The 115407-nt window shown below is 45.6% G+C and overlaps 1 protein-coding gene across 1 annotated transcript; it reads left to right on the top strand.

The window, feature by feature from the left end:
• Nucleotides 1-43734: 43734 nt before the first annotated feature.
• On the top strand, nt 43735-113078 carry Trpm8 (transient receptor potential cation channel subfamily M member 8). Its single transcript, XM_075951296.1, has 24 exons — nt 43735-43851; nt 47831-47904; nt 52086-52242; nt 53227-53404; nt 56961-57133; nt 58936-59110; nt 61231-61298; nt 66426-66623; nt 70711-70813; nt 72044-72162; nt 75058-75348; nt 76817-76912; nt 78728-78857; nt 79259-79404; nt 82223-82335; nt 82891-83107; nt 88246-88337; nt 89403-89544; nt 90734-90905; nt 93695-93872; nt 103362-103552; nt 107803-107902; nt 109130-109163; nt 113028-113078. Exons 1-24 carry the CDS (start codon nt 43735-43737, stop codon nt 113076-113078), a joined length of 3315 nt encoding a protein of 1104 aa, XP_075807411.1.
• Nucleotides 113079-115407: the final 2329 nt, after the last annotated feature.

Here is a 115407-nt window from a genome sequence, read left to right as displayed (position 1 = left end):
TTATGATTCAGTTGGTTGTGACATCACACACCTCAGGTCCTTTCATTCCTACCACAGACCTGGGAGGTGGACACTGTTATGATCCAGACCTTACAGACTGGAATCTAAGTCTGGAGGCCTAGAATTTTAGAGATAATGTAACCTGTTCAACTTCCAAATAACTAATGGAGATGGAGTTTGGGCCTTTAAGTGTAAATATTCTCTGCGAACATCAACTTTCTGCATTTCCTTAATACTCAGGCGAGGGGACAAGATGATATAGATTCCCAAAGCTGGAGAAACTGGCCCCATTTGTTTGTTCCTTACATTGAATACTGACAGAACGGAGACCATAGCGTCTCATCATTTGGATGAAAATGAAAACGGCAGATTTGTTGTTTCAGTGTCCCAAAGGAGGGTGACTTTGCATATTTGACACCACTGTTGAGATGAGACTTTTTTCATGATTCTTATTCCAGTCTGCACAATGTTCTCTCTGACACCCTGGATGCATTCTTGAGAGATGAATTGTCTCAGGGCGAGTGTCTGCCAGGCAGGTCTCCTAGCACTGACTCTAAGCAGTTGCATTAGACACTTGCTGTCCGCAGCTGCCTCTGGGAATGGCGGCTACACACACCCAAAAAAAGAGGTCGTTCTCTTTTTAAATAACCACATAGAATTTCCACGCAAGTGATTTTATGTTATCCGTGAACATTCTAGATGTACAGAATTATTGTAAGGCTCAGAAGAGATACAACTGTATCCACCAGCCTCTACTTTGGTATCGAAGGAAGCATTTTTAGTTTTTCCTGTACATTTTTGGCACGTTGCATTTCGTATAAGCCGTTATTTTGTTGTATTTTACATTATTTGGTCAGAAGCGTATCTTCAATTTTTATTTAAAGAAATTTATTCGGGCTTCATTACCGGTTGAGTACACAGCTCTGTGGATTTTGACAAAGGCGTGATCGTGACAGTGGTGAAAAGCTTCCTTATTCCTTTCATCCTCTTGTGCTTTCATCGTTAGCCTGCCTCATCCCCGGCCCTGTCCAACACCCTCCGGTTACTGGTTGCAGGTCAGAAAGCATAAAATTTCAGTTCTTTAAAAGTTGTTGATGATTTTTTTTTTATGTCCTCAAATGTGATCAGCTAGGCCATGCACTTGAAAAGAGGGTGAACTCTGTCACTGCTAATGTGTCAGGGTGGTCGGGCTCCTTGGCAGTGTGATCTGTGTCCTCCGGATTGTCTGTGTGCTTGTCCCGCCAATCATCGAGGGAGGAGATGTGGATTCTCCAACTCAGAATGTGACTTTTTCATATTTCTGTATTCAGGGCCGTCAGTGTTTGGATGACTTCTGTAACTGTTGGGTCCAGTGGGGGTCATGCAAAGATGAGAACACCACCAAGTCTAATAAACCAGAAGCAAACTTTATTCCAGAAACCAGGTCCCTAGGAAAACCAGAAGCAAGCTTAAAAATAAAATTAAAAAAAAAACAAAAACAAAAACACTGCAGGGCACAGAAGCTTATCAGCTAGCTGAGACCACAGCCAAAGATGTTGTTTGTTAGGCTGTGGCAAAAAGGCCAGTTTCTGAAACCACTTTTTATAGTAGGGGCACCAAGCATTAGGAAATTTTTACGATCTTGTCCTGACACGTGGGTCAGTCAGCAGAGACCTGGAGGGGAGTGAGTTCTAACGTCAGTGGGTCAGCTATCATGAAATATGTTTTAGAGTAGATTACAGCGAAAGTCACTAATTGCAAGAAAACAGGTGTCTTTAGCAATTAGTCAGAAAAGGGACTGCTACTAATACTAGAAGGTCAATAAATCAGAATAATTGGTTTTAGGTTGAGAACTTAGATAGCAGAAAGTTCTTTACACTATCTCAGGGTAAAACTTAGATACTGACTGCCATAGTTTACAACCTCTATTATCAGAGCTCATCAATTAAACCACTGTATTTGTCCGCTGTCTCCAGGTACCTCAAGGTGTATACTGGAGTCCCATGCCTCCCCTTTGGTGGTGCCAGTTTCCTATAACAGAGACAGTGCCTAACTCAGAGGTCACATATCTCTGTCTCCTAAGGTTAACTCAGTTCACATCTGTCGTTTATCAGGGATGGCCAGGACACTACTCTTCAATTTGCAGGGAGAAGCTCTGGCCTTGTAAATAAAAAAGCCAGTTGTAAAATGAAATGACCTAAGCTGATGGAGGCTTCCCAGGCATCCGAGAAAATAGCTCACTGTGAATGACTGATCCTTGATCTGCTGAGAAAGCTGCTGACAGTCTGTTCTCATTCTCCTAGACTTAGAACTTTATATTTTTTTCTACGTTCTTATTTTTGGAATCTAATTTTTATTTTCTTATTCTCGGACTCTTCAGGGACCATTGTTACCCATTTTTAGGGTGCTCCTGTCTTCTTGGTGAACTAGCCGTTTTATCCTTCAGTTGTGCCCTCCTTGATGGCTGGAAACATTCTTTATTCTGAAATCTAATAATGTATTGTAATCTATCATTTCATCTTTGTTTTAATTCAACTATTAATGGTATTTTCCCCATTTGTTTTCCTATTTATTTATTCTCTGTGTGTGCGCGCTTGCGCAATGTGTCATGCATGGTGCATGTGACGATCAGAGGTCACCTTTGTGGAGCTGGCTCTCTCCGTCACCTTTCTATGTGTTTTGGGTATCGGACTCACATCATCAGGTGAGCTCTTACCCACTGAGCAATCTTGCTGCCATTTGTTTTATTTTCTCTTAGGTCTTCCTGTTTAAAGTGGTTCTCTTATAGACAACTCAACACATTTGAGTATTGCCTTTAATGAGAGATACAGTCTGATATATTTTATTTGCTTTTTTATGGTAAAGTTTAGAGCACCTGAAGTTAACATATTTACTATTGAAATTACCACTTACCTTCTTTCTAATTTTTTCTGTTATTGCAAACGGTTTCTTTTCCTCTACTTCAATCTTCAGTCTATGTTTAGATTATTTTCTTTGAGTCTGTATTATTTTCACAGCTGACTTAACTTGCTTGAGTGATTTTCCTATACTTTCAGTATGTATTTTTGATTTTTTTTTCATAGTCTATCTGAAATATCAAGCATAACCTCCAAGACAGCGCTAAAGGCTCGTAACCATGTTTTTCCAATTTCTCCTTTATACTTTTGCCAGAGACAACAAAGCATAGCCCCTCTCCATGTGTGGTTCCTGAGATGCAGGAAGCAATTTCCTCCAGGCAACCCAGTGGCAGCTAAATGAGCATATTACTTGAGGGCCAAGGAGAAAACACCTACGTGCCCTCAGGTCTGCTTCTATGGCGTCTGCGCATGCATTTGGTAATGTTTCAAATGATTCTGGTTTTAGCAATTCTACTAGTGCACTTGTTCTCCATGTTCTTTTTCTCCTTCCACACTAGTGGCTTCTGAAAATATGGCTGTGCTGTACGATAATCTGAGTCTTCCTGATCTGATAGAGTGGGCAGGCATTGAAGCTGTAAATCAGGTCATAGGGAAAAAAAAACTGACTGATGAAAGAATTGGGGAAGCTTGGGGAAAACGCAGAAATTGTTCTTTGCTTGATTATAAAACTTGGCAAAAGAATCATACTGAAACAGAAAAGAACTTGGCTGTGATGAATAAAGTTTCTGAAGAACCTAGGGCTTTAGGGCTGACTGCCTATGGCCTTATAAATCAAAACTGGAATTGTGAGGAAGAACAATGGGAAAGGTACGACAATGGAGTAAAACCCACTGAACTGTGCTTCTGTAAACTGCGGGTAGTTAGCCTCTGCGGTGAAAGCCCCAGAAGTTGTTTTATGATTAACTCAGCTAAGAATTAAGAACATAGTGGCTGGCATGGGGGCTTGGGATCTGTGGAAATGTGATGATGATGATGATGTTCTGATTTCAAAGAATCTTTGTACTTCTTGTGAAGTGCTCTGCCCAGGCAATGATTAACCTGTGGCACGAAAAAAGAATCATTTTCCTCGTGTAAAATTTGCAATAAAAGATTGAGCTTTGAAGCACAGGGCAGAAGAAAAAGAAAGATGAAGAAGAGGAGGAGGAAAAAGAAGACCTTGCCCTGCAGCTGATAGCCTGACAGCTTGCACCAGAGTCCTGTGTTCATGTACTCATTCCACCTTCCAGACATCCCAGATTCGAGACCCACTTCTCCGCTGAGGCTGGTCCCCGGCATACTCTTCCATTCGTCTACCATACACTAAATTCTACTTGTTACAAGCTCTATAATACATTGTTTATGTTTTTACATCATAGCCAATTATCTTTTATAAAACTAAAGTATGAGAAACAATATATATGTCTTCCTTTATTGAAGAGTTTCCTCAATTATTCCTCAACATTTCTGTCTGAAAAAGAATTATTTGGTCTTCAACTCCAAATACACGTTTGATGCTATGGAATTCTTAATCCCTTGTCATTGTTACTTTCAATGTCCCCTTTGTTGTGGAACTTCTGGTGTCTGTCATAATTCTCTCTCTCTCTCTCTCTCTCTCTCTCTCTCTCTCTCTCTCTCTCTCTCTCTCTCTCTCTCTTTTATGTCATGTGTGCCTTTTCTATCTGATGTCAAGATTTTTTTTCTATTTTTTTCTATTTTTTTATTTTATATCTGATGTCAAGATTTTTATTTTTTTAAACATTTGATCCGATATGTCTAGAGGTAGGTGTGGTGTGTGTGTGTACACGCTTTTATAAATGGACCTTTTTATTTTTGATTGTGGTTACTTGTTTTTTTTCCCCACAATTTCAGAGAATTCTTGGTGTTTCTTCAATGATTTCCTATCTACTTCTCCTATGTCTTCTCCTTTGCACTTCAAACATACATGTGTTAGACAGGCTTATCAAAACCAGAGGTTGATATTTGGTGTCTTCGTTAATTGTTCTCTCCTTGATTTTTTAAGACAGGGCCTCTTGGTGTACCTTTTGGCTGGACTGGTGGCCTTCTAACTTCAGGGACCCTGCAGTCTCTATCTTCCCAGAACTGGGATTACAGGACACATTGTGCTCCCTGCCTTTTTCAAACAACTATTATCATGGGCTGCATGTGATATTGGTGCATGTATCCATGTGTGTTCCCACGTGTGTTGGTGCACCTGCTTGTGTGCTTCTGCATGGATGTGTGCTCTTGCATGTGGAGGTGTGAGGTCAATGTTGGGAATCTTCCTTAATCTCTCTTCACCTTACTCATTGAAGCCGGGTTTCAATCAAGCCCAGAGCTTGGTGATGAGGCTAGTGTGTTGACTTGGTCCTAAATGTCACGAACATCCCAGTAGTCAGATGCTCTCTCTGCCTGTGATCAGTTGAAGCAGCCAGCTCCTTTCACTATAGTGGTTTTTCTGTCACGATCCCCTGCACTGGATGGCCTTTGGTTAGCTGGAACCATTGTTTGAGATCTAAGGAAAATAATGCCAAGAGGCTGTCTGCTTGGTCCCGAGTGGGAATGGGAAGCAGCAGTTCCTTCTACATGGATTTACATTTTAATCAGGCTTTCCACTAGAGGAGTCTTCTAAGAATGTTCCTGTTGTCCACCGCTCACATTCACTCAGGCTTGTCAGGAGAGCCAGAGATTGCATTTGCCCCAGCGTCCTCAAACTTAGGGGAAGAGAGGCTGAATATGGTTTGAAATTAGCCTGTAGAATGTTCTTTCAATTATGAGAACTTCTCAATTTCACCTTCTCAGAATGAAAATTTCTCTCCTGCTGGGAGTACACCTTAGACTTTCAAAAAGTTTTTAATGAGCATTGTGCGAAGTGGAATTTGTTGTGCCGACCCTAAGATGGTAGAAAAGCTGGCTTTAGCCTTGATTCCTATGGATGTTTCTCTGCTCAGCTGCTGCACGGAGAAGGCAAAGTGTGTGTGTGTATGGGGGGGAGCGAAGGGGAGCCAGGCAGCTCTGTAGTGGTCAGAGTTCAAATCCCACGTTTCCTCCATTTAGTTTCTAGGTTAGATCATCTTGTGCTTTCTATTCCTTGCATGTTTTTGCGGCACCAGCTCCTAGATTTGTTTATAGGCTTACACATTTACCAGGACTTACTTTTCCATTTGGCATCAACTCTATTCCCACTTGCATTAGTGCGTCGTTGTTATCCGACTTAACGTAAATGCCTGTTTCATTACTCCCCTCTCTCTGAATCTCAATGCAAGTGTTTTAGACTTGGTTTGTCCTCCCAGCGTGCAGCACAATGCAGCAAATGTAAGCAGGATTCTGGTCAGGATGCCTGGGTTCAAAGTCCCCCACCCCTTTCACATGGGCTTTTGAAGACCATTCCAGGTACGAACAATGGCATCCATTGTGAGCAATTCTCAGGTTATCAGTGAGTCTCATGATACCCTTATTGATGTTTTGTCTTGGATAAAATCGTGGTTTTTAGCTGGTGGATCCAGAGGCAATTTGCTTCTATTTAGTAATAACAGTAACACGCCCACTGAGCAGACAATACTAACTACTTTGAGTATATTGGTATTCCCATTGTCCCAATTGATGTGGGATTTCCCTCTGTATTCTGTGATTACCATTGATTAATTTAAAAAAAAACTGCTTTGGCCCTATAGCAGGGCAGAACTTAGGCTTGGAAAGCTAGGCTAAATTCTGGGAGAAAGAAAGTGGAGTTAGAGAAAAGCCATGGACCCCTACAGGAGCCAGACAAAACTAGCCGGTAAGCCACAGCTACGTGGCAATACACAGATGAATAGAAATGGGTTAAATTAATATGTAAGAGCTAGCCAATAAGAAGCTAGAACTAATGGGCCAAGCAGTGATTTAATTAATACATTTCTGTGTGATTATTCCGGGTTTGAGCTGCTCAGCAGCTGGAAACCAACAAGTGGGCCTCCCTCCAATACCCAACAAAGGAGGGAGGTGACTTGTGTTGAGATCCCAATTCTGCAGTCTCTTACCAAGGTATCTTAGTTAAGGTTACTATTGCTGTGAAGAGACACCACGACTACGCAGCTCTTACAAAGGAAAACATTTAATTAGGGCTGACTTGCAGTTCAGAGGTTTAGTCCATTGTCATCATGGCAGGAAGCATGGCAGTATGCAGGCAGACACGGTGCTGGAGAAGGAGCTGAGAGTTCTAAATCTGGATTGGCAGGCAGCAGGAAACAAATGAGACACTCTTCCTTCAACAAGGCCACACCTACTAATAGTGCTACTCCCTGGGAAGCTATAGCGGCCATTTTCTTTCAAACAACCGCACAAGGATACTTTGGGCAATTTATCTGAGCCTCAATGATGCCGTTTGTAAAATGGGAACACTATCGTCTTTGTAGAGTGATGGAGATCGTACCAACAGGACAGTGTTCCGTATCAGCAAGCTGATTGCTAAAGGAATGTTGATTCCCTAACCATGCAGGCCTGGGGTTGAGAACAGGCACCAGAGAGGGGCTGTAATGACCTGAGCAGAATGGATAAGCATGTGCCAAGCCAGGATGCAGGGGAGGAAGGGAAGCGGCTGCAGGCACTTTTATAAATTTCCACGTGACGTTTCATGTGCTTTTCTGGTCTGGAAAGAGCTTCCAACTTATTTCAGGGGATAACTCTTTTGAGTCTAGCTTTGCAGTTTCCAAAACGCAAATGGAAAGCAAATGAGTGCTAACTCAAATCCAAGGGCAGAGATTTCTAAATGCCTGCGGCACAGGGACTTAGCTAAATTACTTTCCCTCTCTGCTTTTTGGAGGGCAGAACACTTGCATCCCCAGTGCCTGCTTTCCACGTCCTTTCTCAGCTATTACTGCACACCTACCGTGTTGCCCACAGAGCCTAATGGACCACTTTGCCCCAGAGGGCTCTGACGACATCACACTTCTTTGCCACAACCTTGAAATGACTGGGACAGGGAACGATTCTTAAATGCTGCAATTCTCCTTTATACTGAAGTCGGGGGAGCCTCTGACAAACCTTTCAGACAGCTTTGGGGATCAGGGTGAGGAAATTTCCACACCCCTGTGTAGGTTGCGTTCCCGCGAGCAGCTCATTTGTTGAAAATAGCGACTGAGTCCGTGTATGTGTATGCGGAGGGTGAGAGTGTTATGCATCTGTTTTGATGTCTCTTCTCCTTTCATTGAATATACATCACAGGGAGAGGGGAGTGTCTCTTCAGGTCACGGAGAGTTCAGTTGTGAAATCAGCATCCAGGTGGTTAGGTGCTGATACCCCATTGCTGGAGAGAGCAGACGGCAGGAGACCTTGCTTCGTCGTTCACAGAGGAGGATACGGGTGCAGAAGAGAGCCCATGATGTTGTCAGACCATCTGAGACCTTATCACCGCTCACCTACACGGGTCTTTTATCCAAGTCTGCCATTCTGGAAATGGGAGAGGCAGGGTACAGAATTGTCTCCTGCAACCACACACAGCACTCAGAGTTTGTGACCCCAGAAACATGAATAAATAGTCCTTTTCTTCTCTGTAGAAGGGGACAGAGTGATGGCCAGCGCTACAACCGAAACGACAGCAGCAGAAGCAGTGTCACGAGTATCTAAACCTTTCCATCTTTATCGTTACAGAAGATCAGGGGAAACAGCTCTGAAACGTTGGATGAAGAACACATGGCCGTAGGACTGCAGAATCCAGAAAAGGGGTGTGAGCTAGCTGGGCAGTGGTGGTGCACACCTTTAATCCCAGCACTTGGGAGGCAGAGGTAGGCGGGTCTCTGTGAGTTCGAGGCCAGCCTAGGCTATAAGAGCTAGTTCCACGACAGGCTCCAGGTCTACAGAGAAACCCTGTCTTGAAAAACCAACCCCCCTAAAAAATTGGAGCCTCATTGGGGAGATGGTGAAGACAGCTGAATAGTTTTGTATTTGACTGTTCAGAATATGTTACTTTTTTAAGAAATCCCTTGTCTGGGGGCTGGAGAGATGGCCCTGTAGTTAAGAGTGATGGCTATTCTCCCAGAGGACCCATGCCTGGTTTCAGTCCGCATGTTGAATAGCCACATGTAAGCTCACATACAGACCACACGTAGCTTCAGTTCCAGGAGATCTGGCACCCTCTTCTGTCCTCCCATAGGCACTACACTCCAGGGCACATACCACATATATTAAAACATAATAAAAAATAAAACATTAAAGATACATAAATAACTAAAAATAAAATAAAAATATACTTTAGCATGGTAAAAAGCAGACCATGAGGACTGCTTCCAAGTGACACCTTCAGAAGGTTCTCTTCACATGAGCTCAGTATGCTTGCAGAAGACAACACTGGTTCCCCAGCAACCAAGGCTGCCACCCTGCAGCTGGAGACTGACCAGGGGGAAAGTCATTCGCTGGACAGGGCACATAGGCAGACGTGTCTCAAAAGTGTTAATTCTCAAACGGACAAAAGGCCCTTTCTTTCCAATTATGGTATTATAAATATCCGTTTGCCTATTGTGGCCACTCTCTGAAGGATCGCGGAAGGGCTTGAGGGGGGCCGAACCAGACAGAAGAGGAGGGACTGGGCTCTGAGGCAGCAACTCCTGTGGGCCTCTGCTCTTTGAAGGCTGAGACCATAGTGGCGGAGTTCATCCATGACAGCATAAGCTTTATCAAGTCAGTTCCAAGTCTGGGTGGCCCTAGGAACACTGGTCTCAAGATTAGCTCCTTGTATTGGGATAGTGATTTGCTTGCAAGTAGCAAAGCAGAATTTTCATGTTAACAGATTCCAGCAAACAATGGCCTCTATGGTTTCTGCCTTCAAGTTCTGATTTGAGCGCCTACCCTGACTTTTCTCGGTGATGAGCAAGCTCCTTTCTCCAGTAAGTGACTTGTAGTCATGGTGTTTGCCATAGCAACAAAACCCTAACTAAAACAGCCTTTCTTACTGCTTTTGCCATCACCCAACCTTCTGCATATCTGTCTGATTGGTCTGATAAAGAGCTGAACAGCCAATAGCAAGGCAGGAAAAAGGATAGGTAGGGCTGGCTGGCAGAGAGAATTAATAGGAGAAGAAATATGGGAAGAAGAATCAGGGAGAAGGAGTAAGAATAGGGAGAGGAGACTGCTAGGGGCCACCAGTCACACAGACACCCAGACACACAGCCATGGAGTAAGATATACAGAAGTAAGAAAAGGAAAAAACCCAGAGGCCAAAGGTAGATGGGCTAATTTTAGTTAAGAAAAATTGGTTAGAAACAAGCCAAGCTAAGGCCTGGCATTCATAAATAAGAATAAGACTGTGTGTATTTTGGGAGCTGGGTGGCGGGCTCCACAAAGAGCAAAGAGTTAAAACAACAACAACAACAACAACAACCATAAATCTTGGAAATACACTTGCCATTAAAATTCTCATGAAACATTAAAGTAGGGTGCAAAAGGTGTAAAACATACAGCGTGAGTGACCTGGTTTTGGAACACATGCCTGTGTGGCTCTTCTCCGGGGGCACCCGTCATACACACACTGTGGCCGTAACTTTTGCAGTGGAGGGTGTTACAGCAATACCAGCGTACATTTCTTTTTCCTTCTTACAAAATGTGTGGAGGGAAGAGCTGTTCTTTCCGTGAGTCTTCGCAACGTCGTCGATTCGACCTTTCCTCGTTAAATTCCGAACTCTTGCTTTTTCACTTTGTCACTTCTCTTTGGCACAATTCAATCTCCCGCACCACTGCTCTCGTCATCTGGGGCTGCGGTGAAGCCAAAGAAGAGTGTTGGATGTGAATCCTACAATATTGATGAGTCAACCAGGATGGGTACCGAAATGGCTAGCAGGAGGGTGGCGTCCTCGCTGTGGATCCACTGTACAGAGAGAGTTGTGTCCTTAGCCAGATGGACTGGGATGGCATGATTTCATCACAGTACTTAGGACAACATGCGATTTAAAGTGTACACATGGTTTATGTTTCAATATTTTCCATGTGGAAATTTGTGTATTTCTGTATCGTCTTCTTCTTTCTTGTTTCCTTCCCCCCTTCTATTTTGTGAGAGAAGACTTTGCTATGCAGTCAGCCTGGCCTTGAACTCACAAGTTTCCTGCCTCAGCCTCCCCAGTGCTGGGAGTCATAGGACTTGCTCTTTTCTTTTCAAATTACTTGTGTATGTTTTAAAGGTAATAATAGAGAAAGGTTGGAGCAGGGTAAACAGGATTGTCTAACAGAAGCAGTTAAAATAAAAGGAAAACTGGTAGAGAGTGAGCTCCATAGTTGTTCTGCATCCCCATCCCAAGACAATGCTGATGGATCAAGCAAATTTCCCATTTGTCAATGCTGCACAGGATGGGGGGGGGCTGCATAGTGAGGACTCCTTGATAGGCATCATATACTGAGCTGATGGGTCTCAGTGCCGGCTGTCAGCAGATTGGATGTACCTGGGAGACAGGTAACGCTGCCCTGATGACCTGGCTACATTCAAATGTTCTACAGGGTGTTGTATTCATCAGGGTTCTACAGAGAAATGGAACCAATAGGCTGTCTGTCTATCATCTATCTTCCATCCATTCATCTATCTATCTCTCTATCTATTATCTATCTATCTATCTATCTATCTATCTATCTATCTATCTATCTATCTATCCATCTACCTACCTATTGTCTATCCATTTGTCTTCCTATTTATTTGAGGAAAATTTATTAGAGTTATTGAGATGTGCTCATGACCAGCTGTAAGCTGCAGATCCTGGGTTCTCCAGTACGGTCTAGGAGTTCTGAGCTGCAGACCTGGGAAAGCCAATGGTGGGGTTCTCAGCACAGACCAGAGGTTTGCAGACCAGAGGGTTGATGAGGGAGAATCCTGGAGTCAAATCTAGTGAGCCCAGAATTCTGGCCTCAGAGCAAGAAGAGAAGGGTGTTCCAGAACAGAAGAGAGAGAGAGAGAGAGAGAGAGAGAGAGAGAGAGAGAGAGAGACTTTGGAAAGAAAACACCTCCCAGACACAGAGCAAGAAGTAATGCTTAATCAACTCTCTGGATCATCTTTATTCATTTATACTTCAAAATAATTTATTTTTATGTATATGAGTGTTTTGTCTGCAAGTATGTCTGTGCAGCATGCAGTTCCCATAGAGACCAGGAGAAGGCTCAGTTACAGATGGTTGTAAGCTTCCATATGCGTGCTGGGACTCAAAACCAGGTCCTCTGGAAGAGCAACAAGTGCTCTTAACCACTAAGCCATCTCTCTAGTTCTTCTTTAATTCAATACTGTTGACACCTAAAATTAACCATCCCAGGTAGCTTGAGTTTTTTTTTTAAAAATAATTTAAAAATTTTAATTATGTCTGTGTGTGTGCGTGTTGGTCTATATGGGGGATATGTGCACACAAGTACAGGTGCTCTTGGAAGCCACATCTATAGTCCTAATTAGAATCACCTGGAAGTAGAGTTACCGCCTGTTGTGAGCCACCAGAGGTGGATGCTGAGCACTGAACTCTGGTCCTCTGCAAGAGCGGTACATGTTCTTAAATGTTGAGCTACCTCTCCAGCACCCTGGCCTCTTTGTTTTTCGCTTACAGCTCTCCAGTGAACACAATGTGTAATTCAGGTTGAGAATCACAACATTAACTAATTTTATAGTTCACAATGCAGAATGCAGCACCGTCTTTGTTGTGAGGGCGTAGGGAGTGATGTCAAGCAGCTTGCCCAGGGTCACGCAGACAGACTGCTGAACTTGATGAGAACGCAGGCACCCTGGTCTTACAGCTGAGCTGTTTATATACTCTAATTGCAATGCCAGATGCTTGGGCTTAATGCTATTTATTGTAGCATTTGATGGAAATATGAGCCAATAAAAGGGCATCTTATATTCAAAAGTACTTTATAGCAGACAAGGAACTATTTAAAGATGATAAACTGTTATTTCTAGTTTTACTATACTCTGTTTGCATCTATTCTACTGAAGGAAGAATTTAAGATTTTATCAATTTTATTTGTTCATTTTAAAAAAGAATCATGCCTTCAAATGTTTTTGTTTGTTTGTTTGTTTAGCGGTAGGGTCTAGACCAGGCTAGCTTCAGACTTACTAAGTAGCCAAGGATGACCTTGAACTTCCGAGCCTCTCCTGCCTCCACTTCTGGAGTTCTGGAATAATAGATGCGTACCGCTATGTCTGGTTTATATGGGGCTGGAGATCAAGGATTTTATGCACAGTAGGCAAACATGTGTAATAACTCAAGTCCCAATTCTGTTGCTTTTCAAGGATATTATTACCATTATCATTAACAATTATACTAATTTGAAATGAAACCACTTTTGTTTGAAAGTTTGGGGAAGGAATTGGGATAAAAATAATTTCTTGTGATTTGAACCAATGAAGCATGTCTAAGCTTGTCATCAAGGTGCAGTTTTTCTGTACTACAGCAGGGTTTCTTTGCTGGCTTGGCTAATATTTGTTAATTATAACATATATGAGAAGCCCTCTCTCTCTGTGCCTGCCATGGGAATACCAGATTGTCCGAGACTTTCCAGTCGTACTAGGAGTTACTAGTAGGAAGCCTGACGTGTGCTGTGGGCGTTACTCTCCTAGGGATTCATGATCCAGGGAAGTAGAAAATGGGAAGGGACAGGAACCAACCAAGCACAGTCTTCAAAACAGGAAGTGCTTGAAATTGACCTTTTAAGGCTGATGAAGGTTAGCCAGGCCAAGAAAGTAGGAGAGAAAAATGGTGAGAGAATAAGCCAGTATATATGTATATGTGTATGTATATATGTATAAATATGTATATATATATAATGTATAAACATGGGAGAGACGGGAATGACGGAGAATGGCCTATTGTGAGGATCAGATTGAAGAGCAACTGGTCAACTACGGAGGTTAAAGGAATTTGGTAAGGTGATTTGGAATTGAGTTTACTGCGAAAAACTTTTCACAATCTCTGGGCCCATGCAGTTAGCTCACCTTGACATTAAAGCCACCACCCCCAATGATGCCAATGCTAGTCTCATTGAGACATCTTCTTCACTTTTGCAAGAATTCGTGTTCTGTATACAGTGGTCACTTTTGTTATCATAAAACAAGAAAACCAGAAAGCAACACAAAAGTAGGAAGACTGCAGCGTAGCAGGTGAACTCAGTGGATCCGGGCTTTGAATTTGCTCCATGCCCAGGGGCCAAGCACCCTCCATTTGTTTTCATGGTCAGATGCCATGGAAGAAGCTGAAAAGGGTCCAGGGTAGGCAGGTCATCCAGGGAGTCAGGACAAGTCCTACTGTGGCCTCCACTTCAGACCACCAGGGATGCTCTGAAAAAAGGGAATCTTCTATGGGATTGGAGAAAATTTTTTTTTAAAAAGTTGTAAAAATTCTTAGCATAGCTTTGGAGGTCAGAGGGTGGAGATAACAACAAGTTAAGAACGGCACCTGCCGGGCCTGGAGAGACGGCGTAGTGGATGAGAGCACTGTCTGGTCTTGAAAGAGGTCCCAGGTTCAGTTCCTACCTACTGGTTAACAGTTGCCTCCAACTCCAGTTCCGGCGAATCCCATGCTCTCTCCTGGCCTCTCTGGGATTGCATGCACATGATGCACATGTATCCAAGCAGGTACTCACACACACACATCAATGACACTCCTGGGTGGTAGGAACACACGTGCGTACCACCATTCCTGGCCTATACACGTTTCAAAAAGATGTTTGGGCAAGATTTTTGTTTCCCCCTAAACATTATCTCAACTACTTCTGTCTTTTTTCCAGAAATATCTTTGGAATCCTCAGATTCATTATCTATTATACTGAAATAGATGTATAATAGTTACTTAGCAACAGCCACGTGCCTATCACTGTTTCTTCAGTGTGGTGACCATGATAAATTAAGTACTTTTTTTTTCTCTTAAAAAATAAATGACTGTTAGTACTTTTTAAAAAAATGATACCTGGGAGGTGAAGGCAAGAGAATCAGAAGTTAGAGGTCATCCTTGGCTTCATAGTGAGTTCAAGGCCAGCCTGGGGTCCCTGAGACCCTATTTTTAAGGTTTTTTTTGTTTTGTTTTTTTACCTTTTATTTTTATGATTTTTCAAGACAGGGTTTCTTTGTGTAGCTCTGACTGTCCTGAAACTCACTTTGCAGACCAGGCTGGCCTTGAGCTCACAGAGATCCACCTGCCTCTGCCTCTTAAGTATTAGGAATAAAGGTGTGTGCCACTATGCCTGGTCATGAGACCCTGTCTTAATTTTTTTTTATTTTTTTTTGTCGTGATGGTTTGAAAGATAATTATTTCCAAAGGGAGGGGCACTATTAGGAGGTGTGGCCTTATTAGAGTAGGTGTGCTCTTGTTGGAGGAAGTGTGTCACTGTGGAGGCGGGCTTTGAGGTCTCTTATATGCTCAAGCCACGCCCAGGGAGACAGACTACTTGCTGTTGCCTGCAAGCTGAAGCCTTTCAGCTTCCTCCCCAGCACTGTGTCTGCCTGCATACCTCCATGTCCCATCATGCTGATAATGGACTGCCCCTCTGAAACTGTAAGCCTCAACCTCAATTAAATGTTTTCCTTGAGAAGAGTTGCCATGGTCGTGGTGTCTCTTCACAGCAATAGAAACCATCTCAGATGCTTATTCTTTCTTTTCATGTCAGTCACAGGAGACAAAAATCCAGACAGAGGCTATAGTCGTCCCTTTAAGATGCACATTTGGGCACCTAGTGCTAAGTGGTTCTTAGCATACAGCTTCATAGGACTCAATAAATAATTGATATAAATTAGTGGCCAATGAAAGAAGCATCCACACTGATCTATAATTACTGGAAACAACCTCATACATTTTTCATGAAAGTATCATTTCATTGCAATTTTTTTTCCTCTAAAATTCAGTGTATTTAGAATTTAAATGGCTTTCAATAATTGCTCTCAATGCTCTCAGTGGTGTAGCTTCCCTGTGAGCGTGGGCGGCCGAGAAATGTGGGATTCAGTTGCTGCTCCTTGCTTCTGACTCTGCCTGACTTTCTGGCCTACACAATGACATCAGTGAGAGTGAGAGCAAAGGCCAGGATGCTCCACAGTGACACTTCAGCAGCTTGTCATCGTGAGCAGAGTCACACGGTGCCAACACTTCAGCAGCGTGTAGGACCAGGCTGCCATAGCCCACATGCCGGCTGGCAGAGATGGATCCACCTGAGTGCAGTGCGGTCACGTGATTTCACCATGAAAGGGGCCCTCTGAGCAAGGACAGAGATTTCTCGTACTCTGAATTCACATCGTCAACAGAGCAGTCATTCAGAGAAAGGGCAAGGAGGGACAGACAAACAAAGACAACGGAAGGAGCAGGGGACTCACCATGTGGCTCTTTCTGCTTAGGAGACTGACTGGCCGCCACCTAGAGAGGTGTCTGGCGGATCAGACAAACTGTAGCGTGAGTTTGGTTCTGATCCTCACTAGCAAGGCAGAGCACAGACAAGTTATTGCTAGGAAGTCATATAGTTATCACTTTGTAATTGTGACTCTCTGCATCTTCACCTGTGACGTGGAAGGATACCCACTTCTTACCGTGATTCAGAGAGCTACATGAACTGAAGGCTGAGCTTTTTGTATCATTACTAGTCAAATTATAAGATGAACCAAAAACCTACACTGGAAAGAGAAAGAACTGTCACTAAGTTCTTTATCATCTAGGACTGTAAGGTGTTTATGTGTCCTTTGGTTCATAAATGTCACATGTGAGTAACAGTGAGGAAATTCAACTTGGTTATGACTAAGAAGCAAATTTTATCAATCAATCTATCTATCTATCTATCTATCTATCTATCTATCTATCATCTATCATCTATCTATCTATCATCTATCTATCTGCCTATCTATCATTTCTGGTTTGGGGCAATTCTGTATTCTGTCAATTATGTGTTAAATAAACGCTGACTGGTCAGTAGCCAGGCAGGAAGTATAGGTGGGACAACCAGAGAGGAAGTGGTGGTGGGGAAAGGAGAACAAGAGTATTCTGGGAAGAAGGAAGCTCCTCCCCAGTCCTGTCCAGACACCGAAAAAGCAGGATGTGACTTGCCCCCACTGAAAAAGGTACTGAGCCATGTGGCTAACATAGATAAGAATAATGGGTTAGTATAAGTTATAAGAGTTAATAAGAAGCCTGAGCTAATGGGCCAATCAGTTTATCATTAATATAGACTCTCTGTGTAATTTCTTTGGGGCTTACTGGATGTGGGAACTGGGCAGGATAAAAAACCCCAACAAGCAGGCCCTTTTGTTACACATTTCTATCTTTAATTTATCTATATATCATCTATGGATTTATCTATAATCTATCTATCTATCTATCTATCTATCTATCTATCTATCTATCTATCTATCTATGCTTATTTGTCTGTCTGTCTATCTATCTATCTTGTATTACTCCTTGGAAATAATGATTTCATACTACAGCACCTCGTCTTTCCTGACAGTTGCAAAAATGGCCTCTAGGCCTTTATATGTAATACAACCCCATTTCCCCCTTACTGTATCATTCTGAGGCATAGAACCCCACCAAGGCCTCTGATGGATGCTTGACTAAGTAGAAACTAACCCTATGTCCCACAGACCCTCTGATTAAGAATATTATTTTTATCTTTTGGTTTGTGTGTTGATGAGCACAGTTCAGAAGCACTTGCCCTATGTTCTCTTTGTGTGACACTGGGCTAGGTATTGGGGGGCATGAGGAATTGGTCCTCAAAGATCCCTTAGTTCAACCGTACTGAATTCTTTACTTATATCTACAACAGTGTCCAAAATTAGGCACTTGTAAGGATAAATGTGAAAACCAGGCTAAGCAAGAAGACAGTGCCCAGGAAGCTGGGGAGTCCAGGAACCAGCCAGAGGTTCACAAGTAAAGTCAAACCCAGTGCTGGCTTCATGAAACATATCTCTGGATCAGCTCAGACCTTGGGTCCCAGACATTCGATGATCTCCACAGGATGGCCCTGAATTACTACCAACAAGTAGCTGGTTAGAGTAGACACCTGTGATGTGGTGTTAGACTTAGCTTGCTTGGGCCTTTTCAAAGCCATGAATGGAAAACACATCTGAGGATAAGGCCCAGATAGAGAATGTTAGGATAAAACACAGAGACAGAGCAGGGTCCTGGGAATGCCATTGGAGCCCCAGTTGGGCTGATCCTCAGAGAGTAAGCGCAGGCTGTGGTCTTCTGAGCCAGAGTGTCCTGTGACTTCTTAGTCTCATTTGTTTTGTTTGTTTGTTTGTTAAAATGTCATAAGCCTTCCTCTAAAAAATATGTGGAAAACTTATTGCCTCCAGCTCATTAAATGCAATAGATTAGGCGTAGACAGGCCTGCAAGGTCCAGCAGCTTCGATATCTGTCTGTCAATGGTGGAGCTCTGAGGTTGTGTTGGGATTGGCAAGAGTCCTGAAGAAAAAGAAGGTAAAAATGAAGAGTAGGAAAGAATTGGGAGAGAGGAGAGAGGAGGGAGATGGAAGAGGAAGGGGGAGGAGAAGAGAAGGAACAGAGGGAAGGGAGTCATTGTGAGAAGCTCTCCTGTTTGTCTCTATCCATTTCTGGATTGGGGCTTGCTATGAGATTGCCTTTGAGGATTTTCTGTTACTTGGCCCTAGAAATAAATTTATTTGCATCTGAGAGTCTCCTGATAAAGGGGGCTTTTAACCTTCAAATGGGGATAAAGAATACCAGACCCAGAGTGACAGAAGCATGGTCAGGGTGCCTGTTTGGTCACAGTTTCCCATCATATTCTACAGGGTGGCCGCCAAAATAGCCCTGGTGGTAGGTATCTGAATTACTCAATCAACTTACCCAGACATCAGTGGGTACTAGGTACTGACTGTCTCAGGAACCACGACAGATGCAGGGATATTATACTGGACACAACCTATCTCTGAAAGCCATCTGGTACCAGAGGCAAAGGTGGTTTGTACTTGAGGTCTAGTCTTGGGTAGGAGCCAACTTTGTATGGAAAAATTCACAGGAAGGCGTTGAACATATAGAAACCCAAATGATTTATTCCATCCCTGGCTTAGCAAAAGGGGCTACAAATAATTAAAAAATATACATGAATTCAGCTTTGGTTTCCGTGACTTCAAGTCTTGTGCGAATTCAGGCCTGTAATTTTGTCACAGAGAGTCGGTAGCATTGACTACCACCTCTTGCATCCCCCAGGGCATCCTGGGACAGGCCCCTCTCATGCTTCAGCTAAACTGACAGAACACTGTGAGCTGGGTGCTGTGCCGGGACTTCCTAGAAGGATTATCTCATAAATTAGGGGTGCAATTACAACCTCAGGGATCAAAGGAGACAGATGCCAACTGAGCATCATATCGTCCCGGGGTTTCTGGTTGACTCGGTGCCCTCCGGCAGGAGGGAATGTCATGTTCTGTTTCTATGGTATAGCAGAGAGCTCCGGTTCATAGTTCGGGGCTATGGTTGCTTTACTGACTTATCCATTCCATGAGCAGCATAACATAAATAACCATGCTGTCTGGATTCCACCACATCTCTCATCTTTTCTCAGTTATAACAGTTGAAGGGATGATGGCTCATTACAGGAGACACAGTGTCAATCAATTTAATTTCACCATGGTGACGATGTTCTCAATTGGTCTCCTCTAAGCTGAGTCATCAGATGTGATGGTATGTGCTGGGCCTGCTCTATAATACCCCAAGCTTGGGCTGCTGCGAAGTCACCCTTCAGCAAGCATTTCATCTCTAGCCACATGAAAGGACTAATAAAACAGGAAAAGGATATGTCGGTTTCCAGTGTCTCTTTCTGTCACTTTCATTTGCTATTATGAAGTTGCAAACCAATTAAAACCTCCACAAAGCAGAGGAAAATGAAGGGAGAGTTAAAATTTGTTGCTCGCGGGAGACAGTATCAGTGTTAAGTTGCTGTGATAAACCACACAAACACAACTCGACACCACAGGACTCCTCTCTTGTTAGGTGTGTGGGCAGGTGCCCATGGACCACAGCACAGAGGGAAAGACAACTTTCGGGAGTTGGTTCTCGCCTTCCGCCTTGTCGAGGTGCACTGCGTACTGCAGGCCAGTGGGGACACGAGCTTCCAGGTGATTCCTTGGTCTCCTGCCCATGTTGCTGTGGGAGTGTCCCATTGCAGGTCTGCACCGCTTTCCAAATCCAGCCCTTTTCCGTGCACTCTGAGGAACAAACTCGGGTTGTCAGGCTTGCGTCACCAGCGCTTTCTCCCACTGAGTCACATTCCCCAACCTCCTTTCTTGCCTTCTCTTCTTAGTTTTTGTTTTCTTTGTCCAGGTTCTCTTTAGTTATTTAAAATACAATGGAAAGTAAAAGGGATCAATTCCTATTTCTAGCTTAACTTGCATTTGGTGTACGACAGAAAATTAATAAGCAAATTAAAAACAGCAGCAACAGAACAAAACAAAACAAAAACAAAGGAGGGTCTAGGTAGTATAGTGGTGGAGTTATCTTTTTTTTTGGTTTGGCCTGTATTAAGTCTATATTAATATGTCCATTTATTATCAAATATTCCTCTCAAAGTCCCTAAGTGAAGCATCTCATTTAACTTTGTAATTTCCATGTATCCAACATCATTGGATGCTGTGGTCCATGTACACCTGTCCACACACTTAATAAGAGAGGAGTCTTGTGGTGTTGAGTTGTGTTTGTGTGGTTTAGCACAAACCTTTTGATGTGCATCTGTGAGATGAAGGGAGAAGAAAGGAGGGCGGGAAGATGAAGGAGGGAAGGAATTGGAGGGAGGGAGAAAAGGAGAGAAAGAAAAAAGGTGGAGGGAGAGAAGGAAGAAGGTAAGAAATGAGGGAATAAGGGATGGAAAGAAAGGAAGGGAGGGAAGGATGGAAGAGAGAAATGGATGAAGGAAGAGAGGAATGAATTAAGGAAGGAAGGAAGGAAGGAAGGAACAAAAATGACAGAAGTAACAGGAGGGAGAGAGTTCTTGTCAGTCTCCTCTTCCTTCAAATCTAGAGCAAAACAAGAACGTCCATATTGAGCTTTTCAGTCTTGTGAGTCCTGGAAGTGGTGTTCAGAGACAACACCCTGAAAATGCAGAGTGCAATCCGGGGTTGAGAAAGTCACTATAGGGACCCTGGGCCCAGCACCTGCTCTGGCCCATGATTTTTTCTTAATTTCATCACCCCTATTCATGGAAGTCATGTGATCTGTCTTCAAGATCTCGAAAAGCAAACATGACAGGGCTGTTCTGTGAGCAGTGCTCCTGAAATGTCCTGGTGCAAAGGCTTGCCTTTTAGTGGATGCTGTGGACCTTTAGAAGATGGGGCTTTAAAGGAGATTCTCCAGGTCACTGGGGAGCTCTGGTCTGTGTCCTCGCCATGACCACTAATTGTCCTCACCAGATCCCAAAGCAATGAGGCCAGTTGGCTTCATCCTTGGCGCCCCAATTTGTGGGTTAAATTTGTTCTTTAGGAGACTGTAGTCAGCCCCCTGACCTCAGCACAACTGACTCCATGATGGAAGTACCACTCAGGCCATAAGACTCAGCATGTAGACCCGCCAAAATGAAAACAAAGACCTAATCCATCAAAGTTCGTATTCTGGGAAAGTCTCTCAATGCACTAACCTTGCTCTTTGGCTTTTGTAGCTCTGCTTCTGGCTAACTGTTCTTGTTAACTGAGGTGTGTCAATCCAGGATAGGAATTTTGGGCCTGAAAGTCCATCCTGAGAAAGGTTCAGTACAAACTGGAACCCCAAATGCCCAGACTAGTCACCAGCTGGCTAATAAAGACTTTCTATTGATTAAATCTGTGTCCTGATAACCTTCTCTGGCGGGTGGATACCCCACAACAGAGACTGCTTCCTGCACATTGCTGTAGCAATTAGAACCAGAATAGTGCAGGTAGCTAACACTTTTTAAATTATACCATATCCCATAATTTCGAGATCCATCCAATAAAAACATCTTGTCTTAAAATCCGTGTCAAAAACTCCATAGGAACTTGACTCAAGTTGAGTTGATTAGATTTGGAATCAACTAAGGGACAGACATTTAGGTGTCCTGTAAGGCCATTTCCAGGAAGGATTAACTGAGGGGGATGAGATTCATTCAGAAAGGTGGCACCTTCAGCCTGCAGCCCAGACACTCTAAGTTCTGCTTCGCTTACCTGACTTCACTTCTGGATGATGAGTACATCTGCTCTTTCAGATGCGTGTACGTCACACAGAGAGTGTGTGCTTGAAGGCTTATTAAACATAGGGATTCATGGATCTGGTGAGATAGCTCAGTTGGTAAAGCGCCTGCTGAGCAAGGATGAAGACCCGAGTTCAATCCCCAGCCCCCATATAAACATCCAGGCGTGGTGGCGTGCACTTGCGATCCCAGAGCTGGGTAGGCAGAGACAAGGAGGATGCTGGAGCTTATTGTCCAACCAGCCTAGCCCAACCAGGGAGCTCCAGTTCCAATGATAGACCCTGTCTCAAAAAAAAAAACAGGCAAGCAGAGAACCAATATGGACAGCTGACCTCTGGCCTATACAAATGCTCGCACACACACATGCAGGTGCACATACAGGCACACACACACGAATATGAATTTTCTCTTGGGGTGCTACTGATATAGTAAGAAGATATACATACATACATACATACATACATACATACATTATATAACATAGAACATGCAATACATATATATGTATATTAAATAATCTTTATATGCTAAACAAAGCCTATATGAATTTTTGGATGGGATGTCTTATTTAAAGAGACCAGAATCTCATAACTGTCATTTATTCCTTGCTTACCTAGCTTGATTTTGCTAGACAGACTTCCTTGTCTGTGTGCTTGTAGCCCTTAGCTCAAAGCTTACAGCAGCTAGTGCCTGGGTAGGAATGAGGCTACAGGGGCTAGCATACATACTATGACAGCATCCCCTTGCTCATTGGAAAATATCTTTCCCATCAGGTTACTTTTGGGGCGAATCTTTAATTCCCATCTGTGGTGGCCTGGCTATTTTCATCTCTGGCATTCGAACCTTCTGCCCTCAAGGCCCTCTGTGGGATGGCAATGCTACTAATGACCCTAATTGTGCATGGCCACCCCTACCTCCTCCATTACCTCCATCACCCTTGGCCACCATGCTTTTAAGTGAGGGGCGTCACATCCCTGGTCAGAAGCCCAGCAACAGCTCTGAGAAGCCACATGGGCCTGGAGTATGTTTTCCTCGCCGTGCCGTTACCACATAAGAGTGGTCAGGAATCACTCAGGACTCTTTGTGTGATCTCAAAGTTTCGGTAATTTGGATAAAAGGGAAGAAATGGGTTCTTATTGCCTGGAGCTCTAAAATGGGACAGGGCAAGGTCAGATAGGCCGGATTGAAGGCTGTGTGAATTTTTAATACTTTCTGTCTCACTCAGGCGCTGAAGTACACGCAAAGGCAGAGAAACGCTTCCTCAAAAGACTACTCCCACCTCTTCCCAGCCTCGCTTCCTCTACTTGAAGGCAGACATTTAAATACAATTTAAAGGTAGTCTTGGAGGCCTTTTGAAATGATTTGCTTTGCATCTCATTGACTCTTTTTAAAAAAATCCATCCATCCATTCATTCGTCTTTTGAGACAGGGTCTTGTTATGTAGCCCAGGTTGGCCTCAAGCTATGTAACAGTCGGCTCCCGATTGCTGAGATTTTAAGACGGTCCCACCATGCTTGCCTCGTTTTTGTTCATTGGTTGGTTAGTTGGTTTTAAGACTAGATCTCACTGTGGAGCCCAGAATGGCTTTGAACTCACTGTCATCCTGTCTCAGTCACCCAAACGCTGGGGTGGCAGGCCTGTGCCACCCCACCTGGTTCTGTGGCCTCACCGAAATCAGTGACTTGGATCCATAAACCCGCTGGATGGCGGGGGTCTGCAGGTACTCTTGCTGGAGAATGTAGTCCTTAGGTATTGTGTCTGCATCTCTGTGGCATGTGGTGTAGACACTAGGGTTCCAGACTCAGTGTGAGAGCTGAGCCAGAGCTTTGCCGGTGACGTCCATGACAAGCTGAGCATGGTGGTGGATGCCTGCAGTGGCAGCGGTGGGGAGGCAGAGGCAATAGATTTGGGAGTTGCAGGCTGGTATGGCTACATAGGAAATGCAAGGCTATTCTGAGCTTCATAGCAAGAACATATTTCAAAACACCTAAGAGCTACAGACATAGCTTAGTGGTAGAGCACTTGTTTAACAAGCGTATGGTACTAGATTTGGTCCCTAGTGCCAAAAGTAAATAGGAGCGGGGAGGGATGGAGGCAAAGAAGGGAGAGAGAGAGAGAGACAGAGACAGAGACAGAGAAACAGAGAGGGCAGGCTTATTTGTGAGTGTGTGAAAGAAAATGTAAGGTCCTTTTATTCATTTATGATAGTTTCCATCCCAATCAACTATTTATTTAATTGTGTGTGTGTGTGATGTGATGCATGCCTGTGCATGTATGTATGTGTGCACAGATAATGTGCTTGCCTGTGCTTGCACACATGGAGGCCCTATCATTCCTCACCTTATGTTTGAGACAAGCTCTCTCGCTGAACCTGGAGCTTGCCATGGGTGTGCTCACGGCTGCATCTCTTCTTCCAAGGAGTCAGTTTGTGCCGGGTGAGCATCACGCCTCTCAGCCAAGGCTGACGTAGTGTAATGGACAGCTGCTTCCCTTGAGCTCCCCGAGTTCCAATGTGCGGATAGATGCTCGCTTCCACCAGTTGTCATCAGTGTACAAAATTCTCACCTATGCTCAGCCAGGACTAAGACTAGGCTGTGATAGCCCTCTCTCTTACTTCCCTTCTCGAATGGGAAGTAGCCTCTGGGTGATGGGTCCACTCAACTAGTACCTGAGGCCTTTCTCCTTGTCAAAACCTCTAGGGGACGACCTGGGTTCCTGGGAAGGGCAGAGCCCAGGCCTATGTGGACTTGTATCCTCAAACATGGCCAAAGGGTGGGACAAGAACGTAGACCCTGTGTGGCCTCCACAGAAGGGCAGATTCCATGCAGTCACCCAAGGGATCTTCCTTGCAGCGGATGAGAGGAAGTCCCTTTCAGCATCTTTCATGGTCCAAACTCATCCGGAGAGGGCAGGACTCTGCTGTGTGATGTTGTGCACCATCTCCATAGGGGAGAGCTGGGTTCCATCCTTGGGAGAGCAGATGACTTCTAGCAGGCCTGGGAGGAATGGGACGGGAGAAGGAACAGTCTGGGAAGATGAGAAGACCCATTGAGTACCTAGACCTCTTGCTGATGCCCCGGCTCCTTTATGTCCAGAGTGGGTACCTCATAGAGTTATAGATATGGGATCAACTTGCCATGTTTACTGGAAGTCTGTTTGCTCCTCTCTTGAGGGATTGTTTGGTGTGTATCGGAAGTCTCTCCTGTGACTGTGGTTCCCGGTAGTCCAGGAGCTACCCAAGCTATGGTTGGAATTTCTTGTGCTCATTTTAGTTGCCCTCTCTCCAGTCTTGTCACGTGGGATGATGAATTCTGGGGTAGAATCAGTTGTTTCTCTGTGTCTGCCTTCAGTACTTTGTACTCGAGGGCGGCATAACAGCCCCACCCACCCTGAGCTGCCTTTTGGTGACTTCTGCTTCTTTGGATTGGCAGTGCTGAGCCTGAGAATCACTGAGCTCCTTAGGTCATGCCTTCCTTGGGATCCTGGTCTTAAAGTTCAGTGTAGAGTCCTTGGGTTTCATTCTGTGTGGATCATCGATCAAGTAGGTATAGCGCTTTAGGTATGCAGTGGTGCTTAATGTTGATGGGAGAAGCAAGCATGCTACTGCTTCATGTGGGGCTGCCCAGCAAGATAAAATCCCTTTCTCCCTGCAGTTGTCCACAAAGCAAACTGACTTGCAGAGGACAAAAGATAGCAGAGGCTGGAAGGAATTCTTTAGATAAAGGTTTATTTTATTCTTAATTATATGCATTTTGTGGAGGAGTGAGCATGTGTTCTTGAGTACAGATGGTTATAGAAGCCAGAGACTTCCGATCACTTCAAGCTGGATGGAGTTGCAGGCAGTTGTGAGCCATGTAATGTGGATGCTAGGAACCAAACTTGGATCCTCTGCAAGAACGGCGGGCATTCCTAACCACTGAGCTATCTCTGCAGCCTCAAGAAGGAAGGGTTCTAACTGGGCTGGTCCATCACCGTAGCTGGTCCTCTGAGGCACACCTGAGACAAGGTGACAGGGATCCCATCTTCCTGAGCTTTGCTCACAATGCCAGAGCTAGCAAAGCACCAGAGCCTGTACTAGAACCAATCTTACTCAACATTTTAAAAATATTTTCCATCAAAGTAAAATATAGACCATGTGACAGCTACTTTACCATCACTATGACAAAATGACCGAGAGGAGCAAATTATAGGAGGGAGGGTTTACTTCGGCTCATAGTTTCACAGTGTTTGGTCCACCAGAGTGGGAAAGGCATGGGAAGGTGGCTCAGTGTGTGGTGGTGGTGGGGGCATGTAGCAGCAGCTATTCAGATCGTGTGTGTTAGGAAGCAGAGTGCTGGAATTAGGGACTGGGTTCTAATTTTCAGTCTCACCCCTAGTAAGCTACCTTGCCCATCTTTGGATAGCCCCAGAGCCTTCAACCAGGCACCGATGGCTGGAGACAAGTGCTTAGAACACGAGCCTGTGCCTGCGTAGATGCATTTCAGGTCCAATCCATAGTACACAGAGTTTGCCATCCAGAGTGTTTTCAAGGCTCAGTGGTATCAAGTGTTTTGTAGCTACCACTGCTGGTCACTTCCGGTTTGTTCTTAAGGCACAAGCATCAGTGAAGCAAAGCCAAGACAACCTGTGTCTATGGAGTTTGCATATGGAGATCACGTGAGTGCCTGTGTTTCTCTTAGTGGGGGGACTAGGACACAAGGAGGAGACAGCAAGGTCCACACTGTCTCTCGCCTGTGAAGCCAGTTTGTGGGATAGAGCTGGAAGACTTTGCTTATGGCCGCCATCTCCTGGCATTGAGAGACAGTGCAACCACCTAGCATTAAAAATAAGTCTTTTTTTTGTTTGTTTGTTTGTTTTTCGAGACAGGATTTCTCTGTGGCTTTGGAGCCTATCCTGGAACTAGCTCTGTAGACTAGGCTGGTCTCAAACTCCCAGAGATCCGCCTGCCTCTGCCTCCTGAGTGCCGGGATTAAAGGTGTGCTCCCCCTACACTGTTTTCGAGGGTCTCACCTTGTAGACAAGGAACAACCTGTTCGGTGTCAGGATCTATTGTTTGGTGTTTTAAAGGCACCCCGCTGAAGAGACACTGGTATAGAAAATAGAATTTTATTCAAGTATGCTGGTTTGGTGGTACACATTTTTAATACCAGCCCTCAAAATCCAGACAGGTGGATCCTGCATTTGTGGTCACTTGGGTTAGAGAGCGAGACTGTACAAAACAAAACAGAAAACAGCAAAAGGGTTTCAGTCAAGCGATTTGCACAACTCCCCTACGGTAGTTCTTTCCGCTTACTTTCCATGTTATGACGTCTTTGTTGGTTCTCACCACCACCTCCATGTTAGCTACTTAAATAGGTGAGAAATCATTCTGTTTCCCGCCTCTGTTTTTATTACCTGTGTGATTGGCAGAGCCAACCACTGAAAACAGATAAGAGGTCACGGAAAGGAATGAAGACACTAGTCTACCTATGGAACATGGGATTTTTGTATAGTTTTTTTTAAAATCAATCAATCAATCAATCAATCAATAAATCGTACTTTAAAGCAAAAAAAAAGTCTTTACCTGCTTAGCTGGATTGGGGCATTTTGTCAAGTCTTGGGTAAAATGACAAACCTTTAGGTTACATGCCCATACTCAGACGGTTCTGCCTGTATTTCTACTTCTGTTTCTCTCACTCATTGTTCATTTTATTACTTATTTTTCTTTTTTGTGTGCATGCATGTGTGTGTGTGCATGCTTGTGCGTGTGTGTGTGTGTGTGTGTGTGTGTGTGTGTGGTGCACATCCATATGAAGTCAGAGGTCAACCTCAGGACTTGTTCCTAAAGAGTTCTCTACCTCATTTTCTTTGAAAATTAAGTTCTTTGACGTGTTCATACAGGTATATAATACATTCTGATTATACATTCTGATTACCTCCTCCCCAACCCTCTCTTATCTCCCTGCCTTTCCCCTCCCCCATCCTTACCTGTCTCTTTTACAGATTTGTGATTTTTTTCCTTTGGTCCTTTTGTGAGACACATTAGTTTAATGTGGGCTCTCTGTATAATCATTAGATTGAGATTATCTGTGCCTGGCTTTGATGTGGGTTCTGGGGTCTAATTGGGGTCCTAGTGCTTGCAAGCACATTGGCTGGCTGAGCCATCTCTCCAACTCTTTTGCCCATTTCTAGATGACATTGTTTATAGGAGGATCCTCTCATGGATGCCTTTCAGGACATGCTAAAGCTATTCAAATGGAGCTTGGTTGGTTTGGCCAAATGATAGTTTACTGGTTTTTGATAAAATACGTTCAGGCGAATAATGAAAACTTATGAGATAAAGCAAAGAACTTGATTTTAGTATGATGGAGGAAGGTCATTGGTTAAGTAATAAAGAAACTGCTTGGCCCCATAGGTTAAAACATAGGTGGGAGGAGTAAACAGAACAGAATGCTGGGAGGAAGAGGAAGTGAGCTCAGAGACGCCATGCCCAGACGCGATAGCTCTGCTCTCTGAGGCAGATGCATGAAGCTCAGACCCAGGATGGACATAGGCTAGAATCTTTCCCGGTAAGACTGATGCTACACAGATTATTAGAGATGGGTTGATCGGGATATGAGAATTAGCCTGTAAGGGCTAGAGTTAATGGGCCAAGCAGTGTTTAAAAGAATACAGTTTGTGTGTTGTTATTTCGGGGCATAAGCTAGCCAGGCGGCTGGGGTGCCGGGGACGCAGCCCCGCCGCTCCTATTACAACATTAGTAACCATAAAAATCAACGAGAAAGTCCCTCCTGGCTTTAGTGTCCTCATTTGGACACTAAGACAGTTCCCTTGGCCCCTGATGCTTGGCTGCTCTCCTGGGCTGTACTTAGAAGGCAGTGGAGGCTGGGACCACAACCACCATCAGACTTCTTTGCCTTTCTTGGGTGTCTATGATGGCAGCAGTCCTTTCTTTCTTTCTTTCTTTCTTTCTTTCTTTCTTTCTTTCTTTCTTTCTTTCTTTCTTTCTTCCTTCCTTCCTTCCTTCCTTCCTTCCTTCCTTCTTTCCTTCCTTCCTTCCTCCCTTTTTTCTTTCTTTTTTGGCTTTTGGAGACTGGCAGTCTGAGGTCAAAGTGGCAGTACTGAGATTTCTCCCTTTTGGCCTGAGGACGGCATCTTCTTCAAGGACCTTCATGGGATTACTCCCTGTGTGTGTTTCTATGACGGTTCTTTGTGTGCTTAATAGAGATCAAAACTCAATCTAATAGCTTCATTTTGCCTTAATCAATCTTTTGCTTATCTGTTGTTATGGTGGGGGTGATGTGTACGATAGGGGCACATGTTCATATGTGTAGGCATGCACATGTGTGCCCATGCATGTGAAGATCAGAGTATGACGTATGTGTAGGCATGCACATGTGTGCCCATGCATGTGAAGATCAGAGTTTGACATATGTGTAGGCATGCACATGTGTGCCCATGCATGTGAAGATCAGAGTCTGACATATGTGTAGGCATGCACATGTGTGCCCATGCATGTGAAGATCAGAGTATGACACATGTGTAGGCATGCACATGTGTGCCCATGCATGTGAAGATCAGAGTTTGACACCGGGTATCTTCTTCGATCACTCGCCTCTCTGTTTTTTGAGACACGGTCTCTCACAAAACCTGGAGTTTCTTACCAGGTGGCCAGCGAGTCCCAGAGATCTGTTTGTCTCTGACTTCACAGCCCTGGTGCACAGCAGGTGTGCACCACCAAGTCCGGCTTTTTAGGTGGACACCAGGGATCCAAACTCAGGTCCTCATGCTTGCATGGCAAGTACTTTACCAACTCATCCTTAGAGCTCTAATAAGCGCTTTAATCTCTTTAAAGACCATATTTCCCAGTAGGCTCACACTCTACAAGTGCAAAGAGTCAGGTCTTCAATGTAATGTATTAGAAGGACATAATTCGGATCATAATAGGGACTACATACAACATTTTGGAGGAGATAGAAAGCCGTGTCTTGCTCTCAGGAAGCATGAAGAAACTTGTAGGCCTGGAGTACAAGTCTTGCTCTCCAGGATCTGAGATCCTTCAAGGAAGGCATCTGCCCAAGGTCCTCTTGTCCTGCAGGGTCAACTCATATACCACCTGTGATATTCAGCATCTCAGATACTTTACCTGGCCTCTGTCCTTCTCAGTTAGGACCAACATGAAGTCACTGTTACAGCACACCCAAGTCTCCTACCCAACATCCAAAGCCTGGCCTGGCTCTGAGTCTTCAGTGCCATGACCTCATCCAATTCCCAGCACAGCCCCCAGGCAGCAGACTGCAGCAGGTCTTCTCCCCCTAGGATTTTTCTCTATAGGTACATGTTAAACCCATGATGGAATTGTACATCTGTGTCATAACCTGTACCGGTCACTTGGCAACATATGCTTGGATTCTATTCTTGGGAATTTAGCTCTAAGTCAAGAGATTCCAGGCTCCTTCATGGCATTTGGACAGACACAGGTATCCCTCCTATGGGAACTGCAGTTGGTACCCCAGTATCTTTACTTTTCTTTGTTACCCGACCTTTTTAGTTTGCTTGATTTTTTTTTCTATTTAGGTTTTAGGTTTTATATTCTGATTCCTCTGAAGATTCTTGTTGCTTCCAGTGCAGGTCAAGGAATGAGAAGCCTGGATTTGCTGGTTACCAGCAGGTGTAGGTGCTAGGGTGTGGGGGTAGGGAAGGGATCACAGGGGACCAGGATGCTGTGGTCCTAGGTTTGTTCTTATAGGTGATCTTGAGATTCCTGATTCCCCACCTGACTTTTTGATCTTCCTCACTCACAGCTTCCTCTCTCACAAGAAGAAGCATTGTTTCCATTTTCTTCGCACCCTCCCTTCCCCCATTGCTTTGCAAATGGCCGCTGTTTTAACCTTTGTGACCTGTCCCGTATTTGGGGTATTTGAGCTAGGGACCTCTGTCTGATATCTTTTGCCTTCTGTGCAGAGGGCTTTTCTCTCTGCACTGAAGATACCATCTATGGGAATTGCCACGAGAATCCAGCCTCACTTCCAGAGGTTGTTCAATTGTCTGTCTCTACAGAAGCATTCTTTGACACCCATCCTGCCTACTCTCCAGCTCCTTTATATCTGTATCTCTCATGCCAGCAATTTTATGTGTATGTAGTTATGCATGTGGAGACCAAAGGTCGATGCTTCTCAATTTCTTTCTACCTTATTAGTTATTATATATGTATGTCGGTGTCATGTTCATGCAGTTTCCGGCCTCGTCCAGAAGAGGGAGTTTGATCCCTTGGAGCTTGAGTTACAGGTGGTTGTGATACGCCTGATATGGGTACTGGGAACTAAACGCCTGTCCTATGAAAGAGCAGCCAGCCCTGTTAACCACTGAGCCAGCTCTCTAGCTCCATCCACCTTGTTTTTTGAAATAGGATCTCTCAATGAACCTGGACCTTACTGGCTGGCCAGGGAATCCCAAGGACCTTCCTGTTTCTACTTCCTTAGTTCTGGAACTAACCTAGCGCACACCCCACACCAGGGTATGGCGTGGATACTGGGGATCCAAGCTGGACCCTCATGCTTTCTAGGCAAACCATGGATTGACTGAGCTCTCTCTTCAGTTGTCAGACTTGAAACTACACTCTCCTGTTTCTATGTGTCCATAGCCTGCACCCCACATATGAGCACAGACTGGAAATAATAACCGATACTAGACTCCCCCAGTTAGTACAAAGGCATCCATTGGTGGTGTGTCCTTTAAGGCTGAAATCTATCCACTGGCCATTCTTCTATCTTCTCTTCTAGTCTGGTTTAACGAAGACATAGGAGCGTCAAGGGAATTTATGTGGAAGTAACTGTTAATTAGCAAAGCCGGTCCAGCTCTCACCCTTAAGCCCTACATAGGCAGCTCAAAGCTGAATGAAAGATAGAATTGGGAAGGTCTACAAATCTGCAAAGGAGCCACGCCAGTTAAATCACCTCCAGTTAAGTGTGTCTGCCTAATCTTAATTAAGGCTTTTAATTCATTAATTAACCTCATCATCATTTTTCATAATGAGCATTTCCCATCTCATTTGTGGTTTTTAAAATGTGCCACTAACGGTAGAAATTAGATTTTAGTATGAATTAATACTAATGGCAAGCAAGAGTGGAAATCGGGATTGCTTGTCTTATTAGCATTTAATAATTATCTTCTTAGCATTTCTATATACTCAGGCATCGCTCATCCCTATCCACTTACTAAAATTGTTCCTGTGTGGTGTGAATTTTTCTTTTCTTCTTCTTTTTTCTTTCTGTATTCCTTTTCTTCAAAGAGGCTTAGGGAGGAAGGCGGGGCTAGGATGGCTTGGTCTATAAAGTCCTCCCTCCTCCAGTGGGAGAAGAGACAAGCAAGCTCTTTGGGGAGAGAGAGGCTCTTGGCTGATGGAGCAGTTCCACGGTATGTTCTCAGCTTTTGCTTTCTGCCCTCGGTCCGTGCTGCCCTGGCTGTGGCTTGTGCAGTCTAGGTGATGAGTTTGGTACTTCTGGTCAGGGTATCATTTTCTGTGGAGATGTGAAATTTAGGTCCCTTCAATAGACGGGGCATGGTGTTGCTTCATGGATGCTCTCTCTGTTTGAGTTGGTTTATAAATGTAGTAATTTCTCCTAAAATTGCTGGGGCATGATTTTAAAATATTACTCCTTTTCTTGGTGACCCATAAAAATGTACGCTAACAGCTCCACCTGTCTATGGGGAATCTGAGGAAACTAAGTTTTCTTGGTTCAACACTATGACGAGATGGAATAAACTCACAAAGGGATTTATTCAAATTCAAAGGGATAAAGGCGAATTTTCTTTGCTAGTAGAAGAAGGGAAGTGGGCTCTGCTTGTCTTTCCTCATTGTGACTCTCTGGACCTCTCAGCCGATTGGGATGGGTATCGCTTTTATTATTCAGAAGTCAGTGGGCAAGCAAAGGGGCTGGATGAATAATTGAAGATTTCATTTCTAGTTCATTTTAAGACTTAGGCAGCTGTGTTCCTGATATTGAGACTGTGGAGTGCCGGGTGCCCCCCGCATCTGTTGTAGCACCGCACCAACGCAGTTGAGACTGTGGAGTGCCGGGTGCCCCCCGCATGTGTTGTAGCTGCTCTAATGCAGTTGAGACTGTGGAGTGCCGGGTGCCTCCCGCATGCGTTGTAGCTGCTCTAATGCAGTGAGACTGTGGAGTGCCGGGTGCCCCCGCATGCGTTGTAGCTGCTCTAATGCAGTTGTCCCCACGGCGGCAGGAATTCTACCTCCTCAGAGTCTTGGGAGTGGGGGGAGGACCTTTCGAGATTGGGACTTTGTACTTACCCTTCACTAAAGTCTGGGATGAAGTTGTTCTTATCTCGGACTAGATTTCTTGTGTCTGAATTGATGCTCTTCTTGTCACCTGTGAAGGCAGCAGGTTCTAGCCCCCTCTGAGATGTCCCTGCTGCCTGGCTTGTTCTAGATGGCTTTTGGCAAATAGTACCTTAAGCATTGCCCTCTGCTCGCCTGTGTCTCAACTCTGCTGCAGAGAGAGAAAGAGAGAGAGAGCGATTATCATTCCTTGTTTTTATTTTTTGGTTTTGGTTTTTGAGACAGGGTCTCTCTATGTAGTCCTGACTGTCCTGGAGCTTGATCTTGTAGACCAGGCTGACCTCAAACCCGCAAAGATCCTCCTGCCTCTGCCTGCCTAGTGCTGGGATCCCAGGTGTGGGCACTATGCCCGCTGGGACCAATAATCTAAAACTTGCACAAAATTTTCAATTTCACCAGTTTTGCCCATCTGTTCAAACATGCTACAATTAGAAAAACAGGAAAATGTCTTCAAAAACAACAAGAAATTAAAAAAATAATCTTAATCATCTTTCTCAATGGTGATTGAAAGATGAGGGCCAAGGTGGATGGTACCTCTTATAGGCCTGTGCACCTCTGAACACACCTCTACAGGGCTACTGCCAGAATGAGGAGGGGGAGATGCCTCTGGGTGGTGTCACATGTATCTGAAGTCTCTGCAAGTGTCACCTCTCATCACAATGAATAATTGATGGGAAGGGAGAGAGGAGCAGGCTGGAGTTTGGTGCCAGACCCTCTGGAGCATGCCCAGAGCCCGAACAACTGCCTCCTCCCACTTGGAGCTGTCTAAGAGAGCAATTTCCTCATCTGTGTTTACCATAAAGGGACACAACTGTCCATCTTTCCCGAAAATGGCATCGTAAGACCAGTTTGGTCCCTGTGAGAGTCAAGCTAAGAAGCAATTCTGAAAACATGTCCAATACCATGATTGCGTAAGACAATAGCATCATTGATTTTCATGTTTGTCTGGTTCAGGGAATGCAAGGGTATTCCATTTCTAGTGATGGCATGGGATACACATGTGATCCGTAAGTAGTAGTAATAAAAGTTACAGAGCAACTGGTGAGACGGTGTTACAGGGCAGCTGGTAAGATGGCTCAGTGAGCAAGGGTGACTCGAGTCGAGCCTGAGCATGGGAATTTAATTCCCAGAACCCACATGTTGGAAAGAGAGAACCAACTCCTGCAACTTGTCCTCTGCCCTCCACATGCATGCTGGACACACCACATACACATACCACACACACCATATACCACGCACACACAGACACACACACCATACCTCATACACCACAATACATACACCACACCACATGCACCGCCCCATACCCTCTCTCTTAAAAATCTGCAGCAGAGAGTCTCTTATTTAACAACAACAACATAAACTTCCTAATGTTTACATTTGGCAGTGTATTAGTATAGCAATAATGAGAATCCCTACCTTCTCCAAGAGACAATGAAGTGACACAAAGCCACTTGCAGTTTCAAGGCTGAGCTTGTGGGGCAGCCTGCTTGGGTTGGAACCCTGCATTTTCTACTTATCAACTGTGGGGCTCTGGAAAAGTCTTCTTCCCTGTGTGTGTTTTGTTTTCCTCATCAGGGAATCTCATGGGAAGGTTGTCAAGAGCTCAGCACGGAACCTGGCATGCTGTAGGCCCGCATCCTAGCTGTTCTTGATTTCTGGCACTTGAAAGTGTCCCTGCGCTGGTGGAGTGTGTGTCTCATGTTCTAGAACGGGTAGATTGCCTTCATTGTTCATGGGTCCAAGCTGACTGTAGAAGAACACTGGTCTGAAATTTACATGAGGCTGCCTCTTCAGGTCTCAGCAACCACAGACTGTGTTTTTGGAGATTTGATTGGATGCTCTGTGAAGTCTTTAGTGCAGCCTAAGGATGGGTGGGTGCTCACTGTCTAATCTGTAGCATTCCAGTGTGGACCAGAAGTTCTACAAGTGTGGTTCAGCATGCAGCAGTCCCTGCAAGCTGATCCCCAGAGCATAGGAAGGTAAGTTTCTTGAGACCCACAGGCAGTGATTCTCAACCTGTGGGTCTCAAGACCTTTGGGGGTGGGGTCACATATCAGGTATCCTGCATATCAGGTATTTACATTATGTTTTATAACGGTTGAAAAATTACAGTTATGAAATTGCAATAAAAGTGGTTTTATGGTTGGGGGCTCGCAGCAACATGAGGAATTATACTAAAGGGTCGCAGCATTAGGAAAGTTGAGAGCCACTGGTCTAGAGTCTCAGATTGGTCTGTTTGTTGATTGAGCCTGTGATGTAAGCCTCTGCTGCCTGAGTGGGAAGTTGGAGGAACTGCTGTCTCAGGTTTAGAGCCATGCCCCCTCCTCCTGGGAAAGTTGTAAGAAATATAGATATATTCTAAGAGCCCACTTTGATTGTATTTTTTTTATGGAGATAACCTCCTGGTGGGCACAGAGACCCATTAAGCGCATCAGAAATCTCTGAAAGGACTGAAAATCAAAATAACTGAGATAGGAAACAAAATACAGAGCCCAAAATTTCACAGAGTTAAATAAATCCTAGAACTGGCTGAATTCCCCCTCCTGTGGTTCTGGCTTTAGGGTACCCATTGAAACTTAACTGTAGCGAAACAGCTTCAGCTTCATTTTCAGGATGTTGTTGGAAGCAGGCACATTTTGTCTGGTGCCCCAGGAACTACCTGATTGGAGTGGCAGGTGTTACATGCTAGGACCTGTAGGCATTACCTAGTTGGAGCTGTAGGAATTACAAAGTTATACCAAGGACGCTTCTGACCATGACACTCAAGAAGTTGAGACATTTTTCTTTTCATTTACCACCATATTGGAAAAAATATTGCAGAGAAGGGCCATGTGTCTTTCATTCATACCCTCCAACTGATAACATCACATATAACTGGATTTGTACTAGACCCAGGCCAGGGATTGGATGCAGGTACTGGCCACAGCGTCACTGAAATTCCCTGCATTTTTTCATGCACTCATGTGTTGTTTTCATGTGTCGTTTTATCACGACTATCAAGTTTTAGAATTGTCCCATCTGTAGAAAAGGCCCCAGGGCTGCTCTTCAGAGTCACACCCCCCTCCCCATCCACCTGTCCCAGCTGTAGTTCTTACCCTGGCCTCTGCTAGGGGTGGGGTGGGGTGGACTTGGTGCACTTTCTCAGCTCTGCAGAACTTGCAGATCGGCCATGTTCTTCTGTGGCTGGAGGAAGCCTTCGCACCCCAGTCTCTTTCTCTTATTTTCCCCTCATTTGCTTCTTCCTGTTTGCTTCCTTTCTTTACATTACAGAATCTCTTAGTAAGTCTCTTCAAATCTTTATTCACTGAGGTGAAATATAAAAACAGACACTGGAACTATAACCCTGCCCTATTTTCTCCATTTAATCTCTAGTTTCATCACTCCTTATGTCCGTTGACCCTCATCGACCATCCAGAGCTGGGCTTTGCAGTTTAGGCTCCTATCCCTGTTGGGTGGATCAGAATCTACATCCCGAGCTCCATGTCTATTGCTGCCTGTGTTCTGCCTTCCTGGTTCCCTTCTGTCCACGATCATACACCATGGACAGAAGCCATTTGCTGTCACCTTTTCTCTGGCTTGACCCTGGCCATGGTTTGACGTTGGCCGTGTGATGCTGCTGGTCTTTGTCTGTGAGGGTAACAGCTTCATGTAGAAATGAGGACCAACAGCAGTTCCAAAAGGCACTCCGCTCGCACACCTTGTGTTCAGCCTTGAGCTATCACATCCTCTCTTTTCCTCCCAATCGTCTTTGTGATCTATTATGGATCTGAAGAAACACTATCTTCTGTGAGATCACCCATGCCCAGGGGAGGCTGCAACCAGAAAACAACAAGATGATTTCCAGGAAACAAAAACAAACTTGAGTTTGCACATAGAAGGTTTTATGAATAATATGGAAATTTTAGACCCATTTCTAGCCAGAATCAATAAAATATTAACCCTGATGAATAAAGGACAAAAGCATAAATGTGGTGCAGAGAGAACAGCAAGAAGAGACTGCCCATAGCGTTTACTTTACAGGGTCCATAAAATCTAACGGAAGCAGAATCAAACATATGGGTAAACGCAGGTCAAGTTGTCAACGTGTGAACTCTCTGCCAAGACCCTCACACCGATACCAACCTCCAAGTATGCACATTCCCCACCATGCTCCACTGAAATCCTTCCCATGGTGGTTTCTGGAGCTGATGGATGAGTCCAGGGTGAGCGGGTCAGGGAGGAAGGACCGTGCCTGTCTGTGAGAGTGGAAGATGCAGAAGTGACCATTAATAGGAAGATAATTTTTCTTCTCAGAGCTAAAGATATGCAACAAAGAGAATTGCTTAATCCTATGTCGGGTCAAAGTCAGATGAAGTTGGTCATTGTGGTAAAGTGGGGTGATCAGTGCCATGGTAACTGGCAGATGGAAGCACCAACCACCATTTTAAAGCCTGGTTAGGGGCACGTGGTGAGAATGTAGGCTGCTTGTGAGGTCTGTCCCCCTTTGCTATAGGTAACTCTGAGTCAGGGGCCTTAGGAGCCCCTGACCTGGGCTTACACTATGGGACCCGAGTGGTGTTTGGTAGTCTTGTAGCCATCTTGGCATGATATTGTATTAAAAAGATGATTCTTTTGATACTTCAAGAGCATTAGAAGTGACTGTTAAATAAAAGGGTCCTGTGGTAGACAGGCTTCTGAGATCCCCGAGGATGCCCACCTCCCAGCATTGAGTCCTTGTAGCCCCCTCCTCAAGTGTGGGCTGGACCTTGCTGCCTTGCTGCCCCTCAGAAGCATATAGAAATGTGATGGATTGCCACTTTTATGGTTGGGCAATACAAGACTGTGAATGTTTCTCACTATCATGCTTTCTCTGGGATCTTCTTAGCCATTTGTTTCAATAAAGCAAGTTGCCAAGTTAGAGAGGCCCTTACGGTCAATTCACCATGATGGAGAGGCCCACATAGAATAGTCTCCATGTGGGACCTACACAGAGCAGTCTCCGTGTTAGAGAGGCCTACAGAGACCAGGTTCTATGCTAGAGAGGCCCACATAGAACAGCCATCATGCGGGAGAGGCCCCACAGAACAGAAACCTGACGGTGGATTTAGGCTCGTAGCTGAGAAGAGACTGAGACCCTCAACTCTAACAGCCCTCAGGGAGCCAACTCCTGCTAACGGCAACTTTCTTCATTTAGTCTAATAGATGACGCCCCTCTACCCCACTCATGGAGCCCTCCCTCCTCTTACTAGCTTTTTCTCCACTTGCTCCTTCTACTTCTGGTCCATTAGGATGCAAATCTAATCAAGTTCTTCCAACAACTTAAACAATATCCCTGACTGTCAGGGGACCCAGCCTCAGCCTAGTTTTTATTCAGACCCATAAGCTTTTGCTTTGGCTTTTTTTTTTCTTTTTCCCTTCAGTGTTAGATTAGTAGGTATTTCTAGGTGTTTGTCTGACTTCCTCTTGGCATATGGTTTTCATTGTTACGGGAAAGAGAGTCTTCCATTTCTCCATGAATCCTGGGAGTGAAGGACACCAGAACTTTTATGTTACGTTCCTATCCTCTTGACCTTTTATTTATGTGTGTGTGTGTGTACGTCTGACTTTTATTTATGTGCATGTGTGTACGTCTGAATGAATGTATGTGCTCTCCATGTGTGCAGTGCCTGTGGAAGCCAGAAGAGGCTATCAGATTCCTCTGGAACTGAAGTTCCAAATGGTTGTGACCCTGGCCCTGGAAATTGAATCCAGGTTTTCTGCAAGGACAACAAGTACTTTTAATGTTTGAGCCAGCTCACCAGCTTTAGAGGTAGAATAGCATACTGAGCAAAGGTGAACCCATCCTTATCAAAAGTCACCACTCAGTCCTGCAGGACTCTTTCTGTGCTGTTTTCCTAGTGAAGTCTTAGTTATGGTGGTCATCTTGGTGGGTTGGCCGACATTCGGCAGTGTCTGTCATTTTTTCTTGACTTCATTGTCCCACCGCTCTCCAGAGTTCCATGATTTAGAGACATACATTCTTGTGGTGCAAAAAATAAGCCAAGAAGCCCCGGACTTGAAGCTTACATTTACAGAAGTGTTTTGGATGGTAGAACATCAGTACCTCCTATAGAAAGATACAGCCTCCAACAGGCATTTCTGTTGAGCCCTCAAGAGCTGGCAGATCAGCCAGGCGGTGGTGGCACATGCCTTTAATCCCAGCACTCGGGAGGCAGAGGCAGGCAGATCTCTGTGAGTTCGAGGCCAGCCTGGTCTAGCTCCAGCTAGTTCCAGAACAGGAACCAAAAAAAGCTACGGAGAAAACTTGTCTCAAAAATAAAAAAATAAAAAAAAAGAACTGGCAGATCAGACAGCATGGGTATGTTATGCCAACGGTGTCGTACTGTATTAGAACCCTGCAGTCACGAATCCTGTCTTTCAAGTTCTATGTGAAGTTTTAATACCCAGTTGTAGGACAGGCTGGCATGAACAAATGCATCAGCTTTAAATTTTGGAGCTCTGTTCTCTGTATGGTTTTTCCTTGAGCGAAGTAGTGACTCCCTCTCCATTCCAAGAGACGAGAGAAGTTCCTCTGGTCACCTGTGCAGTTATATGACCAGAGCAAATGGGCAGAGTGGACCAAGGGCTGCAGAGCAGATGTTTACATCTTTATCCTTATGCAAAAGGAAACTTATGGAACCACAAATAAAAAAACCTCTGCTCCTATTAATATGGAGAGGGGACCCCGAGGGGACTCTTTTGAAGTTACACTTCTGGATGCTGAGTGAGCCCCCAAAAGCTATGTTCTTGGACAGACTTGGGGTTCTCTTCAGCCATTTTATTTTCAGTTTCTCATCTCTCCCATCTACCCTTGAGATGCCTTCTGGTCCCTGTACCGTTATTTACTGATTGCTAACATTATTATATTTAGCATTTACCCTGGACTTGGGTCTCCCGTGATCTGTTACTTTTCTTTCCCAAGACTCACATTGATAGCACCTCTTTAGAGCAAAGAGACCATAATGACCATCTCTCCTCCAGCTCCGCTTTCCTCTCCATGTGCTCCGGAGACAGAGACCTTTGTGTGGCCATCTTTACTCTCTCACCTCCTGTCTCCTAGAGGAGAAGGAGACGGCTAAGATCAGGGGCTGTCTTCACTTTATCCAGCTCCAAGAAGCTGTTCTTTTCATTAAAGACTTTTTTCCAGGTGACATACATGATGTATTTAATATGGGAAACAGCGAAAAGTTAAAGAATAAAATTAAAATCATGCACAACCACCCACACCCTCACCCACACAGAGTTATGCCTAGCACTTTGATGGATCTGGATCCACATGTTTTTTGAGTGCTTTGTGCGATGCATTTGATAGTTGCCTTGACAGCAAGCATGCTACCCAACTTACATGTATAGGGAAACTATCTGGAAGGATTCGTTCAAGGTCCCAAGGGCAGTGTTTAAGTACAAGTGTAAGATCAAAAAAATTTCTTTTGTTACTTCCTTCACCTTGATCTTTTCCTACGTGCAAGAAGCCCTAGCGATTTTCCCATATCACCAGTACACGCCTGTCTCGGCCATTCTGCTGGTGATGGAAACATGTTGTTTCCAGTTTTTCCCATGGCAAAAATATCACTATTGAACTTTTTCCATGCATAACTGTGTGTGTGTATACACACAGGAATTCACACTCGTGTGTGGTGGTGCACATGTGGACGCCGGAGGACAGTCTGTGGTGTCCATCTTCAGGCATGTTTCTGAAGAACAATTAATAAAAACTCAGAGAGAGAAATTGGGGTTCACCCTGAAGATTCGAAAAGCAAAGCAGCAAGTTCTTACCTCGACCTCAGTATGAAACAGCGATCCTGCCTCCAGGAATCTCAGAATGAGACTGTGTCTGAAAACTGTTTCCTCCCATTTTATAATTCCTTCTAGGGGCTGGGATTTAAGGCATGCACTGCCTGGTTTCTATGGCAAACTAGTGTGGCTACTGAGATTAAAGATGTGCGTTACCACTGCCTGATCTGTAAGGCTGACCAGTGGGGCTGTTTTACTTCCTGATCTTCAGGCAAGCTTTATTTATTAAAATACAAGTCAAATGCCACTACGTGTTTCACCTTCTATTTGGTCTCATCGGCCTGGGACTTCACCAAAGAGCTGCTTGTCTCTGCCTGGGTATCTTGCTCTGGGTCTGACTGCCACACACCACCACGGTCAGCTTTTTCATGTGCCTTCTTGGGACCTAAACTCAGGTACTCACACTTAGAGGCAAGCAGTTTGCTGGCTGTGCCATCAGGCCCTGGGAGAGCAACTTTTTACTGTTTGAGAGTGTCACTCTTAGGATATGTTTTAATCGATTCACCCCCACTCTCTCTCCTCTCCAACACCCTTCCCTCTCAGTTCCCTCCCAACTTCATGTACTTTAAAAAAACTCTCACTGAGCCTATGCTATGCTGCCAATACGTTCACAAGTGTAGGGCCGTCCATTGGCACACACACAAGATGCATTGCTGATGAAAACCAAGTCTAACTTCTTAACATATTTCTGGTTCTTTTACCTAGGTTCCCTGAAGCCAGTAACGATCATTTTTTAATGTTTTCTTTACTGTTTGCAAGACTTAAGTTTGCTCTGTCACCACCAATGACGTTGCAGGAACCCTGCTTTCCACCCCTGACCCTCACCCTCTTCCCAAACAGACAATACTGCCATCCACAAACCTCCCTTTGGTGCCTCATTATTGATGACCTCTTTCGGTTGGATTACAAGGAGGCTTGACGATATTTACGTTGATTAGAAGTTGTATTACCTGTCATGGATTTAGATGTCAGTCTTTGGCCCATTTTTTTTCTAGCAGGTTCAGGGTTATTGAATGTGGTTAGGTGTTTGGGGGTGGTCATTGATTGGACATGTTGCTGCCCCTTCCAAGGCTCGGCTTTCTTTTCCTTCTGGTCTTCCTGGTTTTTGTCAGTCTTTCCAGTTCCCTCTCCTTTGGGTGAGTGTAAGCCTCTTTTCCTTCCCTGTGGTTCTGCTAGGGCTCTCTCTTCCAGACCTTCTCCAGGACCCCAGGAGCTCTCTTCCAGTCTTTTCTCTTGGGACTTCTTCCAAAAGTTTTGTTTCGTTTTTCACATCGGAATGTGTCTAGAGGATCAACAAACATGTGCACCTGTACCATGTAACCCATGGGACACGATCGAAAGTGCCTGGATCACATGGGCTCACATTATCAGCTGACCTCAGACATGGGTCAGAGACCAATGCCTGAAAGAAGCGAGACAGTACAGTCAGCTGCACGACTTCCATGGTTTGGCAGGGATGTGGTCTCCAATGCAAAAACACACCTTTTCATTTGCAGAGCGGTGGAGCTTCTTGTTGCAAAGCAAATGAAATTGCTTCCCGACCATCTGGGCCCCATTCAGAAGCAATTTGCTGTATGGGAGGCATCTCGAATACATGGCAGGACTGATTTGCGGTTGTGCAGTAATGTATATGAAGTACCTATTAATACTCCGTGCAGCTCTTTGAAATGCCTGGGGGGAGGAGTAAAAGAGGCACTTAGTGCTTTAACCAGTTTGCTCTGCACACTGAGTGGGTTCTAGGACAGTTCCCAGGTCTGTGGCTCAGGAGAGTCTGTGGCTGGTCTGGGAACATGGATCTTGGATGGGGAGTCAAGGCCACGGAGCTGTGGGATCAGAAGCACTCTGTAAGTGAACGCTGGGTCAGCTCGGTGTGCTAGGTGTTTCTACACGCAGAGGCTACAAGAGCTGTCATGGCAGTTGTCCTGGAGGGTTTGGGAGGGAGTACTGAGTCGCCCAGCTGCCTCATCTGATGGACGTGTATATGGTATGCTTCCTATACATTGCCGGGTCCTAGAGTTCTAGTGGTGAACAGGATAGGCATGGCTTGGGCCTCACTGAGCCAGTGGAGGCCAGGAAGAACAATATATGAGTCTTGTGATGGTTGCTTCAGGGTAGAAGATGTTCCAAGGACATGAGCATGCTTACAAACACTCCTCCACCCTTCCCCCACCAATACACAAACACAGAGAGAGAGACAGAGAGATATGCACATAGTAATTTTTAATATTGTTTAATTTAGCCGTTCCATATTCAGCAACCAAGTAGACAATTAGTGCAAACACAGTGGGTGGTACTCTAGGGTGGGTCAGACAGTTTGTCCCAAGAATGCTGCAGTCATAAAATGTTGCCATGCATGTTGCTACCATAGGGTGGCAGCACTGAGGCTTGAGACCATAGTGCTGTAGGGCAGAAACGCTTGCTGGGTCCTAGAGAATGAAACGTAATAGGTACAGGATTGATGAAGCTGGTGAGCCAGACAGGACACGGTACACTGCCCACGGCGACGCAAGGAAGGGGCACCAGGGCACATGTTTCCAGGGAAGCCCCTTTACTAGCTATAACACACCTGTCCTCCACTCTTCACAGGCAAGATGTCCTTCGAGGGAGCCAGGCTCAGCATGAGGAGCCGCAGGAACGGGGCTCTGGGCAGCACCCGGACTCTGTACTCCAGTGTGTCTCGGAGCACAAACGTGTCCTACAGTGACAGTGTAAGTCCACACTGAGGCCACTTGACGCGATGAGGGTTATCTAGTGACCAGTTTGCTCTCTGCAAAAACGTTTTCTCTCGTGTCCTGGTTGGTATGTGTTTTATGAGTCCTTTTTGGTAGAATGTAGAAGCGTGTTCATTGCTGTATCGTATTTCAAGCATTTCTCTTTTAAGATGACAATCATTTTAATAAGTCATTAGGAAAAATTTAAGCACCGTGTTCCTTAAATCATTTTTTTTCTGGTAAAATTTGAGGATTTCATATGAATACACTATAATGTTTCATCTGCATCCCCTCTCTTTTCCCTCCAATTCCTATTGTGTCCCCACCCACAACCCCTTATTGAATTCAGACCTCTTCTTCTTCTGTGTTGATTTCTCTCTCTCTCTCTCTCTCTCTCTCTCTCTCTCTCTCTCTCTCTCTCTCTCTGTGATTTCTCTCTCCCCCCTCTCTCTGTGTGTGTGTGTGTGTGATTTCTCTCTCTCTCTTTCTCTCTCTCTTTCTCTCTCTCTCTCTCTCTCTCTCTCTGTGTGTGTGTGTGTGTGTGTGATTTCTCTCTCTCTCTCTCTCTCTCTCTCTCTCTGTGTGTGTGTGTGTGTGTGATCTCTCTCTCTCTCTCTCTCTCTCTCTCTCTCTCTCTCTCTCTGTGTGTGTGTGTGTGTGTGTGTGTGTGTGTGTGTGAAACCTACCCAGTCTCATTAATGCTATCACCTTATTTGCATAGATTGCCCTCCCCCAAGCAGCCGCTGACTCCCTGGAACTCTTCATCTCCCGGTGGGGTTTTGTGAAATTTTCCTCCATCCCTGTTGGCATGTCAGTTAGTGTGGACTTCGCAGGTCTTGTGCAGGCAGCCGTGTTGTCGAGAGTTCCTGGGAGCAACATCTCCATCCTGCTCAGAAGACATTATCAAGCATCAGACATCCTGGACTTCTGGGTCCGACAATCTCTCTCCTCCCCATTCTGTGATATTCTGTCCCCCAAGTGTTAGCTGTAGGGGTTGTATTGCAGATGCCCCATCTGGGGCCCGGCAGTCAGGAGTCACTCAGTCCCTTCAATTTTTTAAATCATGTTTTTAATGTTGATTTCACTACTCATGATTGATGCTCTCGTTCTCACGCTGTGGCTTCAGGACCGAGTTGTGATGTCCGTGTCCTCGACTCGGTTCTGTTGCTCTTGCCTCCTGGTTGCTTCCTCTGGCCCATCTGTCCTCATCCCGAACCAGCCCTGACACTGCCGACAGGGCGTGGCTTCTTAGTGGGTTCAGCTTAGTGGGACAGCAGGACATTAACTCCGTTCAGTTTCACTCCTGTAACGCGTGGTCCCCTCCAGCCTGCTCTCTGTACTGTCAGGCGTGACACACACTCTGATTTGTCAGAACACCGTAGTTGGAAGTCTGGCTTTCACTGACTGCAGCATTAAGGGTTGGGGTAGAAGCTGGATTTATAAAGAAGAAGGAACGGGGGTGGGGGAGGGAGAGCCAGGGTACCACTCAGGCCATCATTTTCATCTGATTGGTCAATTGTGTGGATCCATGAGCTGTCAAAACACTCAAAAAAGGGAGCGTGTGCCTTTACAGAAGCCTGTGCCTTCTTCCAGCGGAGACCTACCTCCCGTGGCTGGCATGGAGGGAAGGGGTACTCAGGAGCCTCAGGTGACACCCCTCATCTTGACACCCCTAGGACTAAGTGTCCCCCTTAGAGTCTGTCCTTACGTCTCACTTTAGGGCTGCTCCATGACAGAGTGGACACAGGCAATGGGGACCTCTCCAGAATTTTCAGACCTTGCTCTCCTCCTTCTTTTCCTTTGACCCCAAGCAATGCAGCACCACTGGAAGACTATCTCCAAAGAACCCTTGACTTCAGGCACCAGAGCCCTCAGAAGTGGGATGAAGGCTGGGACTTCTCACTTCCTGTTGGCCTCCTGAGCACACACACACACGTCTCAGAAAGTGCACCTTCCAAGGGAATTATTAGCAAGAAATTATTTTTTTAAAAATCACCCTCTTCTCTAGGATCACTCCATGTCCCATACAGCTGTTGAGTTTCTGTCCTCCGTGTTAGGAGCACTCAGAATCATCTAAGTGGATAAACATTCTTGTGAGGAAAACTGGGCAGCACAGAGTTCCCAATGCCTTCTCTGCAGAGGGGCAGAGGAGCTGCGTTTATCCTAAATTTTCCTGAGGAATACACATAGAGGAATGAGCTTCCAAGCTTCCAGAAGCTGTCATCACCATGACATGGGAGCCACCTCCAGACTGAGAAGCGGAGGCTTCAGAGTGCCCTTCTCCTGCCCCAGGTCGCAGGCACTCTCCTGAACTGTGTGTCACCTAGTCTTTGTGGGACTGCCTGTGGGGCTTGGCTTTGTCTCTGTTGGATACAGGCACAGCTGGGCTTGACAAAGGCTCCTTTGTGGGTTCTTTATGTTTTATTATCACTAGTTTTGGGGATTGGTCCATGTTGATGCATATAGCCTCTGTCAATTCTTTGTTCCGCTATGTGGAACTCCGCTATGGGATTCTGCTTACCCAGCCTCAAAGAGACCGATACTTGGGTTTCTGGCATTTGATGCTGGGACCAATACCACCCAGTGTTCTTGGATGTGTACACTGGATCTATCTGAGAAACACAATGCCCTTTGAGGGCTGATAGTTGAAGATGGAATGTCTCCTTCAATGGGTCTGGGTTTGAACAACGAGATCTATGGGGCCCACTCATAAACGGAGGCGAAGGTCCCCAGTGTCTGATACCAGAGTAGTTGTCAGTGCAGGCGCTGGGAATGCATGGCAAACTCCAAACAGGGAGGAGCCCGCCTTATGTAGCACATGTCTGGCTGACTCTTCTATAGGGGACAAGAAGTTAGGGCTGGCTTCAGAGCTAGTCTGTCTTGTGAGGCCACCAACAGGGGAAGTGGTCTGAGTACCTCAGCTGCCAGCACCTGATGACTTGCAATTGACTGGGGCTCCTGTGGAAGGGAAGCTCCTAGGAGCCACACTGCATCAGGGCTGGACATTTCCGAGGATGGAGTTCCATGGATTGAGAGAGCACAGGCTCTTGGGAAACCATTCTCTAATGGGTCCTCGGAGAAATGGCTTCATGTGTAATATCCTGAGTGGTACCAATTTACTCTCTCACCTACTGGGAGTGTGAGGTCCTTCGCCTTCCTCCTCATCTCCAGTGGCTGGCAACTGTCCTTTTGATTTAAGTTTTGTTGATCTGGTAGGTAGATGTAAAGTGGTGGAGCTTTTATGTATTTTATGTATGTAGGACTTTCCTGTAGGCTCCTTTTTTATCCATATCGTCTCTGTCTCTTGCTGTTTTTCCATCAGACCATCTGCTTTGTTTCTGCTGATTGACAGTCCTTCTGTATCATGGTCACTATTTATGATACATAACTATTGATTGCAAACTCTCTCCTTGTGAGGAATATGAGTGTTTCCAAATGTCTTTCTCTGCCAACGTAAGAGACATCTTTGGTTTCTAAAAGCCTGGGATGGTTCTTATTATTAGTTCCCAGTTACACCTAACCACCTTGCCCAGAGTGGAGCAAATACAAATGAAGGGCATTTTAGAAAACGTCTCTTTTTTAAAAAAAAAAATCAGGCAGAAGAGGGCTGAAAATATGCACAGATAGTTTTTTTCTAATCCCAAACTATCATCCAACACTTCTGTTCCCTAGTAACTGTGAAGAGAGAAAAACATTATATGAGTGTTTGTGTGTGTGTGTGTGTGTGTGTGTGTGTGTGTGTGTGATGCCAATTTATCCACAAGACAATGCTAAGCAACTTTGGGAAACATTTTCATTTAGCTAAACAGTTTGAATGTATGTGTCATTAAAAATAAACTCAGAGTGATCTAAAAGAAACAAAAAGGACGCCATGACAACCTTTGGGGAGGGCTAGGACATGGATAGTATTCGTTAATCCCAGCAGATCTGAGAGAACACATGAGTAACGCATTACTCTCCATATTTTTTTTAACAGGATTTGGTGGATTTTATCCAGGCAAATTTTAAGAAACGAGAGTGCGTTTTCTTCACCAGAGACTCCAAGGCCATGTAAGCTGCAGCTTTCGTCCACATTGGCTTCTGCGTTTCCGAGCACAGCCAGCGACTGTTGGCACAGTGAGCCCTTGGGTTCATTACTGGGGATGGTTGCCTCTCTAAAGTCCCCGATGGCGTGTGATTAAGATGGCTCTGACACGCCTGCAGAATTCCCTGCTTCCGCTCTTCTCTCTTGTCTCTTAGCTCTGGCCATATCGCAGTTGGTAAAGTCACTGAGAGGGACTGTCACTCCCTTCAGGGCTCCCATGAGCCTGGGAGTCCGCCCTGTTACCTAACACTTCGCAGGCAGCTCTACCCATAGGCTCCTGCACTATCTGAATGTCCCTTCCTCATGGCTGTGGTCCTGGGCACTTCCCTTCTAAGTGGGTGCTCCTTTACATCAAGTCTTCTGTGTTTGGGGGTTCAGCCGCCTGCAAGAGAGGCCCCACAAACCCAACACACAGGGGTCTTTCATGATGTTAATGAGCAGAAAGGAAAATGAATGGGTTTGACCCTGTCTGTTACAAGACAAGGGACTCGAAATGGCAAGAAACACTGACACCCATCCCTATTTTGTGGTTACTGGACAAGCTAGATGACACAGGATACAGATCACCGCTGAGACCCTGGGGTTGCCACGTGTGTGCTAAGCCCAGGTGGACCTTCGCTTTCATCCCTAGTGGATGTCTGTTTCTTGAGTGGTCCCTGGGGGAGGATGATGGAACTTCTCCTCCTCTGGGCACCTTTGAGACATTGTGTAGCCCAGCGGCTACCTGCTGCCATAAAGTGGGATTCCCATGGGTCCGGACTGCTCTCTTTGGCTCTCACTTCTTGGTCCATGTTGAGTCCTGTGTAGAAACAGGACACTGCAATTGTAGCTCTCTGCAACAAAACTCTGTGTATCGAGCTATCAACATGGCAATGTCATGTGACTGACCAGCTTTAATCATTCTTTGCTCAACTACAAAATGAAATAGCCACGCACGGTTCTTGGCCGCAATAAAGATGTGTGTAGCTCTGTGGGATTCTGAACTATGGTTCTGAGGATGTGAAATAGGATGCCAGTGCCCCCTACCTCACCCCCAACCCTTCCCAGCTCTCCTCTCTACTATCCCTGACCCTCCTCCACGTGTCTATACCCCCAATTCTTTCCTGGCAAGGCCCTTTCCCTGTTTCTAAACAATTCATGCAGATTGGTTCTTGGAGGGCTACCAACCCACAAAGGAGCCAGACAACTTCTTTGGTCAAAAGATCATTTAAGATGCACCCCTATCCTTGGCAGGGAAAGGGGCTCAGGACTCTATCTTCAGCTATGGCAAGGGCAAGTGGACCATCTGCTACTCTACTGTGAGCTTGGGTGGCTGGGGACATGTCCCAAAGGGTAGTGGATTGGCAGGCAGCAGTGACAGAGAAGAGAGGGCATGGGAAGCAGCCTTGTCTTGGGAAGTCCCCAAGGACTCCGTAAGAGAAAGGGTTATGGAAATGGTTCAGTCCCAGCAGGCTCTTGTTTCCTTGGCTAAGCTGAGTGAAGCCCCTTGGGAGCTGTGCAAACAGAGGCAAGAACACTCGATGGTACAGGATCTAGTCTGTAGCTCGATTTTTTTTTATAATTTTAGAAAAACATTTATTATTTTCACTGATACTTTGAGCCAGGACAGTTCTCACACTCTGCAGTCGTTAGGGGTCCTGTTGTAGAGTTCAACGAGTTGAATTGAAAAAAAAAAAAAACAGAGCTTGCTTTGAGGAGACAGGAATGCCATCTAAAAGCAGGCAGTGGTCGGGTCCCTTGAGTAGTTAGAAACCGTGACTAGGTTTGTGGGGACTCAGAAAGTCCTGTCTGTCCCTTTCTCCACTCCTTCTTAGTACCCACAGGACTTTTGTGTGGCCTGGAAAGAGATGAGAACAGACCTTCTGATCCCAATTCTGATTTTCTTGCCAAATTTCCAAGAAAGGAACACCAGTGTCAAAACTATGCGTGGGTCTGGTGACTGCATAGGTGCTCAGGATTCTGGTGCATAAGCAGGGTCACCCCCGTACAACTGTACAGATGGTGTTGGGGAGCAACAGCAGTCTCTTCAGGACCCAGGTCAAGTGTGTGCTCCCCAAGAGGGACCTAAAAGAGGAGGCAACAGCAACAGTTTCCTGGACAGGAGCAGCTGCTGGTGTGGATTCCTGAGGAGTCCCCTTTGCTCCTCATTCCTGTTTGCTCCTCACGGTAGCCTCTCCCTTGCGGGGCTTTGGTGTCTAGTCTGGCTTCAGTACTTCACATGGAGGGCTGTTAACAGAGAAGCCCTGGGCCCCTGGGATGCAGCCGAGGTCACCGCTTCCCGGCAGTAGAAACAGGTGGTTTGGTTGGGCCACAGATCACTGACTTCTGCAGTGCTCATGACCCTTGTCTACTGAGCTGTGAGCTTCTTCTGCTGAGTGTTTAGAAAAAGTAACAAAAACACAAGTCACCCCTATCCCCTCATAAATGAAAATACAACTACCATAGGTAGGGCTTGACCTACATTTTGCTTTATGCCAGACAAACGCAGTGGTGGTGAAGACCTTGAAAGACAGCGCTTCCTCTGGTCTGTAATAGTGGTGTGCATGCATCCATGCATCCTAGAAGGAAAGCTAAAGTACCTATTTTACACAAATATACACAAATTGCAGATATAAATTATTTATAAGAAGACTGATTAATGCCATGTCTCTTTGCTCATCCGTTCACACAGTGTTTGCTAGAGGCCATTATATTTTTGGATCGCGAATATAAAGTATAGAATCCAGCCAGAAACAACCTTAACAAGATCTTCTCAATTGACATATCTTCCTCTGGCTCTGACTGTTGGGAGAAATTTTGCTGCAGTTGGCTGAGTATGTAGGGTACAAGGATGCTAGAAGTGGGTGCGTCTTCTGCACTGTCCCTGCGCCCTGGAGTAGGTCCACATCTCAGGTCATATACTTTATTGTATGGATGGAGACAGTGGTAACAGTGAGTGACATTAGTCTACCTAGCCTTGGGCCAAGGATATAAAATAGGACATTGAGCTTTTGGTTATCTATGATGATGTTGGGTGACATTGTCTGGCTCCATTGTTCTTTTGCTCTGTCCTTCTCGACTGTGGAATTGGTCAAACACAGACCGTGTTTGCAGATATTTTTTACCGCACTTTTACTTCTTTTGGTTGTTAGTGCTCCATTGTTTCTTGACCTGTATCTGTGCGCCACCCTGAGCTGAAGGTCTCCTTGGCAGAGCATGCGCTGTGCACCAGGCTCACTTGACGCTTTGCGTCATTTCCAGCCCTCACAGCAAGCCGGGCAGGAGAGGGACTGTGCCAGGACAAACGGAGGCATTTGGTTGGTTCTGCGTGATCTTTGCCAGGTTTCTACTTAGCCACTCCAGGAGATGCCAGGCAACTTGAGGGGCAGGAAATTGCATCAGTTTCAACTTGGGTGTTGCAGATGCTATTTAATAATAAGTAGTGTTCTCAGACACTTGTTGCATGATTACAGGGTATTCTAGAAGGGGAGGATAGGCTGCACTACTTACCACGGTGTCTTTAATCCTCTTTCAGCTTCCCATCATGCACGTGTGCCCCCTAGTGGACAGTTAGGATTGAGTTCTGTGTACTTTCAGTGGGAAAACCTAATGTTCACTACAGCAGTTTTCCTTGTCTAGATTGAGCTGTTACTGACCCAAAGTCATCTAAGCAGTGAATATCTGGTAGAGAACGGTGGTTTCTAAGCTCTGGAGAACTTTGGACCCCTACCAGGCTTGAGCATAGCTCATGGGAAGAGCTTACCCATCCTCAGAAGAGCACAACTTGCTTGGGCATCCGGTGAGGTTGGCACTGAAGCACTAATGCCTGTATGTCGCTGTGAGTTAGCTCAGACTCACATGAGAAGCTGTTCCCAGATACCTGAGTTCCACCTCTTACCAGCTTCATGGCTTCTCACACAGTTAATGCAGGGCAGGAGTCCTTTTCTGCCTCGCTCCCAGCACAGGGCAAAGCTCATTGACAAACAGATAATTAGCAACAGGAACAAACCATGAAACTCCTTTCTAGACAATCAGCCAAGATGAGGGAAATAGCCTGGGAGTAAGAGACGAGGATAGCATTTCTTGTGCCGGTTGAAGTTTAGAACGCGTAGTTTATCCTAAGATGTGACAAGCCATTTGAGCAGACGGAAATCTGTTCTTTCCCCAGGGAGAGCATTTGCAAGTGTGGCTATGCCCAGAACCAGCACATCGAAGGCACCCAGATCAACGAAAACGAGAAGTGGAACTACAAGAAACATACCAAGGAGTTTCCAACAGACGCCTTTGGTGACATTCAGTTTGAGACTCTGGGGAAGAAAGGCAAGGTAAGCCCCCATGTTCTGCTTTAATATGTGTGCTAAGGGCTTGGGCCGCCTTGGCCGCCTTGAGCTGTTTCAGAAGCATGGAGGTGGGGATGGGTGATTGCCCACACCACTGCAGGAAAAGTCAGAAGACAGCGTCTAGACTGTGCTCAGTCTGAAAACTCAGTAGGTAAGGGTGATATCATGGCTGGAGCTGTGGTAGACATCATGGGTCCCTGTGACATCCTGAGCCTGTTAGAGGAAGGGAGAATACTTTTGTGAGTAGCTTGGGGCAGCATCCCTAAGGATATACTGTAGGGGGTAGATCTTCAGGATGGAGAGAAGCCTGAGATGCCCTTCTGTGATGACCGTGTGAACTGTGTCTGGTTATTTCTCGCACCTCCGTACCGGCCCAGTTAGGAAAAATAGTTTTCTATGTTGGGGCCTTTTGTCCCTGACAATATACTGTAATCTCCAACGAAGGCGACATTTCTTTATATCCATGAGTTTTACAACGGTCTTTCCATTAGAAACTGGTCTTCCTCAAGGGTTCCCATATTCTGTTTCAACAATAGCTCAAGCCATGGGCTGGATGTCTGGACCTTAACCCCACGAGTCCCTAAGCTCTGTATTGGTAGTTCCTGAGCACACGCAGCTCCACCCACTGCTAGGGCTCTGCCTTATGATGGGTCAGCGAGTCTTCCCACAGGCTGCCCATCTCCTCCTTGGCTCATCCAGGTGTGCCAAGATGGTAGTTTGAGGACCCTTCATCATCTCTTGTCTACCCAGCTTTCAATACCTCAAGGGCCAGGTAAAGTTTCAGGGTCTCCATCCGGCTTGTGGAACCATTCAGGGTCACTCTTCCCCCATGTCTTCCTTCCACTTTCCGGTGAGGCCCTGGCAGCAGCCCTGCCTAGGACACCCTATCCCGTGCCCCGGGTGCAGCCACCCACCCAACACCCCCGGGGGAGAGTACACAAACCTGGCGCTTTTATCCTGCCCCTACAGTATATCCGCTTGTCCTGCGACACAGACTCGGAAACCCTGTATGAACTGCTGACCCAGCACTGGCACCTCAAAACACCCAACCTGGTCATTTCAGTGACTGGTGGCGCCAAAAACTTCGCACTGAAGCCGCGCATGCGCAAGATCTTCAGCCGGCTGATTTACATCGCACAGTCGAAAGGTATGCTAGTACTGAGAATATCTCGGATTATTATTCCTAGACCGCGCTGCATTTTGGGTGCAGAGGATAAAGTTTGCACATGCTACTTATCCGCAGAATCCAGATATTTCTAGAACTGTGTAAGTCTCTGTGGGTTATGTGCCTGTGAGTGTAGGTACCAACAGAGGCCAGAAGAGGGCGTTGGAGCAGGCAATACAGGCAGTTGTGAGCAGCTCTGGGTGCTGGGTATTGAATTGGAGCCATCTATAAGTGCAATATGAGCTCATAATGGCTGAGCCATCTCTCCAGCCCAGAGAAATATACTTGTCATTTTATTATTCTAAATAAAATTCTCAGGCAGATGGAAAGATAAGATTCTCTGGCTGGCAGATTTACAGAGTAACTCTCAGTTGGGGTTAAGGTGTTAAATCTTAATTACAAAAAGAATAGTTCCCAGTAGTTTTATTATTTTCACATATAAATTTTAGTCAGAATATTCTAGTAAATAATTAAAAAGGCATTTTAATTAGATTTTTCTTTAATCTTGGAGATCGTTGGTGTGCTTTTGGAAACAGAGGCTGCAGGCCACAGCACTGTGAACACTGTGTGGTTGTGTGACCCAGATAATGGTAGCTTTGACTTCATATGCTCAGCTTAGCATGTTCTCTCTTTTACTTTTTTAATTTTAAAAACTTTCAAGCACTGCAGAAATGTTTCAAGAGTAATATGATGAACATAAGTGCATGCGTCTAGACTTACTGATGGCTGGTATTTCCTGCATTTGCCTTCTATAAATATCTCTTTGTGAATTATTCTTTTATGAATTTTATTCCATGACTATTTTATGAATATTTGTGTACTAGGATTTGGGACAAAATGATTTGAGAGTGGGCTGCAGACATCATGGCTCTTAGCCCCCCAATTCACTGGCCTGCGTCTTCGAAGAGAAGGGAAGTCCTTTACATATCTCACTGCAATTTTCCAGCCTGGGGCAGGGACCGTTTACATTCCCTGACACTGGGAATTCCCTGATTGTTGATTGTGCCTCTTTAATGGCCTTTCTAAATAAGGCATATTTTTTTCTCCATTTGTGTTCCAAATTCCTTTAACTTTGCATAGCCTTCTGTTTTTCTCCATCAGTACTGGTTCTCAGTCTCCGTCCATCGCCACACTTCCATGAGAGCACAGCCACAGCTTTGTAGGTTGAGTCTCAACTTAGGCTTGGTTGATGGTTTTCTCATACGTGAGTTCAGTTTACTTGGACGTTTTTGAAACTTCTTTTGCAAAGAAGCCTTGACCGACAGAACTGAGGAAACACATTTTATCTTAGATAGGAATTTTCCAGTGTCTGTCCAGGGTGATTGCAAGCCCTGGGAACAGAGTAGAAGAAAACACATGGAGTCCCTGGCACTGGGCCCAGCATGATGGCTGAGCAGGTAAAGGAGCCTATGACAAGACTGACAGTCGGAGTCTGATACTGGAACCCACAGACAGGAGAGAACTGACTGGAAGGTGTATTCTGACCTGCAACTGTGCTGTAGCAGAGATGCTCAAGCACAAGTACACACGTACACACACACAGATACACATATTACACAAACATACACATATATATTACACAAACAGATACACACATGTTACACACACAGACACACACATATACACATATTACACAAACAGATACACACACATATCACACACAGAGAGATACACACATATACACATATTACACAAATACACACACAGATACACATATTACACAAACATACACATATATATTACACAAACAGATACACACGTTACACAGACAGACAGATACACACACATATACACATATTACACAAATACACACACAGATGCACATATTACACAAACATACACATATATATTACACAAACAGATACACACATATCACACACAGAGAGATACACACACATATACACATATTACACAGATACACACATATCACACACAGAGAGATACACACACATATACACATATTACACAGATACACACATATCACACACAGAGAGATACACACACATATACACATATTACACAGATACACACATATCACACACAGAGAGATACACACACATATACACATATTACACAGATACACACATATCACACACAGAGAGATACACACACATATACACATATTACACAGATACATACATATCACACACACAATGTGAACAGAATAAGTGGCTTTGGCCTAGAAGACAGCTCATTTCTAACTAATTAACAAAGTTGACTCTGTTAGTTTAGCCAGGGCAAAGAAGGCAATACTCCCCGAGTCCTTGGTGTTGGTCATGTCCAGTTACCTTATTTTAAGAAGAAACACTGAGAACTGGCTTAGGAATTGGGTATGAACCTTCTAAGGGCCACAAGGCACTTACGGATTAGCAGGTCTTTGATGTGGGAGGTGACTGATGACCTAGTTCTTCCTTGTCAAATATGGCAGGGAAACTAGACAATGGAGACAGACAGCAAATGAATGGACTTTCTAACAACTGTAGAAGAGGGCTGCCTCAGGACTTCGAAGACTTCTATTGCTAGAGCTGATAAAGAGAGAAAATAGCGACTTCTTTCAGGGTGGAGACTGCCCTAAGGATAGTGTCCTCAAAGTGGAAACTTCCCTAAGGATGGAGAATGTCTCCAAGATGGGAATTGTCCTAAGGATGGAGACAGTGTTCAAGATAGGGGCTATCCTAAGCATGAAGACAGTGTTCAATGTGGGGGTGGCCCTAAAAGATGGAGAGTGTCTTCAAGGTGGGGGCTGCCCTAAAGATGGATGGAGGCTGTGTTCAAGGTGGGGGCTGCCCTAAGGATGGATGGGGACTGTGTTCAAGGTGGGGACTTCCCAAAAGATGGAGAGTATCTTCAAGGTAGGGTCTGCCTTTAGAGTGAGGATTGCCTAGGCTACAAGTTACACAATAGTCATTCCCAGTATATTAAATAATTTTTCTGTTGTCTGGTGCTGGGATCCGAACCCATGGTCTGACATGTGCTGGTAAAACACTTTGTCTCTGAGCTACAGCCCGAACCTGCAGGTCTTTAGTTTCTTTTATTTTCCATTGAAATTCAGAAAAGTGCTTGACATTGAGAGGATCATCAGATATAAACCTTGAATAAAAATAAACACAGTTATGTAAAGCAAAGCAGATTTGCTGGGGCTAGGAAGGTCCAGCCTGTTCTGACCGGCATGAGGTCTGGAGAGAGAGCACACTGCCCTCTATGGTTGCACTGCCCAGCTCACTTACGAGCTCACGCCAGGCATTCACTGTTCATGAAAGCAATCCCCTGGAGACTCCTGAGTGCACCTTCTGTGGAGGCTGAGAATGCATATCTAGAATGGGGCACCGAACCTGTGCTGTCTGGTACATGCCCCTCAGGAACTCCCGATGACCTTGGATTCTCTTCTTGTTCGCCATGTGCTCCCATCCCACAGTCTGGCTCTCAATGCAGCATCCGGGAGCTCATGGGCAGGAAGGTTCCCTCGGGAATCTAGAAACACAGGACCAAAACCTTACTCAGCACCAGTGAAGTTCCGTTCCCCCTCCCTCGTCCACAGGTGCTTGGATTCTCACGGGAGGCACTCACTACGGTCTGATGAAGTACATAGGTGAAGTGGTAAGAGATAACACCATTAGCAGGAATTCAGAAGAGAACATCGTGGCCATTGGCATCGCGGCATGGGGCATGGTCTCCAACAGGGACACTCTCATCCGGAATTGTGATGATGAGGTATGTGTGGGGCAGGGAGGCCTGTAAGGTTCTGTGGGGGAAAGACCAGGGCAATGGCTATGACCCGGATGCTGAGGCTCTGTAGTGGAGCCAGATGGTGGGAAAGCCTGTCTTATGAGAACAACCTATAGACCTTGGCTCTTAAAGACAAGGGGGAGGGGTAGTCTTAAGGAATTCCAAAGCAGGAACCAATAGTGGAGGCATTTTGCCATTAAAATCTGTCTCCAGAAAGCTCCTATTAGACTTGGGTGCACTGTTTTTATGAATTATGATTCAAATCAATCTCAGAAGAGTTCACCTGTAGGTATACTCCTGCACTACCGTGCCGGATTCTTAGGAATTCAGGTTTATTATTGTTCTCCGACTTTAACCCAGTGTGGAGAAGGCTGAGACCCATACTACCAAATGTTTACAGAGAACTGATTTAGGAGGTAGCAGACCTCCCTCAAATTATGTCCAGAATGCACTACAGATATATGATATCCACTGATATATGTGTCAGGTGTGACGTTTTGGAAACAGTGAGAAACTACCCAAGTCCTACTCAGGAGATTTGGGCTAGATGTTCAGAAATCTATATTTAATATAATCTTATTCCATCTGAGGCTCACTAGGCATTTAGATGGTAAATGTTAAGGGCTTAGTTTTAAAAAACATCATTCACTTTCTTGTCTATGTTGCTGTTTTGGAGACTAATAAGGGGGTACAGGAACCTAAGAAGTCAAATCTGTGCTCTCCACGGAGCTTTGTCACAAGTATGAAACTGTTTTTGGAAAGTGCCAACAATTGCATTAATAAATTCATCCCTAGAGAATTTAATATTAGGGCAAAGATTTCATTAAAGCATCCTGTAATGCCCAAGAAGTGGCATAAATCTAAATATCCAGCAATACTTGGGACTCAGTACTTATTACTAGATATTATAATCTAGAATATTTATCACTATAAAGAGGGAAGCCCAGACATATCACCATGCAAAAATGAAGAATAACCACGGAGGTAGGAAAATACTCCTTCTGAGGATGTTTTGACGGCATGGAAATGCTGATCAGTGTGAAATTATGAAGTGTACAGATAATAGCTAAATGCACATAAAATCTTGATGACAACAACCCACAGCTCTTAGAATTAAGTATAATTTACATTTCCATTTATATGCTACAATCTTCATTTCCGTAGAAAACATAGTTTTTTAGAGACTTAAATTATACTGCTAGATTTTTTTTTAATCCTCTTTTTACTTCTGATGACAGTCTTCCATGACAGCATGATTTTGCAGCAAACTCTTATGATATTGCGCTTGGCTTCCTGGTTTCTCTAGTATTTTCCTGGGTGACAGTGTTTGGTCTTCTGTATAAAACAAAACATTCATAACCATCTCATTGGCCACATCTTCTGACACAGGCTCACCAGGATCATTGTAGCGCTCACTGCTATGGGTGGAACAGGATGGAGGCTCAGCCAACCTGAAACAAGGCCACTGTTTGAAACATGCCATACCTTATTTTAGATCTGCTTCAGAGAATTTTCTTCATCATCTTTTTTTTTTTAATTTTTGATCGGTGTTTTATTTTTGAGTCATGAGAATATTAAATACATATGAACAAGACAGCGCAGTTCTTGCTCATTCTTGGTTTACAGTAGGCTGTTTGTGATCATATTTTTTTTCTACTTCAATTTTGGTGCTCTTTGTCAGTACAGTCACAAGAGGTCACACGCAGCAAACACAAGTTCTCTCGCTTTAGTAGGGTCGTCGTGATGTCACCCTGCATCCCGAAGACAAGTGTCCTTGTGCTTTCCAGGGATATTTCTCGGCTCAGTACATCATGGATGACTTCAAGAGAGACCCTCTCTACATCCTTGACAACAATCACACCCACCTGCTGCTTGTGGACAATGGATGTCATGGACACCCCACAGTGGAAGCCAAGCTGCGGAATCAACTGGAGAAGTACATCTCGGAGCGGACCAGTCAAGGTCAGTCGTTAGGAACGGGAAGGCCGGCGTGCATGGTGACAGTTGGAGGCCAGCTATGCATGCATGCATGGCTGTTGTGGAGGCAGCGGGTGCTGCATGGCTAGCTAGCCCTCTTGATTCCCCATCTTCACTGCTAAAGAGGAGCTTGTATTTCTCCCCTTTCTTCAGGATCCCAGGAGTGTCTCTGCAGGGGCCACTGACATGTCCTTCAGCATGCTGAAGGGAGTGACAGATACCTTCTTACACTCTTGCTTATTCATTTAGGAAGCCTGCTGGCTTTTTTTTTCTATAGGCATTTGTAAAAAGTGAAGCTCCTAATGGAAAATGCATATTTAAGAAGCAATGCAATTAGGTAGGTTGTTGAGGACCGGCCTCGACAAAAATACTTCTTACCAGGGTAGGGGTGTGGGAATTGGAGAAATATAAGTAAAGAATATGAAGACTCATAAAAGATAACAGAACAGAAACCATAGAAAGTATTGGGAGGGCATTCCAGTGACTGAGATCCTGAAATTCACCCATGCTTATTAAAAAAAAAAAAGGAGCAGAAGTACATCTGCATATCCTGACCACGTGTCAGGAAGGCACGGACTTATTAGAATGGATCTTAATCTCAAAAGAACCAAGCAATCACCTCCTGAGTTAGGACGTGCAACTATGCCTGTCAAATCTCCAAACTCTCCGACCGTCAGACAAGGTGGAAACGGGCCTGCATTTTTTGTCCTCCACAGTAGATGATGACCAGACTGAGCTGGGTCATGTGGAGAAAAGGAGAGTGGGAAGGGAGAGGGGGAAAGAGAGGAAGGAAGTGTAGCAGCCAAGAGGGCAGAGGTACAAAAGGGGGCAGGTAACCACAATGGCTGCATTATATAGGGAAGAGCCTCTGGGAGAAGGGTAGCCCAGCTTCTGGGCTGGGGAGTTCAGGGTAGAGGGCTGGGTATGCCAGTCATACCCTGTAACAGGTAGGGCCTGAGGGATGCTGGGAGACCCTGCCAGTCAGTGTCAGTACTGATATATTAAATAGGCAACTCAGCTATTTGACCTGGGTTTGAGACTCAACAGTAGGGTAGAGATGTTAAGACTGTCACAACTGGAAGGCTATTGAATGTTTTGACTTTGGCTCCTTCTTTGGGTTACCAGAATAGAATCACCTAAAACACTGGTTTTGCAGAAACTGAGTGCAAGGCCTTATCTGATAAGCTGCATGTGTCTTCTTTTCCTGTGGACAGGGTGCTGAGAGGCGTCCTGCTTTGGAGCAAGGCTGTCCTGTGGTTTAGTGACAGACTGCCTCACAGGACACAGTCTCAATTGTTTTGGCTTCAATGAAGACACAGTTTAGGAAGTTATTTATAGCCGCACTCAACTCCATTGAGAGAATGCCTCATTATGCAAATTTGTCACCTACTTAGGAAAGCATGGGATTATACAAATGAGGGAGAGAATAAGAGCAAACTTTAACTCGGTCTCATCAAATCCACAAATGTTAATGAAGCGACAAATTCAGCATTTTAAAAAGCAGTGACAAATGACAGTATTACCCATGCCACACTGTTGATGGTCTGACACACCGCTATTCCTTCATTGGGATCTATCAGTTCAGGGCCAAGGTCAAATCCAAGCAGTTATTGCCAAGGCCATGAGCTCTCAGAGCAGATGGTCCTCTAACGTGGGATGTCCTTCTGTATATGTGTTGCTTTATTGATTGATGAATAAAGCTATTTTGGCCAATGTCTTAGCAGAGTAAAGCCAGGCAAGAAATTTGAACAGAGATGGAGAAAGAGAGTAGGCAGACTCAAGGAAACGCCATGTAGCTGCCAAAGGCGAAAGATGCCAGAATCTACCAGTAGGCTACAACCTTGTGGTGATACATAGATGAATAGAAATGGGTTAATCTAAGATGTAAGAGCTAGCTAGGAATACACCTGAGCCATAGGCCAAACAGGTTTGTAATTAATATAGTTTCCGTGTGATTATTCTGGTCTGAGTAGCTGGGAAACCAACACACAGTCATTTACATTCCTCCTACTTCCTGCCGCATCCCACTTCCTGCCGCGTCCCACTTCCTGCCACACCCAGTCCTCAAGGTGGAGTCCAAAACAGACTTTGTTCTTGTTTTACAGATTCCAACTACGGTGGTAAGATCCCCATCGTGTGTTTTGCTCAAGGAGGTGGAAGAGAGACTTTGAAAGTGAGTTTTGGCTTGGTTTTCTGAAAGACTGGTCTACACCCAATAGAAGCACCCTCCCCTTACTGCTGCCCCAGTCTTTTGCATTTGGTTAATCTTTTCAAACTAAATTTCCAGTTGGTGTATAAAATGGGCCTCACCATGACCTGTTCATACATGGTTTTCCTTGTATTTTCCTCATGTTCAGTATACTGCCTTCTGTCCCACTTCTTTAATCTCTTTCCTTCTCCCACACAGTCCTTTCTCCCTTCGTGATGTGTGTGTGTGTGTGTGTGTGTGTGTGTGTGTGTGTGTGAAGTCTAGATTCTGCATGCAAGAGGAAATAAGATGTTTGTCTTTTCTTATTCAACATTCTTATCCACAGTTCCATTCATTTCTCTACAAATGACAAGACTTCATCCTTTATGACTGACTAAAACCCCACTGTGTACACATCCAATACTTTATCCATTCATCTCTTGGGTAGCTAATCTTGTTATATATCTTAGCCATTGTGAACTGTACCCTAGAGGACATGGGAGTGCCGGTGTCTCTAGTGTCTGCTGACTTAGATTCCTCTGGGTGTGTGCTCGTGAGTGGTATACTGGATTGTATGGTTGTCCTAGTTTTATTTGTATTTTGAGGTACCTCTATATTAACTCCTATAGTCACTAATTAAAATAGCTTGTCCTTGGCCCCTTCATTAGTGTTCTGTTGCTTCATTTCTTGACGCTAGTCAGTCTGACAGCAGTGAGATAGACTCTCAGGTAGTTCCGGTTTGTGTTTTCCTGATGGCTAAATATACTTTCATTTTCTTCGTTGGACATTCGTATCTCTTCTTTTGAGGGACATCTGTTGAATTCAGTTTCCCATTTGCTGACTGTGCACTTGGAGTTTTGGTGCTTAACTTTTTGAGTTTATAGGTTCTAGATACTAATATCAGGCCAGCTATAAAGATTTCTCTTCCATTCTGTGAGCTGTCTCTCCTCTCTGTTAATTGTTGACTTTGCTCTGAAGGAGATTTTTCAATTTTATGCAATCCCATTTCTCAATTCTTGTTGCCGTTGCCTGACCCACTGGAATCCTTTCCAGCAGGTACTTGCCCGCATAAATATTTTGAAATGTTCTACCCATGTGCTTTTGCTTCAGTTCAAAGTTCCAGGTCATGTATTAAGGTCTTCAATCCATTTTGTGTTGATTTTGGTACCAGGTGAGAGATAAACATCTCTTTATTCTTCTTGAACTTTAAAAGATAACGTTTCCAGGTATGCTAATCTTTTTGGCAGTTTTTTTTTTTAAGCTTTCAGGGCTTGAAGTATGCCATTTCTGACTTTCCTGACTTGGGGTTTCTGCCAAGCTGTCTGATAACTCTTAACGGGATTGCCTTTGTGAGTCGGCATCACTCCCTTCAACTTTAGATATTGCTTCTTTGTGAACTTGCATTCCAGTTGTAACTTGCAGTAGTAAGATTTTCTGGCAATATGCATTTAGGACTTAAAAGACGTCTTGTGCTTGGATGTCCCTTCCTTTCCCTAGTTGAATACACACACACACACACACACACACACACACACACACACACACACACACGTATATATTGCTATAATGTCCCTGGATGGCTTTTTTGTACTTAAGTTTTAATTGTAGCTCCTTCTTCTCTCCCGCAGATTCACAGATTTGGTTCTTTATGATGTCCCAAATTCCCAAAAGCCACATTCATGAGCTCTCTTGACTTTGCCCTCTATATATCCTAAGGACTTTCATGAAGTAAGCAATGTGTTGTTCCTTTACTAGACACAGGCTGCTCCTCAGCTGAGAGAAAGAGTTGCACTCGGAATGGCAACTCTTCTGGGGATCCTGGACTCCATATGCAGGAATCTCACACCTAAGCCATGCTGCCGACATGGAGCTCCTGGATGACTCTGCCTGAGTGATATTGAGCATCTTGGCAAAGACTCCATTTCCCCACCCACATCGCAGGCTCTGTTGTTACAGTTGCACCTGCCGGAATTCAGGCCTCTGGCTCCTTAGAAATGAGCATCAGTGACTACAATGTAACTAGTGTTTGGATAGGGTGCTTTCAGTGATCTTTGTTGTTGTTGTTATAGGAATAAGATCTTATAAGAAAATAATGTTCACCTTCTCTCTTTATTATTTTCATGCCCACCCCTTTTCCTTGCTTTAATTTAAAACTGGGGTTAGAATAAGCAGACCTACACACAGTAACCATCTCTGGCCTAGCGACCAGAGCACACTGGAATTTCTAGTCCTTGCGAGCAAAAATTTTCTAGAATTGTAGAGGAACACTCACCATCTGGTCTTTTTTTTATGGTGTGGCTTTTAGTTTATTTATTCAACAGATAGTTATGAGATGTTTTAAGAGCTGCTTTTGAGACCGCTGTTGAAGAAAAAAAAAGACGCCATTCAGGAGTCTTTGAAAGAAAAAATGTTTTTAAAGGAATTTCAGGGAACAAGTAAATTGATCTGTGAAATGATCACTGGATAAGTGTGGACAAAGCAGCCGTATGAAGAGGAGGTGGGGAGAGAAGGTGTGAAATAGACATCCCACTTAGGGCCGAGCCATCTGCCATCTCTCTTTCTTTGCCCAGCTGTGGATGGACTGGTCTCCGTGTTAATCGCCATCTCCTACGAATAGACACTTCTCCGATAAAGCTTGACTGATGCGCTAATCTCAGGGTGTAGCAGTGACTCATAGCAGTCAGTGTAACCCTATACCCAGTTACCAGAGTGACAGTCACAGGTTCTCTGCTAGGGCCTGGGTGTCTCCTCACAGATTCCCGTCCCCAGTGACAGGATGTGGTTTCATCCTGTGGAGTAGGTCTTACCTCCAATCAGAAAGGGATTGCTAACTCCCACGACATTCATGCTTCTATTGTACCAGTGGGCGTGTCTTGCCAGGCCGGTTGCTATTGTAGCCCCCAGGATTCATAGCTGGGTAAGATAGATGATTACTTTTCTACTCTGGTTGTGTATGCAACACTTCCCTGCAGTGTGAGTGTTAGTTAGTCAGTAGAGATGAGGCTTTTGGGTCAGCATTAACTTGGTTTCTCTGTGTTCCATAGCTCGTGTGGGTGGTGTCTTTAGCAATAGGCTTACTGTCAAGTACAATACCTTGTGGTGTTTGGGGGGTCTGTGGAATCTCACTGGCCAACTCCCTAAAAAGGTAACCCATTCCCGTCCCTGGACTTTTAATTTATAAGCCTGTGGTGACTTGTAAGGCCTTTGTTGCCCACTTATTGGTTGGATAGAGAAACAGGGAATGACCAGGGAGGAGCTGGAGGAAGGGAGTGACCATAATCAAAATGCACTGTCTGAAATTCTTTAAGCATTGATAAATGAGAAAAAATAAAGAGTAGACAGAGAGTGGTAGCAGGTTAAAGATGTAGAGAGAGATGGATTGGGAGCTGGCTGCATGCCTATTCTTTCTCTGAAACTTAAGATTTGGAAAGATTTGTCCTAGGGTGAAGGGAAGATGTTTCTTTCCCCGCTACAATTTAATGGTGGGGGTATCAACTGCGAAGACCTGCGCCGCTTGTTCCCATTCCTCGGAAGCAGGGGCCGGAGACCAGGACACCAACTAACATCAAACTAATGTTTCTTGGGCTCCTTGGCTCCACATCTTTTAGCTGCCACCCAGCACTTGCGCTTCTGTTCCTCTGGAGTTCTGAGGATGTGGATGGGCTGCCAGGCTGCTCCCTCACATTCCTCATAGCCCCACACTCTTGGTGCGGCGGGCTGTGTCTTCTCCACGGAAAGCCTTCAGCCTCTAAAGAAGGGGATTTTCAGGTTCTTCTGTGCCCATGTGTGGCTTAATCCTTTGATCTTGAAGTCAGGTGATAACGATTCTGAGGCCCCTCTTCCACCTCCTGAAGTTCTTGCAAAGAACACATCAGGGCAGGAGGTGTTTGTTCACAAAGCACATCTATTTCGCTTTCTTGCAGTAAGTGAAGGGGGGAATGATGGAGCCAACACAGTAACTGCTGGATGCTTTTAAAGTATTCCCAGGGCACTGATTGCTTCCTTTAGATAAGTTATCGATACAACTGTGTGGGATCAAACCTTCACAATTGCCACTTACGCATCACACCAGTTTGGGGAGTGAACCATTCTGTACGTAAGGTGATTTTCAAAGCACCCTTGTATGGAAGGCATGAATTATCGCAGGGGTTTTTGTTGTGGAACATTTGTTTAACCAGGCAAAGAGGTGTTACATTGGTTTATGCTGCATTTGTTTAACTATGTAAAGATGTGTTGCATTTGTGTTAATTAAATAAAATTAACCTAGGCTCAGAGAGGCGGGGTTAGCAACTGGTTGACAGGAAGTAGCAGGGAAGAGTATAATTTTTTTTTTTTATCTATTTAAGTTGGGATGGTGTGGAAGGAGAGAGGCTTCTGGGAACACCAGCTGAGAAAGAAAGTTTGTTGCTACTACTCTCAACTCTAGGCTTTGACTTTCTAATTTTATTAGAATAGACTAGAATTCCCCTCCAGGCTATGGCCTGAGCAGTTGGGCCACTAGTAATAATAGTAGACTTTCATTTTCTCAGGATGTCAAACAACTGGTTCACTTCTCCCATTCATAAAGCCGCTGCAGTTGGTTCAATGTTGGTTTGAAATCAAAGCTGTTGAAGGAGCTGCGGGCTGTGTTCCTGCCACCCAGCTCCTGGCCGCCTGGCTAGCTTATGCCCCGAAATAACAACACACAAACTGTATTCTTTTAAACACTGCTTGGCCCATTAGCTCTAGCCTTTACTGGCTAATTCTCATATCCCGATCAACCCATCTCTAATAATCTGTGTAGCACCAGTCTTACCAGGAAAGATTCAGCATGTCTGACCTGGCGGCTTGCTTCATCGCGTCTGCCCTGGGGAGCGGCATGCCATCTCTGACCTCACTTCCCTTCTTCCCAGCATTCTATTCTGTCTACTCTACCCACCTAAAGGCTGGCCTATCAAATGGGCCAAGGCAGTTTTTTTTATTAGTCAATGACCTTCCTCCATCACAAAGCTGTGGAGAGAAAAGCAGTAAGAAGCATCAGAGCATCTTGTGATTTAGAGCCTCGGTCCTGAGTTGGGTTGTGTTGCTCATTGCCGCCCCTTCTGCATGTCCAATCCTTTCTCCCTCTCATAGGCCATCAACACCTCCATCAAAAGTAAGATCCCCTGTGTGGTAGTGGAAGGCTCCGGGCAGATTGCTGACGTGATTGCCAGCCTGGTGGAGGTGGAGGATGTTCTGACCTCTTCCATGGTCAAAGAGAAGCTGGTGCGGTTTTTACCACGCACTGTGTCCCGGCTGCCTGAGGAGGAGATCGAGAGCTGGATCAGATCTGTGAGTCTGGGGAAGATGCTGGGGGTTCCTGGGATGGAAGAATGTCTCACGTTCTGTTGCTAGGCACTCTTTACTAATTCCCACAGAGCGGGGCCTTAACGGCCTCCTTTAATTTACCTGAGAGGGTGGCTCACTTTGTAAGCCTGATGGGACCGTGGGATCCAAAATGGTCAGACAACAAGCCCTTTCTAGATTAAGCTCCATTGTCTAAAGTTTGCAGCCTAGAACCATGGTTGAATTTCACCTCTACAGCTGAGAGACAGCACCTGCACTGGGCCAGGCCTTGACTAGCAATGGCTTGTATGATCTCCTTACCGAGACATTGCATTTTTTAGATTTTTCCACCAAAAGGTAAAACTGGTAGCTTTGTAGGAAATTTCTTGCAGGGATTTTTTTTTCAATCACATCTAAGTCTAGCACAGAATCAGGTGAATGGAGACGAAGATTGTAATTTATGGAAGGTGAAGGCAGAACTGAACAAAGAGGCTGAGAAGCAATTCAGCCGTTGGCATCCTTCCTTGTGCTGAGTCCCAGAGTGCACTGGTTGAGCGCACACATCATGGTCAGTATGTGATAAACACTGGCCTCCTTGCACCAGAGTGTCCTGCTCTGCAAAAAACAGATACCAGTGAAGAGAACCATCAAAGATCCAGCTAGGGAAGGTCAAACCTGCTGTCTATCTGGAGATAGTGAAGTGGTGGGGCGTGGCCAGGTCACTCATCCCTTGATAATCTTTCCACATGGAAATCCATAGGCAAAGGTGCTCACTCTCTGAAGTGGAAATACTGTATACCTGGATAGTTTTAGTTAATTTGTTGCATGTTTATTGCCCCTCTTGATGGAGGAAGGTCATTGGTTAATAAAGAAACTGTGTTGGCCCATTTGATAGGCCAGCCCTTAGGTGGGTGGAGTAGACAGAACAGAATGCTGGGAGAAAGAAGCCGAGGCAGGCAGTAGCCATGATTCTCCCACTCCAGACAGACGCAGGTTAAGATCTTTCCTGGTAAGCCACCTTGTGGCGTTACACAGATTATTAGAAATGGGTTAGATCAATATGTAAGAGCTAGCCAATAAGAGGCTGGAACTAATGGGCCAGGCAGTGTTTAAAAGAATATAGTTTCCGTGTAATTATTTCGGGTAAAGCTAACCATGCGGGTGGCTGGGTGCTGGGAACACAGCCCGCAGCTCCTACTACACCCTCTCTATTTCCTGAGGTGGGTAAAAATAATTCAGTAGCTAGTATAAGAATACCCAGAGAGGAGGGAATAGAGAACTATTAGTTTGTCTACCTAACACAGACTTGGGTCCATCCCAGTAGATTTCCTTTTTAACTCTTCTAAAAGTTGACACATATCATCTGGTTCACGTCACATCTAAAAACCAGGACGGTCCTAATGGTTCCTCTATTCTTTATGAGGGATTTGGATTTCTACTTCAAGGAAACCATCGCAGGCAATTCATCTTAAGCTAAATGTCAGGCTAATTTGGCTCCCTTTGATTATATTATCATTCCTGTGATTCATATCTAATTTATATTCATATCTAATTAAATATATTTATTTCTAATCATGCCAACCAGAAGACATACATAAAAATGGAAATTACTCTGGCATTTTAGCTATGCATTCATATAGAGTTGTGAAATTGGTACAGATTTCCCAAAAGACCAAACTTGAGAGTAGGATTGTTAATTAATAAATGTGTAAATCAGTGAACTATATAAGCAGCCTACCAATGTAGTCTTGAGTGACCTCGCTAGTCATGTGGATGGCTGATCATCAAAGCTGAACACATCCTTTCTCTGTCTCTCCAAGAAATCCCTCTCCACCTGGGAGCTCCCCTTCTCCCCAATAGCTTTCTCACACTGTTTCCACATACATACTCCGAGCCCACCAAGACCTTGACTTTCCATAGTATCTGAATATTAGCCATATACCATCCGTTCAAACATCTAAAGCTATTTCATCTTCCGTTCATTAGGTAAGTTCTTATTATGTGTATGTCATGTGCTAGATTTGGTTTGGTCACACCAAGAATTGTGTGTATGTCAGAAATAGTCTATGGCCTCACATAGGGAACGTAAGTTGAAAAATACCTTGTATGAAATATATATCACTATATTTTTCCAACTGGAATGGGTGTGCATTAGTTGCTGTTATCTTTGCTGTGAACAGTGCCTGGCAAGGAATAACTTAAAAAACAGGAAGGATCTATTTTAGCTCACAGTCATAGGGGCTACAGTCCATCACAGCAGCAAAAGCATGGTGGCAAGAGCATGAGATAGCCGATCACATTGCCTCTGTAGTTAAATTTGAGAGAGAGAGAGAGAGAGAGAGAGAGAGAGAGAGAGAGAGAGAGAGAGAGAGGAATGCCGATACTCAGCTCTCATTCTTCTTTTTATCCAGCTCTGGACCCCAGCTCATGGAATGGTATCACCCACATTTAGGCTGGGTCTTCTCCCCTTAACCCCATCTAAACAGTTCCTTATAGACTTGCCTAAAGGTTTGTTTTCTAGGTGGTTCTAGATCCTGTCAAGTGGAGCAGCATTATAAACCAGCATGGGGTATTCTGAAGAAAGATGGCATGGATAGAGATGGATGTGTTATGGTGTGGGGCTTTGTGGAAGGCTCTGAGATGAAGTGATGTGGGAACCAGTATCTGAATGATGGAGAGTGAATGGGGGGGTGGGGGTGGGCATCATGATGATGGGAACTGCATGTACAAGGGTCCTGAGGTGAGAAGCTGACACAGAGGAAGAACTGAGTGAGCAGAAGCTGAAGCGCGTGTGAGAGTCCAGAACAGGCACCTCTCTGAGCACCATTTTCAAGTTTGGGTCTTAGTCAACTGTCATGAGATACCACCAAAAGCCCAGAAGCAAGGAGAAAATGAGATCGGGCTTACATCCAGGAGCTCTCACGCTGGTTGCAGCAGGCTCAGGGAGGGGGAGATGGGAACCCAGTTAGAGAGTCCTTGGAACCCTCTTCAGGTCTGCTACTGTGCTTTGTATCTGTAGTTGCTTTCTTCTCTTTCCATTGCAAAGTCAAAGATGTCTTACCTCCACAGAGTTGACCACTTTACATGTGCTCCATAACCCTGGGCCCTAGATCTGTCTCCTTGCCAATCATTTGTCTCGGGATTCCTTTCCTTTGGCTTGAGCAAAAGCCTGCACGCATGGTGAAGAATCTTCCCTTCTTTGCTCATCTGTTCCTCTCCCTCAAAAATCCTCATGGTTGGTGTTTTGTTGAAACTCTGGTTGATCTCCCCCTGACCATTGGGTGCACATCTTTGGAACCCATATCTTCATCATCACTCTTCTCAATGAACAGAGGCCTTAAAAGTTCACCTCCTGATAGCCAGGCCCAAGAACTTTCTCAACCCCTTGCTACCTTCCTGAAGCAAGAGCCCAAGACCCCTGGTTTTTACCCTGTCGAGATCAGGAAGGTCCAGCTCTAGATTTTGCTAGGGAAATCACCATCATCTATAACTGAAGCTAACCAAAGCAGGCCTCCCATAGAAGTTCTTCCAGGTAGAAGTTCATCCTTTCCTGGAGCCTTGAAATTAGATGCCTTTTCAAAAGACATGTTTCAAATTTAAATACTGCAGAAAAATCACAAAGGATAATATATTTATCTCTCATAAAGGATAATGTAAGCTATTGATATCTCTAGCACCAAGTCCTCCCGCTTCTTGATTGTCATTAAACTATTTTTTCCTCCTCTTTCAGACTTTATGACCAACAACACTTAGGTTTCCACAGTCTTCTGTTGTCTGTTCTGCATTCATTTACCTACCAGACAATTGGTATCTTTAGTGTGTCAGGCTTTGTTTCATTCACACATACACATGTATATGCACATGTACACACACACACAGAGATTTCAAAGTAGTAGAAGGGAGGTCTGTTGAGAAGAAGGAAGGGTTTAGAGAGGGGAGAGGGAACAAGAGAGGATAATAGGAGGTCAGGATCAAAGTATATTGTATATACATGTATGTATGAAATTGTGAAAGAATAGATGCGTTTAAAAGGGTCATGTTCCTCATGCTCAAGACCAGTTGGTTGACAATATTCTTTCTGACCTATTACCAGCTCAAAGAAATTCTTGAGTGTCCCCACCTACTCACAGTTATCAAGATGGAAGAGGCCGGGGACGAGGTTGTGAGCAACGCCATTTCCTATGCACTGTACAAAGGTGAGTGGAGTCAGTTCCTTGGGAGTACAGCCTTGGCGGGTAAGATGACTGCTCTCTAAGGTGAATTTCACAGAAGAAATTTTATGTCATTAAAAGGCTGATCAAATGTAACCAAGGTCATCTGCAAACGCTGTTTCTAGCAGTGGTTTAAAGTACTTTTAAATATGTTATAAAGACTTTGTACCTGTGGGGGTGTGTGCATACATGCTTCACATGTACACATGCTCTGTGTCACACACACACACACACACACACACACACACACACACACACACCTTATAATTCAATCTCAGGGGCTCACATATCTCCTGAAGCTAATGACTGACCACCAGGTACAACAATTCTTTTTAGTCTTTGCTGTGTTAGAATTCCATCAAAGTGAGCTGGGCATGATGGTGCATGTCTTGAATCCCAGCCTCAAGAAGGCAGAGGCAGGTGGATTTCTGTGAATTTGAAGCAAGCCTGGTCTACATAGGGCTATACATTTGTCTTCCAGGAAAGCCAGAGCTATATAGTGAGACCGACCGTGTCTCAGAAAAGAATTCCACCTAAGTGTAATTACCTGTAGTAAATAGCAAAGCCTTGCCTTCTGGATTGAAATACCTAACCAATAAATGTAAAGTATACAGAGAAGATAGATAGATAGATAGATAGATAGATAGATAGATAGATAGATAGATAGATAGATAGATGAGAAGAAAAAGTGGGGAGAGAAGAGAAAAGAAAGAGATTGAGTTGGAAATTGGGCCTGTAAGACCTGCCTCCCTTTGAACCACTTCCTCAAACTAAGCCATGACTCCTAAAGGTTCCACAGCTTCTCGGAACAGTGCCAGTAGCTAGAGACCAAGTGTTCAAGTCCAGGAGCTTAGGGGGAACATTTTACACTCAAATCATAACAAATACATTGTTGCAATATGGTTCATTATTTTGTAGATTTAGATATAGGATAAGTCAGATACAACTTCAGAATATAATACTTACGGAGTATCAATCTATAGAAATATCCATATATCCTAGTTATACTATACTCATATGTAATAGAAAGATATGATGATCTGGGGTGATCACTACAGGCTTCTGGGCATGTGCAATGTAGATAAGAATGAGTGTGAAAGACAGTTTCCTCTGATTCCAAGAGACATGCTTTGACAAGTGGCTCTAATATTTGGAGGATATTAGTGGCCTGGCTTCCTTATGTGTGGCTATGGTTTTCTCCCTGCCCACTTTTAGCCTTCAGCACTAATGAGCAAGACAAGGACAATTGGAACGGGCAACTGAAGCTTCTACTGGAGTGGAACCAATTGGACCTTGCCAGTGATGAGATCTTCACCAACGACCGCCGATGGGAGGTAATGAAGCCTCTGGGAATATTCCTGGATTAGCATGGACATTGGTCTCAACAGTAGATGGTTGTGTCCAACAAGGTCATCAATCTAGAATCTTGTTAATGATTAATGATTGTTTTGTTCTAGCAGATAAGTGGTGTCCAGCCTCCCTTTCCTTGATTGTAGGATGGGATAATGATGTTGACTTAGTAGGTTTCTTGCAAACAGATAATCTAACCAAAGACTCTAATGTAAGCCATCCTAAATGTATAAATAATCCTGTTGCCAGGAGACGAGAGAAGATCATCTGGTCTGGAGCTATGGGTCTGTTGTCAGGAGTGGATGGGTTGAGGTATGGGGACCAGAGACGTGGGATTATTGATCTGGCTTGACTAAAAAGATCAAGGCAGCAACTTTCTTTTGCCCCCTCCACACCCAGCCAAATTCAGATAACAGATTTGTCAGGGGTGGGAGGTAGGAGGGAAAGGTGGAATAGTTTTGCTGAGGACATCCACCAGTGTCTTAGAGTGAGGCACCAGGAACTCCCTGCATCAAATAAGTCCCCCCAATATGGAAGTTGCATGTGTAGTTAAAATCTTTAAGTTTCCAGCAGGTCACTTTTCTGTATTTTCGTGTTTTGAGACCCCATTTATGGGATACTGCTTGCATGCATCTAAAGTTCAATCAGCCTTGGTGGCACTGTTCAGAAGCACCAGTTAAACCATCAGACAGAGATTTACAAGGGTGCATCTTTGTGTTCAACTCTTCTCAATTAATTGAAGTCATTATGGGCAGTGAGGTTGTATTTGACTGTACATGTGTATGGATGGATTTGAAGGCTGGCATCACTCAAGCTGCCATTTCCAGCAGCCAGCTTCAGAAAGCGCTCTCACACAAACCACTGTATCATCAAAGACCAAGATTTGATTTACATTAACATATGATCAATTTTAATGAGAGTAGTGAAAGTAGTAATGGCTCATGAATTTTTGAGTTATTCATCCCTTTAGCAAACATTGTCTTGCGTTTGGTCTTTGCACCATAATGAACCCCATTACACATCACAAGGCTTTCGTTAATGGAGGGCAAGTAGAGCTGCGAGTGCATTAATTAATTGGTTCATAAATAAATCCCTCTGTGTACATTGTCCTATTTAAATAAGGTCAGGTGGTAAATAAACTCAAACACATAATAGCATTATACATTTAATTTTATTAACTCAGCTGAAGGTGGTTAGGATGAAGGGCATCGTGGGTAAGGGTTTGAGTGCCGGAGTGGGTGTCTGTGTGTCCTTGGGCAAGGTTCTCAACTACACACTGGGTCAGTTCCCTTTCACAGTGCCATGCTGAAGCTAGCTCATACTGGCTTGCAAAAACTAGCTGCTAAATTTCCCAGAGATTTTGGGGGAGTTACTTGTTGACTATAGTCATGAGAAATCACATCGTGTAAGTTTACATAATAACTAAGGTTCTCAGTGTGGTCCTAGGACGAGCGACAGTGTTAGTGGTGTGAGTTGCTGGGTGGTGTCTAACTCAAGCTTGCTGAGTTAGAAACAAGGTTGACTACGGCAGTCTGCTGTAGCGAGTCCCCATGTTTGAGAACCATTGCACCAAGCTGTCCAGTGTGGGACCAATGGGAAGGCACATGCGCGCGCGCGCGCGCGCGCGCGCGCGCGCACACACACACACACACACACACACACACACACACACACACATACACACACTTAAAATGCTTTGAGTACAGCGGAGAAGATGCTATGCTCCCCAGGTGTTAAACCCAGAGAGATCTAAAGAGTGGAGGAATCCAAGGAACCCTTAACAATTTACCCTAAGCAAAATGCGAGTCTATGAAAACAGCCTCAGACAGACACAAAACCCACCAATGCTGCCATTAAAATGAGGGCCAGCCAAGGAACTGAGGGAGTTAAGTAGGCTGTGGTTAGGGCAGAGTCATGGAGTCAGTGGGCACCAGGGGGCCTAGGTTTCTGAGAATATACGCCATAGGCTTCTGCTGGAGGTTTTCATGTTGTCAGACTTTGTACCTTCCTCTTTTAAGGCTAAAATATTGGATCTTAAAGGCCCTTTGAATATGTGAGTATTGGCAATGAAAGTAACTGATAATAAATATCGCGGCAGTAGTATATTGCACCTAAGAGCTGTGCACCTCCTGTACTGTGGCTGAAGTGAGCACTGATCTTTCTTTAGACTCTTCGGAAGGATAGGCATCATGGCTCCTGCCTGTCATCTCAGCATTGGGGAGGCTGATACAGGAGAATTGCTATGAATCCAAAGCCAGCATGGATTATGTAGTGAGTTTCAGGCCAGCCTGGGATACCACGCTAAGATGCTGTCTAAAACCAAATAAGAAGAAAACAGAAAGGATTCCTGGAAAAGCTCTGTAGATAATTTTTACTAGGGACTAAGATAGTATTGATCCAGGGTCCAGGGACTCACTGCTGTGTCACAGTCCAGATCCTTCCTAGACAGTATGTGGCTTGATGGGTTCTGTTTTGACAATTGTCGCTGTAGAGAAGGTCAGAGTTCACCTAGGGGGGCATCAGATCCCATAGTGTGTACTGTAGCACCGGCAGTTGGTTCACAGTCAGTGTCTACTGTAGACGCCCACCGTTGGCTTCTGCTCCCTGATGCTTTTCATGCCGCGTGCCTGCATCAGCTCCTGGCCCGTGTAGCGCTTCAGGGGGCATGCTATCTCCACCTAAGAAAGAGCCCAGGTCACATTCAAAGTCTCCACTTTGGTGTTCGCCCACCTAGAGGCTGAAAAGTGAATTTTATTGTCAAAGCAGGATGGAGAGAGAAGCTGGAGATCCTAGGACTCTATGGCTGAAATACAGAAACACCTTGTGTTTTCTTTATTGATCTCACGGTACACATGCTCTCTCCTGCTCTTTCTCTTCAGTCGGCTGACCTGCAGGAAGTCATGTTCACGGCGCTCATAAAGGACAGGCCCAAGTTTGTCCGCCTCTTCCTGGAGAACGGCCTGAATCTGCAGAAGTTTCTCACCAACGACGTCCTCACGGAGCTCTTCTCCGCCCACTTCAGCACCCTCGTGTACCGGAACCTGCAGATCGCCAAGAACTCCTACAACGACGCGCTCCTCACCTTCGTCTGGAAGCTGGTGGCTAACTTCCGTAGAAGCTTCTGGAAGGAAGACAGAAGCAGTCGGGAGGATTTGGATGTGGAACTCCATGTACGTAATGGTAAAAACAGTGGAGCTGTCTGAATTCAGTTCTCTGCTTCCATATTTCCGTTTCCCAGAATTCCGTTCTCTGCCTCCATCTTTCCCGTTCTCTTCCTGATTGCCGTAAAGCAGCTGGAAGGGTGGCATGCATTTTCTCTACCATCTTTCCAAAAGAATAAAGTCACTGGTAAGTTTTCTAACGTCTGGCTCTAGTCCCTGGCTCTGTTTGGATCCATCATTTCTAGATCACAGGGCTTGTGTGACACACTTTCCGAGGCTATTTGATGGGGAACAGGGACAGACAGAAGGCTTTCCGCTCGGGGTTCAGCTCCCCTCTGCCCAGGTGAAAGAATAAAGGGCTGCCAGTAGTTTTGTGGACAAATGGAGTCGTGGATATTTCCACTAGGGCAGATGTGAATGCCGCAGGGTTCCTCTCTGCATATGGGCAGGTCCAGTTCCATCAACTCCATCATCAGTCTTCGCCAGCGTTTGCTCTGATCAGTGTTCCAGGGCTAGCGAATGTCCCGATTGTCCCTCACCTAAAGGAGACAATTCAGGAGCATGGCGCAGTGAGCTTCTGGCAACACAGCCATGGCCGCCTGCTTGGCCATGTGCCTTCTTTTGGCCTCTTTTTTTCCTGACTTCATTTCCTCACTCTCTAAATAAAAAACTTTGCTCAATTCTTATCTCAGGATTGCTTCTGGGGAAACCTAAACTAGATCATTAACCACTTGAGCTCTGAGATTTGTGTCATTAGCATTTGTAGCTGAGATTTTTAAGTGTGTGTGTGTACATGTGTGTGTAAATGAGCTTAGTGTGTGGTTGAATTGAAAGTGTGTATCTTCTGTTTGACATTATTTATGTTAAAATTTGAAACACAGTGCATACCTGGGGTTCACATGTGCAGTGTAAAGTTTAGTCAAATCAAGAAAGGAGCTGTAGGAGGGGACACACACACTTTCCATCTGAAAATATTCCTTGAAGATACAGAATCTTAAATGCGAGCTAGACCTCCAATCTTTGAATGGCAGCCCAAGGAAATGAGCACATTCTACTTGGTGACAATTGGATACAAGGCACAGGAGAGTTGGATTCCATTTGACCACTTTTCTTCCCCCTCTGTCTGAGAAACTGATCTGTGGAATGGCGAGGAATCTCCACGGTGCATCAGAAGTCATTTAGTCTCTGAACTGCTCTCGGCTCTCCTCCCCCGCTTTTACCTTCCCACACAGTTGTACTTTGTCTTTGATTCTGGATGAAAGATTTTGTGTCAAATCACACCACCTGCTGAGCGACAGTGAGCAATGAGAATCACACCACTGTGCTGCTAAAACAGACTAGGCCCCCAAGTCCCAGAGGTCTCTGAGCAGAGGGCCTGTTTTTCATGCTTTCCGACTACCCCATCTCGTTGTTAAAACAGTGCACAGAAAGTGGGTTCCATTTGCATGTGGTGACCCCATGTTCTCACCCCTCTCAGGATGCATCTCTCACCACCCGGCACCCCCTGCAAGCCCTTTTCATCTGGGCCATCCTCCAGAACAAGAAGGAACTCTCCAAGGTCATTTGGGAGCAGGTAAACGTCCAGGCCCACACGGAATTGATGCCAAATGCATGCTGTGTCCTAGGAGTCTGGTCTAACCTACACTCATGCCTAGTTTAAAACTTGGGGCATCTGGTGCCCAGGACCATGCCTGTGCCTCTGTTTGCACGTCCTTGGAGGTGTGCCTAGGATAGGTGGTCCCCGGAAAGGTAGGGTCCCCCAGTCCACTCCTGCTCCCCAGGTTCCTCTGCATGATTTTTCCCCCAACTATAAGAAGCTCTGAAATGTAACTTAAGAAATTAGTTTCTGGTCCCCAATTCAATACATACTATTGCCATTGCCCTTGGTTACTTCCCAGAGGTTGAAGCTACCACATACCTATTGATGAAGAAACTGCACACTTTGGACATAGGACCTGGAAGACTTGAGGTGGATGTGATGTAGAAACCTACTTCCATAGGTCTAGCTTCCATAGTATCTGAAGGTGCTAGACAAGCGGACAAGGGAGGAGAGCAATCAACAACCCTCCCTAGCTGTGATGCCCTTGAAACACAACCACATGCAGAATGGCAAGATATCCCTCAAGATGCAATGGTGGTGTTAAGAACTTGGCGATAACCAACATCTGTCTAATTGGAGAGAAGACCTTTTTAACAAGAGGTCAAATCATGCCTGGCACTATAAACATAGCCAGCTGCCTAGGGGCTAAGTCATGGGTCTCAGAGGAGAGCCTCATACCCTGGTTTTCCTAAACCACAATTATTTCTAACTGCATTGTAAGTCCTTACCCTTAGACCCACAGAGAAGTGTACCCCTCATCAAAGAAATCTTTCTTTCCAAATCTTACTTTGTTTTCGCCAAATCATTTAGCTGCAAATTTATTCACAATATTAAGACAAAAAATTAAACAAATCACATGGTCAATAGTTAAAACTCAGGTCTGGTCTGTTATTATAGAATAGAGAATTATTGGGTCCTCAGTGATGTAACAAAAATGTCTTATGCTTTTAACAATACAGGCTTGTAGGAATTAGAATTGTATTGGGATGATTTGGGAACTTTAGAACGTTATCAACTATGGTAAAAGACAACAACCCCAGCCAAATTAAGACGGCAGATTTCAAACTTTAATTAAGCACTACCCAATTAAATATTTAATTCACTTCTGAACTACATATACAATTTAAAAGGTTCCCTATATACATTAAATTAAAATTTATTTACTGATTAAAAAAGAAGTTCATTTCTCAGCCCTTACCTCACATGCACAAGGCCTTAGGTTTGATCCCCAGAACTAAGTAATAATAAGATTAAAATAAAAACAATGATCTCTCGCTATTTCCATTATGAACTGAAGGTAGGACCTATAAAAATTCTGCTTAAAGTATTTATTGAGACTTTTCTCTGTGGTTTGGTACATCACAGTTTCTATAAATACGGACACCTGTGCTTCCTTATGCACTTCCGTCCTTGACTGCTGAATTCAGACACAGCCTTCAGTTACATGGTGCAGGTCTTCAATGTTCTTATTTTCCCTCCCTGTATCCTGGCTGCTATAGTATGGTAACGTTGAGATAAGGGTCAGTCAGGCTTCCTGCCATCAGAGGCTGAATGGCCCCCAATACTTACCCAGGTGTTTTCTTTTTAGACGCTGATTCTCCCTGCAAGACCACTGATAGTTTACTGAGGTCCAAGTCTGTTCCAAGCTCATCTCAGACTTGACTTGGAATCACAATGAGTAGTTGACTTTGCCATCTCCTGCTTGTCTATTCTTTTCAAAAGTTAATGTCAATGCTTCAAGAGACTATGAATTAACCAACATTTCCCCATCCCTGCACCCCCTTAAAGACCAAAGGCTGTACTCTGGCAGCCTTGGGAGCCAGCAAGCTTCTGAAGACCCTGGCTAAAGTCAAGAATGATATCAACGCTGCTGGGGAATCCGAGGAACTGGCCAATGAATATGAAACCCGAGCTGTGGGTGAGTGTCCCATGTCTGCCAAGATGTCTCACTCAGAAGGAGGGAAATGGAAGGGGGGAGGGGCTGTTTTAGGTAAGGAGGGATAGAGGATCCTGAGGCCTTCCCTCAGAGCAAGGCCCTTCTGCCTGTGTCCAGAACCCACCAGAGAGGGCCCTCCCTAGGTGGTGGAGGCAGCTCTGTTTCATAAGCATGTAACAACACCCTCTACATAAAAAGCCCTGCCGACTATGCAGAGTCTAGAGGAAACATCCATGTAGCAAGGGTGACATTTGGTCAGCTTTCTCTCTGCCTTCTGTATGCCTGGGTCCTCATGACCCATCTGTTCAGGGTTTGATGGGGCTAGGCAGGCTGGGTTCCATGTCTACCAGCTGAGCCCAGCCCTCTTCTCCCTGACAATGCAGAGCTGTTCACCGAGTGCTACAGCAACGACGAAGACCTGGCAGAGCAGCTGCTGGTCTACTCCTGTGAAGCCTGGGGAGGGAGCAACTGCCTGGAGCTGGCGGTGGAGGCCACAGACCAGCATTTCATTGCTCAGCCTGGGGTCCAGGTAAGCGAAGGCCGGGCCCTGAAAACTGTGCCCAGTAATGTGTCTAACAGCACATGCTACCAGTAGCATTAAGGACTTGGCATTAGGAGTCCACCTTCCTCATCCCGTGTAAAAGCCATTGAGGCGTTCCCTGGGTGACAATGTGAAAGATGAGGAGACATAGGCTTCTGTGAAAAGCCTCACCTCAAGAGACGGCACAGGAGTACACCGGTCAACTCTCCACCGCTGTAGCGAAATGCCTGAGGTGATTACCTTAAAAAGAGCAGAGGTTTAGTTGGGTTCACAAGGTTTGGAGGTTTTAGTTCGTGCTTGGCTGTGCCCATTGCTTCTGAATACATGATGAGACAGGGCATTATGGCCACAGCTGTGGTAGAGGTAGACATCTCTTGGCAGCCAGGAAGCAAAGACGTGGGGGGCAGAGGAGGAACCAAAGTCTCTTCGAGGGAGTAACCCTCAGTAGCCTAAGACATCCCCCTTAGTCCCATCTTCTTAAAGATTGAACCACCTTCCCAAGTGTCACACTGGAAACGATGCCTTTAGTGATGGATCTTGGGAAAATATCTAAGACCCAAATCACAGTATGGTGCCTAGCATTAATCGTCAACTTGACATACTGTAGAATCGTCCAGAAAGAGTCTCAGAGAGGCATTGTCTAGATAGGTTGGTCAGTGGGTGTATCTGTGTGTGTGTGTGTGGGGGGGTTGCCTTGATAGCCTTAGTTGATGTGGGAAGACCCTGCCCACTATGGGTGGTGCTGTTTCCTAGTTTTAGATCCTGGACCTTAGATGAATAAAGAAATCTAGGTGAATATTAAGTACACATTAATTTCTCTCTGCTTTTGACTGTGGATGTGATTGTGCCTCAAGTTCCCTAAAATGATGGACTGTAATGTGGGACTGTGTGCTAAAATAAATGCTGTCCTCCCCTTTTTATTTTTTAATCACAACAGCAGACATGAAGCTAAGACACATGGCAAGGAGGAAGAATTCTTTGGGCTTCCACCAAGCAAATAGTACAACATTGTAATGATGAGCTGTCTCTGGGTCCCTCTGCCAGGGCCTTAGCCCACTAAAGCAGATGTTATATGATGGATCCCAGTTTCTATCTGTGAAATGGGCACAGTCATGCATATTAGGTATTTCTCTGTGACAAAATGTCTGACAGAGGCAACTTCAATGAGGACAGACATATTTGGGCTCACAGTTTCAACCCAGTGCAGCAGAGATGGTGCTGATGCTGCACTCCTGTGGATTAGAGGACAGACACAAGGACTGGGAACTCTACAAGGCCCGCCCTCCGTGGCCCACCCCACCAGTCAGACCCAAGAGCCTGTGGGGGATTTCTTGTCCAAACAGCAGCAGCTGCGGTTGTCAGAAAGTTGCTATAGTGATGCCATGAAATTCGGTATGAAAGGGAAGGTCGGCTGTGTCAGCTGCTGCCACTGTGGTCATCACGGTTATCACAAGTGATGGAGGAATCATGAGATGGGCGGGGCTGGTCCTGAGGCAAGTTAAGCAGGCAGCAGCTTAAGTGCACCCACCGTTGCCCTGGGACACCGTAGGGCTGATCAGGCAGGGATGGGGGGAGAACCATGCCTGTAACGTGTTTCCTCTGCACCATGCTTGTGGAGGTGGGCGTAATTCATTTTATTTTGAGGACTCAGGGCTCAGAGAGGTCCTGGAATATTTCCCATGCTTGCTTGCTAGGAAGTAGTGGCACCAGGATTCGATCCTCTGTGGATTGCCTCCACCTTCAGACTTTGCGTTATCCCGGGTGGCTTTCAGTGAAGTGGTTTGCTCTAGAGGTGAGCTAGAGATGACTAGCAGGCGGTGAGCTGGGGGAGGGAGAAGCAGACATGATGTGCTCAGAAGGAAGGTGGCCCTTGGAGCTCTTGGGAGCCTCTGGGTCCCTTGTAGAGCCCGCTGCAAGTCTCAGGGTGTTTATAACTGCAGTGTGCTGCTTGCTTGGTGCTCTTTCTGGGGTCTAGCTTGGCCCCTCCTCAGCCAAGCACATATCTGTGGAGTAACCCCAAGAAGATATGGCAGGGAGCACAAGAGAAGCCCTTGTTCTCTGCCCAATAGGAGAGCAGATGCAGGACTATGGCCATAGTACACCATTCCCAACCCTCTTACTGGCAATGAATGGGCTCCAGTTTTCCTTCGCTCTGCCCTCTATATGCTAGGCTCCACCTGGTTGGCTTGTTTTGTTTTTCCAGCTGTGGGTTTCTTTGATGTGGTCCGGTCTCTTATCCCCACACCTATCTTTTGGTGGTAATATGGGTTTCCAGTTTCCACCATCATGGAAGCCCTTCCTGCCCCACCTTCAGGGGCTGGCACAGTGGTCAGGGGAATGTGTCTCCATGCCTACCACCTCGACTCTATCAGTCTCTCTTTTCCCAGCTTCCTTTTAGCTTCAGAATAAAAGCATCCATCTGCCTCCAGACAGGAATCTCTGGGGACTATACAGATTGCATTGGCCCTGGCTTTGAACTTAGCAGTCACTGAAGACTCATACTTGTTTAAGCTTACACAAATAAGAGTCATAGTAGTTAAAAATTCATAAGCTTAGTGAGTTTCACTCATGTAACACTCTCTTTTAGAGCCAATAGAATTGAATTTAGAAAAAAAAGACTCGAAAATCAAACAGAATTTTAAGTTGCTTCTTCACGCCTTAGGATCCGGATAACATTTAAAAATTAAAGACATTAATATAGGGTAAATATTTCTGGAATGCACAGGGATGGGAAGAATGACTGTGTCCTGTCCCTCCTATACTTAAATCAACAAGGACTGTGTTCTCTGTCTCTGTTTCTCTCTAGAATTTTCTTTCTAAGCAATGGTATGGAGAGATTTCCCGAGACACAAAGAACTGGAAGATTATCCTGTGTCTATTTGTCATCCCCCTGGTGGGCTGTGGCCTCGTATCATTCAGGTGTGGACTGGGGCATCTAATCGTGTGTGTGAGCATCTGTGGTGTGTGTGTGCGTGCATGTGCGTGCATGTGCTTGCACGTGTGTGCGTGTATGTGTTTGAGCATTTGTGCAAATGGTTGTAAGCCTAGAACTTAGAACATCCATTATGGCATCTGTGTGCGTGGTCTGGCAACTTCCCTGGATTTTTCTGGGTTGGATTTCAAGCAGGTGGGCCTGGGGTCATCTTCAGTATCTTAGACTGAATTTGGATTCTCTGATCAACTAAAAAAGAAACAAAGACAAAACAAAACAAACGAACAAAAACAAAGGTTGAGTTTTGGTTGGGTCAGCATTTCGATCCAGTTTTCCCTGTTTGTTCCTTGTCTGTGGTGGGTAGCACCAGTGTGTGTGTGTGTGTGTGTGTGTGTGTGTGTGTGTGTGTGTGCATGTGTGAGTGACTGTATCAGTGTATATGAATATATGTGAGTAAGTGAGAGAACGTGTGTCTGTTAGAAGTATCAGTATGTGTGAGTGTGTGTGGATGGTGACTCTGCCCCACCTCTGGCTTGGTCCAGGAAGAAGCCCATTGACAAGCACAAGAAGCTGCTCTGGTACTACGTGGCCTTCTTCACCTCGCCCTTCGTGGTCTTCTCCTGGAACGTGGTCTTCTACATTGCCTTCCTCCTGCTATTTGCCTACGTGCTGCTCATGGACTTCCACTCTGTGCCGCACACACCAGAGCTGATCCTCTATGCCCTGGTGTTCGTCCTCTTCTGTGATGAAGTGAGGCAGGTGGGCAAGTGTTGCGTCGCTCTCCCCAGGGAAATGACAAAATGTCTGCTCACCCCAGATAAGACACTGACAACACACCAAAGAGATGATTCCACGAGTCTAGTGTAAGGAACCGGTGAGCTTACTGGGGTGACTGACGAGAGAGTGGCTGACTCAAAGGCAGCTACAGCATCAACTCACAACACCCAGACAACTCACAAACGCTGCATCTCTAAAACTCAAAGGCTAATCTGTGGCCAAATCACTCCACCAATGTCTCCTGCCCCAGCACCTGCTATTGTTCACATACAGCCTCGGGGAGGTGCCTGTAACTTTCCCAGTCCCCCCAGCCTCTGTGCTACCCCAGGAGATGATGTTTCAATTGGAGGAAAGGGTTACAACACTGGGCACTTCCTCAAGGTGTCTTCAGTGGGTAGCAGCTTCCTGACATCACGGTCAATCAGAACTGTTTCTGAACTACAAATGCAGTCATTAAGTTGCAAATAAATTCTTCCCAGGTGACAGTCTATGGACCTGAAGGTGATTTTCAAATCCTGAGCACCGCAGTGAGATCTCTTAGCATTGAATTCATGCTATGTCCTTAACTAGTGTTAACTATGGACAGGGCTCAGCCAGGGAAGGTGCCTTACTTAGCTTTGATTGCCAGCTTGACACAGCCTGTGGTCATCTGAAGGGAGCCTCAGCCGAGGAACCGTCTAGATAAGATTGGCAGGTGAATATGTCTGTGGGAGGATTGTCTTGTACCTAATTGAGGTAGGCGATCCCAGCCCACTGTGGGCAGCACCATCCCTAGGCAGATGGTCCTGGGCTGTATAAGAAAGCCAGCTGGAGCCGGGCGGTGGTGGCGCACGCCTTTAATCCCAGCACTCGGGAGGCAGAGGCAGGCGGATCTCTGTGAGTTCGAGGCCAGCCTGGTCTACAAGAGCTAGTTCCAGGACAGGAACCAAAGGCTATGGAGAAACCCTGTCTCGAAAATCCAAAAATTAAAAAAAAAGAAAGCTGGGCTTGTGAACTAGCAATGTTCCTTCATGTTCCTGTCCCTGCCTTAGTTTTCCTCAGCAATGCAGTGTGACCTGGAAGTATAAGTCTGTAACATGAGGGGGGCCTGTTTGTTTGGGGTTTCTGTCTAGCCCTTTACCCCACAGCTGTTTAACCCCAAAGAAAATCACACATAGGTCTCCATAAATGATAAGCTGATTGGCCTATTAGCTCTAGCCTCTCACTGGCTAACTCTCATATCTTGATTAACCCATTTTTCTGATCTATGTTAACCCTGTGGCTCAGTACCTTTTTTCAGTGGGTCAGATCACATCCTGCTACTTTGGTGATCTGGGCAGGAATGGGAAGAATCAACTTCCTCTTTCCCAGAATTCTCCTGTTCTCATTACATCATTTCTACTTCCTGTCTGGTTTTCCCGCCTATATTTCCTGCCTGGCCAATCAGCATTTATTTAAAACATGATTGACAGAATACAGACAATTCTCCCGCACCATAAGTCAAACAAATCCTTTTCCCCCCTGAGTTGCCTTTGGTTAGAAAGTTTTACCAGAACAACAGAAATAAGCTAGGACAGAGGAGGGGCGTGGTTGAGAGACCTTGGCCTGAGTTCTTCCATCATCGGGAACCTTCTGTGTGCTCAACTTCACCACCATCAGGGGCAGCTATCAGGGGAGTAACTGGGGACCTGGGGGCCTGATCATCTTGAGCACCCTAATGCCTAGCAGTCAAGTCTTGCCATAATCCCTGTTGGTTCTTTATGGTCCATGTGTGCAGTTTCTTGGGATGTGCACTTTTTGGGATCCTTTTTCCACCCCTGAATCTAAACGACCCCAGGTTCCATGGAGCAGGGACTTACAGAGGTAGTAGATGTTGAAGAAATTCATGCTAACAGTGAAGGTGGCAATGTCTTGACCCACGATGAAAACCGGTCTCAGGAAGCCCTTTCAGATTCTGCCGTCATTCTGTTGTCTCTTCTGGACCTGAACCCTAAGGTTAAAATATATTCCATGGAGCAAGCATGTGCTAGGTATACAGCTTGTGGGGTACCTGAGTTTACAAAGCAGAAGGCCTGGTGGCGGAAGAGATTTGAAGGGGCAGCAATGCTGCTCATGCCCTGGTAGGGCCCCGACTAGTCTAAGAACACTATGTTGGCTTACATTCCCATGCCACCTCTCTCAGATAGATCTTTATGTGCCTTCTCCAGGACTCCTGGGATTGCGAGGGGTTCTGGGGGCCTGTTTATATATTCTCAGCATTGGTATGTCTTGATCGATTAGTGATTATGGGTGTGAGTGTGGGAGCTGGGAGGGGCCCTGGCACTGGTGCCCATGTGTACCTGTCTTCTTGACTAGTTGGTAAGCAGTGCGGAGGTGGAGGAAGAAAACCCCAAAACACACAAGATGGATTAGGTAGCAGTGTACTGCCTATAATTCTGGAGGGTTAAAGACCAAGATAAGGGTATAGGACGGGTGGTCCCACTTAGTACTACGAGGGAAACAGTTCTGTCCCATCCCCTGGCGTCTGGAAGTTGTCTGGCTGTCTTTGCCATTCTGTGCCTCGTGGATGTGATGCTTTGACCCCTGGCATCATGTCCATATGGTGCTTTCCCCCATATGTGCAGGTGTGTCCTAATTCCTCCACTTCCTGGGGACAGCAGTCACGTTGGATCAGGATTCCATCTCCACCTGTCCAGGTCCATCTGCAGTGACCTGATTTCCAGACAAGGTCACATTCCCAGGTAGAGGGTTGAGGACTTCAGTCTGCAGGTGTCACTGGGCCCACAGCCCTTCCGTGTGGACTCTGTCTCTGTGGCCAGCCTTGACTCCCAGGTTCCCTTATGGCTTCTGATGTGTCAGCAGAGAGGGGCTGAGGGGTTCTGTGTGGAAATCAGCAGTTAGAGAAGAAGCCTCCTGGGTTAGAGGGTCAGTTGACTTATGGCTAATAGGGAATTAAGTCATGAGGATTGGGTTGGGAGAGGGAAAGAGGGACAGAGAATTAAAGGGTAGGGAAGAGTTGCAAATAGATTGTAAGTGATGGGTAGTGGTTTGGCTTCTTAGTTCTGTCCTTTTTTGGGGGTGCATTTCCTTCTGAAGAAACTCCTGAGAGAAGCAGAAGCACAAATGGGGGTGTCTTCTCTTGTACTGACCCCACCAGGGAGTCCTCTGAGTGCCCCAGGTCCTAACACATGCTCCTGTAGTCCCCAGAACAGCATCAAGTGGGAACGGTCCACTTTAGACTTTAATTTGCTATGTATCTCTGAAGCCAGAGCTGGTATCTTCTTGTTGCTGAGATTGTTGTGTTAATACAGGAAGGGACACGCAGGGTGTACCTAAGTCACTCCTGAGGGTCACCTGGTCAGCTACTAAAGCCAGAGAGGAGGAGAGAGGAGGCCCAGTCCTCTCTCCCTTTTGAACAGAGAAACCCAGGTGGCTTTTATTTTCTGGAATGCTTGATAAAACAGGAGCCAATCTGCAGACCACTGCTGTAAAGTTTTGTCCTTAAGCAATATGTCACTAGAGGGCGCTGTTTCCCTTCCTTTCTGTAGAACCTTGTCTTTGGATCCCTAAACTGGGTTGGTTTTCAAGGAAGAGGTCTACAGACCTGTGCAGTCTTATCAGAAAGAGTCACAGTTTTTCCGGAAGGCCCCCTCAACAGGACATTATCTGTTTTAGATTGTATCTGGGCCTCAGGCACTCACTGCTCTCCGCTGACGAGTGATGTTGGGTGCTCACACTAATTGGGGATTTCTAACCTAGACAGTCAACAATGCACACACAGTTAACTCACTCCTAACAGAGCTAAGCAGTGCGGTGGATGTTTGATTAAAAGGTGGTAAGCTCCACCCCACCTTCTCTGAAAGTTCCTCTAGTTCTGAAGCCGTCACAGCGTGGAGGAGACAGTGAACACATCCTGTTGTTTCATGAGCGCAGCTTAGCCTTACCTGAAATCTTTTCTCCCTGTAGTGGTATTCTAGTGGCCCAGGGTTCATGTAGCTATCATTCCTGTAATACGGGTCAGGCTTCTGGAGTCCCTTAGACAAGGAAGGGCTGGGACAGTACGGATCAGCATGTACCAGCCTACCAGCAGGGACGACAAGGAGAATAGGTGGGCAGGGCAGGTGCTAGCCACTCTCATCTTAGCAGGCACGGAGTAGCCAATGGCTGTTGGTACCCCGAGGGTCAGCACTGCACCGACAAATGGATGCTCCTGTGTCCTCCCAGGGTCCTAACCTTGAACCAGTCTCCCCACAGTGGAACATGGTCTGAGCCAGGCTGTGCAGGCATGGGGGAGGTCATCATTCCGAGGTTATCTGGTAATGCTCCCCTCCTTTGTCCACTCAAGCGGTGTGTCCTGCCTCCCTCGGCATTTCAGCTTGGGGGATATTGGTGGATCTAGAAACCCTTCACTCCCAGGATGGTCACCTTAGCCACCCCGTCTAGGCCTTGGGGTCAGGGACCAAGTAGGAAATAGGATAGCCAAGTCCCAGATAGACCCAGATGGATGAGTTCATGGGAACACACGAGCATTCATCTTTTATAGGAATCAGTACCACACTTCACTGAATCCACTGTTCCCCGTTTTGAGCCTTCCCCAGGGTTTTGTTCTCAGGCCCCTCATAGCCAGATTCTGAGTAGGTAGGCAAATGGAAGGGCTACACAGCTAGGTTGGAGTTCTTCACAGCTACTTTGTACAGTCCAATTAATAATCTTCCCTCCATGTGCCCATTTTGAAACAGTTTCACTAATCAAGTTGTTCTACTGTGTGTGTTCTATTATATTTTTACAATAAATACACAAATCTACAACAGTCAGGAAGACACTCGGTAACCGCACAGTGCACAGTCTACATTGCTGTCCGTGATCACCTGGCCAGTTCATGTTTTCCCACACAGGTCACACTCATTCTCTGAGGCTTCATTTTTAGAGAAGAGAACACACCTCCTTTCCTTGACTCTGAGAGCTATACGTGTGTAAAGAGCAGCTAGCTCTCCGGTGCCCTGGGAACATGGGGTTCTGGTCGTGGGGTTCTTGACACCAACAGCCTCCAGAGTGCTAGGGAGAAGCTGCATGGATATTCACGGGTCTGCAAGCCTGGTGTCCCAGATGCCCACTCTTCCGTCCGTCCTCTCTTGTCACAGTGGTACATGAACGGAGTGAATTATTTCACTGACCTGTGGAACGTCATGGACACCCTGGGGCTCTTCTACTTCATAGCAGGGATCGTGTTCCGGTGAGTGGTTCCTTCCCCCTTCCTACCTTCAGGCATTTTGGCACAAAAGATGGAGAAAACAAATCTTGGACATAACAAGTCCGTGGATGGACCAGTCACTTCATGCCCTACCAGAGATGACCACAAGAGGACGTTGCTCCTGCCCTATGAAGACACAAGTTGGCCAACATAAATTTCTTCTTCCCTCTCATCCAGGGTTCTTTACAATTTTCCTTTTGTTTTTCAAATAGGCTTTGGGGGGGGGGGCACAATTAGAATCCAAGGAAAGGGTCCTGGGGATGTTGAGTGTCTTCCAATGTTGATTTATTTTGGTCCACTTAGTTATGGCGCATGTGACTTCGGCCAGAACACTGGTCCTGTAACCACCCTTCCAGGTATCAGTGTATCCCTCCAGCCTCACAGCTAGAGTGCGTGAGAAGACAGCTAAATCTCAGATGACCATCCAAGGCCCTAAACTGAGCTGGGGAGATGGCTCAGTCAGCAACAAGCCTGCCATTCAAGTGTGAGGACTGTGTTCAGACCCACAGAACCCACGTAAAAGCTGAGAATGACAGTACCCACCTGTGACTGGAACCAGGGCTGGGCAAGATTGGCAGGTCTGGAAGCTCATTGTCTCAGTCAGTGAGTTCCAGGTTCTGTGTGAGACCCTGTCTCAAAAACCATGACAGAAAGAAACAGAGTGAGACACCGATGTGCACACGCACATGACATACGACACACACACATGACACACTTCACACGCACGACACACCATACACACGACATACCACACACACGTGACACACCACTCATACACGACACACCACATACACGACATTCCGCACACACCACACACCATATACACATGACACACCACATACACACGACACACCATACACACGACATACCACACACACGTGACACACCACTCATACACGACACACCACATACACGACATTCCGCACACATGACACACCACATACACACGACACACCACATACACATGACACACCACACACATGACACACCACAGTAAACTTTGAGACGTTGTGTCACGTAGCACTAATTCCCTTTTTCTCTCCGCAGACTCCACTCTTCTAATAAAAGCTCATTGTACTCCGGGAGAGTCATTTTCTGTCTGGATTACATTATATTCACTCTAAGGCTCATCCACATCTTCACTGTTAGCAGGAACTTAGGACCCAAGATTATAATGCTACAGCGAATGGTAAGAGCCAGCAGCACCAGTGGGCATCCGTCTCTCACCTGCCTTGAAATCCATGACTGGTGGGCAGAGCTTGTTCACGGCATAGCTTGATAGCTTGCGTTCACAGTGGCATTTGCTTTTTTTTTTAAGCTGGTTTTACCAGAGGCCTCTCTCTTGGTGGAGATTATAGGAAAGAGAGCTCCAAGGAGCCAACAGTGTTGAGTGTAGCACTGCCCGAAAGCCACTGGGGTTTCCTGCCGGTCTCTACTTTGCATCTCGCTTCCTTGGAGTCTGAACAGCTCACTCAGTATATGTACGGAGGGGCTTTTATGCCGTTTTTACCATTTTTATAGATAGGTTGTTCTAGTTCAAGGAGGAAAACATCTTTCCCTAGAGATAAATGGTGAGCTAGATGTCTAGAGATGATGGGATCCTAAATTCCACACCCTGTAATACCCACGTGGGAGAAAGGCTTGTTTGACATACACAACGGGAGAACGTGGCAGGCTGGGGACGTTGCTTCCCGCGGCTGGTTCTGTCTGGAAATCAGATGGGCCACTGGATGAGCTCATGTGGACATCCCTTTCCAATGCTGAGGCTGAGTGTGCGGTTTTTAACTCAAAGCACCTCGGAGGCATCCAGTCACCATGACGTCAAGCTGTGTGTGCAAAACACAGCGGGAGAAAAAGTAAATTGTTCCCGTCTCACAAGGGCGGCTTTTGTTTTCCAAAGAAGTAATTCTGCAAAAACAATTTGGGGATTGAAAAAAAAAATGCAAATGCTCCCAGGTGTGGCTGGAGCCAGCTCCTCCAAAGCAGAGGCCCTTTTGTGTTTGAGCTGGGCCTTCACTCTCAAAGCCCTGAATCCAAGCTGTTTGGAGATCAGCAAGCAATAGTGCAGGACTTGGGTTTCATTGGGGAAACATCTCCAGACCTAAGGTGAGGCTGTTTTATTTTTAGGTTAGTGGCTAACTAAGGGTTGGGGATGCAGCCCAGTGATAGAGCATATACAAGGCCCTGGTCTTAACCCCAGCAGTTAACTCAATCAGTTGGTGTGAGATAAATAAATAAGTGGCCAGGCAATTTGATAATAAATTTTCTGGGTCCTTGAACCTCCCTCTCCGGCCTCTGTGGCTGACTGGGAATGGCCAGGCTTCATAACCAGCCACCACGAGCACAGTTCTGACTATTCTGATCTCCTCCCTTGGCAGCTGATCGACGTTTTCTTCTTCCTGTTTCTCTTTGCCGTGTGGATGGTAGCTTTTGGCGTGGCCAGGCAGGGGATCCTTAGACTGAATGAACAGCGCTGGAGGTGGATCTTCCGCTCTGTCATCTATGAGCCCTACCTGGCCATGTTTGGCCAGGTGCCCAGTGACGTGGATGGTAAGCCTGGCCCTGCATGGACAGAGGTGGAGCTGGGGGTGACATCCTGGACCCATCCCTGACCGTTTCACCTCTTCTCTTTGCTCCTGAATAAGATCTTACGTTATTCTCATGGAAATCTTTAAGTCTTTCTATTTCTTAATATTTTTTGAGACAAGGTCCCTAGCCCAGGGTATCTTTGAATTCCCTTTGTAGCCCAGGATGACCTTGAATTCCTGATCTTTCCTCCCTCCCCCTCCCCCCACCCCGCTGAAATTGCTGATGTGTACCACAATGCCTGGTTAGTGCTGTACTGGGGATTGAACCCAGGACTTCATGTATGATAGGCAAGCATTCTACCCACCGAGCCCGCACACTCATGTTTTTAAAAATCATGGCATTTCTCAGTTCCCAGGGTAGAGTGGGACAGTCCTTGCTGATTCAGACAGAAGTGTTGTCGACTGTACCTCCCTGTATGCCACAGTGTTCAGGGTTCCATCTAGTCCTAAAGAACACATGGAAGGTTGACATTAGGACCTTGGGTTGAAGCTTTCATCCTTAGCCCACTGCTCAGAAGATGGAATGAGGCTGACGTTGGCATAGTGGCTTTATTGTGCCCACACTCAGACTGTAATGTCAGGTACGGGGCATAAGCAAATTTGTGTTTTGGATGGACTGTGTAGAGGAGCTTCCTGATGTTGACAGTAGCCCCGACTTGTCATCTCCCACCCTGCCTGCATGAACTGCATTGATGGACTGTTTCCTTGAGCCAGGGATGGCCCTGACTGGTGACCTTTCTCAGTCCCTCTGGTTTCCCTATTGGTCTCCATTCCTCAGCGGAAGCCTCTTCTGACTGTGAGAAGCAGGTCTCTTCCGTGCAGGGGTGGAAAGGCTCTTGGGACTCTCTAGTTGGCACGGTGACACCGTTTGTCCGGAGGAGAGCTCCTCCTGCTGCTGGGTTGGGTTCTCCCGAGGAACAGCACTTAGGGGACAGGCCAGGGCAGGTATGTGCGCTGTGTGCACATTTCGGTCTCTGAGTTCTGTCAGTGACTGTCTGGCACAGTGACACCTTCCTACACTGTGTGTGTGTGCCCAGGCTGTCAGGGCCGAGGACAGGGCTCTGGCAGGGTGCTCCTCCTCAGAACCAGAGTCTGTGGTCTTCTCTGAACTCACACAGACCCACAGTGGCTAGTTCAAAGGAAAGGTTCCCGACCTTCCTGGCAGAGCAGGCCTTCCTCCAAGGTCCCTGCTGGTCTCTTTCCCACCAGGGCACAGTGGTGTATGTCAGAGCCCTTTTGTGACATTCCGCTCCTCTGCTGTACTAACTAGGGAAGTGTTCCACCACCGAGCTGTATCCCCTACCAGTGATATGTCAGGTCGTTGATGTACTTAACAGACCTGTGCTACCGTCTCTTGTCATTGTGACAAAATACCCAACAGAAACAATGTCAGGAAGAAAAGGGTTATCTTGACTTACAATTCGAGGGTACACAGTCAGCCTATCATGGCAGGGGAAGCGTGGTGGCAGGAGAGTGAGGTGGCTTGTCTCATCACATCCACAGTCAGGAATCGGCGGGCAGAAAGAGGGAGGGAGAGGGAGGGAGGGAAGGAGAGAGAGAGGAGGAGACTCCTGATGCTCAGCTCACTTCCTCCTTTTTATTCAGTCCAGGACCCCAGCCCATGGGAAGGAGCTGCCCACTCTGAGGGTTGAAGTCTCTGGAAACACCTTCATGGACATGCCCAGAGTCACATCTCTTAGGTGGCTCCAAGTGGCATCACGAACCCTCTCTGACACTGCTCCTGGATGCTAATGCTCAGCCAGTTTAGTTGATTTCACGATCCCACAGCACCTCCATGCAGAATGTTCTGATCCCCCGTGCTCTGGCATCTATCCAAGCTCTCCTGTGTCCTCCGGATCTTTTTGATGTGTGTGGCAGTCAGAGCAGCCCTTTGGTAGAGAATCACTTCTATTACCATCCTCTAACAGTGCCCATGGCTTTCATCATGAGCACGGTGAGCCAGCAATGCAGCCTTGCCAAGTTTCCTCTCCCAGGCCTCTGTCTCACTTACCAGCCTTGGGTACCTGTCCCTTCCCATTTGGTCACATGGTTGTCACTCCCTCATCCTTCTGTTCATTTCAGAGATGTTTCTGGGTGATCCAATTCCTTCTTTTGGGACTTTGTGCAGGTTGAATCTTTAAACTGACTGAAGAACTGAGGAGCTTGGATGCTTCTTGGAGCACAGAAATGACCACAGCCCCTGTTCTAGTTTCTGTTGCTGCAATAAGACATGTGGACCAAGGGCGATGCTTCCACTCCGTAATTCCTCACTGAGGGAAGTCAGGGCATGAGCTCGAGGCAGGAACCTGCAGGCAGGACCCACAGAGGGATGCTACTTGCTAGCTCGCTCATTGGTTAATGCTTAGCTAGCCTTCTAATTCTTCCTGGGTTGTACATCTACTCTTCTTCCAGCTGCCTAGAGATGGGACTTGTCACAGTGAGCTAGGCCTTCCCACATCAAGACAGTCTCTCATAGACATGGCCATACTGACCTTGGCCACCCCTCAGCTGAGACTCCCTCCGATGACTCCAGTCTGTGTCAAGTTGACACCTTTTTTTTGTTTTGTTTTGCTTTGATTTTGGTCTTACTGAAGTCACAATTTCCCAGTAGCTGCTCAGTAAGCTGTCTGGTGGGCATGAGACTCTGAAGATTGTTCCCAAGATGACTCTGATTCCACATCTCCCGGCCTGCTGCCATCCTTGCTTCTTCTCCAGAGGGACCTCACTGGCCTCCTGGTTCTGTGCCCACAGGTACCACATACGATTTTTCCCACTGCACCTTCTCGGGCAATGAGTCCAAGCCGCTCTGTGTGGAGATGGATGAAAACAACTTGCCCCGCTTCCCTGAGTGGATCACCATCCCTCTGGTGTGCATCTACATGCTCTCCACCAACATCCTGCTCGTCAACCTCCTGGTCGCCATGTTTGGGTATGTCTGTGTCACACATTCAGGGACTTCCTCTATGGGCTGTTCCTACGCCAGGCAGGCAGGACGAGTGTGGGCAGAGGTAATGTCCACCTTGAGGAGTGGAGAGTAGAGGCCATTGGGAGCCTGGTGGTCTTTGGTGTTTGGGGGCCTTAAAGGGACCATATTTAAAAAAAACAAGGTGTTTGACTGATTTGACACCACAAACAAGCAATGTGACCAACTCCCTTAAATCTAGGCAATGCTTAGCATTACATCATTCCGGAGAGCAACTGAACCAACGACATTCTTGTTGCTGAGACAAAACACCTAACACAGGCAATGAGAGGATGGATGGGCTTGTTTTGGCTTATAGTTTGAGGGTACAGCTTATTGCGCTGGGAAGTCACGGGAGTGGGGTTGGGAGGCAGGGAGTCACAATGTGTCCGCTACTCATCTTCCTTTGTATTCAGACAAATACCTCAACCCATGAACTAGTGCTCCCTGTGTTCAGAGTGGGCCTTCTTCCCATTAAACCTCTCTGTAAGCATGCTCATAGACACCGCTAGAGATGTGTCTCCTAGGCGATTCCAAATCCAGGCAAGTTGACTGCGTTAGCATGATAGCTACAGTGCAAATCACTTCCAAGGTTCCTGGTGTATGTTTTCTAAGTAAGACAAACGTATGCAAACCAATACCCAGCAACCAATGACACCTCGGATGTATAACCCAAAAGTTAAAGGTCCTAGGAGTGCCATTCATCATGAACTTGGAAGGTGTAGCTGTCAGGGGTTACTTGTGGCACCGTCTGCTTTTAGCCTCTACTGGGCAACACTTGCCAAGCTGCTCATGGGGCCTCATACACAGGCTTGCTTCCACGGGTTTGCAAAGCTTCGTTTTGTCCAAGCTCTACATTATTTAGCTGTGATAAGTTCCTCACTTTCATAGAGTTTCTCAGAAGCACAAGAGATACTTGGAGTGGCATCTGAAACAAACCGAATGATCTTCATGTCTTTAGCTGTGAGGAGCCTCACTGATGGTTCTGTTGTGCCTCAGTTGGTATATAACCTACCTAACTGCTCCACAACTTATGTATCTGGCCACAACCTATATAGCTGTTGTAATTTAAGGTTTGCCTTAGGATGGTGATAAACGATGGGATGAATCCACAACACACAGATTGTTGTTCTCGTTCTGATGGCCAGTTATGGTGCGGTATCTTTCTGAATGTTGGTTCTGAGGCTAGCTAGTCTACAAGAGACACCAAGGGATCCTGTCACAACCTAATCAATACATTTATTTCAAAAATAATGTTCCCTATGACTCTTAGTGTAAAGAGACTCTTAGTGTAAAGATACGCAGGGTAGGATCTTCGGAAGATTCTAGAAGAGGCATAACTGTTTTCATAACCGTTTTAATGCAGGCCTTTGGATCCTCTGAAAGGTGGGAAATGATTGAGTGGCTATCTGCTAAAGCTTCCAAATCATTGTGATGTAGGAGACAGATAAATTAGGAACACTTATCTCTATGCCATCTAACATAGGTGCAGATTTCTCGTGAAAAGAAAATCAGAGGTTAGAACATGTCAAAGTCATGTTGCCTAAGCAACCACATGCTAAAAATGACATCCGGAGCCAAAGAGCCAACACTGAGTTAACGGCACCACACTTGATAACCAAGTCTCAGAAACTGTCCTGTCGCCTGCAGTGTTTCCAGGATTGCATACAGCGTGCCCACTGGTATGAGCATGTGTAACACTAGGCAGCTCTGGGGAAACTGACCACCAGGCAAATTGGCAGAAGCTGTTCAAATGTGAGCTGTCCTCCACAAGCACACGTGTTTAGACACTCGGTCCCCAGAGGGTGGCGCTGTGTGGGGAAACTGCAGAACAATTTAGTAAGTAAGGTCTGGCGAAAAGAAGTGAGTCTTTGGGGTCAAGCCTCAGCTCTGCTTCTGGTGCCAGTTTCTTATTCTCCCTCATACCCTCATTTCCACCTTCGTCCTTTTTTTTTGGTCCTCTGAGATGTGAGCAAGTCACCTGGCAGTTCCCGCTACTAGCTGCTCACACTGCTGTGCCTTCTCTACCATGATGAGCTGGACTGTGTTCCTTCAAACCATGAGCCAGAGTGAATCTTCCCTCCCTCAGCTAAATATTTATGGAGCTTCGCCTTCCAAGTGCCTTGTATGGGCCCCTTCACTTCATTATCAGCCCTTGTGGGGGTGCAACCTCCCAGTGACTTCACAGGGAAGAGGCGGGGCCAGGTCAAGTGCCTGCTCTAAGTGGAAGAAATGATTGCCAATATTTACCACGGTGGCACATATTATAATAAAATAGGAAGTAGCCACCAGGCCTGGCAGGACAGTCCTGGAAGCCCAGCTACTTGAGAGTCTGAGGCAGGAGGATTTCAAGTCCTGTGTTTGGTTCAGTCTAGGCTGCATTGCTCTATGGCAGCGTCGTACTAAACCGAACGGTTGATTGAAAGGCAGGTAAATGGAATCAGTGGTGTCTCTCCCAAGGGTTGTCAGTTCTGTGCCTGTGCCTCCCCACATCTCCCACGTCACAATTATTATAATTATTGTCTTTTATTTTGTCAGTGGCATCTAGTCAGCTCTACTATGATCTATTCCAAAGCCCCCTTCACTCTTTCCCATCCCTCTTACAAAATGTCTTCAATCTTGAAAGCAGTGCAAAGAGCTACTGTTACTTTAATTCAGCTGAATGGCAATTCAGTTGCTTAATGGATGTTATTCTGGTCCAAACTGGCACCTAGCACTACGCCTGTTTATTCTCATGGTGTAATGTTGGAATGCACATGTTCAATGAGTAATGATTAAATGATAAGTATCATCTCCTTCTCCTCAGACCACCATCATCTCTTTGTGTTGGAAGCTTTAAGCCTCCACTTTATTTATATAAAGATTTATTTTATTTTAAATAATGAATATGTGCATATGTCTGGTATATGTGTGGTCAGGAGAACGGTATGTGTATGTGAGTGGAGGTACCCACAGAGGCCAGAAGGGGTTATCTAATCCCCTGGAGCTGGAGTTACAAGCAGTGATATGGGCTACCTAATGCGGATGATGAGAGGCGATCGTGGGTCCTCTCTAAGGGCAGTATTTGCTCATAAGCACTGAGCCCTCTCTCCATCCAAATCTTCTAGTTGTTTTGAAGCGTATGGATGAAAGGGGATAGGATACAGCAAACATGTCAACATACATGCTGGCCAGACACAGAGCCCATGAGCCAGGGCTGTCTCTAGGAATGAAACAATTCTGATTAGACATTACTGGTCTGCTTGGGAAGGAGGGGGCATTAGTTCTCCGTGACACACCAAAGGAGCTGCTTGTTGGGTGAAAGTCTAGCTGAGGGCCAGAGAGATGGCTCAGCACCAGCGTGTTCACTGCTTTTGCGGAGAACTGGGTTTCAGTTCCCATCCCCCACGTGGTGGCTCCCACCTGTGTCTAGTGCCAGGTCTGGGGACTCCAATGCCCTCCTCTGGCCACTGTGGGATCCTGCACGTACATGGTGCACATAAACTCAAGCAGGCTCACACACATACACTTAGAATAAAAATAAATCTTTGAGAAAGGAATCTAGCTTAGAAGCCTGTTTGGATTTTAATTTATTCTAAAACCGGCTGTTGTTTTCACATCCAGTTTTTATAATTTTCTTAAGACTGTGCATTCTGATTTGATCACTCTTTCTATTTTGGTTTTTACTACCAAATGGTTTTCATTACTGAAGATTTTTTTTTAAGTCATTAAAACATCTGTTGTATAAGTCCTCCCCTCATTATTCTTACTCAAATCTCCCCCTAGCTTTTCGTGCATATTTAATTGTACGAAGAAACTCATCTTGTGAGTTTCTTCTTTCTTTTTTTGAGAAAAAAATTCTTATGACTCTTTGTGGAATTATTTAGGAGAAACTGGATTCATAATCCCCAGAATCAGCATCGTATTCACAGTGTTCAAGTATCTGTAGCTGTCAGTACTCTGTGGTTCTGTTTGCATGGGCCTTGCGGGCTCTTTGTTATTTCAGCCATTTAGGGGTGTGAGCAAATGTTTCCTGGCTTTTTTTTTCCTATGATTTTGATTTCAGTGACGACTTTTTGATATATAGGAAGGCTTTTAAAGAGTCACTTATTCATGGGGAACAAGTCTCCTTTGTTAACTGTCTCCCTTCTTTTTATTACCTCGTGGATGGTGGTTCCCCCCTCCCCCTCAACTCCTTATCTGTCATGTCAGCTCCTTCTTCTCTGTCTCCCTTTCTAACCAGAAAAAGATGTTCTGTGTTCCAGAAGGCTCTCCTGTAAGTATTGAAAGACTTCCCTTTTGATCTGGCTTTATGATGCATCATACAAACGATGGATTATAGCAATATTGTTAGCATTCCACCATCCTTCTGCTCTGTGGTCATGGCATATCACCCCTTTAATGCATGTCTGGATTTCATCTGTGCACAAGGCTCTCTGAGCTCCAAACATCTGCCGAAGGCTAGCAACATCTCCAATCTCAGCGAGTTTCTCCCTCCAAGGGGCTTCTGCTTCCTCCTCTCTCCTGCCCTGCTCCACAGAGGGTATTCAGTTGGTCCTATGAGATGACTTCCACTGCCACTACCCACGTCCAACCCACTGAGATACTGACAGGGACAATACCTTCCTAATAGGGTATCGGAGAAGTGTGAGGAGGGGCAGGTTCTAGGGTCTCTTGAGGAAGATGCGGATGACCAGTGATATCCTGGAAGATGTTGAGCATTGTCTGAGCTGGTGCAACTGAGGCTAGCCCCAAGCCACTCTGATGCTTGTGTCCCTGAGAGCCATTTTCACACATCAGCCATAGAAGGCCTGCCTTTGCAGAATCTAACTTCTCTACAGATGTGAAAACTAACTTCTAAAGACTATAAAAAAATCAGAGAGCCATGGTGGTAGCTCGAATTGTAACAGTGCCTGCTAGGCAAGCCTGAAGACCTGAGTTCAAGGTCCGTGACCTTCATTAAAAGCCAGGCCTGGCAATACACTTGTCAATCCTGGTGCTGGAGAGGCAGAGACATGCAGATCTCAGGGCCTGGCTACTCAGCCAACCTCGTGAGTTTCTGAGGTCAGTCAAAGTGACTGTCGTAACAAAATGAAAAGTTGACAGTACTGAAGGAGCACCTGAACTTGGCCTATGTTTAGCGCACGCGCGCACGCACGCGCACACACACACACACACACGCACGCACGCGCACGCACGCACGCACGCACGCGCACACACACACACACACACACACACACACACACACGATCTTGGTAAAGCAGTTTGTTGCCGCCCTCAATTGTCAGCCTTCCATGGAGGACTCCCATGTTGATTGACTGAATCTGGAGTGGACGTAAAAGAAAAAGAAAGAAATCTAGAAGCTGCTGCCATCCAGGGAAGGTAGACCTCGGCTTTTAGGTGCTCATCTAGCTCCCTCATGATAGGTAAACGTGGGATTCATCATTTATCAGAAGTGCCGTTCCCAGGGTTTATCTTGCCCACGGGGCACAGAAGAAATTGCTGTTCTGACCGGAAGGGCCTTGACGTTTGGTTCTCCAGAGAAAGAAGTGAAACGGTGTTGCGCAGGCTTTTGAGGTGGAGAAGGATAGCACAAAGGCAAAGTTGTGATTGGCGGGCCCTCCTGCCTACCTCAGAGGTAGGGATTGCAGCGCTTCCCCAGAAGGGCTTGCGCCAAAAGGACGCAAAGAAAAAATGATGCCCGATGGCTTGTCCCGGCCTGGACTTCTCTGCTCTTCCCAGTCTTCCTCAGGCTGTGCAGAAACAAACAAAAGGTCGCAAATGGCTTCATTCTGTCGGTTCCCGCCCTACGTGATCTGCAGAACATAAAACGTGCTTCATTGAGTCTGAATGGCCAGTTCAGCCAAGGCACAAATCTCACCCCCAGAGGGCCTTTCTTCAGCGTTTCTCTCGGAGCTCCCGGAGCGAGGACAGGAGGGAGGCACTTGTGCTTCTTAACGTGCCGTGAGCATTGTAAAGCTCCCCACTTCATCCAGACATAGCAATGTCTTTTGTAGGAAACACCCAAAAACAACATTTGATGCCTCAAAGTGGATGCAGTGGCTTTTGTTTTGGTTTTTGAGTTTGGAGCAATCGGGATCCATTTGGGAATGGCTGTGTGAAATCGTGAGGTGCTTTTAGAGCTTCTGGCAGAAGGCAGAAGGCTGTGACTTCCGGCAGGTTCTTAGACCGAGAGTCACTAATCCGGGTGCTTCTGTAGATCTGAGCCGCTGCTGCGGCAGATGAGGCTGCTGTTCTTTGTAGAGAGCAGAGCCAGCTGAGGACCAGGGGAGACGGTAATGACAGCAGACGGAGCATTAGCCTCCCAGCAACCTGACCTACATTGGGAAGGAATGCCAAGCGAGCTATTAGGTCCGTCTTCTGGATCCACAGTCCTGTTTGCTTTGTACCTAAAACTTCTACTCTGAAACGTAGATAAAAGGATCAGCCAGGCAGCCGCCGGCATGCCTTAGGGAGCTTATGCATGCGGGTAGTCAATAAGCGTGGGTTTCTAATCTTCAGAGGCTTCATTGTGCTCAAAATGCATACTGCCCAAATTGTCAACCACCTTGTAGTTAACCCAAAGTGACAAGTCATCCCATTAAACCCCTTGGAAACAGAGGAGAGCTATCATAACACCATACATTTTGCTCGACTGATGTAGGATAGACCTGGGGATAGATTGCTAGGCCAAATCCCAGCTTCAACGCTTCAATTTGCCGGCTCTTTCTGTGCCTCAGTTTCCCAATCTGTTTATCATAGATGATAGCAGGACTTAGAGTTATTTACATATTAAATTAATCAGCATAAACGGGCTGCCTAGAACAGCATCCTATAGGAGCTGGAGATGGAGCCCAGATGGTAGAGTGCTTGCCTAGCAGGTACGAGGCTCTGTGTTGGGTCTGAAGCATCACATAAGCCAGGTGTTTGTGGCTTATGCCAGCAATCAAGCCCCGAAAGATGGAGGCAGGAGGATGAAAAGTTCAAGATCATCCTCGGCTAAGCAGGGAGCTGGAGGTGCTTGAACTATAGGAGAGCCCAAATAGATCAATAGACCAGCTCCTGGCTTATTGAAAAGTGTTTTTTCTTTTATAGCCTGGGTGTTTTGAGAACTTGAACGTCATTGCTATAAAGAGTTATGGGTAGAACGCAAAATTGACATCGTAATAATTATGCGCAGCACGCAGACTTCTTACGTGGTGCTGGGAAGTGGAAGGTCAGGAGGACCGAGCCCAGCTGGGAGACTGGAGATGCCACTCCTCCCCGGGGTCATGATTTACATGGGGAGACTGTCCCGAAAGTATGAGTTTGAGCCTCGTTGTTTCCACTTAACACAGACAATTTTTCCAAAGCAGAAAAATTATCTATAAATCTGATTTCAGCGGCTGCATAATGAAATCACGCTCATCATCCATACCCAGGTGTGCTCTTGGTGTTGAATGTGCAGGTTGTTCTTTCCTCGTAAGTGAGGGGCACAGGTGTCTCTCCCTACCACGTATGAGGAGCCACGTGTGTGTGTCTATTTCTGTGTAGTTTTTTTTTTTTAACTACCTCCTGTCCCTAGCTTGAACTCCCAGGAGTGAAGTCACTGGGTCAAAATGATGAAACTTTTTAAGGTTCCTTAAAAAAAAAATAAACTTTTAGATTAAGCAAAAAACATTGCAGGCTGGTAATCAGTTGCCACATCCTTTTCCCACCACTGTCCTGTTATTGCCGAGTTCAACACAAGGAAAGAAACACTTATCAAAGTGAGTTTCTTGGTGCGCAGCACAATTCAAAGAAATGGGAAAATGTATTTCTGGTTAGAAAACTGAGAGTCCGTGTCTCCATTAAGAGACATTTTTTTTTTTGGAAATGTTTTCCTTTTCCCTTTTCCAAACTGTGCCTTTCAGATTCTTCTGGGCTGTCGTGTTGTGTATTTCACGGTGCTCACAGCTCCTGGAACTCCGTGGAGTCTGGCAGAGAGTTCCATCCAGCTTTCTGACACCTATCAAGCGTTAGAGATGGGTGTGAATTCTTGCCTGCTTAGTTCCCACAATGCAGCTGCTGAATGCCACCTCACCCCAAGTAGTATGTACTCTACCCAAAGACACATGATCCCGAGCTGACTTGCTCAGATGAAACGCTTGTATGACGTTTCTAAACTGTGGATGGACTCATAAGTGGCCACCTTGTTCTTAAGCTTTGTTAACTCCAACAGCAGCAGAGAGAGCTGCGCACCGCCAACTGATTGGCTTGTAATCTTCATAGACAACCAGACAGCATTGCTCCTTGGGTGGAGAGAGACAGCTCTTTCTCATCTTGGTTTCCAGAAATTGTGCTTCTGTTAATTTCCGCATGTTCTCGGAAGGGAAAAAGATCGACTCAGGACCCCCAAGACCAAGTTCTCAGCACAAAGGAGATTTATTTGCCCCAGAGGGACAGAGGACAGGGATAAGGGTCAAAGACGGGATGGAGGATGAGAGAGAAGGGAAAGGGAACAAGGGAGAAGGGGGAGCAGTATTTGTCCTGGAAGGCAAAGAATTGTCTGGGGATAGGGGGGAAACAGACATGCCATTTTCATGGCAGCTAATAGAGGTACAAGGGGAAGCCTGCATTAAGACAAGGTGTTTAATTTTAATTAGACATGTTAATAAGGTGAACCAAAGGGGGATTTTGATTGCTGGACCTTGGTAGTCAGCCTCAGAAGGAAGGATTGACCAAATAAGGAAAATGACCTTTAGCAAGGCAGAGGGAGCTGGGGAGAAGGGCAAGGCCTGCCAGATCGCTTGCTCGAGTGGGCCAGTGTCCCTTCATCTGCAGTTCACTGAGTCAGATCTGCCCTTCTGGACACACCACAGGGCGATCCTCAACATTCCTTTCCAAATATAATTGTGTATGTCTGTAACTGGAATCTGTGCAGCTCCCAGATGACAGTCCCTGGTGACAGCTTTTCCTAGAGGCTTTCTCCCCATTTCCTGCCGAATCTTGTTCCCCAGCCTTCCCTAGCCATGAGGGGCGGCCATCCTAGGGGCAGCCATTGGGCATCCTAGGGACAGGCATTTTGGTGTTTTGTCCAAGGCTCTTGAGAAATGCTAACAAACTCTCTCCAGATTGTTTCAATTAGACACATAATGGTGATAAAATATTCCTGAGGGAATCGCCTTCACTGGCCTCTTTGTAACTAGCACAATAACAGTTTGATGAGCAAGAGTTATCATTGAAAGGTTTGTAAATCAAGATCACTTCGAAGTTCACTGGACATTTTTCATGTGCGATCCAAAACAAAAAAGAAAAGGGAACCAAAGCTAGATTCCCCACTGAGGTCAGCGAGTGGCTTACACCAAGTTGTCCTGGCTGTGGTATCAACATGGACGCCTCCCTCCTGCCTGGCCTAGGCCACCACGTGGCTGGCTGCCCAGCCGTCTTACCACCATAGGCCAATGGGGCAATGCACAGTGCAGATGGCTAAGCTGTGTCTTCCCTCTCCCCTGCCAGCTACACAGTGGGCACCGTGCAGGAGAACAACGATCAGGTCTGGAAGTTCCAGCGCTACTTCCTGGTGCAGGAGTACTGCAACCGCCTCAACATCCCCTTCCCCTTCGTCGTCTTTGCTTACTTCTACATGGTGGTGAAGAAGTGTTTCAAATGCTGCTGCAAAGAGAAGAACATGGAGTCTTCCGCCTGCTGTGAGTGAGTTGCCTGGCCAGGCTCTGGTTCTGGAGCTGTGGCTCATTTCCGGCTGGGCTCGGGTTCTGGCGCAGTGGCTCCTTTTGTGAATGTGTGGTCTGTGTCACTACAGTCAGCTCACTGTGTGGCTCTGAAGGTCAGGTGTCAGGCCAGCCAATGTGTGCCTCAAGGGACAGGGTGGGATAGGAAGCTCTCCAGGGCTGCTGGGTATGGCTTTGGGACAAACATAATAACAACAACATAATAAGGTATTTTGCCAGTAGGCTTCATGAATAGTGTGAAGCTAGAACTTTGGTTTTAGAATTTCCTGCCTTCCTTCCTTCCTTCCTTCCTTCCTTCCTTCCTTCCTTCCTTCCTTCCTTCCCTCCCTCCCTCCCTCCCTTTCTTCCTTCCTCCCTCACTCTCTGCTTCTGTCCCTCCCTCCCTCTCTCCCTCCCTTTTTTTCTTTTTTGCCCCCTACTACTTCTGGAAACTTGTTTTTTAGGGCAGTTTAGCCATACTGCCAACAGAATGAAAGGCTTTTTGGGTTGCTTTTATTAGTCAGCTCTCTATCACTATAAAGACCCAGCTCAGGTAATTAACCTATAAAGAACAAAGGTCCACTTGGCTCGGTGCTGGAGATTCCAACTCAAGGCTGTGTGGCTCCATTGTGTCAGAGCAGATCACTTATATCACTAGCCAGGAAGCAGGGGGTGACTTAAAAACGGGTCTCAATATCACCTCAAGAGCACTCTGGGCCCCTTCTCTTGAAGGTGTCACCACCACCCCACATGCCACCTTGAAGGGCAACCCTTTAACACATGGGAATTTGGGGGGAAACTTACCCAATTCGTATCATTCTACTTCTGGCCCCCAAATATTCATGTCTGTCTCACAATGCGAGACATGTTTCTTTCATTCTTCTGTCTTCATTATTATTCCAGTATTGTTCAAACATCCAAACTCTAAGACTGCACGAAAACTCAGGTGTGAGTCTTTGCGAGTATCCAAATCACAGACTCCTCAGGTCCAGTGATGGGGTAGAGGCAGAGACAGATAAATGTTTCTACCGCAGGAAGGAAGGAAGGACAGCATTAAGGAGGGGAGAATGGCTCAAGGCACATGAAAGCCCAGAAGGACAAATTTCAAACCCCAGGCTCCATGCCTGGTATCTGGGGAACACCGGAGCAGAGTGACCTCCCGAAGGGCTGTCCTTCCCCCCCTCATTTCACCGGTGGCAGTCCACCATGCAACTCTCCAGAGAAGGTTTCATTTGCTCCCGTGGCCTCCAGCACATTGTTGGCACCTCTGTATTCCTGGGTCTCCATCACATCATCTCTCTCACGGCTCTATGCCATTCTGGGGCTTGTCCTTTGACAATGCTTGACTATATGAGGTGCTCTGGTCATTTGCCACAAGGTGTGTGATGAAATGGATATGAACTTCTATTACCGGATTACTCATCATGTTGGGCTGACCACTTCTCTTTGATGCAATTCCAAATATTATGATTCCGAATGTAAAAATGTCACTTTCCTAGATATGGTAGTTGGTGGCAATTATGACAGATTTTAAGTGCAGAAAGTCATCGTCTGACCCTTCCCATCAAACTAGAGGCAAGATACTCATGGCTGACCTCCAGTCCCATCCTGAGACCCGACCTGCAGCCTGACTTCCAGAATATATAGGCACCTCCAGTTCTCAGACAGCCTGCAGCAGGAAGGATCTTCACACTTAGCTTCAACAGTGTCATCCCAGGCATTAAATGACACTCTGGGGGTGTCAATAACCATTGCACATGTGTGGTTGTCTTTCTTGATGAAAGTATTTTGACAGTTTGGATAAGTGGCTGTCTTTCTCCCCATTGTTTTGCCTTGGAAAACAAACTGAGCCATTACTAACTGAAAGAGTGGAAGTCTTCATGTTCAGGGTGGGAACTGCTAATGCAGGTCTAGAAGCTGAATGTCCTCAAAAGCCACGTCCGAATATCAGAGGCATGTAGTGGCATGCCTACGTCTCGGTTTGGCTCCTTCCTGAGATCATGTAGATGAGAGTGTCTACAGGATCTGGGAGAAAACTGAGGGGCAAATCCAAGCCCTAGAAAGGCTTACACAATTTTTTTTTGTTCTTTGGACAATGAATAAAAGTCATAATGAGGAAGAAGAGCTGGAGAGATGGCTCCATTGACAAAAGCCTTGCCTCCCAAGTGTAAGCACTTGAGTTCAAATCTCTGGCACACATGTAAAAGGTCAGACATCGTGGTGCATGCCTGTAATTCCATTGCTGGAGGCAGAGACCGGAGGGTTCCTATAGCTTGCTTGCCAGATATAACCAATCAGTGGGCCTCAGGTTCACTGAGAGACACTGTCTCAAATAAAAAACTGGACAGCGGTTGAGGAAAACATCCAGTGTTTGTCTGTTGGTCTCTACACACATGTGCAAAGGTACATAGGTTATGTTCACATAGCCTACATGAGCACATGAACATACACACACACACACACACACACACACACACACACACACACACACGTGTTTGTTGCAATGAGGATGGCTTGGACTCAGGATAAAGACGAAAGCAGAGTCTAACATTCATTATTTTCTGGAATTGGAATGAATGTTCTACAGAAGTGTCCATCACATTGACTTAGGTTGGGCATCGACTGTTGGGGACTGGGTGAAATAAAGGTCTGTTCTCTCGGGATCTAGTACACTAAGCCTGGGATCTCAGTGTCAGGAAGGGAGATCATCTCCTGGATTCAGACTTGGCTTAAGGAGGAGGACAAAATGCATCACATGAGGCAAGATAAGAACATCAGCTAGAAACAGACGCCTCCCTCCCTCCAACTAGCCAGCCAATAGGTTTCATCTTCAGGAAGCAAACAGGTATGTCACAAATGCTTGTTATTTATCCATCTCCCCAGGGAGACACTGGGAGAGAGATGCTCTATGGACGGTTGGAAGAAGCAATGGTCTGCCAATTTTTCAGTACACTTGATGAAAATGCCAGGCCACCATTTCACCTAGCCTCTCTCTCGCTGTTAAGGAAGCTGGCCATTTTTTCTTGGCTGTTTGTCGTTCTTGTTCTGGCTGAAAAGTAATAACAGCCATTTAAAGATAAAGGCATGTTTGATTTTGGTATTTTCTCAAATCCAGTCACTCACGTATTACTCTGATCCCCAATTAATTTTTTCAGTCTGGTAAGGCGTTAGAGTTTATAGACTCTAACATGAGAGTGCACACATTTAAACGATAAGTTAAGGGTAAAACCCACACAGATTACTGGGTTTGGTGGTACACACCTTTAATTCCAGCACTCCAGAGGCAGATGCAGGCTGATCTCAGTGAGTTTGAGGCCAGCCTGTTCTACTAAGTGAGTTCCAGGGATAGCCAGGGCAGTTATAGAGAAACCCTGTCTAGAAAGAAAGAAAGAAAGAAAGAAAGAAAGAAAGAAAGAAAGAAAGAAAGAAAGAAAGACAGACACAAAGAATGCATGAACAAAATAAGGAAAGAAACCTGACCAAATAAACAAACCACAAATCTATTTCAACTATTATGCAGCCACTTACACAAACATCTCTTTCCTGTTCCCATAAATTCCTGGAGTTTGGTGTCCATTGCAAACATTAATTATCTTGATGATGTGGTTTTTCATTTGGCCTCCATCCAAAAGGCCCAGACACCGTAAGAAACTGAAGTAAGAATCTCCCTGGAACAGGTCCCAGGCTAGTTTGTATAATTGGCCCTGGCTTAGAGGAAAGCAGAAGATTGGAGGTAAGGCTTTCTTCACAGTCCACTCCCAGACCACCTGTCTCAGAGTAGAATCAATGTCATCGGATTGCCCTCCTCTATAAAACTCCTGACTTTAGATTGGGAGTTCAAAACCTGAAGTAAATGCCCAACCAAATGGCTTAGTGTTTCCATGTCATCAAAGCGGAGGAGAGGGACTCACCAAACGTGGGCACCCAAATCATGAGTGGGGTGATCTGAGTCTCAAAAGACACAGGCAAGTTTCAAAGGGATCTCTGTTTAGAATAAAGATTACATTCTTAGTTCACACAGTCAGCGCCCACCTTCATTCTTGCTGATAAATCTGTTAATATTCCATCGCTCTGCCTCTGTCACTGGTAAGAGACGGTAGTCAGGTCTACTGCTAGAGATCAATCTAACTCTCTTAGTCCCCGAGTCTCTCAGATGCCTGACAGGCATTGGTTTGGGAAATGGAGGCAAACGAGACAACCTGAGTGTTTTTCTTTTCTCATTCTTTCAGGTTTCAGAAATGAGGACAATGAGACATTGGCATGGGAGGGTGTCATGAAGGAGAATTACCTTGTCAAGATCAACACGAAAGCCAACGACAGCTCAGAGGAGTACGTCAGTCACTCACTTCTGTAACAAGGCACCCTTTGCATATATAAACTGGAAGGACAGAGACAGCGTATCTGAGCATGCTCAGTAAGGCGTGTTTCCACTGGCGAGTGACAGTACTACTGAAGCAATTGTAGACGACAAATACTTAGACATATGCCAGCCACTCCCTCAACACAGGCAGAGATCACACCTGGGTTAATCTGATTGTTCCCCTAAAGAACATGGGATAGAAGGGGGTCCCAAGAGGCTATATCTTTCTCTTGGGACAGTGAGATGTCCTGTGTTCAAGGCACTGAGATCTGAGCTAAGCCTTTAATGGCTAAGTTGGGTGGTAGTGCATGCCCTGAATCCTAGCACTCAGGAGGCAGAGGCGGGCAGATCTCTGAGTTCAAAGCCAGCTAGGTTTACAGAGTGAGTTCCAAGACAGCCAGGTCTACACAAAGAAACTCTTGTCTTAAAAAATCAAGCAACCAAACAAAAGAAGATGAGCAGAAAGAAGGATAGACATTAGCACCCACAGAGCCGAGAAACAAGAGCCACAGTTGCAGAAGTGAGTTCCAGGAAGACCCAGAGGTCATGGGTAATTGTATTATCTTGCAGGAACTACCGACACATTTGTCTCTGCAATGCTGGACAACAGAGGTAGAAGGTGGCTTGGTACAAGTTATCTCTGGGAAGTGCTATCATTTTTAAATTGTGTGGGACTTTTTATAAATCCCTATGTGACCTAGTGACCTTTTATAAATCCCTATGTGACCTAGCAACCTTTTATAAATCCCTGTGTTTCACTTTTTCTAAGAGTTTAGCACACCTCCAAATCTACTCTAACCAGTAGGAGTAAATATGAGAACAATTAATCTATTCGCTAGAATCCACACAACTACCAAAGGGTACACTGCTCTTTCTCTTGAGACAGCATGGATGCCTGTATTCTAGACGCCCGTATTCTGGATGTGGAGGAAGGCAGATCTTCTGAGTCAGCTTTCACCACTCCTGTCAGCGGGACATGCATGACTTTTCCGTCTGTCTAATTGGGCTGAGAACGGAATTCTGCTTTGCTTGGAGATGAGGAAGAAAATCAGAGAGATCAGTGCAGCTGATGCTGGCCTGAGCCCAAACTGGAGACTGTACACAATCTGCCTTCCATCCTTTGAAAGATGAAAACAGGGCCAAAGAGCTCCCCTCCCCCCGACTCTCTCTTAGTTTATTTTCTGATTTCCTTGCAGGATGAGGCATCGGTTTAGACAACTGGATACAAAGGTATGGCCCAGAGTTCCAGAAGCATTTATTTTATCTTTAAGTTTTCAGCTATAGGGTGGTCAGAACAAAAGAAGGCATTCATTGTTTTTAAAAAATTAGACATGGTTCTGTTCAGCTGTCTGCACAACTCGCCTAAGAGCGGGGGACTGGGGCAGAATTGCTTATTAAGCTCCCAGCCCTCTTGTAGAAGAGCCCAGAAGTGCTATTTCCATTAGATTTAACTTAAGTCAACTTAACACAATCTAAAATCACCTGGGAAGAGGGTCTCAGTGGGTAACTGTCTAGATCAGGTTATCCTTTGGGCGGGTCTGTAAGGGATTGTCTTAATTACATTAGTGGATGTAGGAAGACCCGGCCCACTACGCGTGGCACCGTTCCCTGGGTTTGGGTCCTAGACTGCATAAGAACAGAGGAAATGAGCTGAGGTTATGTATGTGTTCATTCTCCCTTCTCTTCCTGTGGATGTGATGTGACGAACTCCCTCAAGCTTCTGCCGCTGTGAATATACTTAAGGTATACAGCCAGGTGTTTCGATGCATGTATACATTGTAAAATGATTGCCACAATTCAGCGTTGGAAGCCCTATCCACATAGTGCAGAGCCTCCCGCATCTCACGAGCTGTCTCGCTGCCTCTACCTCCTTTTCTGTCACCTTCTCTGTCCTCTTCCCACTCTGAACAACCAAAATTCCCTCCTTTCCACTCATAGAAATCTGGGGATTTTGTTCTGAATTTTTGTTTCTAGAGCAAGAATTTAGCATATTTTTGCTTTCCTTTATTTCCTTTATGACTTTATTTTTGAACAGCTCCATTGAGATATCATTGACACAAATTCAATATATTTGAGGTATACAGTTAGATATTTTGATTCATGTATACGTTGCAAAATTAACACCACAATCCAGCCTAGCTAATTTACATACTCGCATAGTTACTATCTGCATGTGTCCTAGGATTCACTGTAAGACCTATGATCTCAGCACATCTCATGTATATAGACGATGTTAATGTCTAGATGGATATTAGCATATGAATACAGTATAATAGCAGTCATTCTCACCTTCGTGTACAGATCCTTTCATATTTCTCTCTTCCCTAACCCTTCTGACTATTTTAGGCTGACGATGTGAGTGAGATCACATGGGAGGGGTTGCCTGTCTGTGCCTCGCTTATTTTACTCAGCACGGTGCCATCTGGGCCACCTGTGTCCCTGCAGATGTAGGGTTTCCTTCCTTCCTCTAGGGTGAAACTGTTCTCCACGGTGTCCATGAACCACATTTTTCTTTACCTGTCAATCTGTTGCCTGACACTTGGGTTGTTTCTGTGTCTGTAGCTGGTGCTGCAGTGAACAGGTCAACATGGGCTACCTCATCCTCATCCTCTTGACATCAGGTCTTCAGCTGGGTTCCAGGAGTGGGGTAGCAAGGCTGTTTTTAATGTTTCCAGGAACTTCTGTATTGTTTTCCATAACAGGGACACCAATTTTAATAAATTCGTTCCATTGTTTTTTTCAGGAAAGGATTTTGGTGAAATCTTTGTTATAAGACATTACTTAACACCCCACGCAAACAGATCTAGATAGCTTTTACTTCCTTTTCTTACCTGATCACATGGGCTACAACTCCCAACACCGTTTAGAATAACAGTGGCAAGGGTGAGCAGTCTTGTCTGAAGATACTAGAGATGGTGGGGTATTGGATATGGTGCTAGGATTCTTTCTTGATAGTCTTTATTGTGTCTAAGAGTCCTTATCTTCTTAAGTTTCTATTGTGAAACACATCTAGAGTTTTTTTCTGCCTTCAGTGCATGGATCATGTTGACTCTGTCCTCCATTTTGTTTGTAGCTTACCACACCCATTGGTTTTCGTTTGCTGAACTGTCCTTTGTCCTTTTATCTGTCTGTCTATCTGTTTCTCAAGACAGGGTTTCTCTTTGAAGCCCAGGCAGTGCTGTTACTCACTATGCAGACCAGGCTGGTCTTGAACTCACAGAGGTCCGCCTGCCTCTGCCTCCTGACTGCTGGATTAGAGGTGTGCACCACCACCACTGCTTGGGATGCAGAGCCAGTCTCATATCCCAGGGACCAATTCACTTAGTTGTGGTGCGTGGTCATTTCGATGTGCTCTTGAATTGAGTTCCAATATTTTATTGATGTTTTTGCATCTTTATTCACTGGGATGTTGGCCTGAAGTTCCCTTCGTTGTCTTTATCAGACTTTGGAGCCGGGGTAATGTTGGCCTCAGACATGGAGTCTGAAAGCAGGCCCTCTTCTGTTTTGGGAGAGTCTAAATGGGATTGGCATTTGTTTGCCTTTAAATGTCGGATGGTAGAATTCTCTCGTGAAGCCACCTCTCTGCTCCAGAGCTGTTCTTTGTTAAAAAGGTTTTGAGGCCGATTCTGTCTCCTTGTTTGCTCTTAGTTTGTTTGAGCTTTATAGGTGGGTGCACATGCCACACTGTGGTGTGGAGATCTGAGAACAACTCTTACAGTCTGGTTCTCTCCTTCGACTACGTAGGCCTGGGGGATTGAACTCAGGTCACCAGGCTAGGTGTCAGGTGCCTTTTCCTGCCGAGCCATCTTACAGGCCCTGGGTTCTGTGATCTCTATTCAGACTCCTTAGGTTGTATGAATCTAGAGAAGCTCCTGGCTAAGCAAGGTTCTAGAACCACCGTGGCTTGCAAGCTGCCCTTTTGGGAAACGAAGAGGACTGGATGGAGGTGCTTATTTCATGAGACACCTGTTTTATCTGGCATGTATCCTGGTGGCCTGTGATCAGCCTGTCCCTGGAGCAGGAGTTTTGTATGTGCTGGCAGGTGCCTTTGTGGCCTTTGGCTAGCCAGGGACAGCTTATACCTGTCTGCCCATCACTCTCGTTGCAGGCGCCTGTGAGACTGTGTTCTCCCCACATCTGAGGAAGATCCAGGCCTGAGCAGCCTGCACACCACTCCAACAGACACAGCTTTTCTTGGAGTCTAGCTACACATTTGTTGGTTCCGTTTACCTTTTCACAAAGCTGACTCTTAGTTTTGCTTATTTCCTTCTTGTTTCTCTGTGTCACTTCTTTTGCTCAGAGAGTCTTGTGCTCTCCTTGAAGTGGCTTATTAATACCATTTTACTAGTAACAAAATCCCCTGGGGGAGAAGCAGAACTCTTTCCATCTCATTATAACTGAAAACAAAGTTATTCACTGCTGACCTGAAGCCTAGAAGTGGTCTCTCACTGTGCCGTTCTCAATGAGGCAGCCTTTAGCTGCCACAGTTTCTCTTTGTTCTTTCTTTCTTTCTTAATTAAAGGAAGAGGCTCGCACTGGAACCGGGCCCAACTTCAGCACATGTCCCCCGCCCCCACCCCAGGAAGCTGGGAGCCGACTCCACAGAAATTAGAACTTGTCCATGTGCTTTTATAAAGGACATTAAGGGGGCACGTGGCTTAAAATGAGGCCACAGACCTCATATAATATGCAGAGTAATCTTATGAATCAATTATGTAAGTTGTATTTTGGAGCTTACTGGTTATGTGTTAGGAGGCATACCGTCATATCTTGCTAGTATCTTCATAATTTTTATTAGCACCATATTTTTATATAGCAAAACTTCCTTCATATCTACTAACAGTGTCTGTGCCCATGTGCACACATTCCTCCTGTGCTGTCATCCTTTGTCAGTCTAGGAGGAAGGAAACCCTTTGGTGGTGCATTTCATGAAGCTGATGTCGGTTTGTCTGGTAACCGCTGACCATACGTCAGCAATAGGCAGGGTCCACCTGCCTTCCCCGGGTTGTCTTTACTGGTTAACGGACTTGTCATTTCAAATGGAATGTTGGAAATTTGTCCTAAGACTGAGTTCCATGTCTCTCCCTTCCCAAGCTTAACGATCTCAAAGGTCTCCTGAAAGAGATTGCTAGCAAAATCAAATAAGCTGCCTGAAGGAACGCTTGTGAGGAGAAATCAAGGCATGACAAGGTGAGTTGGCTAACGTCTTTCTTCTCTGCTCTAAAAATGTCGGCGTTTTAAGGATAGTTTTCAAATTGTGGTGGTTTTCCCACTTGTTTTATTTTCATATGTTATCAGCTTTGACAATAAAGCACTGTACAAAACAAACCAAATAAGTTGCAGTCTAGAGGCAAAGGTGTGGAAGTTCCTCCTCAGGACCCTCCTGGAGAGTGGCTCTAGGGCACAGTTAGCCTACAGGGTCTGTGTAACACTTGCCAGCCCTGTAGCCATTTTCACATATTGGAATGAGGTCATACTGACCTAATATTTGCTATTTTTTTCTTCCTTAATGCTTTATCATAGGAATTTTTGTGAAAAAAAATGTTCCTTATCCTCACGGTTTCTTACGTCTACTACTGTGGTGTAGGTAGGCTGATCACCTTTTTGCCAATGAAAATGTTTCCAGTGAGGCACAGGAGGGTTGTAACAACAGCTCATTTGCACAGTGACGTGGAACTCAATCCATTGGCAAAATTGAACTCAAGGCTTTGCTCCAGCCTCTCGCCATTTGCTTTAATCATGTTTTCCCAGAACCGGTCCACATCCTGAGGCCAAATGTTGAACATTTTAGGAGCATAGGGAGGAGGGGAGAGAGGATCACAATTATGGGTGTTCCATTAGTCTACAGGTAAACTGTAAGGAATAGAGACACAGCGAGGAGTTGCCTGCTCCATTAGTATTGACAGAGTGTGGCAGAAGGGTCAGAATTGCGATGTGCTGACATCTTACCCTGGCCCCTAATGCTGGCCTCTCGCGTTCATGTCTAGCATTGGCACGCTCGTGTGGAGCCCTCACACTGACCCCTTGTGCTGGCCCCTTATTGTGCCCCTCACACTGGTCCTTCGAGCTCATCCCTCGTCCTGTTCTTCGGTACAGGTCTCCTGTGCCGCCCTTTGCCCCGACCCTTACTTACGTGCAGTAAGTACTTGAGCTATAGGGTTCCCCTCTGCAGAGAGGTCATGCTGCAGGGAAATCCTGTGTCTTTGGCCATTCATCTGTGTTCCTGGGGTCCTGGCAGTCACAGCTCATATCTACAGACCTCCAGTATGGAAGACTCACACCTGATAGGATCTGAAAGCTGAGTGCCATTTCCTGAATGTGCGGAAGAATTCAGGCCTTGAGTACTCAGGGGGAATCCATTTTGACATCTTCACAATGATGTTTAATTTAAAAAGTTGAAGTTTAAAATACACTGCACTGTAGCACAATTAATAAAAACCCAGAGACAGATATTGGGGTTCAACTTGAAGCTCAGAAAAGCAAAAATAGCCAGCCCTTGGCTCTTACCTCCACCTCAGTTTGAAATGGCAATTCTTTCTCCAGGGGTCTCAGAATGAGACTGTTTCTGAGAGCTATCGCCTCCCGTTTTATATTCCTCTCTAGAGTTGGGATTAAAGGTGTGCACCACTACCACCCGGTTTCTGTGGCAAACTAGTGTGGCTACTGGGATTAAGGCTGTGTGTCACCACTGCCTGGTCTGTAAGATTGACCAATAGGGTTGTTTTACTCTCTGATCTAAAGACAAGTTTTATTTATTAAAATACAAATGAAATATCACTACACTACACTTCTGATTTTGAAACAGTTTTTTTCTTAATGTATGAACTGAAAAAAAAACAGGAAGGAGCAGACAAAACAATTCAAATGATAAAATAAATCTAAATGTGATTAAAGAGTTGAAATAATCACCAAAAGTTCAAATCCGTACTAGTACACCCATCCAGAAAGCTCTGATCTCAGCCTGCCTTTCAGCGCTTTGGCTGTGAGATGGGCAAACAGACTGGCCTCCCACCCATCTACCCTGCACTTAGCTTTGGCCTTTGTTAATATGATCAGAACTAATGAAAGGATGGATAAACATGACCTTTAAGGGTGTGACACTTACTCTTGTATGTGTGCACCGTGTGCTGGTGTGTGCAGCCTGTGCACTGATACACATACTGACACACACCAATATACATGAACACACACTAATACATATACTAATACACTAGCATATACTAACACACACAATAACACACTAACATACACTGACAAACGTACTAACATATGAATACACATACTAACAGGCATTAACATACACACACAGAATAACAAACACTAATGCATATACTCACACAGGCAGAAAAGGAAACGTATATCCCATGACTTTCACCTGGTGACATCTTTTGAAACAATGAATTTGACAAATGCCATCTTTGTATTCTTTTTACTTCTAGGTAAGGTCTTTCTTGATATTCATACCCTTAAGAAA

Source organism: Microtus pennsylvanicus, chromosome 17 (genome assembly GCF_037038515.1).
Source record: "Microtus pennsylvanicus isolate mMicPen1 chromosome 17, mMicPen1.hap1, whole genome shotgun sequence".
Classification (NCBI taxonomy): Eukaryota; Metazoa; Chordata; class Mammalia; order Rodentia; family Cricetidae; genus Microtus; species Microtus pennsylvanicus.
This window is presented reverse-complemented; position numbering and strand designations above follow the sequence as displayed.

Coding starts and splice junctions, on each gene's coding strand:
- Trpm8 (XM_075951296.1), top strand. CDS start 43,735: ATGTCCTTCGAGGGAGCCAGGCTCAGCATGAGGAGCCGCAGGAACGGG. Junction 57,134..58,935: donor TCCGGAATTGTGATGATGAG/GTATGTGTGGGG, acceptor TGTGCTTTCCAG/GGATATTTCTCGGCTCAGTA. Junction 90,906..93,694: donor GGTGCCCAGTGACGTGGATG/GTAAGCCTGGCC, acceptor CTGTGCCCACAG/GTACCACATACGATTTTTCC.